The sequence below is a fragment of the Scyliorhinus canicula genome, chromosome 27, assembly GCF_902713615.1.
Source record: "Scyliorhinus canicula chromosome 27, sScyCan1.1, whole genome shotgun sequence".
NCBI lineage: Eukaryota > Metazoa > Chordata > Chondrichthyes > Carcharhiniformes > Scyliorhinidae > Scyliorhinus > Scyliorhinus canicula.
Window position 1 is genome coordinate 6,905,395 of NC_052172.1, and position 143,774 is coordinate 7,049,168.

The 143,774-nt window shown below is 51.6% G+C and overlaps 3 protein-coding genes across 4 annotated transcripts; 1 reads left to right on the forward strand and 2 right to left on the reverse strand.

Annotated features, from left to right (window-relative positions):
• Positions 1-6,685: 6,685 nt before the first annotated feature.
• Positions 6,686-64,938, forward strand: nkpd1 (NTPase, KAP family P-loop domain containing 1). Its single transcript, XM_038785762.1, has 4 exons — positions 6,686-6,964; positions 42,770-42,842; positions 47,592-47,720; positions 63,045-64,938. The coding sequence occupies exons 1-4, from the start codon at positions 6,686-6,688 to the stop codon at positions 64,748-64,750; spliced, it is 2,187 nt and encodes a 728-aa protein (XP_038641690.1). The 3' UTR covers positions 64,751-64,938.
• A 17,838-nt stretch (positions 64,939-82,776) lies between these two features.
• Positions 82,777-85,162, reverse strand: LOC119957699 (uncharacterized threonine-rich GPI-anchored glycoprotein PJ4664.02-like). The gene is made up of 3 exons (XM_038785763.1): positions 85,106-85,162; positions 83,868-84,529; positions 82,777-83,634 (listed from the first exon to the last, which is right to left on the reverse strand). The coding sequence occupies exons 1-3, from the start codon at positions 85,160-85,162 to the stop codon at positions 83,199-83,201; spliced, it is 1,155 nt and encodes a 384-aa protein (XP_038641691.1). The 3' UTR covers positions 82,777-83,198.
• Positions 82,779-98,502, reverse strand: bloc1s3 (biogenesis of lysosomal organelles complex-1, subunit 3). 2 transcript variants are annotated; one of them, XR_005458934.1, is made up of 3 exons: positions 98,352-98,502; positions 83,650-86,377; positions 82,779-83,265 (listed from the first exon to the last, which is right to left on the reverse strand). XR_005458934.1 is itself a non-coding variant. In XM_038786002.1 (2 exons), the coding sequence occupies exon 2, from the start codon at positions 86,362-86,364 to the stop codon at positions 85,783-85,785; it is 582 nt and encodes a 193-aa protein (XP_038641930.1). In that variant the 5' UTR covers positions 86,365-86,377; positions 98,352-98,502; the 3' UTR covers positions 82,779-85,782. The 2 variants fall into 2 exon arrangements, 1 of the variants encoding a protein (XP_038641930.1); XM_038786002.1 differs by having other exon boundaries at positions 82,779-86,377.
• Between the last annotated feature and the right edge of the window lie 45,272 nt (positions 98,503-143,774).

The window sequence follows — 143,774 nt, forward strand, 5'->3', positions numbered from 1 at the left end:
AAAGACTTCTCATGTCCCCTCCTTGCTCGTCTCAGCTCTCTCTTTAGATCCTTCCTCGCTTCCTTGTAACTATCAAGCGCCCCAACTGAAACTTCACGCCTCATCTTCACATAGGCCTCCTTCTTCCTCTTAACAAGAGATTCCACTTCTTTGGTAAACCACGGTTCCCTCGCTCGACCCCTTCCTCCCTGCCTGACTGGTACGTACTTATCAAGAACATGCAATAGCTGTTCCTTGAACAAGCTCCACATATCCAGTGTGCCCAACCCTTGCAGCCTACTTCTCCAACCAACACATCCTAAGTCATGTCTAATGGCATCATAATTGCCCTTCCCCCAGCTATAACTCTTGCCCTGCGGGGTATACTTATCCCTTTCCATCACTAACGTAAAGGTCACCGAATTGTGGTCACTGTTTCCAAAGTGCTCACCTACCTCCAGATCTAACACCTGGCCTGGTTCATTACCCAAAACCAAATCCAATGTGGCCTCGCCTCTTGTTGGCCTGTCAACATATTGTGTCAGGAAACCCTCCTGCACACATTGTACAAAGAATGACCCATCTAATGTACTCGAACTATATCTTTTCCAGTCAATATTTGGAAAGTTAAAGTCTCCCATAACAACTACCCTGTTACTTTCGCTCTTTTCCAGAATCATCTTCGCCATCCTTTCCTCTACATCCCTAGAACTATTAGGTGGCCTATAGAAAACTCCCAACAGGGTGACCTCTCCTTTCCTGTTTCTAACCTCAGCCCATACTACCTCAGAAGAGGCGGCCATCTGCTTCGAACGCCGTGTAGTGGCGGTCCTCCGGGCGGATTGGGAGCTGGTGGTATGCAGACTTCAGATCCACCGTGGAGAAGATGCGGTACTGGGCGATCTGGTTGACCATGTCTGCAATTCTGGGGAGGGGGTACGTATCGAGGTGCGTGAACTGGTTAATGGTTTGGCTGTAATCAACGACCATCTGGAACTTTTCCCCGGTCTTGACGACCACCACCTGAGCTCTCCAGGGGCTGTTACTGGCCTCTATGACTCCCTCACGTAGGAGCCGCTGGACTTTGGTCTGATGAATACTCTGTCCTGCAGGCTGTATTGCCTGCTGCGGGTGGCTACTGGTTTACAGTTAGCCGTTAGGTTAGCGAAGAGTGGAGGGGGGGTCGATTTTTAGAGTCGCTAAGCTGCATATAGTGAGAGGAGGTAGGGGTCCGCCGAAGCTGAATGTGAGGCTCTTGAGGTTACATTGAAAGTCGAGCCCGAGTAAGAGTGGGGCGCAGAGGTCGGGGAGTACATACAGCTGGAAATTAGAGTAGCTGGCGCCCTGAATCGTTAGGGTCGCGACGGTATGTCCTTGTATTTGGACCGAGTGCGAACCCGAGGCGAGGGAGATAGTTTGCCGTGCAGGGAAGATGGGGAGCGAACAGCGTCTTACCAGGTCAGGATGTACGAAGCTCTCAGTGCTCCCGGAGCCGAAGAGGCACGGTGTCTTGTATCCGTTGACTTGAACAGACAACATCGAGTTCCTGAGGTGCTTCGGACGCGACTGGTCCAAAGTGACTGTGTTGAGTTGCGGGGAGTCGATGGCTCGATCAGCAGTGCTGGAGTGGCCCCATGATGACTGTCCGCGGAGGTCGTAGTCGTCGAGGTGGACATCGGGTGATGGCCAAGATGGTGGCACCCGTTGATCGCACGTGGCGGGCGATGAAGAAGATGGCGTCCAAGATGGCCATCCCATGGGTCGAACGTGGCGGGCGGCGAGGAAGATGGCGCCCAAGATGGCGGCCCTATGACTCGCACATGGCCGGCCGCGTGGGGGAGGATTGCCAAGATGGCGGCCCCCGTGAGTCACACATGTCAGGCGGGGGCGGTGTCAGCAGCCACGCTGCAACGTTGCGGGGCCTGCGGGCCTGCGAGTTGGGGGAGCGATTGCTCTGGACTGCGGGGGAGTTAGAGGGTTTTGATTTCGTCAGGCAGACTTTTGGCATAATGTCATTTTCGACCGCAGCTGCTGCAGGTCGCGTTGCGGGCCGGGCAGTGCTGCCGTGGGTGTTGGGGCTGGCCACAAAAATGGCACACTGGCACTCCATAGTGGGTGGGTGGCCGCGCGGCGCAGGCCTGGGGCAGTCACTGGTCGGGGGCCACGATGGGGTCGCTTGGTCTGCGGGGAATGAGTTGAGACTTTGAAACGCGATCTCCATTGAGGTTGCTAGCGCTACCGTGTCCTCCAAGTTATGGGCCCCTTTTTCGAGTAGTCGCTGGCGCACATAGTTAGACTGGACCCCCGCAACGTACACATCACGGACAGCGAGTTCCATATGCTGGGAGGCAGTTACAGCCTGAAAGTTGCAGTCCCGAGCAAGGGCTTTTAAGTCGCGCAGGAAGTCCTCTAGCGACTCTGCGGGGCGCTGGCGGCGGGTAGCAAAAATGTGCCATGCATAGACCTCGTTTACCGGCCGCACGTATAATCGGTCGAGCATAGCGAGGGCCTCGGTATACGAGTCGGTACAGTTCAGTTGCGTAGAGATGCGATGGCTCACCCGTGCGTGCAGTAGGCTGAGTTTCTGCTCCTCTGTAGTCTCGGAGGTAGTCGATGCAGCCAGATAGGCCTTGAAACACCGAAGCCAGTGTAGGAAGATTTCCTTCGCCTCTGCAGCTTGCGGGTCGAGTTCAAGTCGATCAGGGTTGAGGACTGATTCCATAGTAGTTTTCTTAAGTCTATTAAATTGATGTGACCATCAATTCACTCAAGACACGATAGGATGTAAACTGTAGTTTTAATAGGCTTACAACTGAGCCTGCCTGCGACCAGAAGAACTGAGGGCAGGCTCACAAGGCTGCAGTTCTTTATACTTCTGGTACTGGGAGGGGCCATGGGTGGAGCCATGGGCAGAGCCGAGGGTGGAGCCCTATACAAGCTCCTCATCTCCCCCTGTGGGCAGAGCCGCGCAACGGCTCACAGACAGAGCCCACTAGGACACGATACTACACAGTGTGAATTACATGAAGTACATTCACCATAATTATCATGGTGTTTGTGTGGGAGGCAGTGGGAGGGGGGGGGAAGAATCCAAGGATCACCCCAAAAATCTTGCAAAGAGCGAGAAGAACGTGGCGGCACAGTCGCACAGTGGTTAGCACTGTTGCTTCACAGCCCCAGGGTCCCAGGTTCAATTCCCGGCTTGGGTCACCATCTGTGCGGAGTCTGCACATTAGAATTTACAGTGCAGAAGGAGGCCTTGCGGCCCATCGAGTTTGCGCCGGCTCTTGGAAAGAGCACCTTACCCAAGGTCAACACCTCCACCCTATCCCCATAACCCAGTAACCCCATTCAACACTAAGGGCAATTTTGGACACTATGGGCAATTTATCATGGCCAATCCACCTACCCTGCACTTCTTTGGACTGTGGGAGGAAACCGGAGCACCCGGAGGAAACCCACGCACACACGAGGAGGATGTGCAGACTCCGCACAGACAGTGACCCAAGCCGGAATCGAACCTGGGACCCTGGAGCTGTGAAGCATTTGTGCTATCCACAATGCTACCGTGCTGCGTGGGTTTCCTCCGGGTGCTCCGGTTTCCGCCCACAAGTCCTGAAAGACGAGCTTGTTAGGCTATTAGATAATTTTGACAGTCTGAATTGTCCCTCAGTGTACCTGAACAGGCGTCGGAATGTGGTGACTCAGGGCTTTTCACAGTAACTTAATTGCAGTGATAATGTAAGCCTACTTGGGACACTAAAAAGATTATTATTATAACGTGGTCACTGTCCTGTGTTTTATGGTCTCCTTGCCCATCACTGCATCGTGTATTCGTGATTGGACGCAGACCGACCCCGTCCTTGCCAAGGGGCGGCATCTGGTGGGCTACACGGTGGGCAGCGTCGACAGCTACCAGGGGAGTTGAAGGCTTTCTCCTCCAAGTTCTTGGAGCTGACTGTGGAAGATGGTATCCTACTGTGAGGCAGGAGGGTTGTGGTTCCGATGAAGGGCCAGGAAATTGTGCTGAAGGACCTTCACAACGGGCGCCCAGAGGGTCCAACGTGAAGATATTGGAGAGAAGCTACATCTGGTGACTGGGTTTCTCCCCCGTGTCTGCGTGGGTTTCCTCCGGGTGCTCCGGTTTCCTCCCACAGCCCAAAGATGTGCAGGTGTTAGGGGTGAAAATATTCACACGAACGCCTGAGTATAAGTTGAAAAAAGCAGTTTATTATGTCAGGATTCTGGGAGGGAAGGTCTCAGACTCTGCAGCCTGTGACAGCACCTTCTCTCACTTGAGCTAAAGCTCACACGGGTTAATATACAGATTCAAGGGGCGGAATTAGTTGTATTCTCATTTACATACAATCAATCAACTATATTCGCGTCACACTTATTACATGCAGCCAATCAATTTTTCCTAGCATCCCACTTATCACATGTATGGTTAAAGTGGGTGTTGTCTTACCCGACCCTAACTTCATACAGAAGTCATTCAAAACTAACATAATGATGTGTCCTGTCCACAGCCTTAGACCTTGGGCTTATCAAGGCTACATTGCAAGTCTTGCTCTGTGAAGCTGTTATCAGCGGCTGTTGGGAGACTCTCTATACAGACCCACGATTGGGTCTCATGAGTCAGTTTACAGGGAATGTGGCTCGTTCAGCCATTTTGTGTCTTTAATATCAGAAAATAGCTAACAGCCATTTTCTGTCTTTTCTGACATTAACAGCATTGTGTATACACTATCTATTTCTACAAATTGCCTCTTCTAAACAGACATCTCACCCAATGAGTACCTTTTGTTTCATCAGAAACTATTCCAAAGTAATATAGGAGCACAAATGTAGTTACAGGGCCACCTATAATTTATATCATAGTCCAGTATCACAAAATGTCCTTGATGGAACCATCAATTCACCAGACACGTGTTTCCGATATGAATCTGGGCTTTAATCGACTTACATCAGAGCCAGCCTATTACCCGTTGATGAACTCGTAGTGAACTCAGGCTGACTCTGGACAAGGGTATTTATACAGCTGCACTAGGGGGAGGGGTCGTGGGCGGAACCAAGGGTGGAGCCCAGTACAAGTTCCTGAGTACTCCCGGAGCTACTCCCCCTAGTGGTAGGATAGCGCTACTGCGCTTACAAAGACAGTGTGAATTATCATATATATCTGTATATTACATTCACCACAGTCCTTCAACACAGGTTAGGTGGATTGACCATGATAAATTGCTTCTTATTGTCCAGGGTGTGCAGGTCAGTTTATGGGGTTATAGGAACAGGGCGGGGTGAATGGGGGAGTGGACATGGGTGGAGTCATGTCCGCATTGCTCCATACAATCCGGCATCGAATGGCTTGGTAGAGAGAGCCATACAACTGGGGGCTCAAGAAACAGTCTTCGGGCTTGACGGGCACCGGGGTGGCATGTTGTTCTCAGGTTATCTCCATTATACACGGGCATGAGGCAGGGTGCCCCTGTCCCCGTTATTGTTTGTTTTAGCGATGGAGCCATTGACCACTGTGCTTAGATTGTCAGGAGAGTGGCGAGATAGTGAGAGGGGGGATTAAGAGCATAAAGTTCCCCTTTATGTGGACGATATATTGTTGGACGTCTCTGATCCTCTCACAGGTATGGGCGAAATTATGAAACTTGAAAAAGTTAAGACCCTTCTCAGGGCACAGATTGAATATGAGCGAGGACAAAATCTTCCTGATGAATTCCCTGGGGAAGAGGACAGATCTGGAGAGGCTGCCTTTTAAACTGGACAAGACAAAGTTTAAATATTTAGGAATTCAGGTGGCGCATGGCTGGGCTCTGTTTCCCGAACTGAATTTGTCTGATCTAGTGGAGGAGGTGAAGGGGGATTTGAGGAGGTGGGGTGCCCTGCCGCTATCACTGTGGGTAGAGACAGACGCTCAAAATGAATGTTCTGCTAAGATTTTCATTTGTGTTCCAGTCTCTTCCGATCTTCCTCCCTAAGTCTTTTTTCACTAGGGCTGATAGATTCATCGCTGCCTTTGTCTGGGCGGGAAATACTCCCAGGACAAGAAGAGCTTACCTTTTCTTCATTTTTTATCAATTTAGAGTCCCCAATTCATTTTTCCATACTGAGGGGCAATTTAGCATGGCTAATCCACCTACCCTGCACATCTTTGGGTTGTGGGGGCGAAACCCACGCAAACACGGGCAGAATGTGCAAACTCCACACGGACAGTGACCTGGTGTCGGGATCGAACCTGGGACCTCAGTGCTGTGAGGCAGCAGTGCTAACCACTGTGCCACTGTGCTGCCCGGGCTTTCCTGCAGAGAGGGCGACAATCGGGTGGGTTGGTGCTGCCAAACCCGATGCTCTATTACTGGGCGGCGAACATTGGGAAAGTGCGAGGGCGGTTCGAGGAGCCGGGTGGGGAGAGATGGAGGAGGCCTCGTGGGTAGGGTCATGTCTAAGGGCGTTGGTTACGGCCCCTCGTCCACTCTCCCCGGCCAGACCAGCCCGGTGGTAGTGGCATCTTTAAAAGTCTGGAACCAATTGAGGCAACATTGTGAACCGGGGAGAAGTCATTACTGTCACCAATCTGTGATAATCACAGGTTTGCACCATCAGAGAAGGTTGTAATGTACAGGATCTGGAGAGAGAAGTGGCTGAGATGTTGAAGGATTTGTCCGTGGAAGGTGGGTTTGCGATTCTCGAGGAGATGGAGAAGACATTTCACATCACGAGGGTGAATGCATTTCAGTATTTGCAGCTGAGGAACTTTATCCGTGAAGAGCTGTCTTCATTCCCCCAATTGCCGAGACCCGCACTGGTAGATGGGATGCCATCATGGGATGAGATGGGGCAAGGGAAGATCTCCGATACATATCAGTGTTTGCTGGTGACAAGGAAATCGTTGCTAGAAGAGGCGAAGGGGAAGTGGGAAGAGGAACTGGGCCTGGGGCTAGAGGGAGGGATATGGAGTGAGATCCTGCATGAGGTGAATTTTAACCCCTCCTGCACCTGAGCCTGATACAGTTTAAAGTTGTACAGAGAGTGCACTTGACTGAGACGCGGATGAGCGGGTTCTCCCCTGGGGTGGAGGACAGGGGTATTGAAGGGGGTCAGAAAATCACTCACACATGCCCCAAGCTAGTTGGATTCTCGGTATCGTTTTTTTGAGACCATGTTGGAGATCGTTAGGGTGAAGCCCTGTCCGATGATGCCGATCTTTGGGGTATCATACTCCCCGGAGCATCTTGAGGCGGGGGAAGGCTAACGTCTGGGCCTTTGCCTCCTCGGTGGTCCGCAGGCGAGTTCTGCTTGGATGGAGGTTGGTGGTACCACCCAGGTCCTTGGCATGGTTTGGGTGACCTGGTAGAATTCCTGTGATTGGAAAAGATTAAGAGGGTTGGAAGAAAGGTTCCATTCCAGGCTATTCAGCACCTCGAAGAACCTGACCAGCAGTGGGTGAGGGGTGGGGGGGGGGGGGGGGGGGGGGGGGGAGACACTGGTTGTGCTGGAGCGCACCCACCCATTGATGGGTCGGCTGGGGTCAGAGGGCACCTAGGGGGGAGGGGTGTCCTGGGGGGACATCCATATTACCTTTGGCCCTAAATTCACAGAGGGCAGTCAGCGGCGTTCGCAGCTGCATGGCTGCCTTTCCGGCTGCGGCAATGGTGCTCCCTGCCCGTCCACCCGGACCCCACAGCCCACCTCCTGGCCAACCCCCCCGCTACTCCCCCCCCCCCCCTCCCACCCCGGCCCAGGCAGAAGCCCACCTGCTAGGGGCACAACTGTCAGCAAACTATGGCAATGTTGGACACTTTCCGTACCCCCTCTCTCTCTCTCTCTGGCGTTTATGAACACATTGGTGCCTTTGAGGCAACGGAGAATTGTGATTTGGCGTGAAACCGGCACCCGCCACCATTTTGGCCTCAAAACCGATTCTCCGCCCCAATCGCGTTTTCCTCTGTTTCTCTCCTCAGATGCTGCCCGGCTTGCTGAATTTATCCAGAATTTTCTGCTTTTATTTTATATATATATAATATACGTAAATATATTGCTGTACAACCATCGGGAAGGTGAGTGCGTGAGACATCATTAAAAATTACTCATTTGATCCCTTCTGAATCACCCAGATTTGGAAACCTGAGGAAAGATTCTTTTAAACTTAATACCTTCACTGTTTTATTTGCCTTTCACACTTCCTCATCAGTAGCATACTTCAGTCTGGCGCTCTATTCTGATACATCACCGTGTGCATCCGGCCTAGTTTGTGTAACCAGCCAAACATTTCCCCAATTAATCATCTTCATTGTTCTACTTCTGTCCGGGGTGTGGATTCTCCCTTTGGTGAGAAACTGGCAGGATTTGTTGGCATCCTGTTAACATTCTATCGCTATGACTGTTGAACCTGGCTATTCCCGGCCTAGCCTGCCTTTATATCCAACCACATATATGTAAAAGCGGCTGAATTTGGAATTCCTTTATAATTGTATCCACCACAGATTTCTCAAATGCCGCAAATCCACCCCCGGGAGATGATTCACACACATTAAGAAAATCCCTGCTCGTTTTCATTCATCACACCAATACATCATTGCCCAATCTGCTTTGAGCTGAGGACAACCAGCTTTTGGAATGATGGAAGCGACCAGGCACGACACATCATTTAACCTATAAACACGTAACAGCCAACCCGAACAGGCGTCGGGCTGTGGCGGCCAGGGGCTTTTTAACAGTAACTTCATTTGAAGCCTACTTGTGACAATAAGCGATTTTCATTTTTCATTTCATTTCACTGACTCAACCTTCATAAGTTCCGCTCTGTGGCCGGGATTCTCCGCCTCTGTTTTTGGTGAATGGGAAAAGCCCTGTGGTGGCGGAGATTCCAATGGGAATCTCCAAATGGCTTTTACGGCAGAGGGCTTTCCCCTTCTTATTGTCTCCCCCCCCCCCCCCCGACACGGCCCACGCCCCCGTTCCACCTCTCCACCCCCGCCACTGACTCTTCATACGGACTCGAAATATTGGGAGGATTTACTGCGGAACCCACCATGTCTTTCACAGAGAAGGCCGCAATCGGCCAGTGACAGGATCACGTCATTGTCACCAGACTTTCTCATTGAACGTACCCCTCGCCGCCGTGGATGCGACATCATCGGGACCAGAAGATTGCGCCAGCTTGAACGGCCGAAAACATTCACAGAATCACTGAATAATAAGCACAGGAGAGGCCCTTCAGCCCATCAAGTCTGCACCGATGCATGAAAAACCCTTGACCTGCCTGCCCAACCCCATTTGCCAGCTCTTGGCCCATGGCCCTGAATGCTATGATGTGTCAAATACTCACCCAGACACTTTTTAAAGGATGTGAGGCAACCTGCCTCTCCCACACTCCCAGGCAGAGCATTCCAGACCGTCACCACCCTCTGGGTAAAAATGTTTTTCCTCAAATCCCCCCTAAACCTCCCACTCCTGATCTTGAACTTGTGTCCCCTGGTAACTGACCCTTCAACTAAGGGAAACGGCTGCACCCTATCCACCCTGCCTATGCCCTCATAATAATAATAATAATCTTTATTATTGTCACAAGTAGGCTTACATTAACACTGCAATGAAGTTACTGTTAAAATCCCCTAGTCGCCACATTCCGGCGCCTTTTCGGGTACACAGAGGGAGAATTCAGAATGTCCAAATTACCTAACAAGCACATCTTTCGGGAATTGTAGGAGGAAACTGGAGCACCCTGAGGAAACCCACAGAGACACAGGGAGAACAGTGACCCAAGCCGGGAATTGAACCCGGGCCCCTGGTGCTATACAACTCCAACATGACCTCCCTGCTTTTGTAATCTCTGCCTCGATTTATAAAGGCACATGTTCCGTATGCCTTTTTCACCACCCTATTAACCTGCCCTTCTGCCTTCAGATATCTATGGATGGACACGCCAAGGTCCCTTTGTTTCCCGGAACTTCCCAGTGTCACACCATTCATTGAATGCTTCCCTGATCAAACCTTGCCTCTCCAAGTGGAGATAGATTCACTCCTTCAGAATCTTTTCCAGTAGTTTCCCCAGCACTGGTCTGTAGTCCCCTGGCTTATCTCTACAACCTTTCTTAAATAGTGGGACCACATTAGCTGTTCTCCAGTCCTCTGGCACCTCCCTCGTGGCCAGACAGCAATAAAGAATTTGGGTCGGAGCCCTGGCAATCTCCTCCCTCGCCTCCCACAGCATCCTGAGACACAATTTATCCGGACCTGGAGACTTGTCAACTTTTAAGCCTGCCCACACCTCCAATGCGTTGTCAGTCAAATAAAGCACAAAGAAAAGTACAGCACAGGAACAGGTCCTTCGGCCCTCCAACCCTCCACCAACCATGCTGCCCGCCTCATCTAAATCTTCCTACACTTCCGTGGTCCGTATCCTTCTATTCCCATCCTATTCATGTATTTATCAAGACGCTCCTTAAACGTCACTATCGTCCCTGCTTCCACCATCTCCTCCGGCAGCAAGTTCCAGGCACCCACTACCCTCTGTGTAAAAAACATCCCTCGCACATCTCCTCTAAACCTTGCCCCTCGCACCTTAAACCGATGTCCCCTTGTCATTGACTCTTCCACCCTGGGAAAAGCTTCTAACTATCTGCTCTGTCCATGGCCCTCATAATTCTGTCGACTTCTGTCAGATCGCCTGTCAACCTCCGTTGTTCCAGTGAGAACAAACCGAGTTTATCCAACCTCTCCTCATAGTTAATAACGTCCATACTAGGCACCATCCTGGTAAATCTCTTCTGCACCCTCTCTAAAGCTTCCCCATCCTTCTGGCAGTGTGGCAACCAGAATTGAACACTATATACCAAGTGTGGCCTAACTAAGCTTCTACAGCTGCAGCATGGCTTGCTAATTTTTATACTCAATGCCCCGGCCAATGAAGGCCAGCATGCCGTATGCCTTCTTGACTACGTTCTCCACCTGCGTTGCCACTTTCAGTGACCTGTGGACCTGTACACCCAGATCCATCTGCCTGTGACAATTTGCTCAAGAACCTCACAGTCTCTCTCTTTAAATATATCAATGGGAAGAGGACAACCAGGGAAAGCATAAGGCTCTTTAGGGACCAAGAGGGGAATCTGTGGGTGGTGGACCCAGAGGACATTGGTAGGATGTTGAACAAATACTTCACATCTGCCTTCACCCAAGAGAATAATTTTACCAGCCAGAGCTTTCTCATATCTCATTTCTCATTGGGCAGCACGGTAGCATTGTGGCTAGCACAATTGCTTCACAGCTCCAGGGTCCCAGGTTCGATTCCGGCTTGGGTCAATGTCTGTGTGGAGTCTGCACATCCTCCCCGTGTGTGCGTGGGTTTCCTCCGGGTGCTCCGGTTTCCTCCCACAGTACAAAGATCTGCAGGTTAGGTGGATTGGCCATGATAAGTTGCCCTTAATGTCCAAAATTGCCCTTAGTGTTGGGTGGGGTTACTGGGGATAGGGTGGAGGTGTTGACCTTGGGTAGGGTGCTCTTTCCAAGAGCCGGTGCAGACTCGATGGGCCAAATGGCCTCCTTCTGCACTGTAAATTCTATTCTATGATAAATATCCCTGCTTTACTCTCCTAATTACTTTCTTAAGCTCCATCCTGTACTTTCTGTACTCCATTAATACCTCCATTGATATGCACCCCTTGTACTTCTAAAAGCCTCTCTTTTCTTCTCATCGTATCCTGAATGTCTCAGGTCATCCATAATTCTCTAGGCTTGTTACTCCTTCCTATTACCCTCGAGGGAACATGTTGGGCCTGTATCCTCCCCATTTCCTTTTTGAACTGCTCTTCTGTAAATTTCCCCACAAGTAACTTTTTCCAGTCTACCTTGGCCAGATCCAGCCTTATTTTTCAAAAATACACTCTCCTCAATCCAAAACCTTTTTTTGAAACTTGTCTAATTCTTTATCCATAACAAATTTAAATTGTACCCGCTATCACCAAAATGCTTCCCCACCAACACATCAACCACCTGTCTGGCTTTATTCCCAGAATTAGGTCCAGCATTGCACCATCCCTTTTTGGACCCTCTACATATTGAGCTAAAAAGTTCTTCTGTATACATTTTAAGAACTCCAAAGCTATCTAAGCCCTGAATACTTGACTATCCCAATTAATGTTGAGAAAGTTGAAATCACTTAATATAATTACCCTACTATTATTTTTACACACCTCTGCAAATTACGCACATATTTGCTCCTCAATTTCTCTATGACTATCTGGGGGTCTATAATAAACACCACTTGCCTTCATTGGCCGGGGCATTGAGTATAAGAATTGATAAGCCATGTTGCAGCTGTATAGAACCTTAGTTAGGCCACACTTGTAGTATAGTGTTCAATTCTGGTCGCAACACTACCAGAAGGATGTGGAGGCTTTAGAGAGGGTGCAGAAGAGATTTACCAGGATGTTGCCTGCTATGGTGGGCATTAGCTATGAGGAGAGATTGAATAAACTTGGTTTGTTCTCACTGGAACGACGGAGGTTGAGGGGCGACCTGATAGAGGTCTACAAAATTTTGAGGGGCATAGACAGAGTGGAGAGTCAGAGGCTTTTCCCCAGGGTAGAGGGGTCAATTACTAGGGGGAATAGGTTTAAGGTGCGAGGGGCACAGTTTAGAGGAGATGTACGAGGCATGTTTTTTACACAGAGGGTAGTGGGTGCCTGGAACTCGCTGCCGGAGGAGGTGGTGGAAGCAGGGACGATAGTGACATTTAACGGACATCTTGACAAATACATGAATAGGATGGGAATCGAGGGATACAGACCCAGGAAGTGTAGAAGATTTTAGTTTAGACGGGCAGCATGGTCGGCATGGGCTTGGAGGGCCGAAGGGCCTTCCTGTGCTGTACTTTTCTTTGTTCTTTGTTCTTATTAGAGTGAGCGTGTGTGAGAGGGAGAGTGAGCATCTGTGTGTATGAGAGTGAGCATGTGTGTGTATGTGAGAGTGTGCGTGTGTGTGAGAGGGAGAGGGAGCGTGTGTGTGAGAGGGAGAGTGAGCGTGTGTGTGAGAGGGAGAGTGAGCATGTGTGTGAGAGGGAGAGGGAGCGTGTGTGTCTATGAGAATGAGCGTGTGTGTGTATATGAGAGTGAGTGTGTGTGTGTTTCTGAGAGTGAATGTGTATGAGAGGGAAAGTGGGTGTGTGTGTGAGAGGGAGAGTGAGCGTGTGTGTGAGAGGGAGAGTGAGCATGTGTGTGAGAGGGAGAGGGAGCGTGTGTGTCTATGAGAGTGAGCGTGTGTGTGTATATGAGAGTGAGTGTGTGTGTGTTTCTGAGAGTGAATGTGTATGAGAGGGAAAGTGGGTGTGTGTGTGAGAGGGAGAGTGAGTGTGTGTGAGAGGGAGAGTGAGCATGTGGAAGAGGGAAAGGGAGCATGTGTGTCTATATGACAGTGAGTGTGTGTGCGTATATGAGAGTGAGCATGTGTGTGTGTGTATGAGGGTGAGCGTATGTGTGTGTATATGAGAGTGAGAGTGTGTGTGAGAGGGAGAGTGAGCAGGTGTGTGAGAGGGAGAGTGAGCAGGTGTGTGAGAGGGAGAGTGAACGTGTGTGTGTATATGAGAGTGACGTGTGTGTGTGTTTCTGAGAGTGAATGTGTGTGAGAGGGAGAGTGAGTGTGTGTGTGAGAGGGAGAGTGAGTGTGTGTGAGAGGGAGAGTGTGTGTGTGTGTATGAGAGTGAGTGTGTGTGTGAGAGGGAGAATGAGCGTGTGTGTATATGAGTGTGAGAATGTGGGAGAGGGAGAGGGAGCGTGTGTGTAGATGAGATTTTAAATCTGGTTTTCTATATTTATATATATTGCGTAGAAACATAATAAGAATATTTCTCAGTGTTCTTGGGAGGTCCAGAGGGTTCCGAGGCCAGAGTTTGGAAATCCCTGCCTTAAACTATTAGGTTTTTAACATCCATCAACAGAATCCAGGCGATGCTAACAGCTCGGTACGAAGTGAGGCAGGTCATCCAGGTGGCTACAGCTTATATTGCTCATTCACGTAGTCAACTAGTTTACTCTCCGAGAGACACTTTCAGGTGCTCGGGGGCAGTGCCAGGGTGCCTGGCCATGTACCTCACCACCCGAGGGCTCAACTGACCTGCCGAGCCCGGCTTGGTCATCTCTGATTCGTGCCGGTTTGACGTCACTCCGACTGGTTGGGAGGATAAGGCTTGGGCCTACGTCACGGCGCAAAGCCATTTAAGTATATTTAAATGTATTAAAATTCATGGGACTCAGGTTCACGCCCTTTACTGGCACAAACCTGATCACATCACCGGCAGGGGGAGGGCAGGGAAGAACTCAAACCAAAATCTCGCTGGCGCAAATCCCATTATAGACCTCTCGTGTGATTTGCGGCTATAACGGGATTTATGCGTGCAGCAAGGCCCTTTAAAATATATCCACAGGGCTGGATTCTGGATCCGTCTAGTCTTACGACCCGTAAGTCGCCAACGCCCCCCCCACCAATCCTCTATCCATTGGAGGGCTAGCAGCCGCGTAGGGTAAAGCTTTACTTGTGGAAACGGCCGGAGATTGACCGGGTCCGTGGCTGCGCATACGCATGGAGGGAACCTGCGGCGGCCGCATCATGTAACGTGGCGCCGGCTGTCACCGGACCCGGCCTGCAAAAATCTGCCCCCCTGTAACCACCCTCGCCACCCCCGGACCACCACCCACCAGTCCCCCCAGCCCCCGACGAAGGCCCCCCCCTGCCAGAAGAACGGCTCCCCCCCCCCCCCGACTGTGGTGGCGCTGGACTCAGTCCGCAACCGACACGCCAGGTCCCTGAACCCTGTGAGCACACGTGAGCGGCATTGTCGGGGACTCGGCCCATCGGAGGCGGAGCATCGTGAGAGGGTCTCAGGTGACATCCTGAGAACATCCATACGGCGTGTGGCGTACTCCTCAAGTACGTCGATTTTGAGGGGGTGGGAACATCACAAAAGCAACGCTGCCCCCCGATTCCGATGATTCTCGGTGATGCTCGGCACAACATCGAGGGCCGAAGGGCCTGTTCTGTGCTGTACTGTTCTATGTTCTATGTTCTATGTTCTATTCTCCGGCCGATCATCAAATGCAATTTCGGTGCCGGCGATCGGAGAATCCAGCCATAGGACATCGAACATACAGGGCAGTAGGAGGCCATTCGGCCCTTCGAGCCTGCACTGACCAACTTAAGCCCTCATTTCCACCCTATCCTGGTAACCCAATAACCCCTCCTAACTTTTTTGGTCACCAAGGGCAATTTAGCATGGCCAAGCCACCGAACCTGCACGTCTGTGGACTGTGGGAGGAAACCCACGCAGACAGGGGGACAACGTGCAGACTCCGCACTGACAGTGACCCAGCGGGGAATCGAACCAGGGCCTTGGTATTGTGAAGCCACAGTGCTAACCACTATGCTACAGTGCTGCTATAGTTTTTAAATCACGCAGCTCTCTTAACTTTATGCATGTGCATTGACACTGACTGTTAACCTTTGTCTGAAGAGTGTCATTTCCATGCCCCTCATTGCTTTTGTGACTGCTGTTGTTTCATAGGGTTTGTGGGGACATGTGGACCTCAGGTATTGATAATAGCTCTGTACAGCGTGCAACCGGTGACCCCCCTTCTGGCACCTTGTTCAAATCCTGCACAGCTTGGTTTATTGAAGATTTCAGTTTATCGTGTGCTTTCGAAGGTAGATGCACAGCTGGAATCTTGCCCTTCAAGTCTTCGAGTTCAGCTCTGATGTGAACATTTTCTTGAAGAACAAAGAAAAGTGCAGCACAGGAACAGGCTCTTCAGCCCTCTAACCTCAACCCTTCTCCACTTTTGGGGTCCATATCCCTCTCTTCCCATCCTATTCATGTATTTGTCAAGAAGCCCCTTAAAGGTCACTATCGAGGGCAGCACGGTGGCCTAGTGGTTAGTGTGGTGATCGTAGATTGACCAGATACAAAAACAACAGAGCAAACACACAGCAGGCAAAGCTGGTAGTTAGCACTGGAAGGTAGTTCTAGGTCGAGCTCTGGAAACTGAACAAACCCACAATAAAGCATCTTCTCCACACTTGAGACTGCGAGCTTTATTAAGACACGAGGAACAACACATGGTACCTAGGAGTGATTTCAGACGCTTACGACAGGACAACTCAGCTGCAGATACAGAAAGCACAAAATGGCATGGAAATCTCCTACTGGACATTTGACTGGGGAAGACATCGCTAATTCGAGGATGTGGCATGGATACCCACCTCAGCTGGACACGACTGGTAATGTAATAAATGTCTGGAAAAGGTTCAAACAAATGTTCGATTTTTATCTCATAGCTAATGATGTAGCAGACGCCTCAGACAAAATTAAAATAGCAATTCTCATCGAAGGGCCTGTCAATAAGAAAGTGTATAATGGATTTAAACACTCAAAAGGTGAAGACAGGAACAGCTTACAAACGTTACTAAACAAATTTGAAGAGTACTGTGAGAAATTTGAACAGCAAGGCATGCTCACAGTCCAACCTGCACAGAGACTGAGTGATGCAAGACTTAAAAAATCACAAAAAGATCAGGAAATCGCGAATGCACAGTACAGATCAAAAAGAAGAAATAACATGAATTTTTCACAAAGCCAAAACGCTGAAATCCAGTCCAGATCGGAAAGAAAAGGTAACTTACAACTTTTAGAAAGAAAAAACGCTGAAATCCGCGATAAAATGGCGTCGGAGCACATTTTGCAGTCTCTGGTAAGCAAAGAACTACAAATCGCGTCTGCGCATGCGCCGGAACCGGAAGTTGCGCATGCGCCGGAACCGGAAGTCGCACATGCGCCGGAACCGGAAGTCGCGCATGCGCAGTTTACAAAAGATCGCGGCGCCGATCGTTATGCGCATGCGCAAGCCGCGCATGCGCAGTCAAAAAAAGTCTTCGTCGCGGACCGTCATGCGCATGCGCAAGCCGCGCATGCGCAATGGACACCGAACCGCACAAGGAAAGAAAGCCGATTTGCGCATGTGCAAGTCGTTCCTACGCGTGACGTCATGACGTCTGAGAATCCTGACCACGCCCACTTAAAAGGGAAATGCCCGAAAATTGAAAACAAGACACGTAAAGTGGTAAAACCAAATTTTCTTGCCTCAGAACACAGAAAAACGCCTGAACTTAAACCAACAGTGAAAAACAACTTGCACAAAACCTTGGAAAAAGCTGCCTTCACCACACACAGTGAAGCGAACAAAAAGAATTCCGAAACAACAAAAGATGATTTGTTTTTTCGACGATTACCTCTCAGACCTGACTGGGTCAGTCGGATATGCTTATCACAGCATCAGCGACACGGTCGCAAAGCACAACACGAACCAACTCGTGGTAGATGAATCCAACCAAGATGATTTGGTTTTCAAAGAATACTACTCAGACATGGCTGAGTCAGTCGGATATGCTTATCACAGCATCAGCGACACGGTCGCAAAGTTCAACACGAATCAACTCGTGGTAGAAGAATCCAACCAGGATGATTTAGTTTTCGGAGAATACTACTCAGACACAGCTGAGTCAGTCGGATATGCTTATCACAGCATCAGCGACACGGTCGCAAAGTTCAACACGAATCAACTCGTGGTAGAAGAAGCCAACGAAGATGAAATGGGTTTCAAAGAATACTACTCAGACATGGAGGAGTTATTTGGACATGCTGATCACAGCATCAGCGACACGGTCGCAAAGTTCAACACGAATCAACTCGTGGTAGAAGAAGCCAACGAAGATGAAATGGGTTTCAAAGAATACTACTCAGACATGGAGGAGTTATTTGGACATGCTGATCACAGCATCAGCGACACCGTTGCAAAGCTCAACACGACTCTACTCATGGTGGATGAATCCAACACCATGGTGCCATGGCAGCTCGTCGATACATTGGATGACAGCAATACCCAAGACGAAGACGACGCCACACAGAGAGCACAGGAAGACTCCACGGAGCGAGCGATGACAGGCTCCACAGTGCGAGTGATGAAAGACGCCAACAGGGATGCAAGCAAACACTCCCGGGCGGACACCAAGCATGAACAAGACCATGAAGGAAAACCCGCTGTACCTGAGCAACCGCAAGCAGACTATGAAAGTCTACCAAGCTCACAGGAACAAGAAGAAAGAGCGGACTATGAAAGTCCAACACGCTCACAGGAACAAGAAGCAAGAGCAGACTATGAAAGTCCAACACGCTCACAGGAACAAGAAGAAAGAGCGGACTATGAAAGTCCAACACGCTCACAGGAACAAGAAGAAGACAATGCACCTCTGCCCACTGCATGCGAAGACAGTGACAAGGTGATCACACTCAACGTACAGGATCACAGTGAGACTGACAGTTCTCAGCTTGTCTGTACCGAAGCACAGAGCGAAAACAGTGACAAGGTGCTCGCACTCGACGTACAGGATCACAGTGAGACTGACAGTTCTCAGCTTGTCTGTACCGAAGCACAGAGCGAAAACAGTGACAAGGTGCTCGCACTCGACGTACAGGATCACAGTGAGACTGACAGTTCTCAGCTTGTCTGTACAGAAGCACAGAGTCGGGCCACCCAACAGTCCAGAGAGACGATGCCGAAAGAAAACATGCAGATTTTGACTCCAGAAGAGGAGCACCTGGAGCCCAGAGAGACAACGCCAAAAGAAAACATGCAGATTTTGACTCCAGAAGAGGAGCACCTGGAGTCCACAGAGACAATGCCGAAAGAAACCATGCAGATTCTGACTCCAGAAGAGGAGCACCTGGAGTCCAGAGACATCAAACAAAAAGAAACCATGCAGATTTTGACTCCAGCAGAGGAGCACCTGGAGTCCAGTGAGATAACATCAACAGAAATCATGAAGATTTTAACTCCAGAAGCGGAGCACCAAGAGTCTAGAGAAACCACGTCAACTGAAATCATGCAGATTTGGACTCCAGAAGAGGAGCGCCGAGAGTCCACAGACACCGCGTCAAATGTAATCAAGAAGACTTTGACTCCGGAAGACGAGCACCAAGAAAGCAAAGATGCGGAATCCAATTCTCCACAACTGATTGATGTCACCTGCACCGATGCAACATCAGATCATTCGCACCACTCGCGAGACGGAATGCTCAATGACTCAAATTATCCACTCGGGACACTCATAGAGTATAACAAGAAAAACAAAAGTCAAAAGAAACACAGCAAGAACAAAAACAACATGAAGCGCGACAAGACCAACAACAATAGCAAGAAGCACAGCAGAAACGAGAACGACAACAGCAAGAAGAAAAGCAACATGAAGCGCGACAAGACAAACAACAATAGCAAGAAGCACAGCAGAAACGAGAACGACAACAGCAAGAATAAAAGCAACATGAAGCGCAACAAGACAAACAACAACGTCAGGCACAAAGATAGCGACAACGACAGAGGCAGAAACAACAAGAATGGCAACAAACACAACAAAGTCAGGAGCAAAGATAGCGACAACAACAAAGACGGAAACGACAAAAACAGCGACAAGTACGGCAACGGAAACAACAAAAACAGGAACGACAGAAACAACAGCAATGAAACAACGACTTGTACACAATGGCACTACTTGGCACATGATGGACGATGCCACAGCACACTGCAAAACGATAACAAGACTACAAACATGTCATGGGATGACAACGAATCGCACAAACTCACGTCTGCTCCAGAACAAGCAAGCACACCAGCATCCAAGGCGGATGAGACAATAAATCAACACCACAAGCACAAAAAAAAAAAAAAGTCCATGCCAGTCAACATCAGTGATGTGACCATGCAAACACCTCGGGATGACGCATTGGGTACTTAAGATAACAAGGAACACCAACAACATTCACAGCGGACTTGCAATATCAATATCACCACGTCATCAACAACAAAAAGAAAAAAAAAAAAAAGCTCTGAACACATTCATCAAGTTTGGACTCATAAATGTGTTTATTAAGTTTGGACACATAAATACATTGGCTTTGTTAACCAAGGCAATAGCATCATCACTTGTATAGATACGCATATCATAAGTTACTGTTTTGTATAATTTTCCTTAATGATGTACAGAAACTATGTAATGAGAAAGAGGGGGATGTGGTGATCGTAGATTGACCAGATACAAAAACAACAGAGCAAACACACAGCAGGCAAAGCTGGTAGTTAGCACTGGAAGGTAGTTCTAGGTCGAGCTCTGGAAACTGAACAAACCCACAATAAAGCATCTTCTCCACACTTGAGACTGCGAGCTTTATTAAGACACGAGGAACAACACAGTTAGCACAACCCCCTCACGGCGCTGAGGTCCCAGGTTCGATCCCGGCTCTGGGTCACTGTCCGTGTGGAGTTTGCACGTTCTCCCCGTGTCTGCGTGGGTTTCGCCCCCACAACCCAAAAATGTGCAAAGTAGGTGGATTGGCCACGCTAAATTGCCCCTTAATTGGAAAAAAATAATTGGCTAATCTAAATTTATAAAAAAAAAAAAAAACGTCACTATCGTCCCTGCTTTCACCACCTCCTCCAGCAGCGAGTTCCAGGCACCCACTACCCTCTGTGTAAAACACTTCCCTCGCACAACTCCTCTAAACTTTGCCCCTCGCACCTTAAACCTTTGTCCCCTAGTAGTTGACTCTTCCATTCTGGGAAAAAGCATCTGCCTATCCACTCTGTCCTTGCCCCTCATAATTTTGTCTTCTGTCGGGTCGCTCCTCAACTTCTGTCGTTCCAATGAGAACAAACCGAGTTTATTCAACCTCGCCTCATAGCTAACACCCTCCATACCAGGCAACATCCTGGTAAACCTCTTCTGTACCCTCTCCAAAGCCTCCACATCATTCTGGTAGTGTGGCGACCAGAATGAACACTATACTCCAAGTGCGGCCTAACTAAGGTTCTGTACAGCTGCAACATGACTTGCCAATTCTTATACTCAATGCCCCGGCCAATGAAGGCAAGAATGCCGTATGCCTGCTTGACGACCTTCTCCACCTGCGTTGCCACTTTCAGTGACCTGTGGACCTGCGCACCCAGATCCCTCAGCCTGTCGATACTCTGAAGGGTCCTGTACATTTCCCACGTGTATTCCCACTTTCCAAAATGCATTACCTCACATTTGTCCGGATGAAACTACACCAACTTCATTTAACTTTGGCTCCTGCAGTTGATTTTATTCACGTTGTCGGCAGCCATCTTGTGGTTGACTTAAATATCGTCTCCCTCAGTCTGGAGTCTTTTGTTTCCCTCTGTCAGAAATTCCATCTTCTCTCTCGGATCTTTCGCTGTCCTTTGTTGAGGTTACCAATCCAAGCTTGAGACCTGCTTCAACTGAGGCGAGTGGCTGTGGTATCTCATCGATGATCTGCAACTCCAGATCTTGCTTCTTCCCATACTTGGGTTGGCAGGCTGGTTTCTCCTCTTGATATGAGTATCGTGCCATCACATAGCCTCAATCTTACTTTTCGAGGAGTTCATTTTGAGATTGCCAGGCGAGGCCACGCAGGCCTGTGAAAGCTGCACGACGCGTCTGAAGTTTCTTGTTGGCTTGATACGCTCCCTCTGCGGTCATCATTGTAACAGACACAAACCATTTATCACCGACAGGTTTCAGTGAACCAACCTGTTGATTCAACTGGGTTGATTCCAAAATTGAGAGGCTTTTATGAGGAGAGGCTGAGTAGAAATGAAATGAAAATCGCTTATTGTCACTAGTCGGCTACAAATGAAGTTCCTGTGAAAAGCCCCTACTGGGACTGTACTCATTGGGATTTGGAAGAATAAGGGGAGATCTGATAGAAACATATAAAATTATGAAGGGAATAGATAAGATAGATGTGGGGAGGTTGTTTCCACTGGTGAATGAAACGAGAACTAGGGGGCATAGCCTCAAAATACGGGGAGCAGATTTAGGATTGAGTTGAGGAGGAACTTCTTCACCCAACGGGTTGTGAATCTATGGAATTCCTTGCCCAGTGAAGCAGTTGATGCTATCTCGTCATATGTTTTAATATTAATAATAATCTTTATTAGTGTCACAAGTAGGCTGACATTAACACTGCAATGAAGTTACTGTGAAAAGCCCCTGGTCCCCACATTCCGGCGCCTCTTCGGGAGAATTCAGAATGTCCAATTTCCACCCTACAGCACGTCTTTCGGGACTGTGGGAGGAAACCGGAGCATCCGGAGGAATACCACGGAGACACAGGGAGAACGTGCAGGCTACACACAGACAAGTGACCCAAGCTGGGAATCGAACCCGGCAACCCCGGCGCTGTGAAGCAGCAGTGCTAACCACTGTGCTACCGTGCTGCCCATGGTGGTGTGGGCTTTCAAACTGGCGAGAAAGACTCAATTCCTTCCTCCATTCCCATTTCCGGCACTTCCATGCGAAGCAGGGCAAGGTGAAAATATTGTGGGCAGGAAGGAGGATCACCATGCCTGGAAATGGCCCAATTGTCGGTTTCCACGTCAAAGCTGAAAATGTAATTTGCTATTTCTCTCTCTCTCTCTCCCTCTGTCAGCCTGGAGCTTCTGTGTAAATCCACATTTTCACTATTAGTCACTGATGTCATGATATGCAAGCATGCAGCTAATGAACACATAGAATAGGACACGACCAATGAGCAGTCAGGACACTCAGGGGTGGTATCTCACTATCAAAAGGATGAGGTGCTCACACCCCGCCTCTTTCCACAGACCAACATCTACAGAGTCAGACAGTGTGTATCCTCAGCATCACACCCCAGCACGTGGCTCAGAGCAAAGGCTGGTTCAGTTAGACTGGGTTACTACATTTAGATTAGCAGAGAGTCGCACGCATTGAGAATTGTGCTAATAGTTCAATAAAACACATTGAACTCACTTCAAAGTCTGGAGCATCTTTTACTCAAAACTGCATCAGGTGGCAGCTTGTGTTATTCCAAATTACATAACACAACAACTGATATAAATTTACCATTTTAAATCGAGAGAAGGAACTCCATTTGAAATATTACCACTAGTTCCCTCCCCCTGAGTGGAATTTTATCAGTGGCATGCCATTTCCCACGGCCGAACTGGGAAGTATCAAACACTTCCGCTTTTTCTGTTTTTCAACACAATTATAATTCAACTTCATGGTGTGGGCAGTCTGCACAAGGAAACACGTATTGTCCCAAGGCGGGGGTGGGGGAGAGGGGAGTGGGGGAAGGGGGGGAGTGGGGGGGAGGGGGGGGAGTGGGGGGGGAGGGGGGGGGAGAGGGGGGGTGGGGGAGTGGGGGGTGGGGCGTAACCTGCTGTCGTACATAGAAGCAGGAGGAGGACATTCGGCCATTCGGCACTTCGAGGCTGCTCCGCCATTCATTATGATCATGGGCAGCACGGTAGCACAAGCGGATAGCACTGTGGCTTCACAGCGCCAGCGTCCCAGGTTCGATTCCCTGCTGGGTCACTGTCAGTGTAGAGTCTGCACGTCCTCCCCGTGTCTGCGTGGGTTTCCTCTAGGTGCTCCGGTTTCCTCCCACAGTCTAAAGACATGCACGTTAGGTCGATTGGCCATGATAAATTGCCCTCAATGACCAAAAATGTTAGGAGGGGTAATTGGGTTCTGGGGCTAGGTTGGAAGTGAGGGCTTAAGTGGGTCGGTGCAGACTCGATGGGCCGAATGGCCTGCTTCTGCACTGTATGTTCTATGACTATGTCTATGGCTGATCATCAGGTTCAATAAGCAGACCCTGCCCCACATCCCTTGTTCCCTTTGGCCCCAAGAGCTATATCAAATTCCTTCTTGAAATTACACAACATTTTAGGCCTCGACTCACCACTCTCTGGGTGAAGAAATTTCTCCTCACCTCAGTTCCAAAAGATTTACCCCTTATCCTCAAACTATGACCCCTGTTCTGGACTCCCCCACCATCGGGAACATTCTTTTTGTATCTACCCTGTCTAATCCTGTTAGAATTTTATACGTTTCTTTGAGAACCCCCCTCACTCTTCTAAACTCCAATGAATATAATCCTAATAAAGTCCGGCCCTCCCAGGAATCAGCCTGGTAAACCTTCGCTGTCCTCCCTCCATAGCAAGAACATCCTTCCTCAGATATGGACACCAAAACTGCACACAATACTTAAGGAGTGGCCTCACCCATGCCCTGTACAATTGCAATAAAACATCTCTATTCCGATACTCAAATCCTCTCGCTATGAAGACCAAAATACCATTTGCTTCCTTTACTGCCTGCTGTACCTGCGCACTTACTTTCAGCGACTGATGCACAAGGACACCAAGGTCTCGCTGCCTATCCGCCTCTCTCAGTTTACACCCATTCAAATAATAATCTGTCTTCCTATTTTTGCTACCGAAGCGGATAACCTCACATTAATCCACATTGTACTACATCTACCATGCATGCGCTAGCTGATAATACAGCAGGTAGGAGTGCTGGTGAAACAGGGAGGGGCTTTGTTCTGGCGCACATTGATTTCAGAAAGAAGAGGGATATTTCCATTATTGTGAAAGAAACAATACTTTTATTTTGTTCCTTCCTTCGTGAATGTTCGTGTCAGCATTCAGTGTTGAACTCTCCACTCTGCGGGACATGGTGGAACTTGTCGGTTCAGCTGGCCCTCCCTTCTCTGCAATGTGGAAGGGGATTGTCTGAGAGAAAACACAGCAGGTGATAATAAAAATAATAATAATAATCGCTTATTGTCACGAGTAGGCTTCAATTAAGTTACTGTGAAAAGCCCCTAGTCGCCACATTCTGCCGCCTGTTCGGGGAGGCTGGTATGGGAATTGAACCCGCGCTGCTGACCTTGGGGGCGATTCTCCGCACTCACGACGGTGCGGAGAATAGCGGGGGTCGTAAATTTTTACGGCCACGCTGGTCTGACGCCCTCCCGCTATTCCCCCCCCCCCCCCCACGCCCACCTCCCGACACGAATCGCTGCCTGCCGTTATTTTACGGCGAGCAGCGATTCTCAGCTGGCCGATGGGCAGAAGTCCAAGCCCTTTACGACCGTTTTTAGGAACGTCAAACACACCTGGTCTGACCGTTCGTAAAAACGGCCGTAAAGTCGCGATCTGGGAAACCATGGCACCGATTGGCACGGCAGTACCACGGCCGTGCCAAGGGTGCCATGGGCCCGCGATCGGTGCCCACCGATCGCGGGCAGCGGGTACTTACCCCGCGCACTCTTTATCCTTCCGCCGCCCCGCTGTATCCATTCGCGGGGCGGTTGAGGGGCATGCGCGGGTTTCGCGCAAATGCGCGATGACGTCACCCGCGCATGCGCGGGTTGGAGGCTTCCAATCCGCGCATGCGCGGCTGACGTCATGTGACGCGTCAGCCGTCGCAAACTCTGGCAAGCGGGCTTAACGAAATTCGTTAAGCCCGCGATGCCGGAGTTCACGGCCGCGGCATGCTAGCCCCGACCGGGGACCAGAATCGGTTCCCGGTCGGGGGGGCGGAGGCTGGCGTCAAACCCGCCCGTTTTTGACACCAGCCTCACGATTTCTCCCGGTTTCGGAGAATCACGCCCCATATTCTGCATTACAAGCCAGCTGTTTAGCTCACTGTGCTAAACCAGCCTCAGCCCACTGTGCTAAACAAGCAAAAAGGTTGTAGGTGAACTCAAAACCCTGTACGGCCTCAACCAACCAACACCCTGAGATGGATGGGCACTTTGACAGTACTGACAGCGCACGTTAGCCCATTATTTTATCCCTATCACACCCAAAACCTCACGTCCTTTGCACCTCACTCATTCAAGCCCTGAGCCCACCATCGCTGTCCTCCCCTGGATACCCTCTTCCACTTGTCCGTGCTACTGACCCCCAGCCTTTCTTGTGAGCTGTCATTCCCTGCCTTGTGCCCCAGATTTCAGACCTTCGACACGTCGACACAAAGCTAAGTGCTTTCTGCTATCTGAAACAAACGTGAACCGGGTGCCATAAGATTCTTCTTTATCTTTATGAAAAAACGTTCATGCGACTTCCGGTTGCGGCTATGCGGAGCTAAGCCGCACGTTCGGCAGCTCCCGCTTTAAGAGGACTTGTGGGCTCTTTTAAGGCCCCCAAACGGCGCTGATTTGACGATTCCCGGTGGATAAAGGAGTCTGGAGCAAAACCCCCGGGATTTATGGTGTGGACCCAGAGTGGGGTGAGGAGAAAAATGGCAGCAGCTCCCCTGGAAAAGCGGGGGAAGGTGGACAAAATGGCGGCCGGTGGAGCCCCTGAGGAGTGGAGGCAGTGGGCGGAGGAGCAGCAGGCGGCCCTTCTGCGCTATTTCATGGAGCTGAAAGGGGAGTTGTTGGAATCCCTGAAGGTGACAACGAGTAAGCTGCTGGAGACCCAGACAACCCAGGGTGCAGCGATACTCGAGTTGCAGCAGCAGGCCTCTGAGCGCGAGGAGGAGGTTTCGGCCCTCATGGGGAAGGTGGAGATACACGAGGCGCTTCATAAAAAGTGGCAAGATCGGTTCGAGGAGATGGAGCTTCGGTCACGGAGGAAGAACCTGCGGATCCTGGGCCTCGAGGAGGGGCTGGAGGGGTCGGACCTGCCGGCCTATGTGGCCGTGATGTTGAACTCGCTGGTGGGGGCAGGATCCTTCCATCTGCCCCTGGAGCTGGAGGGGGCCCACAGAGTACTGGCCAGGCGGCCTAAGGCGAATGAACCCCCGCGGGCGGTGCTGGTGCGGTTCCATCGGTTCAGTGACCGGGAGTGTGTTCTCCGATGGGCCAAGAAGGTGAGGAATAGTAAGTGGGAGAATTCGGTAGTGCGTATCTACCAGGACTGGAGTGCGGAGGTGGCCAAGCGGAGAGCCGGGTTTAACCGGACGAAGGCGGTGCTCCATGGAAAGCAGGTGAAGTTCGGCATGTTGCCGCCTGCGCACCTGTGGGTCACCTACAAGGACCGGCATCACTACTTTGAGTCCCCGGAGGAAGCGTGGGCCTTTGTGCAGGCTGGAAAGCTGGACTCGAACTAGAGATTGGGGGCTGTGGGAGTTTTTCTATTCATGTATCATTGTTTATGCTGTAGCGGGTTATTCTGTTTGTTTTTGTTTTTTCTCTCGCTTTCAGACGATGTGGGTTATGGTTTTGTGTTCTAAGGGGGGTACTGGGGTGTGTGGTTGATCTGTGTCTTTGTTTGTACGGAGTTGGTGGTTGGGTTGGGACTGCGGTTTGGGAGCTGCGTTGGGGGGGGTGGAGTGGGGCAGTGTGAAAGCGCGGACTTTTCTCTGGTTTCCCGCGCTGCGGGACGAGGGGGTGGAGCTGGTGGCGAGGGGCGTGGTTATTAGACCGGGTTTCCTGCGCTGAAGCGGTGCCCAGGAGCTGATGCAGGGGAGGAGGGGGGACCTCATATCGGGAGGGGTTGGAGTTAGAGCGGGAGCTGCCGGGGTCAGCAGAAGTCAGCTGGCTCACGGGAGTACAGTGGAGGGAGAGTCGCAGCTAGGAGGGGTCCTAGCCGGGGGGGGGGGTCTGGATGAGGTTCTATCGCCGTGGGAAACGGGCCGAATGGGTGATGGCCAGGGGCGAGCAGTCGATGGGTTATGGCTAGTCGACGGGGGAGGGGGGTGGGGTGCCCCCTGATCCGGCTGATTACGTGGAACGTGAGGGGTTTGAATGGGCTGGTTAAGCGGGCCCGGGTATTTTCGCATCTGAAGGGGCTGAAGGCGGACGTGGCCATGCTCCAGGAGACTCATCTGAAGGTGGCGGACCAGGTCCGTCTGAGGAAGGGGTGGGTGGGGCAAGTTTTCCACTCAGGGCTCGACTCGAAGAAACCGGGGGGGGGTGGCGATCCTGGTGGGGAAGAGGGTGGCGTTTGAGGCATCTGAGGTTGTGGCTGATAGTGGCGGCAGATATGTGATGGTGAGCGGTAAGCTGCAGGGGGAGAGGGTGGTGTTGGTTAATGTGTACGCCCCAAATTGGGATGATGCTGGTTTCATGAGGCGTATGTTCGGCCGCATTCCTGGCCTGGAGGTGGGGGGCTTGATCATGGCGGGGGGGGGACTTCAATACGGTGCTGGATCCCTTACTGGATCGTTCTAGTTCAAGGACAGGCAGGAGGCCAGCGGCGGCCAAGGTGTTGAGGGGGTTTATGGACCAGATGGGAGGAGTGGATCCCTGGAGGTTCGGGAGGCCGAGGGCTCGGGAGTACTCTTTTTTCTCCCATGTGCACAGGGTTTATTCCCGCATTGATTTCTTTGTTTTGAGCAGGGGACTGGTCCCGAGGGTGGAGGAGGCCGAGTATTCGGCTATTGCGATTTCGGACCATGCTCTGCATTGGGTGGATCTGGAGATGGGGGAGGTGCGGGACCGGCACCCGCTTTGGCGTCTGGACGTGGGGTTGTTTGCTGATGAGGAGGTGTGTAGGAGGGTTCGGGGATGTATCGAGAGGTACCTCGAGGTCAATGATACTGGGGAGGCCCAGGTGGGGATGGTGTGGGAGGCTCTGAAGGCAGTGATTAGGGGGCAGCTGATCTCCATCCGAGCCCATAGGGAGAGGGGGGAGAGGAGGGAGAGGGAGAGACTGGTGGAGGAGCTGTTGAGTGTGGATAGGAGGTACGCGGAGGCCCCGGAGGAGGGATTGCTGTGGGAGCTGCGTAGCTTGCAGGCCAAGTTTGATTTATTGACCGCCAGAAAGGCGGAGACACAGTGGAGGAAGGCGCAGGGAGTGGTCTATGAGTGTGGAGAGAAGGCGAGCAGGATGCTGGCGCACCAGCTTCGTAAGCGGGATGCGGCTAGAGAGATTGGTGGAGTGAAGGATAGAGATGGGAATGTGGTGCGGCAGGGGGCAGAGGTCAATGAGGTCTTTAGGGACTTCTATAAGGAACTGTACCGGTCGGAGCCGCCGGCGGTGGGAGGGGGAATGGAGAGTTTTTTGGACAGGCTCCGATTTCCAAGGGTGCAGGAGGAGCAGGTGGAGGGACTGGGGGCGCCGATTCAGATGGAGGAGCTGGTCAGTGGGATTGGCCACATGCAGTCGGGGAAGGCGCCGGGACCAGATGGGTTCCCGGTTGAATTTTATAAGAAATATGCGGACCAGCTGGGCCCCCTGTTGGTTAGGACCTTCAACGAGGCATGGGAGGGGGGTGTTCTGCCCCAGACGATGTCTCGGGCACTAATCTCCCTGATCTTGAAGCGTGTGGAGACCTGGATTAATGACATTGCGGGATTCATTAAGTTGGAGAAGGTCAAGTTCGCCCTGAGGGGGTCGGTTCAAGGGTTCTTTAGGAGGTGGCAGCTTTTCCTCGACTTTCTGGCTCAACGATAAGGTACTAGGTCAGCAGCAGCAGCAACCCAGGGGGGGGGGGGGGGGGGGGGGGGGGAAGGGGGTTTTTTAGGGGGATAGTGTTTAAATTAATTTGCTTATTGTTAATTTATTTTGTTGTTTATTGGGGTTGGGGGGGAGGGGGTGGGGGGTGTTTGTTATATGCGTTGTTTCAGGTGCCGGGGGGTGTTTATTATTATTATTGTTATTATTGTTTTGTTGATATATATTTTTCAAAAAATTCCAATAAAAATTATTTTTAAAAAAAGAAAAAATGTTTATGCGCATGAGTATTACAGGTACAAACCAGGCAGAGGACAGCGTGAGACTTGACACTCATTGACTTCATCTGAACTTCCACCAGGAAATCCAAATTTTGCATCCCATCTAATTCTGTACCCGTTCGCTGCTTTTCCATGTCTTGTGGACTCATTAAACACCCCCTTGATGCACGATCAATTGCACAAAGACTCAGATTGGGTACAACTGTGGCTTTATTGCAGTAAGATACGTGGCCTCCTACTGCAGCTGGCGAAATGGCAGATCAATGGAGGACACGCATATTGATACGGCTCCTTGTGGGCGGAGCCAGCTGGCAGGGGCTGCCAGCGAACCTGTAGTACAGGTCCTAACTTACATCCCCTAATACAGGTGTACACAGTGGTTCACCAACCCCTCCACCAATCTAATACCCCTCTCAATGAACAGTCCCTTTATGTATTGTAACCAATGCCTTTCTCAATAGTGTGTCACATAATTACGTGGTGAGATCATCGGAGGCACTTTGGAGATTTTCTCACTTCCACCTGAGGCTGTGAACAAGCAACACCTCTGTAATAAAGTCTGACTATTTGTTTAAGAAACCCACGGTGTGGCAACCTTTCATCATTTGCCTTCACAGCGCCAGGGTCCCAGGTTCGATTCTCGGCTTGGGTCACTGTCTGAGCGTAATCCGCATGTTCTCCCCGTGCCTGTGTGGGTTTCCTCCGGGTGCTCCGGTTTCCTCCCACAAGTCCCAAAAGATGCGCTGGCAGGTGAATTGGTTATTCTGAATTCTCCCTCCGTGTACCCAAACAGGCGCCGGACTGTGGCGACTCGGGGGTTTTCACATTAACTTAATTGCAGTGTTAATGTAAGCCTACTTGTCACAATAAAGATTATTATTATTAAGAAGAACAAGACGCCCTTATAAAAGAGTCGTCCAGTTGCACAGTGGTTAACACTGCTGCCTCACAGCGTCAGGGAGCCGGGTTCGATACCAACCTCAGGTGACTGCCTGTGTGGAGTTTGCACGTTCTCCCCATGTCTGCGTTAGTTTCAAATAACAAAGAGCAAAGAACAAATCAGCACAGGAACAGGCCCTCCAAGCCTGCATGGGTTTCCTCCCATAGCTGAAAGATATGCAGGTTAGGTGGATTAGCCATGCTAAAGGCTAGAAGTACAGCCTCAAGGCTGTGTTCTGCAAGCACTTCTCTCTGTGTTGTAGCATTGTTTGTCCTGCATACCAGCCAGTCTCATACAATCTCCAGCAGGAGTGGCCCATACTCATAGTGCCCAGCCAGTCACCTGAGCCTGGTCAGGAACTCGATTGTCACTTGTACCGAGGTACAGCGAAAAGTATTTTTCTGCGAGCAGCTCAACAGATTAAGTACACGGGAAGAAAAGGGAATAAAAGAAAATGCATAATAGGGCAACACAAGGGATACAATGTAACTACATAAGCATCGGCATCGGATGAAGCATACAGGGGTGTACTGTTAATGAGGTCAGTCCATAAGAGGGTCATTTAGGAGTCTGGTGACAGCGGGGAAGAAGCTGTTTTTGAGTCTGTCCGTGCGTGTTCTCAGACTTCTGTATCTCCTGCCCGATGGAAGAAGTTGGAAGAGTGAGTAAGCCGGGTGGGAGGGGGTCTTTGATTATGCTGCCTGCTTTCCCCAGGCAGCGGGAGGTGTAGATGGAGTCAATGGATAGGTTGCAAGTTCTACAGGGAGTCTGCTGGCTTTATTAAACCTGTAGCTCTGGAGAATAACTGATGTTCTCAGGTCGGAGTGGTTTCGCTATGAAATCCACTAGCTCAGTAAAAGTTTGTCAGCCACCGGGTAAGTCAGGATCTTAATGATTCTGAACGTCTGGGCTCCACAGACAGTCAAAAGGATTACCTTCTGTGGCTCGTCACCCTCTAAATTCTTCAGTTTTATTTAAGCAGAGCTGTCCAGAATCCACTTCTTGCTTCTCATCGCCAGCGTAGTAATCCAGGAGACACGAAGATTAAATTAAACCCAATTTATTTAAACTCAAACATAAAGCCACACACGCGGTATTCAACACTATAATAATAATTATCATCATCATCATATTTATTGTCTCAAGTTGGCTTATGTTAACACTGCAATGAAGTTACTGTGAAGAGCCCCTAGTCGCCACATTCCGGCACCTGTTCGGGTACACAGAGGGAGAATTCAGAATGTCCAAATTACCGAGCAGCAGGTCTTTTGGGACTTGTGGGAGGAAACCGGAGCATCCGGAGGAAACCCACGCAGATACGGGGAGAACGTGCAGACTCCACACAGGCAGTGACCCAAGCCGGGAATCGAACCTGGAACCCTGGAGCTGTGAAGCAACACTGTCAACCACTGTGCTGCCCAGTTCCAGCCCGGGACCAGCAGGAACTCCCAGTCCAGGTTTGGGACGATAGTTAAAATGCTCGATAATGAGTTCTAGCTGGATGGGCCTCCGCCCGTTACCATGGGAACTTGTACTCCACAGAGAGATCAATAAGTGATCCCTCGGGGTCCTCCTGAATGAAAGAGCTCGCAAGGAGTTATTTCTGCGGGGCTTGGCTAGAAACACAGATTGAAGAAAGAGTAGGTCAATGTCAGTCATGTGCTAGGATATGAAATATTCCACCTCATCAACCACTTCACCCTTGGGATTGGCCAAAACAACCTTGGCAAAGATTACAGATCGATTTTGAGGGACTAATTGAAGGAAACATGTTTCTCGTCCCAGTGAATGTATGCTCGAAATGGTCCGAAATAATGATGGTGAATTACTGAAAAGAAAATCGAACGACTGGGTGAAGTATTTACACGGTTTGGCCAACCGGAACAATTAGTTAGCGATAACAGAACTTAGGAATTGATGGAATCTTCAAAACAATGGAATGTAACATGTAAAAACTGCGCCTGATCATCCTTCCACAAATGGATTGGCAGAGAGGTTGGTGCAGTCATTGAAGAATGCTACCAACGTACAAAAGGAAAAGGACCATTCGGAAACAATTTCCTCACATCCTACAGGAGCACTGCCCACCTTGAGAAGTTGAGAACCAAGTTTGATTTGCTCGTCCAGCCTGACACCGTGACCACCGTGGAGAGACAACAAAACTAAGTTACTCGCTGTGAACAGACATCAAAGTTTGGAGGAGGTGCACCGATCAAATCCTCGCTTCAGAAAGAGAATTTGCAGAGTTGGTGTCTGAAAGGTCAACATCGGACACTCAAGGTTTGGAAATCCCTCCTGAGGGATACAACAATGTGGCTGAGCCAAGTGTGGAACAGACCAACGAGAAAGACTCCTGAGTGATGGATTCTGCCAAAGCAGAACTGATGTCCACCTGTTCACGGTTGTACCGATGTAAATGTAATTGTATAATAATACTTGGTGAAATGATCAGTCTACACCATGGGTAAAAGTTCAAGTTAATATTTGTAGTCACTAAGGAGTAAAAGAGGAGGGATGTTTTGTATTGTAACCAATGACTTTCTGGACAGTGTGTTACATAGTGCGATCAACAGAGGCACTTGGGAGATTTTCCCACTTCCATCATAGGCTGCGATAAAGCAACACCTCTGTAAAAGAAGACTGACTATTTGGTTATGAACCCCATGGTAGGACAACCTTTCACCTTTGTCTTCTGCTAATAAGACAAAGGGCAGCGGTAGCATTGGGCAGCACGGTAGCATTGCGGTTAGCACAATTGCTTCATGGCTCCAGGGTCCCAGGTTCGATTCCCGCTTGGGTCACTGTCTGTGCGGAGTCTGAACATTCTCCCCGTGTGTGCGTGGGTTTCCTCCGGGTGCTCCGGTTTCCTCCCACAGTCCAAAGATCTGCAGGTTAGGTGGATTGCCCATGATAAATTGCCCTTAATGTCCAAAATTGCCTTTAGTGTTGGGTGTGGTTACTGGGCTTGGGTAGGGTGCTCTTTCCAAGAGCCGGTGCAGACTCAATGGGCCGAATGGCCTCCTTCTGCACTGTAAATTCTATGTCTAAGAGCAGAACCTCTTCAAAGACATAACACTCCGTTTATAATTCACCCCTGTGCAATTTCTAATTGAGTAGCCCCCTATGTATTCCCCACACAAAGAACAAAGAACAGAATAGCACAGGACTAGGCCCTTTGATCCTCCAGGCCTGCACCGATTATGATGCCTGTCTGAACACAGTCTGCACTTTCTGGGTCCGTATTCCTCTATTCCCAACATATTCTTGTATTTGTCAAGACTCCCCTGAAACGACACCTGCTTCCACCACCTCCTCCTCCAGCGAGTTAAAGACACGCACCACCCTCTATGTAAAACACTTCCCTCGTACATCTCCTCCAAACTTTGCTCCTCGCATCTTAAACATATGTCCCATAGTAAAGCTTCTGACTATCCACTCTGTCCATGCCCCTCATAATTTTGTTGTCTTCTATCAACTCCCCCCCAACCTCCGCCGTTCCAGTGAAAACAAACCGAGTTTATCCAACCTCTCCTCATAGCTAATGCCCTCCATACAAGGCAACATCCTGGTAAACCTCTTCTGTACCCTCTCCAAAGCCTCCACATCCTTCTGGTAGTGCGGCGACCAGAATTGAACGCTAGTGTGGCCTAACGAAGGATCTATACAGCTGCAACATGACTTGCCAATTTTTATACTCAATGCCCCGGCCGATGAAGGCAAGCATGCCGTCTGCCTTCTTGACTACCTTCTCCACCTGTGTTGCCACTTTCAGTGACCTGTGGACCTGTACACCCAGATCTCTCTGACTGTCAATATCCTTCAAGGTTCTGCCATTTACTGTATATGTCCCACCTGCATTAGTCCTTCCAAAATGCATCACCTCACATTTGTCCGAATTAAACTTCATCTGTCATTTCTCCGCCCAAGTCTCCAAACGATCAATATCCACAATGAAACTCTCCCCATTTTCGCAAGTAAAATTCCCTCTGTATCTCTTTCCATGTAGAATCCCACCTTTCTTGTCCATTGTGTAGGTTGCTTTTCTGGATCTGGGTCTTCCTCACAACAGGCTTTAATACCTGGCTGGATAAATAGCTGGAAATCTATAAAATGCCCAGCCAAACATAGATCGAGGATGCACAGAGGCTGAGGTAATCTGGCCCTACGATGCACAGGATGATCCCAACCCCAGACAATTCCCTCACTGCAGAAACGTGTTCCGCCTGCATCCCCATCAATACAGAGGGAATCTCAGCCCACACCTGACACTGGTGAGTGTAGAATCCGCACAAAGTGATCACATGGAACAAAGGGTAGGATTTAAAAATAAAGGCTTTTTAAAAAATAAATTTAGAGTACCCAATTCATTTTTTCCAATTAAGGGGCAATTTAGCGTGGCCAATCCACCTTCCCTACACATCTTTGGGTTAGAATGGAATAGAACAGTACAGCACAGAACAGGCCCTCCGGCCCTCGATGTTGTGCCGAGCAATGATCACCCTACTCAAACCCACGTATCCACCCTATACCCGTAACCCAACAACCCCCCCCTTAACCTTACTTTTTAGGACACTACGGGCAATTTAGCATGGCCAATCCACCTAACCCGCACATCTTTGGACTGTGGGAGGAAACCGGAGCACCCGGAGGAAACCCACACACACACGGGGAGGACGTGCAGACTCCACACAGACAGTGACCCAGCCGGGAACCGAACCTGGGACCCTGGAGCTGTGAAGCATTTATGCTAACCACCATGCTACCGTGCTGCCCAGTGAAGACGTAAAAACCACGCAGACAGGGGGAGAATGTGCAAACTCCACACGGACAGTGACCCTGAGCTGGGAAAGAACCTGGGACCTTAGCGCCGTGCGGCAACGGGGCTAACCCACTGCGCCACCGTGCTGCCCCAATAAAGGCTTATTGACACATTAACTACTCCACTCCCCAAAGAGTCTCCTGCCCTGACCTACACGCAGACCGGGGTTTTTATACACTGTGGGCTCCCTTTGTTAAAGAGGAAGGCCTGCCTCATTACTGGAGAGGCACGTACTCTGTAGAGGTCATAGAGAACCGGCGTGGTCGGGTATCCCTGGAGAGGGAGCGTGCGGTGTCCACGGAGACACTCGAGGTCTTCCATGCTCGGTGGGCCCCACAGGGGTTGGATTCGTTCATTTATTTTTTTTCAATCTTTTTATTGCCACTTCTCATATTCAGAAACAGTTGCATATATACATTACATTTATCTTGCCCACGCTAATTTACTTTATTTTACAGAGATTTATTTTGTCCTTCATTGAACTGACCCTATGTACATTTCACTGCCCTCAGGATCGGTCTATAGTTCCCCCCCCTCTTCCCCGTTGCCCCCCCCCCCCCCCCCCCCCCCCCGCCACCTTAATTCCCTCCCTCCACCTTCCCCTCACCCCCACTTTGCGTTTTTCTTTTATTTTCCGGGAAAGAAGGGATTCCTTTACCGCCCCTCCTTTGCACATTTTGGTTTGATGCTTTTTTAAAAAAAAATAATTTTCATTCAAATTTTCAACAAATTTTAACCAGCGAAACGGAAGAAAAGAGAAAAAACAGTAACCCACCCCCCCCAAATACAGAAGCAATAAATTAACAAAAATAATTAAATAAATGGAAACGTATGCACATACCCAGTAAAGAACACCCCGCCCATTCCCCCCCCCCCCCCCGCCGGTTGCTGCTGAAGTTGACCACCCCCTGACGCTCCGCCAGGAAGTCTAGGAACGGCTGCCACCACCGGAAGAACCCTTGCACCGACCCCCTTAGGGCAAACTTGACCCTCTCCAGTTTGATAAACCCGGCTATGTCGTTGATCCAGGATTCCACACTTGGGGACCTCGCATCCTTCCACTGCAAAAGAATCCTGCGCCGGGCTACCAGGGACGCAAAGGCCAGAATACCGGCCTCTTTCGCCTCCTGCACTCCCGGCTCCGCTGCTACCCCAAATATTGCGAGCCCCCAGCCCGGCTCAACCCAGGAGCCAACCACCCTGGACAACGTCTCCGCGACGCCCCTCCAAAAGCCCTCCAGCGCAGGGCACACGCAAAACATGTGGGTGTGGTTTGCCGGGCTCCCCGAACACCTGACACACCTGTCCTCACTCCCAAAGAACCGGCTCAGCCTTGTCCCAGTCATATGCGCCCTATGCAGCACCTTTAATTGAATCAAACTAAGCCTCGCGCAGGAGGAGGAGGAATTCACCCTCTCCAGGGCATCCGCCCACGTTCCCTCATCAATCTCATCTCCCAGCTCCTCCTCCCACTTATCCTTCAGCTCCCCCACCGAGGCCTCCTCCCCCTCCTGCATCACTTGGTAGACTGCCGAGGTCCTCCCCTCACCGACCCACGTCCCCGAGAGCATCCTGTCCTGAACCCCCCTTGGCGGCAACAGTGGAACCTCCGCCACCTGCCGCCTAACAAATGCCCTAATCTGCATGTATCTAAAGGTGTTCCCTGGGGGGAGGCCCAACCTTCCCTCCAACTCCTCCAAGGTTGCAAACTTCCCATCGAGAAAGAGGTCCCCCATCCGCCTGATACCTGCCCTGTGCCAGCTCACAAATCCTCCTTCCATCCTCCCTGGTACAAACCGGTGGTTCCTCCGTATCGGGGACCAAATTGAAGCCTCCACCTCCCCCCTATGCCGCCTCTACTGCCCCCAAATCTTGAGGGTAGCCGCCACCACCGGACTCGTAGTATACCTTGTTGGGGGGCAGCGGCAACGGCGCCGTCATCAGCGCCTCCAAGCTCATACCCACACAGGATGCCACCTCCATCCTTTTCCAAGCCGCCCCCTCCATTAACCACGAATGTATCATCGCCACATTGGCGGCCCAGTAGTACCCACATAGGTTGGGCAACACCAACCCCCCCACATCCCTACTCCGCTCCAGGAACACCCTCCTCACCCACGGGTCTTCTGCGCCCACACAAACCCCATAACGCTCCTATTGACCCGCCTGAAGAAAGCCTTCGGAATCATGATAGAGAGGCAGTGGAAGAGGAAAAAGAACCTCGGGGGCACCGTCGTTTTGACAGACTGGACCCTGCCCGCTAAGGAGAGTGGCAGCCCATCCCACCTCCTAAACTCCTCCTCCATCAGCTCCACCAACTTTGTAAAGTTGAGCCTATGCAGGGCCCCCCAGCTCCTGGCTATCTGGACCCCCCCCCCCCCACCCAAAACTCCTCTCCGCCCTTTTCAGCGGGAGCTCCAAAATCCCTCTCTCCTGGTCCCCAGGATGCACCACGAACAGCTCACTCTTCCCGACGTTGAGCTTATACCCGGAGAAGCCCCCGAACTCCTCAAGCGTCCTCATCACCTCCGGCATTCCCCCCACAGGGTCTGCCACGTACAACAATAAATCATCCGCGTATAACGACAGCCGATGCTCGTCTCCCCCCCCCCCCCCCCCCCCCCCCCCCCTCCGCACTATCCCCCTCCAGTTCCTCGACTCCCTCAGCGCCATGGCCAGGGGTTCGATCGCCAGCGAGAACAGCAGGGGAGACAGGGGACACCCCTGCCTCGTCCCCCGGTACAGTCGAAAATTCTCCGACCTCCTCCCATTTGTAACCACACTCACCACCGGGGCATCATACAGCAGCATCACCCACCTAATAAATCCCTCTCCAAACCCGAACCTTTTCAGAACCTCCCAAAGATATCCCCACTCCACCCTATCGAAGGCCTTCTCCGCGTCCATCGACGCCACTATCTCCGCCTCCCCATCCACCGCCGGCATCATTATGACATTGTGAAGCCTCCGTACATTGACGTTCAACTGCCTTCTCTTCACAAAACCCGTTTGATCCTCGTGTATGACATGCGGCACCACATCCTCACCCTCCTGGCCAAGACCTTTACTAGCAGTTTTGCGTCCACGTTGAGGAGCGAAATCGGTCTATAAGACCCCCACTGACAGGGGTCCTTCTCCCGCTTCCGAATCAATGAGATCAACGCCCTAGACATCGTCGGGGGCAAAGCCCCCCCTTCCCTCGCCTCATTAAAGGTCCTTACTAGCAGCGGGCCCAGCAGGTCTAAAAACTTCTTATAGAATTCAACCGGGAACCCATTGGGTCCCGGTGCCTTCCAGACTGCATGCTCTTCATCGCGTTAACCAGCTCCTCCAGCCCAACTGGTGGCCCCTACCCCCCCCCCCCCCCCCCCCCCCCCACCTGCTCCTCCCCCACTCTCGGAAACCTTAGCTTGCCCAGAAAGCGGTCCATTTCTCCCTCCTCCACTGGGGACACTGACCGGTATAGTTCCTCATAAAAGGCCCTGAACACTCTGTTAATGCTCCTCGCACTCCGCACCAGACTCCCTCCTCCATCCCTAATTCCCCCTAGCCGCCTCCCGCTTCTGGAGCTGGTGCGCCAGCATCGGACTCACCTTTTCCCCGTATTCGTATGCCGCCCCCGTGCCCTCCCCCATTGCGCCTCCGCCTTCCTGGTTGCTAATATATCAAACTCCGCTTGGAGACTACGACGCTTTCTCAACAGCCCTTCCTCCGGGACCTCCGCGTGCCTCCTGTCCACCTTCACCATTTCTTCAACCAGCCTCTCCCTCTTCCTTTTCTCCCATCTCTCCCTATGCGCCCTGATGGAAATCAGCTCCCCCCTAACCACCGCCTTCAGCGCCTCCCAGACGACCCCCACATGCACCTCCCCATTATCATTAATTTCTAGGTACTCCTCGATACACCTCCGGACCCGCCCGCTCACCTCCTCGTCCGACAGCAGCCCCACCTCTAACCTCCACATCGGGCGTTGGTCCCTCCCCTCCCCCAGCTCTAGATCCACCCAATGCGGGCCGTGGTCTGAAATGGTTATCGCCGAGTATTCCGCATCTTCCACCCTCGGAATCAACGCCCTGCTCAGACCAAAAAAGTCAATCCGGGAGTAAGCCTTGTGGACAAGGGAGAAGAACAAAAATTCCCTTGCCCCCGGCCTCATGAATCTCCAGGGTCCACCCCTCCCATCTGCTCCATGAACCCCCTCAGCACTTTGGCCTTCGCCGGCCTCTTGCCTGCCCTGGACCTCGAACTATCCAGTGCTGTGTCCAGCACTGTGTTAAAATCCCCTCCCATTATTAAACCCCCCGTCTCGAGATCCAGAATCCGGCCCAGCATACGCCGCATAAAGCCTGCATCGTCCCAAGGGGCTGGTTTAGCTCACTGGGCTAAATCGCTGGCTTTGAAAGCAGACCCAGCAGGCCAGCAGCACGGTTCGATTCCCGCACCAGCCTCCCCGGACAGGCGCCAGAATGTGGCGACTAGGGGCTTTTCACAGTAACTTCATTGAAGCCTACTCGTGACAATAAGCGATCTTCATTTCATTTAATTTGGGACGTACACATTGACCAGCACCACCCGCTCCCCCTGGAGCTTACCGCTTACCATCACATATCTGCCACAACTATCCGCCACCACACACGAAGCCACAAACGACACTTTCTTCCCCAAAAAAATCGCCCCCCCCCCCCCCCCCCCCCCGGTTCTTCGCATCTAACCCCAAAAGGAACACAAGCCCAACCCACCCCTTTCTCAACCGTACCTGATCCACCACCCTAAGGTGCGTCTCCTGGAGCATGGCCACATCCGCCCTCAGCCCCTTTAAATGCGCCACCACCCGGGCCTGCTTGGCCGGCCCGTTCAGACCCATTATATTCCAGGTGACCAGCCGAATCGGGGGGCGATTCGCCGCCCCCTCCCACCCCCCCACCCCTACCGCCGATCAGCCATATCTCCTCCGAGGTCAGCCACGTGCCCGCAGTCCCCGCACGGCCCGTTCCCCACAGTAGCAGATCTTCGTCCCGACCCCCCCTAAAGACCTCAGTTCCCCTTCGCCCCTTCCAGCAGCAACCCGGTACTCCCCCCCATTCCCCCCCCCCCCCCCCCCCCTAGCTGCGTTGCCCCTCTCATTGTACTCCCGTAAATCAGCTGACTCCTGCTGACCCCGGCTGCTCCCGCCATCCCAGCAACCCCCCCCTCCCCGGTGTAACACTGCTCCTCCCCTCCCTACCCACCGACAGGCACAGTCCCCTCCCATTCCGGCCCCAGCGCGGGAAAAAGCCCGCGCATCCAACTTACACCCCGTCCCTCAGCCCAAAGCGCGGGAAAAAGCCCGCGCATCCAACTTACACCCCGTCCCTCAGCCCAAAGCGCGGGGAAAAGCCCGCGCCACCCGCTCGGACGGCCCCACCCCCACTGGCGCAGCTCCCTTCCCAGGCCCAAACTCCCCCGCCCCGGCCCGGTCCACCTTTCCCTCCCCCGAGACCCCGTCAACCTTCCCAAACCTTCCACCCCTCCCAACCCAACACTTTCCCCCCTTTCCCGGAGCCCGTCCAACGGGCCTACAAAACATCTCCCAAACCTCCCCACAAAAAAAAAGAACAAAGGAACAAGAAGAAAAAACCCCAAAACACGATACAACTGTCCCCGACCCCCCCTCCAGTCTCAGTCCGAGTCCAGCTTTTCGGCTTGGACAAAGGCCCAGGCCTCCTCCGGGGAGTCAAAGTAATACTGGCGGTCTTTATAGGTGACCCAAAGGTGCGCCGGCTGTAACAGGTCAAACTTCACCTCTCTCCTGTGCAGCACTGCTTTCGACCGGTTATAACCGGCCCTTTTCTTCGCCACCTCCGCACTCCAATCCTGGTAAATTCGGACCTCTGCATTCTCCCATCTGCTGCTCCGTTCCTTCTTGGCCCACCTAAGCACACATTCTCGATCGACGAACCGGTGAAACCGCACCAGCACCGCCCTTGACGGCTCGTTGGGCTTGGGCTTCCTCACCAGTAGTCGGTGGGCCCCCTCCAGCTCCAAGGGCCCCTGGAAGGACCCCGCTCCCATTAGCAAATTCAGCGTAGCGACCACATAGGCCCCCGGGTCCGATCCTTCCAGCCCTTCCGGTAGGCTCAGGATCCGCAGATTCTTCCGCCGCGAGCGGTTCTCCATCACCTCAAGCCTCGCCTGCCATTTCTTGTGGAGCGCCTCGTGCGCCCCCACCTTACTGCCAGGCCTAGGATTTCATCCTCGTTCTCCGAGGCCTTTTGCCGCACCTCGCGGATCTCCACCCCCTGGGCCGTCTGTGTCGCCAGGAGCTTGTTGAAAGAGGCCTTTAGCGGTTCCAGCAGCTCAGCTTTCAGCTCCCTAAAGCAGCGATGGAGCAGCTCCTGCTGCTCCTGCGCCCACGCTGCCGGTTCCCTGCCCACCGCCATCTTGTTCTTCCCCCCTCGCACCTTTCTCTGCTCCAGCGCTGATATTTTAACCGCCCCGCTCCTTGTCCAGTCTATCCACCGGCAGGGAAGCGTTACTCAAGCCTTCCCACACTGAAAAAAGTCCGTCAAGCGCCGTTACGGGCCCCAAAAAGAGCCCAAAAGTCCGAAAATAGCATATAGAACATAGAACAGTACAGCACAGAACAGGCCCTTCGGCCCTCGATGTTGTGCCGAGCAATGATCACCCTACTTAAACCCACATAACCCGCATACCCGTAACCCAACAATCCCCCCATTAACCTTACACTATGGGCAATTTAGCATGGCCAATCCACCTAACCCGCACATCTTTGGACTGTGGGAGGAAACCGGAGCACCCGGAGGAAACCCACGCACACACGGGGAGGACGTGCAGACTCCACACAGACAGTGACCCAGCCGGGAATCGAACCTGGGACCCTGGAGCTGTGAAGCATTGATGCTAACCACCATGCTGCCATGAGAGGAGCCACCGAACGTGCGGCTTAGCTCCGCATCGCTGCAACCGGAAGTCCTGGTTTGATGCTTTTAAGTGTCCGTTTCGCTTTGTTATTTTTGGGCTGTGCTCCAACTCGGAGCGGCCTCTATTAACTTGTCCCTCAGTTAATATTTGTTATCCTATTTAGTTGCGAAACCTAAAATACATCATGGGGAACTGGATGGTCCACACCCCGTGACCACTGCGGGGGTTGTAACAGTGACACAGAAGGGCGGATGGAGAAAGATATTTGAAAGTGGCAGGACAAGTTGAGAAAGCTGTTAAACTGTTCAAAAGAAAGGTATTAAATGCTTGACTTTACAAAAGCATTGACGTTATCCTGAGCATCGGAGCTTGTTAAGGTGAGAATGCAGCTGGTGTGGGAGTTCCTTGAGGCAAAGACCGCCCAGATAAGTTTATGCTATTTGAAACCTGCACAGAACCACCTTCCTTCACATCACTATAGCCTGTGTCAGCAGATTTGCAGACAGCATAAGGACCTATGGCAACGTAAATGCTCTCATATTACAGACCTTATCTCTGATCACAGGCGCTATCTCCTTTGAGTATTCCCACCGAAACCAGCACAAGTAAAATGACAAAAGGCGAATGTAATGGTAAGAAAATGCTTTAAATTTGACACAGAAGATAGAGTTTGTTTTATCGCTCTGAGTGGTGGGTTGATTTACTGCTGTTGCGATTGGCGCAAATTCTCCCTTTTCTGTATCTAACTTCCTTGAACTAAAATTGGTGCGGGTAATTTAATTTTCTATCATGCCTCACTTAAACCTGAACCGATAATTCCCAAAGTAATTTATCTTCATCGCTCACCTCCACAGTAGATCAGCAATGAAGGTAGAAATTATAGAGTCATTTAGAACGCTGTAAATGTCAGGAACTTAACGTCATTCTAAATGGATGAATAAAGCTGGACCGATACTCTTTTGTCACCTTTTTAAAAAAATTCTAATTCAAGGGTAATTTAGTGTGGCCAACCCACCTACGCTGCACATCTTTTGGGTTGTGGGGGTGAGACCCACGCAGATACAGGGAGAATGTGCAACCTCACCATGGACGGTGACCCGGGGCCAGATCGAACCCGGGTCCTCGGTGCCATGATTTATCTTGTCATCTTTTGTATTTAGGGCGGCCCGGTGGTGCAGTGGTTAGCATTGCTGCCTCACGGCGCTGAGGACCCGGGTTCAATCCCGGCCCTGGGTCACTGCCCGTGTGGAGTTTGCACATTCTCCCAGTTTAATCCCATTATTCTTATCAGTCCCCTTACCCTGTTACATCCATTCTCCTATCCACCTTCACACCCTGAAATATTGTTCATTGTCAAGAAACACCCACTTTTCTATTTAAATGTACTCATGGACTCTGCTTCAATAACAGTTTCATTCAGAGACACACACAGAAACAAAAGGGGTTTCTACAATCGGTGTTGGTCAAATGAAGGTCTTGAGTTAGAGGAGAAACTAATGTGGGTTCCAGAACTGGGCCGACCCGCAGTCCAGGCTGGGGTCCAAGGTCTAGGCTCACCTGCAGTCCAGGCTGGGGTTCCAGAACTGGGCTCACCCACAGTCCAGGCTGGGGTTCTAGAACTGGGCTCACCCTCAGTCCAGACTGGGTGATCCAGGGAAGTGAGCCTAGAGTTGTGGTGACAATATTTTCCAGCCCATGATAGGACGGGGGGAACAAGCATATGGACGCGCAATGTGCATCAGGGACAGGAGTAGGCCATTCGGTCCCAAGAGCTTGTTCTAGCATTTGACAAGATCCTGGCTGGTTTGATTGTGGCCTCAACTTTACTTTTCCATCGATCCTTTGACTCCCATGTCAGTAAGAATGTCTCTAACTCAGTTTTAAACACATTCAAAGCCGGCTCTGCTCTCTGAGGAAGAGAATTTCGCAAACAAGTGATTCCCTGAGAATTATAAACAAAATGTTGTTCAAGGGTATTATTGGCCAGAACAGCATTTATTGACCATCCCCAATTTCCTTTGAGAAGGTGGTGGTGAGCAGCCTCCTCGAATCACTGCAGACCCTGAGGTGTAGGTATATCCCCAGTGCTGTTAGGGAGGGAGTTCCAGGATTTTGACCCGGCGACAGCAAAGGAACGGCCGATATATTTCCAAGTCAGCGTGTTGCGTGACTTGGAGGAGAATCTCCAGGTGGTGGGGTTCCCAGATATCTGCCGCTTTTGTCCTTGTCGATGGTAGAGGCTATAGGTTTGGAAAGTGCTGTTTGAGGAGCCTTGGCAACTTCCTGCGGTGCATCTTGTAGATGGTACAGACGCCCGACTATGTGCACCAGAGAGTGAATGCTTGTAGATGGGGTGCCAATCAAACGGGCTGCTTTGTCCTGGATGGTGTTGAGCTTCCTGGGTGGTATTGGAGCTGCACTCATCCAGGCAGTGGAGAGTATTCTATTACACTCCTGACTTGTAGGTGGTGGACAGGATTTGGGGAGTCAGGAGGTGAGTTACTCGCCACAGGATTCCTAGCAACTGGCCTGTTATTGTTGCCACAATATTTATATGACTAATGCAGTTCAGTTTCAAGTCAATAGTAACCCCCCCCCAGGATGCTGATAGTGGGGAATTCAGCAATGGTAATGACTTGAATATATCCTCATCTCCACCTTAAATGGAAGACCGCTGTGCCCCGTGGATCTGGGGCTACATTTTAACGTGGCACTGCCAGGTGTGTTTTCAGTGGTGGCAATGTAGAAGAGGACAGGTGCCCACCCGACCACTCCCCCCCCCCCCCCCACCCCCCCAGGCACTGAAACTGGCATCACCGCGCGCCAGACTTACATCGATAATCAAGGGTCAATTACGCTTGCGATCAAGTTTTATTGTAAAACGTTTCGGGTGGGCAGTCAGGTGGAAGTAGGCAGCCCAAATGTGCAAACAAATTCTTCAAAGGGCAGAAGGAAGGTGATGTTCTGCCTTCAGGGGCTGCCCTTTGCCAACGAGAGAGAACATCCCAACCCCCCCCCCCCCCCCCCCCCCCTCCTCCCACCACCACACACACTTTTCCCGCTCACAATCTTACACCTATCCCTCCATTCCCTCCCTGATCCACCCAGACCTTCCCCTGGCCAAGATCATAGACCTTCTTCCTCCTCCTCTTGGAGTCCACCAACGCGCTCTTGGCCGTTGAGGCTGCTGGCCAATCCAATTGGCTGGAAGTTCCTAAAGGTGGGATTCCCTTCCCAGTGAGGGAACGCGTTATGGCTGTGGGGCGGGTCTGCCACCTGCCTCCCTATAATATCCAACCCCTTGTCTCCAGCTTCCCAAGTGAAAATATCCTATCAGCAACTACACTGTCAAATGTCCTCAGGATCTGACCTGTTTCAAGAAGATCACCTCTCATTCTTCTAAACCGCAGTAGATAAAAGCCCAAATAAGACCACCCCTACATCCCAAGCTTCAGTCAAGTGAACCTTCTGTGAACGGCTTCCAATGCTATTTCTGTTCTTAAATAAGGAACCAAAACTATACACAGAATTCCAGAGATGGCCTCTGAAACAAAATAACCTTACTTTTATGTTTTATACAAACAATATGCCACTTGCCTTCCTAACTACTTGCTGAACCTATGTGCTAATGTTTTGTGATTCATGTTCCAAGATACTCAGATTCCCCTGTGCCACCGATGTCTCCAATCTCTCTCTATTTAAATAACAGCCTGGTTCTCGATTCTGCCAAAGTGGGCAAGTTCACATTTTCCCTCCATGTGCCAATTTTCTGACCACTCATTTAACCTATCTTTGCAGATTCCTTGTGCGGGATTCTCCGACCCCCCCCCCCCCCCCCCCCCCCCGCCGGTCGGCGGGCCCCCTCCCCCCGGCGATTCTCTGGCCCGCATTAGGCCGAAGTCCCGCTGGTTCTATGCAGGTCCCGCTGGCGTAAATTGGACTAGGTCCCTTACTGGTGGGACCTGGCGATGCGGGTGGGCTCCGGGATCCTGGGGTGGGCGCGGGGCAATCTCGCCCCGGGGGGGGGCGTGTTCCCAAGGTGGCCTGGCCCACGATTGGGACCCACCGATCCGCGGGCGGGCCTGTGCTGTGGGGGCACTCTTGTCCTACGCGCCGGCCATGTCAGCCTCCGCCATGGCCAACGCGTGGATGAACACCACTCCCCCGCACATGCGCGGGGATGACGTCAGCGGCCGCAGACACTCCCGCGCATGCGTGGACTTGCGCCGACTGGCAAAGTCCCTTCGGCCCCAGGTGGCGCAGCGCCAAAGGCCTTCCACGCTTACTGGCGGGGGGCCAACCACTCTGGGGCAGGCCTAGCCCCTAAAGGTGCGGAGGATTCCGCACCTTTGGGGCGGCCCGACGCCGGTGTTGTTCACACCACCCCGTCCCGCCGGGAACCCCGCCTTGCCGGGTACGGGAGATTCCCGCCCCTTATATTCTCTTCATAACTGATCTATCTTTGTGTCATCAACACGGTTAGCTATCATATCTTAGGCCCCTTCCTCAAAGTAATTGGTTTAAACTGTAAATAGTTTCAAGCCCAATCACCGCACCCACGCCTGCCATCCCAAAAATTACCTATTTATCCCTACTCTCTGTTTCATGTTAACTAACCAGTCCTTAACATGTTACCACCCCAACCCACCCTCACCATGCCAAGAACTCTTATTTTGTCGCTTTTATGTGGCACCTTGTTAAATGTCTTCTGGAAATCCAAATACGTCACATTCACAGGTTCCCCTTCATCTTCATTCAAAAGAAAGGGAAAATAATACCATTTTCAAACATCTAATCTTCTTTTGATTGTATTAAGCACCTCAGCGTGCGACATAATCTATGTCGAAAATTTGAATATTATTGCCCTTTCTGTGATGGCTATTTTGAAATGTTATGGGCAGCAGGGTAGCATGGTGGTTAGCATAAATGCTTCACAGCTCCAGGGTCCCAGGTTCGATTCCCGGCTGGGTAACTGTCTGTGTGGAGTCTGCACGTCCTCCCCCTGTGTGCGTGGGTTTCCTCCGGGTGCTCCGGTTTCCTCCCACAGTCCAAAGATGTGCGGGTTAGGTGGATTGGCCATGCTAAATTGCCCGTAGTGTCCTAATAAAAGTAAGGTTAAGGGGGGGTTGTTGGGTTACGGGTATAGGGTGGTTACGTGGGTTTGAGTAGGGTGATCATGGCTCGGCACAACATTGAGGGCCGAAGGGCCTGTTCTGTGCTGTACTGTTCTATGTTCTATGTTCTATGTAATGTTCTTTCAGAAATTTAATGAATAAGGTATATTTTTGTAAATAAAAAGTAGCTGAGTTACATAAGAGTTCTGCTGAAATTCTAGTTCAAGTCAAAATCGGCTGGTGAATTATTCTTTTTACCTTCCTCAGGGAAAACTGAGTACGACACTTATGCAGAATGTCTTGGTAAAGCCCTGTGCTATATTCCCACCCCCATGACAGTCGGATTGTATGCACCCTGGGGATCTGGAATCAACCGGCTTCTGCACAATGTCCAAAGTAAGTGCACTCTGTTTTGATATTTTCATCTAGATCACTGTAGCTAAATAATTTCAGTCAATTGTTCGTCCATCGCCAGGTTTTAACCTGTCGTGTTTAATACAATTGTCATTACCTGGGGTTAAACAGGTCATGGGACCCTAATGAAACCTCAAGCAGGTTATGAGACGCTTATGAGACTGGGGGATTGATATTCCCAAAGGATTATGGGGACTATGCACTTCCCCACTGAGGGGCGGGGCCCCCTTCTACATCCTGTATAAAACCAGAGGGCCATGACCTGTGAGCTGGCTCCTGCAGAAGAGAAATGCTCTGTACTCTGGTTCTGTTGCATTAATCCTTTTTTCTTTTGGTTCGACCGGTTCAGCTTGGTGTCGACACCTTTCCAGACCTTAGAATGAGGACCGGCATTTATCCTTCCCCTTACTGTCAGTTCAGGGACTAGGAAATTATGGGATGTCGGATTAATATTTGTTATTTAGAACATAGAACATTACAGCGCAGTACATGCCCTTCGGCCCTCGATATTGTCAAACACTGCTACATCCCATCACATTTGGCATGGTGGCACAGTGATTAGCACAGCTGCCTCACAGCTCCAGGGTCCCAGGTTCAATTCCAGCATCGGGTGACTGTCTGTGTTGAGTTTGCACTTTCTCCCCGTGGGTGGGTGCATGGGTTTCCACCCAGGGTCCAAAGATCATAGAATCGCAGGCTAGCTCAGGGGAAGGGCAGGCTGGGGGAAGTCTAACTCAGTGGGCTGGAGTTCTGGAGTGTATCTGCTTCAATGCACGGAGTATAACAGATATGACAGATTAACTTAAAACCTTGACTCACGCAAGGAACGTGGATGTGGTTGCTGTAACGGAGACTTGGTTAAAAAAGGGACAGGACAGGCAGCTAGATATTCCAGGTTACAGGTGTTTTAGACGAGACAGGGAGGAAGATAGAAGAGGCGGGGAGTTGCAATACTGGTTAGGGAACATATTACAGCTGTACTGAGGGAGGACACCATGGAAAAATCAAGTAACAAGGCACTATGGGGAGAGCTCAGAAACAGGAAGGGGGCAGTCACCATGACGGGGGTGTACTACAGGCCTCCCAACAGTCCACGGGAAATTGAGAACAGATATGTAAGCAGACTCTGGATAGATGTCAAAATAATAGCGTTTTTGTAGTGGGAGACTTTAATTTTCCTCATATTGACTGGAAATCCCTCAGGGCTAGGGGTCTCGACGGTGAGGAATTTGTTAAGGGTGTCCAAGAAGGAACAATATGTGGATAGTCCGACTAGAGAGTCCGACTATATTGTACCTAGTACTAGGGAACAAGCCCGGTCAGATCAGCAAAGCTGCATTTGGAGAACTTGTAGCGAACAGTGGCCTCAATTCCGTCAGCTTTCGGATACTCATGGAAAAGGACGAGTGTTGTCCGAGGGTTAAGGTGCTAAATTGGGGGAAGGCCAACTCCAACCAGGTTAGACAGGATTTGGAGGCTGTTGTTCGGGAGAGGCTGTTTGAGGGTAAATCCACATTTGGCTTGTGGGAATCAGTTGATGGGAGCGCAGGACAGCCATGTGCCGGTAAAAAGAAGGGACAGGAAAGGCAGGATGCGGGAACCAGGGTATGGTTTAGCTAGGGGCTGGTTTAGCTAGGGGCTGGTTTAGCTCACTGGGCTAAATCGCTGGCTTTTAACGCAGACCAAGCAGGCCAGCAGCACGGTTCGATTCCCGTACCAGCCTCCCCGGACAGGCGCCGGAATGTGACGACTAGGGGCTTTTCACAGTAACTTCATTGAAGCCTACTCATGACAATAAACGATTCTCATTTCATTTTTCATTTTTCACCATGGATGACAAGGGACATTGAGAGTATTGGCAAAAAGAAAAAGGATGCATATGTGAAGGACAGGCAACTAAAAACATAAAGCATTTGAGGAATACAAGGAAAATAGAAAAGAGCTCAAGCAGGGAGCTAGGAGGGCAAAAAGGGGTCACAAAATGTCCTTGGCAGACAGGATTAAGGCATATTATACGTATAATAGGAACGAGAGGGTAGCTGGAGAAAGAGTTGGTCCACTCAAGGATAAAGGAGGGAAATTACGTTTAGAATCAAAGGAAGTATGTGAGGTCCTTAATGAGTATTTTGCATCGGTATTCACAAAGGAGAGGGACATGTTGTTTGGTGGTGTCTCAGAGGGATGTGTAAACACTTTAGAACAGGTCGTTATTACGTGTTAGGTGTGTTTAAAAGCATTAAGGTAGACAAATCCCCAGGGCCAGATAGCATCCATCTCAGATTGCTGAGGGAGGAAAGAGATGAAATCGCTGGGCCTCAGAAAATCTTTGTGTCCTCATTGGCCACAGGTGAGATCCCGGAGGATTGGAGGGATAGCCAATATTGTACCGTTATTTAATAAGGGTTGCAAGGCTAATCCGGGTAATTATAGGCAAGTGAGCTTGACGTCAGTGATAGTGAAATTGTTGGAAATGATTCTCAGAGATAGGATCTATGCACATTTGGAAGTGAATGGTTTTACTAGCAACAGACAGCATGGTTTTGTACAAGGGAGGTCATGTCTCACTAATTTGATTGAATTTTTTGAGGAGGTGACAAAAATTATTGAGGGAAGGGCTGTGGATGTTGTTCACATGGACTTTAGAAAAACATTTGATAAGGTCCCTCATGACAGGCTGGTGCAAAAGATTAGATCATGTGGGGTCAGGAGTGAAGAAGCTGGACGGATTCAGAACTGGCTTGGCCACGGAAGTCAGAGGGAATGGAGGTCTGTAACTAGTGGTGTTCCGCAGGGATCAGTTTCATAGATTTTACAGTGCAGAAGGGGGCCATTCGGCCCATCGAGTCTGCATCGGCTCTTGGAAAGAGCACCCTATCCAAGCCCACACTTCCACCCTATCCCCATAACCCAGTAACCCCACCTGGCACGAAGGGCAATTTGGACACTAAGGGCAATTTTAGCATGGCCAATCCACCTAACCTGCACATCTTTGGACTGTGGGAGGAAACCGGAGCATCCAGAGGAAACCCACGCACACACGGGGAGAATGTGCAGACCCGCACAGACAGTGACTCAAGCCGGGAATCGAACCTAGGACCCTGGAGCTTCTGGGACCTCTGCTCTTTGTAATATATATAAATTACTTGGAAGAAAACGTAGCGGGTCTGATCAGTAAGTTTGCTGATGATACAGTACTATGATTGCAGGAGTTGCGGATAGTGATGAAGATTGTCGGAGAATACCATAGGATATAGACAGGCTGCAAAATTGGCCAGAGAAATTACAGATGGAGTTTAACCCGGACAAATGAGAGGTGATGCATTTTGGTAGATCCAATTCAGGTGGGAGCTATAAAATAAATGGCAGACCATCAGGAGCATAGATACACAGATAAATTTGGGCGTGCAGATCCACAGATCTTTAAAAGTGGCAGCACAGGTGGAAATGGTGGTAAAGAATCCACATGGCATGCTTGTCTTCATAGGACAGGATATAGAGTATAAAAGTTCAAAAATTATGTTACAGTTGTATAGAAAGTTGGTTAGGCCACATTTGGAATACTGTGCCCAATTCTGGTCACCGCACTACCAGAAGGACGTGGAGGCTTTGGAGAGAGCACAGAAAAGGTTTACCAGGATGTTGAAATGAAATGAAATGAAAATCGCTTATTGTCACAAGTAGTTACTGTGAAAAGCCCCTAGTCGCAACATTCCGCCGCCTGTTCGGGGAGGCTGGTACGGGAATTGAACCGTGCTGCTGGCCTGCCTTGGTCTGCTTTCAAAGCCAGCGATTTAGCCCAGTGTGCTACCGGGGCAGCACGGTAGCATGGTGGTTAGCAAAAATGCTTTACAGCTCCAGGGTCCCAGGTTCGATTCCCGGCTGGGTCACTGTCTGTGCGGAGTCTGCACGTCCTCCCCGTGTGTGCGTGGGTTTCCTCCGGGTGCTCCGGTTTCCTCCCACAGTCCAAAGATGTGCGGGTTAGGTGGACTGGCCATGCTAAATTGCCCGTAGTGTCCTAAAAAGTAAGGTTAAGGGGGGGGGGGGGGTTGTTGGGTTACGGGTATAGGGTGGATATGTGGGTTTGGGTAGGGTGATCATTGCTCGGCACAACATCGAGGGACGAAGGGCCTGTTCTGTGCTGTACTGTTCTATGTTCTATGTTCTATGTGCTAAACCAGCCCCATTAAATTCTGGTCACCGCACTACCAGAAGGACGTGGAGGCTTTGGAGAGAGCACAGAAAAGGTTTACCAGGATGTTGAAATGAAATGAAATGAAAATCGCTTATTGTCACGAGTAGGCTTCATTGAAGTTACTGTGAAAAGCCCCTAGTCGCCACATTCCGGCGCCTGTTCGGGAAGGCTGTTACGGGAATCGAACCGTGCTGCTGGCCTGTCTTGACAATACTACTCGTGACAATAAGCGATTTTCATTTTTCATTTTCAGAAGGATATAGGCGGGTGGTCTAGATAGGACACGTGATTGGCGCAGGCTCGGAGGGCCGAAGGGCCTGTTCCTGTGCTGTATTGTTCATGGTTCTTTGTTCTTTGAAACTGACACCAAACGCAACTTGTGCCGTGGACTCAGATGTCAGCATTCTTAACAGAATTCCTGTGGTTACGGAGGTAATAAAGGGTTGACAGTCTCAATAGAAACTAACTTAAATATGCACTGGGGCGGTTTGGTGGCACTGTGGTTAGCACTGCTGCATCACGGTGCCAGGGACCCGGTTCTATTCCGGCCTCAGGTGACTGTGTGGAGTTTGCACGTTCTCCCCGTGTCTGCGTGGGTTTCCTCCGGGTGCTCAGGTTTCCTCCCACAGTCCAAAGATTTGCAGGTTAGGTGGTTTGTCCGTATTAAATTGCCCCTTAGCATCCAGGGATGTGCAGGTTAGGTTATGGGGGGTGGGCCGAGGTAGGGCGCTCTTCCAGATGGTCTGGGCACACTCGATGGGCTGAATGACCTCCTTCTAAACTGTAGAGATTCTATGGTTCCAAACTAATTAATATCATAGTTCATACAGTTCATAGAATTTACAGTGCAGAAGGAGGCCATTCGGCCCATCGAGTCTACACCGGCTCTTGGAAAGAGCACCCTACCCAAGGTCAACACTTCCACCCTATCCCCATAACCCAGTAACCCCACCCAACACTAAGGGCAATTTTGGACACGAAGGGCAATTTAGTATGGCCAATCCACCTAACCTGCACATCTTTGGACTGTGGGAGGAAACCGGAGCAACCGGAGGAAACCCACGCACACACGGGGAGGACGTGCAGACTCCGCACAGACAGTGACCCAAGCCGGAATCGAACCTGGGACCCTGGAGCTGTGAAGCAATTGTGCTATCCACAATGCTACCGTGCTGCATTGAATGGCAAAGAACTAATGCAACACTGTTTACCTTGCGAAAAATTTGTTGAAGTTAATCAGACCTGAGGGAGGAGAAATTTGTTTGTACATCGGCACTTCCAGCAGAATGCCCTGAGGGCAGACAGAACCATGGGAAACCAGTAATTCTCGGGGTTAATCAGCCGCCTGGATGTTGCGACACATGGAATTCAATAATGGTGGTTGTTAAGAAATGGGAAAGGAATGTTGATGAACAGGCTTAGTGCGAGCTAGTTTGGATATCGGAAAGGGGAGTTTCAACAAAGCTCATTGTAAATTATGTCAGGTTGACAGGAAAAAAAGCCATCTTTGAAAGGGCTGGTTATTCATCTCGCGAGGGAAATGAACAAAGCTTTGAAATGAATAGGCATTGCACCAGCGCAATAAGAATGGCACAACGTGTGAATGTTTGTCTGCATTTGTTGAATGTAAATACCAAGCGCTGATGTCAAAGCCCCATAATAGGAAGGTGACCTAACTTCTCAACACACCCAAGGGCCCCACCGAGATCGATCTCCTCTTGCTTTGTCCTGGGTGAGCAATGCAAACAACACGCTGATTGAAATGTTTTTAAATGTCGTCATTGGTCCAGTGACTAATGGCCAACTTCCATGGCCCATACTGAGGTTAGGGGTAGTTGCTAAGATACAGCAGATAGAATGTTAGTCCTCTGCATTCCAAAGGCTGAAACAATTTTGTCGCGTTGCCTGTGGATGGAGCTTGAGGGAGCTGGATAACATCAGAATGGGAGATTTTCCTCCTACAGGTTAGGGTGCGCGGGTGTCAGAACCCCATCCACCAACTAAAACATCCACGACGTGGAGATGCCGGCGCTGGACTGGCGTGGGCACAGTCAGAGGTCTCACAACGCCAGGTTAAAGTCCGACAAGCTTATTGCAAGTGACGTGACCTGAAGAAGGAGCTGCGCTCCGAAAGCTAGTGATTTCAAACAAACCTGTTGGACTTTAACCTGGTGTTGTGAGACTTCTGACCACAACAAAAACAGGACAAGGGCAGCACGGTGGTGCAGTGGTTAGCATTGCTGCCTCACGGCGCCAAGGAGCCGGGTTCGATCCCAGCCCTGGGTCACTGTCCGTGTGGAGTTTGCACATTCTACCTGTGTCTGCGTGGGTCACACCCCCACAACCCAAAGATGTGCAGGGTAGGTGGATTGGCCACGCTAAATTGCCCCTTAATTGGGGAACAAAAAAAGAATTGGGTACTCTAAATTTATGAAAAGAAAACAAAAACAGGGGGAAGAAAATGGTTCACGTGTGCAGAATCTCCAGGAGCAGACAGTGGTACAAGCAGCCGCCACTTTCTATCTTATTCGGTTCCTTATCCGCACGCCCGCTTTTAGCCAGGTCTGTGGAATAGCCACCACACAATGGCTGGAATTTTCCAGTTATTGGGGTTCCCGTATCCTGCTGGAAGAGCACCTCCGACCACAGGATTCCCGGCAGCATGGGCTGGCTTCAATGGGAAATCCCATTGAGAAACAGCAGCAGGAGAGATTCCCACCAGCGAAGGGTCGCTGCAGATTAGATGGGCCGAATATCCTCCTTCTGCACTGTAGGAATTCTATGGATTCTGTAGATTCCTTCTTTAACAATCCAGCTTGCGCCTGGTTTGAACTGTTAATTTCAATCGTACCTCCAGACCTGCTCTGACCTTATCACTCTATCACTCTAGGAACCCAAATTAAATTCTTAATATCCCAGCTCCTATTTTGAAGCAAATATTCAGATTTTGATAGAAAAGAGAAATGTATTCCATCTTTCTTGCAATAAAGGACAATTTTTAAAAGCCAAGATGTGTTGGCTTCGCTGGTGAAGCCAGCATTTATTACTCATCTTTAATTGCCCTTGAGAAGGAGGTGGTGAGGTGTCACTTTGAACTGCTGCAGTCTATGTAGGTACACCCACAGTGCTGCTAGGGAGGGAGTTCCAGGGTGTTGCCCCAGTGACAGTGAATGAACGGCCGATTTATTTCCAAATCAGGGTGGTGAGTGACTTGGCGGGGAACCTGGTGGGGCGCTCCAGGTATCTGCTGTTCTTGTCCTTCGAGATGGTTGTGGGTTTGGAGTGTGCTGTCTGAGGAGCCTTGGTGAGTTCCTACAGTGCATTTTGTAAATACAACACACGGCTGCCACTATTCGTCGGCGGTGGAGGGTTTGAATGTTTGTGGAAAGAGGCGCAATCAAGCGGGGCTACTTTATCCTGGATGGTGTCGAGCTTCTTGAGTGTTGTTGGAGCTGCACTCATCCAGGCAAATGCAGAGTATTCCATCACACTCCTGACTTGTGTCTTGTAGATGGTGGACAGGCTTTGGGGGGGTCAGGAGGAGAGTTACTCATCGTAGGATTCCAAGCCTTTGACCTGCCCTGGTAGCCACAGTATTAATATGGCTAGTCCAGTTCAGTTTCTGGTCAACGGTATTTCACAGGAGTTGATTGTGGGGGATTCAGAGATGGTAATGCCATTAAATGTCAAGGGGCGATGGTTAAATCATCTCCTGTAGGAGATGGTCATTGCCTGGCACTTGTGTGGCGGGAATGAAATTTGCCACTTGTCAGCCCAAGCCTGGATATTGTCCAGGTCTTGCTGCATTTGGACATGGACGGCTTCATTATCTGAAGAGTCACAAATGGAGCTGAACATTGTGCAGTCATCAGCGAACATCCCCACTTCTGACCTTATCATGGAAGGAAGGTCATTGCTGAAGCAGCTGAAGATGGTTGGGACTAGGACACTACCCTGAGGAACTTCTGCAGCGATGTCCCAGGACTGAGATAACTGACCTCCAACCACCACAATCATCTTCCTTTGTGCCGGGTGTGACTCCAACCAGCAGAGAGTTTCCCCCGATTCCCATTGACTCCAGTTTTGCTCGGGCTCCTTGACTCCATACTCGGTCAAATGCTGCCTTGGTGTCAAGGGCAGTCACTCTCACCTCACAGTGCCAGGGACCCGGGTTCAATTCCAGCCTCAGGTGACTGTCTGTGTGGAGTTTGCACGTTCTCCCCGTGTCTGCGTGAGTTTCCTCCAGGTGTTCCGGTCAACGATGTGCAGGTTATGTAGGATTATGGGGCTACGGGGATAGGGCAGGGGAGAGTGCCTAGATCAGGTGCTCTTTCGGAAGGTCAAGACGGTGGGCCGAATGGCCTTCTTCTGCACTGTGGGGATTCTATGGATTTCCTGGAAAGGGTCACGATCCGGAGTGAAAACTGGTCTGTGCAGCTGGCAAGCGACACGTCGGTTTACACTCTGAGACTTACACTGAAAAAATATGGTGACGTTCCACCCCCTACAATTGCAGCAAGGCATCTTTACTCTACTCAGTCCTCTTCCTCTTGTGATGACAAGCAACGTTTGCCATTTGCTTTCCCAATTGCTTGCTGTATCTCCAAGCTAGCTTTTAGCGACTCATGAACGAGGACTCCCAGTCGGACATCACCCCATTGGACATCAATACTTCCCAATTTTTCACCATTTAAGAAATACTCTGCTTTTTCTTTTCTACCAAGGTGGTAACTATGAACTTATTAACTTTTTATTCTTCTGCCATGTTCTTGACCATTCATCGAGCCTTTCCAACCTCCTTGAAACTTCATGACATCCTCCCTATACAATTCTCACCTAATCGTGTCCTCAGCAAAGTTGATCCGCACATCTAACTCATTCATTTAGATTGTGAGAAGCCATAGCTTAAGCACTGACCCCTGCAGTACCCCATTAGTAACATCCTGAGAATCATCAGTTTATTCCTACTCTCTGTTTTCTAACTGTTAAGCAATTCTCAGTTTACGCCAGTATAATACCTCCAGCCCTGTGCGCTCTAAATTTGTTTATTAACTTCCTGTGTGGGCGGTGTCAAGGGTGGTAGGATCCAGGGTCAAGCCAGGCTGGGAACTCGCGATATTTGGAATTGGGGTGGAGCCGGGAGTGCAGGAGGCGAAAGAGGCCGGTGTTTTGGCCTTTGCGTCCCTAGTAGCCCGGCGGAGGATCTTGTTGCAATGGAAAGATGCGAGACCTCCGAGCATGGAGACCTGGATCAATGACATGGCGGGATTAATTAAGCTAGAGAAGGTCAAATTCGCCCTGAGGGGGTGGGTACAAGGGTTCTTTAGGAGGTGGCAGCCTTTCCTCGACTTTCTGGCTCAACGATCAGGTACTAGGTCAGCAGCAGCGGGGGGGGGGGGGGGGGGGGGGGGGGGTGGTTTCAGGGGGGTATTGTTTAAATTAATTTGATTATTGTTAATTTATTTTGTTGTTTATTGGGTTGGGGGGGTGGGGGGGGTTCGTTATATGCGTTGTTACGGGTGCCGGGGGGTGTTTATTATTGTTGTTATTATTATTATTGTTCTGTTGCTATAAATTTTTCAAAAAATTTAAATAAAAATTATTTTTTTTTTTAAAACTTCCTGTGTGGGACCTTATTGAAAGCCTTCCAAAAATCTAAATACACCACGTTCACTGTTTCACCTTTATCTATTCTACAAGTAACATCCTCAAAAAACCTCCAACAGGTTTATCAAACATGAATTCCCTTTCACAAACCCATGTTGACTCTGCCCAATCATATCAGTATTTCCCACATGGCCAGTTACCACATCCTTTAGACTAGATTCTAACAGCCAGTGATTCGCCGTTTCCTCTCCCACCCCGCTCCCCTCCTTAAATAGTGGGGTTAGATTGGCTACTGTGCAGTCGGCAGGAACCTTTCCAGAATCTATTGGATTTTGAAAGATAAGCATCATTGTAACAACTATCTCTGTAGTGACCATCTTCAACACTTTGGGATATGCCTCTATCGGTTTTGGAGATTCAAAACCCTTCAATCCAATTAATTGTTTGGGCGCTCGTTCTATATTAATGCAAATTTATTTCAGTTCCCTGACCACTTTCCAAACCAGAAGACCCTATCCGAACGGGTGTGACCACCTCCTGAAACAAAGGGTCCCGCTAACTCTCTCCCTCGCTGATGTGTTAGTGTCCTCAGCCCAGCCTCCAGCTCAATGACCCGAAGATCCTCGAGCCGCAAACATTTCCCTGTTTTCCCAGAATCACAATGTTATCCAGGAGCTCTTGACACATCACCTTGTTGCTCGCTCTGGGTGAGTGTGCTTTACACTCAAATTGGCTCTGTTTCGTTCCTTAGCTCTAGAGTCGTCAGGTATCGTTAAGATACCGCCACAAGTTTCAAGTTCAAGTTCAGACCAATAACTCCATACACCAGTTCGTAAGTTTAAACAAGACACGTTTTTTATAATACAGTTATCTACTAATTATGTATATAAAACTACAAGACTAAGCTAATCCTACCACTAACAGGCCAATACTCATCTGGAATAAGGGAACTGCCGGATCAGGGAACAACGGCCTCTAGCTTTGTCCTGGATCCGCAGGCTTCCAGTCGGTGTGGACTAAAGGGGTCAGGAGTGTCTACTCTCGTAGCGTGCGTTGTGTGACACTTACTTGATGGCGGCTGCTGACCAAGCCTCCTCTTCTCAAGGTCTTCTGCTGCAACGGTGGTCAAGGAGAGCGCTGGCTAAGAGGAGCTGGTCAAGAGAAGGCTGGTCAAGAGAGTGAGCTGGGGTCAGGGTCTCTGTCTTATACCTCTCCCAGGGTCTCGTGCCCACCTGGGCGGACCCTCTATACACTCGCAATCGATTGGATCTCTTCCCAATCGATTGATTTGAATTTCCCCAATAATGGGGCAGTCCCTCGATCACTGGGTGGTTCTTGGGGCTTATTGTTTTGTACTTCTCTTGGCGCCGAGAAGTCTGGCCTCCTATTCACTGTAGCGATTTGAGTTAACTTGTTTCCATTGTACCTGGGAATCACCGGGTATCGCCTCATTAGTATGCTAACTTGTTTAGTTTCACAGTGCTGTCTGGTTTCTGCAGCAGTCAGAATACGCAAGTGTTTTTGCAAGGTGCTTGTTTTTCCAACATGTCCATTTTCCCTGCATTCTTTGTAATCTTCCATTTTGTGTTGGGCAGTGGCCACCCCAGGTGGCTACTACCTGTCCTGCCATCCTTAATTAAATTACTTAGTTAAATTATTTACATTATTTATGGTGCTTTTTATATATTTTATTAAAGAACCACCAAGTTGTGCACTGTTTTAAACCCAAGGGTGCGTTCTGTTTACTTCTCTGAGGTTAACTCTATTCTATTTTGGACTGTTTGAGAACATACAGTGCAGACCGAGGCCATTCGGCCCATTGGGTCTGCACCGACCCACTTCAGCCCTCACTTCCACCCCATCCCCGTAACCCAATAACCCCGCCTAACCTTTTTGGTCACTAAGGACAATTTAGCATGGTCTATCCACCTAACCTGCACGCCTTTGGACCGTGGGAGGAATCCGGAACAGACATGGGGAGAATGTGCAGACTCCACATCGTGACCCAGCGGGAATTGAACCTGGGACCCAGGCGCTGCGAAGCTACAGTGTTATCCATTTGTGATACCGTGCTGCCCACAGTTACAAAGCCAGAGCTCAGAGGGTGGACGGGGCGAACCCCTAATCCAGCTCCTTGCCTGCCCCAAAAACCAATTCAAATTGAATCCAATTCATGGGGCGGGATTCTCCGACCCCCGGTCGGGTCGGAGAATTGCCAGGGGCCGGCATCAATCCCGCCCCTGCCGTGTACCAAATTATCCGCCACCAGATGAAGTGTTGGCTAGCGTAGACTTGAGAGATGAACAGATACTTCCAACACTGATAAAGGTTCAACTCAATTTTATTAACTACTCCTAACTAACTAACACACGATGACTGTGGATCTAAATGATGCTAACTTAAACTAGAGACCTAAGCCTTGTCCGAACCAGTTGATTCTCTCAGCACGTGGTGTGAGTCTATGCTGGGCTGGATGAGTTCTTGTTCCACTGAGAGGCAGCACCCAGAATGAGCGGGAACCGTGGTGCCCTCTGCCTTTATAGTGTGTGTATTCTAACTGGTGATCGGCTGCGGTGTTTGTACATGTTGATTGATCCCTGTTTGTGTCCATCAATGTGTGTTTGCACCATGATATACTAGTGTATATTATGACACCAGAGATTCGGCGGGGGCGGGAATCGCGTCATGCCGGTCGGCGGGCACCCCCCCCCCCCCCCCCCCCCCGCGATTCTCCAGCCCGCAATGGGCTGAAGTCCCGCCACTGTCAAGCCACTTCTGCCGGCGTGGATCAAACCACCTACCTTACCGGCGGGAGCAGGCGGCGGGAGCAGGCGGCGGGAGCAGGCTCCGAGGTCCCGGGGGGGGGGGGGGGGGGGGGTGCGGGGTGATCTGGCCCCAGGGGTGCCCCCACCGTGGCCTGGCCTGCGATTGGGGCCCACCGATCGGCGGGCGGGCCTGTTCCGTGGGGACACTCTTTTTCTTCCGCCCTCGCCATGGTCTTGACCATGGTGGACGCGGAAGAGACCCTCTCCCCTGCGCATGCGGGGGGACGACGTCAGCAGCCGCTGACGCTCCGGCGCAAGCGCGGACATACGCCGGCCAGCGAAGTCCCTTCGGCCATGGCTGGCGTGGCTTCAAAGGCTGTCCACGCCAGCTGGCAGAGCGCCAACCACACTGGCGCGGGCCTAGCCCCTCAATGTTAGGGCTTGGCCCCTAAAGTTACAGAGACGTCCGCACCTTTGGGGCGGCCCGAGTCCGAGTGGTTGACGCCACTCCATCACGCTCCGTCGGGTAGGGGAGAATCCCGGCCATGGTCTCCACAAGGGAGACAAACCAGATCCAGACATTACACCTGATCCCATGCTCATCTTAGAAGCGATATCACCGTACTATATTAAAAAAAGAACAAAGGAAAGTACAGCACAAAAGAACAGGTCCTTCGGCCCTCCAAGCTTGCGCTGACCATGCTGCCCGTCTAACCTAACACCTTCTCCACTTCCGGGGTCCGTATCCCTCTATTCCCATCCTATTCATGTATTTGTCAAGATGTCCCTTAAATGTCACTATCGCCCCTGCTTCCACCACCTCCTCCGGCAGCGAGTTCCAGGCACCCACTACCCTCTGTGTAAAAAACTTCCCTCACACACCTCCTCTAAACTTTGTCCCTCGCACCTTAAACCTATGTCCACTGGTAATTGACTCTTCCACCCTGGGAAAAAACTTCTGACTATCCACTCTGTCCATGCCCCTCATCATTTTGTAGACGTCTATCAGATCGCCCCTCAATTTTGGTCATTCCAGTGAGAACAACCTGAGTTTATCCAACCTGTCCTCATAGCTAATGCCCTCCATACCAGGATAATCCTGGTAAACTCTTCTGCACCCTTTCCAAAGCCTCCACATCCTTCTGGTCGTGTGGTGACCAGAATTGAACACGATGTTCCAAGTGTGGCCTAACTAAGGATCTATACAGCTGCAACATGACTTGCCAATTTTTATACTCAATGCCCTGGCCGATGAAGGTCTGCCTTCTCGACTACCTTCTCCACCTGCTTTTGCCACTTTCTGGGACTTGTGTACCTGTTCACCCAGATCCCAATGTCAATACACTTAAGGGTTCTTCCACTTACTGTCTATTTCCCACCTGTAATAAACCTTCCAAAATGCATAACCTCACATTGGTCAGGATTAAAAGCCATCTGCCATTTCTCTGCCCATGTCTCCAACCGATCTATACCATGCTGTATCCTCTGAAAGTCCTCATCGTTATCCATAATTCCACCAGCCATTGTGTCATCCGCAAACTTACTAATCAGACCAGTTACATTTTCCTCCAAATCATTTATAGATACTACGAACAGCAAAGGTACCAGCACTGATCCCTGCGGAACACCACTAGTCATAGCCCTCCAATCAGAAAAGCACCCTTCCATTGCTACCCTCTGTCTTCTATGAGCCAGTTCTGTATCCACCTTGCCAGCTCACCTCTGATCCCGTGTGACTTCAACTTTTGGACCAGGCTGACATAAGGGACCTTGTCAAAGGCCTTACTGAAGTCCATATAGACAACATCCACTGCCCTACCTGCATCAATCATCTTTGTGACCTCCTTGAAAAACTCTATCAAGTTAGTGAGACACGACCTCCCCTTCACAAAACCGTGTTGCCTCTCGCTGATCCATCCACTTGTTTCCAAACGGGAGTAAATCCTGTCTTGAAGAATCCTCTCCAATAATTTCCCCACCACTGATGTAAGGCTCACCGGCCTGTAATTTCCAGAATTATCCTTGCTTGGTCCTCACTTTCCCTTATTCCAGTCACAAGTTCTTCACACACTGTCCCTTACACTGAGCCCTTACCAGCCAACGACTTCCTCGCTTCTTGTGGCTTCACGGTTGTCCTTTTGTCCCCCCCCCCACTGCTGCCTCACAGAAGCTGAAATATTCACCAAATACCCCTCACCGCCGGCAGCACTTTCTGAAAGTGGAGGGGGGGAGGGATAAAGTTAGAAAGCTAAAATCAAAAGAGCATCACTTTCCTATCGCTACTAAATTCCAACTCTGCTCCCAATTTCCAAATGTACTCACTCGGGCTCACCCTCAGCACGGTAGCATTGTGGATAGCACAATCGCTTCACAGCTCCAGGGTCCCAGGTTCGATTCCGGCTTGGGTCACTGTCTGTGCGGAGTCTGCAAATCCTCCCCGTGTGTGCGTGGGTTTCCTCCGGGTACTCCGGTTTCCTCCCACAGTCCAAAGATGTGCAGGTTAGGTGGATTGGCCACGCTAAATTGCCCTTAGTGTCCAAAATTGCCCTTAGTGTTGGGTGGGGTTACTGGGTTATGGGGATAGGGTGGAGGCGTTGACCTTGGGTAGGATGCTCTTTCCAAGAGCCGGTGCAGACTCGATGGGCTGAATGGCCTCCTTCTGCACTGTAAATTCTATGTATAAAGAGGTGCATTTGTATTCTGAAAGTAAATGCGTGCACTGACAATGTCATTCTTTTGCAGAACAAATGATTCGAGAAGTGCAGAGCAGAGAGAAGAAGGAATTGGCGAAGACCCGGGAGAAAACTCGGTCGCCCACTGGCCTCGGCTTTGTGCACCTTTTGTTGCATTTAGTCTTCCTCCAGCCTCAAATGACGGAAAAGCACAAAAGGCGGAAAAACGTCCGGTTCATATTCGTCCAGTTCAGCGCCTGGGAGTTCGCAGGAAGTGAAAAGCTTTGGGCGGGCCTCATAACAACACTATGCGATAACATTAAAGATCATTTTGGATGCATTCCAACCAGCATTGTTCGGGCCCTTGGCCACCAGTCCACTGTGCAAAAGAACGAATCCAACTGCGAATGGGTGTCGAAAAGAATCCTCCGAATTCCTGTTTGGCTCATTTTCAGTTTCCTCCTGTTGCTCGCTCTGGCACTAATACTTGTCACGGCAAAGTATGGCTTTTCTGTCGGCAAAATGGGGAACGATTACGTCATGGCCCTTGAAGGTGTTGGCTTTGGGTTAATTGGATGCTCTGCTCTCCTCACAATGAAGAACTCCTTCATGGTGGGCAAAAATATTTTCGTCAGCCAGAAGGCCAAAATGGAAAGCCTCATGAACAAATCGGACTTCAGCTCTCAGCTGGGGTTCATGAATGACATAAAACAGGAAGTTAAAGTTCTGACAAACTTCATCCACTACGTGGAGATATTTGAACGGAGGAAGGTGCGAATTGTCCTGGAAATCATGAGCCTGGACAGGTGCACTCCAGATAAAGTTGTCGGAGTTTTAGACGCCATGAACATCCTCCTTTCAGATCCAGATGCCCCCTTTATTTCAATATTGGCTGTTGATCCGAGCATTATAGCGACCTGCGTGGAGAAATCTAATGTGCTGAAAGGTATGGCGGACAATGGCTACGAGTTCCTTAACAGAATCGTGACACTACCATTTTCGGTGCCAAAAATGGATGCCCAGACCAAACTCAACTTTATTCAGGAAGTAGTGGAAGGTAAAGATGCCCTGATGGATGACACCCCACTGCAGCCTGAACCACTTGAAGCCAAAATGTGTCGGGGAAAACTTTTGGAAATCGTGCCGCTGATTAACGTTTCCAGTGGACATGACGGACCTTCCAAGCTAAAAATTGGGAAAATGAACACAGGTCACTATATCCGGCAGGCCTATCAATGCTTAATGGACAGAGATGGCGACCTCCAAGAGTACATTGAGGAGAACTTCCTGCAAATGAGAAGGATAGTGAACATAATTCCAATAATGGTGACACTCATGTTGGAAAGAAATATTTCAATAAGTTCCTTCACCCCACAGAGAATTGCTGCATGGGTTATCCTGGCCAGCTGCTGGCCATGTCGCCTCAGTTGGGTCTGGCAATGTTTGGAAGATGCAGAGCAAATGAGTGAGTTCGGCACAGAGAAGTATATTCATGACGAGATGCTATTGTGGACCATTTATGAAAACTCCTCGGATAATTTGATATTAATTCAATCCAGCATCGAAAAGCTATTGACACTGGATGGAGATCCTGAAATCTTTCAAAAGTTTCTATCAATCAGTTACAAGTTCACCGTTAAAGATGCAAAAGTTATCCTGCCATATACAATTAATCTAGATTATTCCTTAAAGAGGAAAATGGAGCTACTTCTTGGAAGCAGGTTATTAGGAAGAAAAACAAGCTCGCCTTCCGACGATGCTGCCAGTTTGAATTGAGAAGTTAGTTAATACGGAAGAAATTCTTACTTCTCCACAGGTCAATGATTCCTCAAGGAAACCAGCCTAACTGTTGAGCCATATTAATCCAAACGCACAAGAATAACAACAGATGTGAGACAGACAAAACACACTTTCCTGTGAATTGAACAGATGGAGGTGGCCTAAATTATAGCATCATCAACAAAGTTATGCACTTTGCTATATTAAGTACATAAATGAATAACCTCCAACTTAAGTTGGGGAATTTAATTTGTGCAGGTTTGGTAATCCCTTTTGGTCATCCATTTTGGTCATCCATTTTGGTCATCTATTTTGGTCATCCATTTTGGTTATCCATTTTGGTCATCTATTTTGGTCATCCATTTTGGTTATCCATTTTGGTCATCCATTTTGGTTATCTATTTTGGTCATCCATTTTAGATATCCGTTTTGGACGGGAAAAAAAGGATACATTACTTTCTAAATAGAAAGAGGCGAGGTACAGTGGATGTCCAAGGAAACGTGCAGGTTTCGGATGCAAAGATCTTTAAAATCCCAGTAACGAGTGCAGAAAAAAATCAAAAAGGCCTTTAGATCTAGAGGACTGAAATGAAAGACACAGAGGTTATGCTGCAGCTATACAAAACTCTGGTTTGACCTCCATTTGGGGTGAGCAGTTCTGGCACCATACCTTAGGAAGGGTATTATGGCCTTGGAGGGAGTGCAACATAGGTTTACAAAAATGATACCTGGATTACAGGATTGGGTTACGAGGAGAGAGTACTCAAATTAGGTATATTTTGCTTGAATTTAGATAGTAAAGGAGTGATCTGACTGAAGACTTCAGGACTTGGGGGTGAATTCTCCTTCCCAGTAACCCGAAACTCCTCGGGCTTGAGTGATTGGAATGCACTTCGTTATTGGAATGCACTTTGTGATTGGAATGCACTTACCTGTCTTTGATGTGGTTGATGTTTGCAAACATTGGGGTTTCATCACTCGGAGTCACTCAACCCTGAAGGGAGATGTGGAAGCTGTCAATCATAGCCCACTCCTGAAAATGAATGAATGGTTTGCAGCTACAGGATCTGAGGGGTTCAAACACAGGTCACAGCTGTTCTCTTTCCAGGAATGGGCACATGGTGCTCCCAGGTAAGTGTGACAGCAGTAATCTCTGTCACCACCTCTGTCCAGATTATTCCCAAGCTTCCAGACATGGGCCATTTTTTCTGGGGAATCTGTGGGGGGTTCCTTTATTGGGTCCCTGGGGGGAGGTTTCCCCAGTTAGGGTGCTGGGGAAGGGGGGGGGGTTGGGTCACCCCCGTACTTAGGGGAAGGGGGGGCACCCAGAAAATTCAGGGGTGGGGGCTGTTCTTCCATGTGGGGGGATGGTGCTTTGCTGTGCGGAGAGGGGGTGCTGGCTGCAGGACTCCGCTTTCGGGTCTGCCCGCTCAAAATAGTGGCCCGATAGCGGGACTCCGTCGAAAATCCCCCCCCCCCCCCCATCCTCGCCATGCATAAATTTGCAAGCCGAAGAATACTGAATTGCTTCCTGATTTATGCTCCCATGCGGAATGTAAATTGGAAGCAATTCTCCTCCGGCAGGACAACAGAGTCCCCCAAACGGAGAATCTTGCCCAGGGCAGACAGGGTAGATTCAGAAAGAATGTTCCCGTTGGTGGGGGAGTCCAGGACTAGGGGTCGAGGATAAGGGGTGAACCTTTTAGGACTGAGGTGAGGAGAAATGTCTTCACCCAGAGAATGGTGAATCTGTGAAATCTCTTGGGGCTAAAGAGATCAAGGGATCAGGGTGGAAGGCAGGATCAGGGGTCAGCCATGATCATAATGAATGGCGGAGCAGGCTCGAAGGGCCGAATGGCCTCCTCCTGCTTCTATTTTCTATGTATGTTGATGTATGTTTCCATTTACAGGGAAAGACAGGATAGATCAAGAGAAAGCAGCATGGTAGCATGGGGGCAGCACGGTAGCATGGTGGTTAGCATAAATGCTTCACAGCTCCAGGGTCCCAGGTTCGATTCCGGCTTGGGTCACTGTCTGTGCGGAGTCTGCACGTCCTCCCCGTGTGTGCGTGGGTTTCCTCCGGGTGCTCCGGTTTCCTCCCACAGTCCAAAGATGTGCGGGTTAGGTGGATTGGCCGTGATAAATTGCCCGTAGTGTCCTAAAAAGTAAGGTTAAGGAGGGGGTTGTTGGGTTACGGGTATAGGGTGGATACGTGGGTTTGAGTAGGGTGATCATTGCTCGGCACAACATCGAGGGCCGAAGGGCCTGTTCTGTGCTATAATGTTCTATCTAATGTTCTATCTATCTAGAAACTATTTCCATTGGTTAGAAATTCTAAAACTCAGATGCAGAGTCTAGAAATTAGGGTTAGGCCGTTCAGGAGAGATGTTGGGAAGAACTTCTTCACTCAAAGGGTGGTAGAGGTTTGAACTCTCTCCCATAAACAGCAGCTGAAGCTAGATCAGTTGATTTTAAATCTGAGAGAGATAGATTTTTGTTAAGCAAAGATATTAAGGGATTTGGGCCAAAGGCAGGTATATGGAGTTGGGTCACAGATCAACCATGATCTCATTAAATGGTGGGACAGGCTCAAGGGGTAGAATGGCCCACTCTTGTTCCTATTTCAATCGCAGATTACTGCCAAGTTACACTAACTAATGAATTAGAGTACTGATGTTCGCCATGTCTTACATTTGCCTTTGGGCCAGAAGGCTCTGGGTTCAAATGTCACTCCAGAGAATTGGCAGGGGAAATTGAGACTAACAACTCCAGTACAGTCTGAGAGAATGTTGCACTGTTGAAAGTGCCTGTCATTCCCGTACCAGCCTCCCCGGACAGGCGCCGGAATGTGGCGACTAGGGGCTTTTCACAGTAACTTCATTGAAACCTACTCGTGACAATAAGCGCTTTTCATTTCATTTAATTTCATTGTGGTGAGGCGTTAAATTGAGGCCCTGTCTGCCTTCCCAGACATCGACAGTTCAGAAAGAGGCCACTCGGCCTGTCAAGCCTACACCAACCCTCTGAAAGAGCACCATACCAATGCCCGTTCCTCGGCAATTTTAGCATGACCAATCCACCTGTCCTGCGCATCTTTGGACTGTGGGAGGAAACCGGAGCACCCGGAGGAAACCCATGCAGACACGAGGAGAATGCGCAGGCTCCACACAGTCATCCAAAGCTGGAATTGAACCTGGTGCCTGGTGAGGCCGCAGTGCTAACCACTGTGCCGCCCTAACTTTTGTAAATTTGTTGATGTGGGCGTCGCAGGCTTGCCAGCATTTATTGCCCATCCTGAATTGCCCTTGAGGGGCAGTTAGGAGTCAATCACATTGCTGTGGGTCTGGAATCACAAGTAGGCCAGACCGGGTAAGGATGGCAGATTTCCTTCCCTTAAGGGCATGAGTGAACCAGATGGGTTTTTAACGACAATGGTCAACATTAGACTGTAATTCCAGATATTTATTGAATTCAATTTATTTTTATAAGTCTTTTTTATTGGGTTTTTGAACAAAGTATATTTACCGTTATGTGTATAGGATATGATATAGAAGAAGAGAAGGGCACACACACACAAATCACAAAGGGAAAGAAAAAAAAAGAAAAAAAGGTAACACGAGAGAAATACAAAATTAATTATTTACACACGTAAGTAGGCATCTGTTTGTAGGCGGGGGGGGCGGTGCGAAGACTGGGGGGGGGTTAGATATACATTTGGGTGGCGGAGAGACAATTCCGGAGGGCAATACTCGAATGGGTCTGGTGCTGGTGTTGTCCCTCGCTTCTCCCGGACGGAATTCGCTGCCATTGTCGTCTCACGCTCACTTCCCCTTCAGCCGGCCCTCCTGTCTTCCGCCTGTATTCTCCTTTTTCTCTGTTCCTGTGGATGCCAAGTTTGTTAACGTTTCCCTCCCCCTCCTCCTCGTCCCTCCCCTCTCCCCTCCCCCCCTCCCCCTCCTCCCTCCCACCCACCTCCCTGGCTCTCCCCTGTTGTTCCCTGACTCTTCCCTCTTCCCCCCTCCTCCGCTCCCCCCCCCCCCAAGGTTCGCCTTTCCTTCCTCATAGACTTAGCTGTCCCCCCCCCCCCCCCCCACCCCTCTCCCGGTCTATCTCTCCCTCTCATGCTTTGGCTACTTTCCCCTGGTTCATGGCTACCTGGCTATTCTTCTGCTTGTTTGTTGCCTACAAACAGGTCGCAGAACAGTCGCGTGAATGGCTCCCACGTTCCGTGGAAGCCGTTGTCTGACCCTCGGACGGCGAATTTGATTTTCTCCATTTGGAGAGATTCCGAGAGGTCGGACAGCCAGTCTGCAGCTCTGGGCGGTGCTGCTGACCGCCAGCCAAACACGATTCTACGGCGGGCGATCAGGGAGGCACAGGCAAGGGCGTCCGCCCTCCTCCCCAGGAATAGATCACGCTGGTCTGAAACCCTGAAGACCACCACTATCGGGCATGGCTCCACCCTCACCCCCACCACGTTGGACATAGCCTCGAAGAAGGCTGTCCAGTACGCCACAACTCTGGGACAAGACCAGAACATGTGGGCGTGGTTGGCTGGGCCTCCTTGGCACCGTTCACATCTATCCTCCACCTCCGGAAAGAACCTACTCACACGGGTTCTTGTTAAGTGGGCTCTATGTACCACTTTTAGCTGCGTCAGGCTGAGCCTTGCGCATGTGGCGGTGGAGTTGACCAATGCAGTGCTTTGCTCCAGATGGGTCACCCTATTTGAATCCCCAGGCCCTCCTCGCATTTCATTCTTGTTGCGTCCAGTATGGTGTTGGCTCCTTCTACCAGTCGGTCATACATGTCGCCACAGTTTCCTTTACCTAGAATGCTTCAATTCAAATTTCACCATCTGCAGTGGTGGGATTTGAACCTGGATCCCAAGATGATTATTCTGGGTCTCTGGTTTGCTAGTCCCGTGACAATACCACTATGCCACCGCCTTCCCTATTATTGTAAAGGCAACTTCATCTCCAACCATCCAAGGTGCAGAGAATCCATAGAATCCCTACAGTGCAGGAGGAGGCCATTCAGCCCATTGAGTTGGCACTGACCCTCCGAAAGAGCACCCTGACCAGGTTAATTCCCCCTTCCTATCCCCATAACTCCGTGCATTGATCATAGCCAATCCACCTTAACCTGCACATCTTTGGACACTAAAGGACAGTTTGGCATGTCAAAGCCTGACTTCCTCCACACCCCCCACTATCAAAGATTGTAAAGGGCGTGACATAATAGGCCATACATTAATGTACAATTCAAGGTACACTGTTCTGCCCACCAGAGCTTGAATTCCCTTCATTTTCTGGGGGCTTCCAAGGGCTCATACTGTACCGTTGCAATCTGAACGAGTTTGCCACTGTGACAGGTTATTGCAGGTAAATGTTCTACTTCAATCACATTAGAATCCATAGCATCCCGACAAAAAAGGAGGCCATTTGGCCCTCTGAAGGATCATGTCATGATAGGGAGGTATTAAGAACTTGGGTCCAGAAATGGAGCAGCAGGCAATTTAGGGGTTAAACAAACTGAAGGAAAAGGCTGCTTGCAGCAGAGTTGGAGAGATGTGCCCATAGCCTGAGTTACTTTGTCCCAGTCAGACTTAACCTCGTTAGTGGGAATACACAGGTTCAACCAGGATGATCCACTCAAGATCCATTGTCATTCGGACAACCTGCCTGCAACCAGCCCATCACTGAGCCTGATGACCTATTTTTCCATCAATGGAAAGTTAGTTGCATGTGAATGGCATAGCTCTGTTCTTTTACATGAATGAGAGTGGGCATCAGCCAAGATAACGATGATGGGTTCAAGTCTGGCCACCTCCAAGGAGAACCTTTGTTTAAGAGGGTGGGTGGAGCTCGGAGAGAGAGAGAGAAATATTCTTTTTGAACAGTTATGGCAGAAGGCTGTGGAGGTCAACCAGAGAGGTCATGGAGAAAACTGCTCCAGATACAGATTTTCGAAAAGGGTTCCAAAGGAATTACAGCAGAGAATTGTTTCGTAAATACAAGTATCATCTTTACCATCACTGTATGTGGAATAAGAGCTGTATATTTATTGGACATGTTGTTTCATGGGAACTAATGCGTTAAAGTTAAGAAACTGTATGTAATCTGTTAGTGTTCGAAATGAAGTAAAGGATTAAAACTGTTTTGTTTTCTTTTGTTCTGATAAAGTTTGTTTATAAAATAACCAAGCCCTCTTTCTTATATTATCACTCGTGGAATGAATTGTTTTTTCCGCACTGCACTAAAACTTTAAAACATTATCTGGTTCAGCCTCTTAACTCTGTAACAAGCACCCTCTCTCGGCCCACATCCCTGACCCATAATCCCACCTAACCTGCATATCTTTGGACACAAAGGGGCAATCTTTACATTGCCAATCCACCTAACTTGCACATTTTTGCGAGGACACCCAAGCACCTGGAGTAAACCCAGGCAGAGAGAGGGAGAACATACAAACTCCACACAGACAGTTAGTTACTCAAGGTCAGAATTGAACCCGAGTCCCTGGCGCCGTGAGGCAGCAGTGCCAACCATTGCACCACCCCCACATCTGTGAGCGTCTGTGTGTTTAACTCTACTGTGCTTGAGTTCAACTATTCCATAATTCTATTGAACAGAAACCTGTTTATTCTACTTAAAGAAGTTCTGATAATTCGATACAAAACACTGAGATGACCCCAATCGGAATCATTTTTTTAAATAAATTTTTATTCGGATTTTCGTTTTATATAAGACATAATATTGCAAAACAACAAGACAGAACAAAACACTGATGCAGGCATAAACCCCCGTCGTAACAGAGACTACCCCTCGCACAACCTACCCCCCCTCACCCCCCCCCATCCCCTTCAACCCCTCTTATTAACATTGTGGTCCTCCAGGCATAGGCTTCCTGCTGCTGTTTTGGGAATCCTTCCTGGGTTGTCCTCCCCTCCTCCGAGTACTTTTGCCCCACCTTACCTACACTATTCAACCTGTGTTCTGGATTGTGTCCTCACCTCCTACTTAGAACCCTTCCCCCCCCCCCCCCCACCTCACCTGCTCCCCCCCCCAATCCCCCCCCCCACTCTTTCTCCTACTTTGTCATTTTCAGTCCCGCCCCCTCCCCCTTTCTCTTATTGTTACGAATTGGTCCCCAGATTGGTAAATTACTAAATTGCTTCATGTCCTGTGGAAGCCCTCCTCCGACCCTCTGATGGCCAATTTTATTTTTTTCCAATTTGAGGAATAGGCTAGGTCAGACCTCAGGTGGTGCTGTGACCTCCAGTCGAGCAGGATTCTTCAACGGGGGACGAGGGAGGCAAAGTTTATGGCATCTGCCCCCATCCTTGTGAAGAGATCTGGCTGCTCTGACACTCCAAAGACCGCCACTTTTGGGCACGGCTCCACCCTCACCCCATAACTCTGGACTTGGCCTCGAAAAAGGCTGACCAGTGGCCGATAAGTCTGGGGCAAGGCCAGAACATGTGGGTGTGGTTGGCCGGGCCTCCCTGGCACCGTTCACATTTGTCCTCCACCTCTGGTAACAACCCACTCATGTGCATTTGTCAAGTGTGCCCAATGCACCACCTTCAGCTGCATTAGGCTCAGCTCTACACATGAGGAGGGGAGGTTTGCCCTGTGCAGTGCCTCAATCCAGAATCCTCCCCCTATTCACATGCAGAGTTTCTCCCATTTTTCTCTTGCTTTGTCAAACAAGTGTCGGCACTGTTTCCATCCCACAGTTCGCCTGCAGTTAGGAGTATGTCCAGTAGGGAGTGCCCTGGTTGTTGGGGGAATGTTGATGTCTCCTTGCGCAGGAGGTTCATCAGTTGCCTGTATCGCAACTTGTTCCTTTTTGGGAGCGGTAGCTTGTGTGGCAGGTTCCCCAGGGTTGCTATCATGCCGTCTATATATAGGTCCCCTACTGTCAGTGTCCCCTCGTCCCGTCTCCAGCTTTTGAAAGAGGTGTCCAATTTCACCGGGGTGAATTTGTGGATCTTAAAGGCGGGGGCCATGGCGGACATTGCTACAAATCTATAGTGTCGTCTTAGTTACTTCTGCGCTCTGAACATGGCCACTACCACCAGGTCTTTAGAGTATTTGGCTCGGGTGAATGGGAGTGCAGTCGTGGCCAGTGCTCAGAGTGACGACCCCGTGCAGGGCCTTTCCTTAATTTTCTCCCACTCTGCTGCCGGCCCCTTGACCCAGCCTCGTACTCTCTCTCTGCTTTGGCTGCCCAGTGGCAGTGCTGGATGTTCGGGAGGCAGGCTAGGCCCCCGCCCCCACCCCACCCACCCCCCCACCTCCCCCTCCCCCCACCTCCCCCCCTCCCCCCACCCACCTCCCCCCTCCCCCCCCCACCTCCCCCCCTCCCCCCCCCCACCTCCCCCCCCCCCACCTCCCCCCCCCCCCCCACCTCCCCTCCTCCCCCCACCTCCCCCCCCCCCCCACCTCCCCTCCTCCCCCCACCTCCCCCCTCTCTGCCTCTCCTTCATTGTCGGACGCTCTTTCAGATCGTAGGATTGTTTTTCTCCACACAAAAGCCAGGATTGATTTGCTTAAGTTGGTGAAGAGGTCGACAGGCTCTATTTGTGGATCCATGTCCAGTGTGGGCTATATGGATCCCCAGGTATTGGAATCTGGTTTGGGACAGCTTGAAATACATATTCCCAGCTCTGGCTCACTCCCTGCGGGTTCACGGTGAATTTTTCGCTTTTACTCACATTGAAGTTTTATCTCCAAACTCTCTCAGCTGCTCGGTTATTCCTCCCCTGTTGGTTCGGGAGTTCGAGGTGGAGAAGAGCAGGTCATCCACCTAGAGCGATACGCTGTGCTTCCTCTCTGGATGCCTCTCCACCCCTTCGCTAATCTGAGGGCGATGGTCAGTGGTTTGATTGCCAGGGCAAATAGCAATGAGGATGAGGGGCACCCTCATGCCTCAGTGTAGCTGAACGTACCCAAAGCTGGTGGTGATCGTTCATATGTTCGCCTTGGGAACACTGTACAGTAGCTTCACACATGCGATGAATCCTGGCCCAAACCTTAACCGTTCTAGCACCTCAGTGAGGTACCTCCATTCGACCTTGTCCAAGGCCTTTTCTGTGTTGAGGGAGATGATCACTTCTGGTGTCTCCTGCCTGGGTGGGGTCATGATCACGCTCAGCAGGCACCTGGTGTCCGCTGTTAGTTACCTGCCCTTGACAAAGCTCCTCTGACCTTCAGCGCCCACTTCTCGCACTCATCACTCCAGCCCCTTCACCAGGGTCCTCGCCAGGACTTTGGCATCAGTGTTCAGGAATGAAATGAGTCTGTACGACCTGCACTGCTTCGGATCTTTGTCCATTTTTGGGATCAGTGATATCGAAGTCTGTGCCAGCGTGGACGGCAGGGTGCCTCTTGACGATATGGTCTCTATGACTTCCCCCAGTGCTTGCCACGCTCCCAGTCCCTGTTTTCTGTCCTCCCCCACAACTGGTATGTCTCATCCATCGAGGAACTGTTTCATCTTCAAGCCCTCCTCCTGGGGTTCGGAGGTCACAGTCCCCGATAGTGGGTTGCGGATGCCTCATTGATCTTCTCCGGGGTGGTGGCTAGTCCATCATTCTTATCTTTTACCTGCACTATTTCCCTGATGGCTGCCTGCTTCCTCAGCTGGTGAGCCAGCAGGTGGCTGGTCTTATGTCCGTGTCTGGCGGACCTGGTGCACTGCTTTCGCAGTGGAAAGCAGAATAAATTCCATTTGTAACTTTATCGTCTACACCAGTAGTCCCACGGTCGGGGCCCTGGAGTATCACTGATCCACCTCCAATATGGAGTGGACTAGTTGTTGCCGAGCCGCCCTCTCCTTTCTGTCCCTCAGCGACCTCCGTGCAATTATTTCCCCCCTTAACGCTGTCTTCAGTGCCTCCCAGAATGTGGAGGGTGAGACCTTCCCGTTCTGGTTGTAGGTTATATATCCATTGATGGCCTGTGACATTCTCTCGCAGGAAGCCTTGTCGGCCAAGAGGGCTGTGTCCAGCCTCCACGGGAGGCACTGGGCCTGGCCCATCTCCAACGTCACATCCACCTAGTGCGGAGCGTGGTCGGAGATTTCTATCGTGGAGAATCCTGCCCCTCCCACCCTGGAAGCATCCAATTACCCCACCACGAAGAAGTCGGTGCAGGACTATAATAATAACAATCTTTTATACTTTCTGGACTGGGGAGAAGATGGAGAACTCGTTCTCCCTTGGGTGTGTCCACGGGTCCACACCCTCCCTTATCGACTGTCTCTGCAAGGCTGATTGTTCGTTGATTGGGGGCTGGATTTGTCCATCTGTGGCTCCTGTAGACAGTTGAAGACCCCCCCCCCCCCAATTCCATGAAGAGTTGGTGGGAGTCTAGGTCGGGGATTTCTGCCATGGTCTTTTATAAAGTCTGTGTCTTCCCAGTTGGGAGCGGACACATTTAACAGTACCACTGGTGCACCTTCCAGGACACCGCTGACCATGACATATCGTCCCTTCGGTCTGCCACTATCTACATCACTGTAAAGTTCGTCCTCTTATTGAACAATATGGCTACCACCCCCCAGCCCTCGTCCCGTACCATGCTTGACATGTCTGTCCTATCCATCCCTTCCTGACCCTCAGTCGGTCCTTCTCCCTCAGCTGTGTTTCTTGGAGGAAGACTGTGTTGGCCTTCAGACTTTTCAGATGGGCAAAGACTCTGGATCTTTTCACTGTGCCATTAAGTCCCCCGATGTTCCAGATGACTATTCTAGTGCGGGGTTTCAGTCCCCCCCCCCCCCCCCCCCACCCCACTACGCAGTCAGTCATACTCACCACGTGAGAAGAGATGCGAGCCCACCTGGGCACCTCGAGGGAGAAATGGGAGGAGCTGGTTATAGAAATAGGGAGGACTCTGGATCGAAGCACTACACGGAGCGAACTCCACCTCCACATATGCAGGGCTGAGCCTGACATAGCTAAACGTGGTGGACAGAGCGTATCTAACCAGAACCCAAATGAGCAGGTTCTACCCGGTGGTGGAGGACAAATGTGAACGTTGCCAGGGTGGCCCAGCCAACCACAACCACATGTTCCGGGCATGCCACAGACTGGTAGGGTTCTGGACAGGCTTGTTCGAGGCAATGCCCAAGGTGGTGGGGGTGAGGGTGGAGCCATGCACGAACGTGGGGGTCTTCGGGGTATGAGACCAGCCAGAACTCTTTATTGAGAGGGGACCAACACCCTAGCCTTTATGTCGCTGATCGCCCGACGAAGAATCCTGCTCGGCTGGAGATCAATGGCACCATCCAATGCCGCAGGCTGGCTGTCCAACCTGTCAGAATGCGTCCAACTGGGGAGGATAAAATTCGCCATCCGTGGGTAGGAGGAGGGCTTCCACAGGATGTGGGAGCTGTTCACCATCTTGTCCCAAGACCTGTTTGTAGCCAGCAACCAGTAGAGCAGAGGGGTGCAGGGGTGGGGGGGGGGGGGGGGGGGGAGAGGGGGGGGGGGGGTGGAGAAAGACACAGAGCATAGACTTGGTGAAAACCAATAAAAACATTTTTTTGAAGTAATTGGGAAGCCAGGTTTTCACAAGCCTAGATTGAGCCCTTTTTTTGCTGCTGGCTACGAGACGGAAGACAGAAGTCTCCTAAATCGGAACGGAATATGGCATCCAGGTCAGGCAGCGTATTTCGGAAGGATGTGAGGGCATTAGAGAAGATGCAGAAAGGATTGACAAAAATAGTCTCAGGGACAGGTCTCTTACACAGATTTGACTGAAATCTCACAGCTGAAAAATGAATATGAAAATGGCTTATTGTCACAAGTAGGCTTCAAATGAAGTTACTGTGAAAAGCCGCTAGTCGCCACAATCCGCCGCCTGTTTGGGGAGGCTGGTACGGGAAATGAACCGTGCTGCTGGCCTGCCTTGGTCTGCTTTAAAAGCCATCTCTTTAGCGCGTAAGCAGATTTGAAATGATTGGCTAAATTCCTCTCGGAGGTCTGTTTTGTTCTCTGAACCTTCCCTCATGGTCCTGCATCTGCCAGGCTGGTCCTGAGTCATCACTGAAGCAAATTCCTTCGATGCATGATTCTTATACTTTCCTGATCCGTGTCAGAGACATGTCAAATTTGTGTCCTACTTCAAACTGTCAAATGACGTCTTTCTTCTAACCACAGATCCATTCTTCAAATATTGTGGTGAAAGATGTCAACTCAAGTTTCTGTTTGTGTTTCGCAAACTTTCCACCTGTGCATTGTAAACTCTCCTTTAAATAGGTCATCGGTCTAAAGGTAATATGTGTCATTTCAAGTTGACCAAAAACCCCATCATTCCTACAATGTCATTTGAGCACAAACAGGGCCTTTTTGCGGCATCTCTCTCCGACGCACATTGACCACCGTGTGCACCATCTACAAGGTGTACAGCAGTCACTCACCAAGGTTCCTTCGAAAGCATCTTCCAAACTCGCAACCTCTTCCACCCAGAGGACAAAGGCAGCAGGTGGGTGGCATCACCACCTGGAAGTTCCCCTTCAAGTTCCCTTGGTGGATGGGGCGGCATGGTGGCACAGTAGTTAGCACTGCTGCCTATGGTGCTGAGGACCCGGGTTCCATCCCAACCCTGGGTCACTGTCCGTGTGGAGTTTGCACATTCTCCACGTGTCTGCGTGGGTCTCACGCCCACAACCCAGGGTAAGGTGGATTGGCCATGCTAAATTGCCCCTTAATTGAAAAAAAAATAATTGGGTACTCTCAATTCATTTAAATAAAATATGTTCTTTTCAGATTCAAGATAAGTGCAGAGGGGACAGGAGGAAGAATGTTTTTACGCAGAGGGTGGTGAGAGTCTGGAATTCGCTGCCCCAGTTGGTGGTGGAGGTAGAGACCCTAAACTCTTTGAAAAAGTACCTGGATCTGCACATTAAGTGCTGCAAGCTACAAGGTTATGGAGCGGGTGCAGGAAGGTGGGATTAGAACACACACGTGGATGTCCTATGGCTGGCATGGGCAAGATGGGCCAAAGGGCCTTTTCTGTGCTGCAGACCTCTAAGACCCTATAAGGAGTCGTGAGCCTTTGGAACCCTCTTCCTGAAGAGGTGGTAGAGATAGTCTCTGAACATTTTTAAGGCCGAGGTGGGTAATTCTTGGTAAATTAGTGCATATTTGAGGTGACTATTAGATCGGCCATGATCTTATTAAAGCAGAGCAGGCTCGAGGGGCTGAATGGCCTACTCCTACTCCTTGTTCACATTCACAACTCCTCAGATACTGAATCAGTCCATGTTCAAATGCAGCAAGATCTGGACAATATCCGGGCTGACAAGTGTGTAAGTAACAATCGTGCCACACAAGTGTCGGGCAATGACCATCTCCGGTGAGAGTGAATGTAAACATCTTACCCTGACATTCAATTACCGTTGAATCCCCCACTGACCATAAACTGAGCTGCACCACCCCTATAAATAGATGGCTACAAGAGCAGGTCCAGATACTGAAAATTCTATGGAGAGTAACTCACTTCCTGAATTCCCAAAGACTGTCCACAATCTACAGGGCACAACATAGAACATAGAACAGTACAGCACAGAACAGGCCCTTCGGCCCTCAATGTTGTGCCGAGCCATGATCACCCTACTCAAACCCACGTATCCACCCTATACCCGTAACCCAACAAACCCCCCCCCCGCAACCTTACTTTTATTAGGACACTACGGGTAATTTAGCATGGCCAATCCACCTAACCCGCACATCTTTGGACTGTGGGAGGAAACCGGAGCACCCGGAGGAAACCCACGCACACAGGGGGAGGACGTACAGACTCCACACAGACAAGTCAGGAGTTTAATGGAATACTCTCCATTTGGTTGGATGAATGCAGCTCCAACAACACTCAAGAAGCTCGACATCATCCAGGGCAAAGCAGCCTGCCTGATTGCCACTCCATAGAATCTAGACAGTGCAGAAGGAGGCTATTCGGCCCATCAGGTCTGTACCAGCCCTCTGAAAGAGCACCCTTAACCCTGCACTATCCCTATGACCATGCTTCAGCTATACAGAACCTTAGTTCGGTCACACTTGCGAATATTGCACACACTTCTGGTTGCCACACTACCGGAAGGATGTGGAGGCTTTGGAGAGGGTTCAGAATAGGCTTACCTGGATGTTGCCTGGTATGGAGGGTGTTAGTTATGAGGAGAGGTTGGATAAACTTGGTTTGTTCTCAATGGAACGACAGAGGTTGAGGGGAGACCTGATAGAGGTCTACAAAATTATAAGGGGCATAAACGGAGTGGATAGTCAGAGGCTATTTTCCAGGGTAGAGAGGTCAATTACTAGGGGACATAGGTTTAAGGTGCGAGGGACAAAGTTTAGAGGAGATGTGCGATGGAAGTTTTTTTATACAGAGGGTATAAAAGTGGGTGCCTGGAACTCGCTGCCGGAGGAGGTGGTGGAAGCAGGGACGATAGTGACATTTAAGGGGCACCTTGACAAATACATGAATTGGATGGGAATATGATTAAGTGCAAGAAAGGATTTAATAGTCAATGGATGCAATCCCCACTCATACCATTAGTGTCAATGCGGGAAGGTTTCGCTCTTGTATCCATATCGCAATTACTATTTCAATGCTGACTGAACTGAGCATCAGCACTCACACACAAAGCCAATCAGAACGAAACCCCTCCATGGCAGAGAGTGAACTCAATAAATTAAAAGACAAAGTTCAACATGGCGGATTTGAAATAAAACAGGAAACATTGAGCCAGCCGGGCAGCGATTTTCTTTCCTCTTTTGGTTGCAAGAGCATGGCCACAGAGCATTTTGGAGGGTGAGGGTGCACAGCCAGAGGTCGTGGTCCACACAGTGATAGAGGTGGAAGAAGGAACGAGGTCCTGCAGGATGAGTTTAGGGAGTTCGCAAAAATATTAGCGAGCGGATAGTAATCTCCGGATTTCGTCCAAGGTCCAGGTCCAAGCTGGAGAGTATAGAAATGCGAGAATACACCTGATGAATACGAGACTGGAGAGATGGTGCAGGAAGGGCTTTCGAAGTCTGGGGCACTGGATGCACCGTATTTCGTAGTTGAACCCAATACATGATTCCCTGTCAGGAGGGAATGATCGACAAATGTTTTTGAAAAACATTTTCCGGAGGTGATCCACAGGGTTGTGTTGGATTCCCTGCTGTTTGTGGTATCAAATAATGGTGTCATCATAGAATTTACACTGCAGAAGGAGGCCATTTGGCCCATCGAGTCTGCACCGGCTATTGGAAAGAGCACCCTACCCAAGGTCAACACCTCCACCTTATCCCCATAACCCAGTAACCCCACCCAACTTGGAAAGAGCACCCTACCCAAGGCCAACACCTCCACCTTATCCCCATAACCCAACCCAACACTAAGGGCAATTTTGGACACGAAGGGCAATTTATCATGGCCACGCTACCTAACCTGCACACCTTTGGACCGTGGGAGGAAACCGGAGCACCCGGAGGAAACCCACACACACACGGGGAGGATGTGCAGACTCCACACAGACATTGACCCAAGCTGGAATCGAACCTGGGACCCTGGAGCTGTGAAGCAATTGTGCTATCCACAAGGCTACCATGCTTAACAAAATGGACAGTGAGGAGGATAACTGTGCAGTCCAGAATGAATTCAACAGTTTGGTTCAGTGAGCTGAAAGGTTGCAAATAGAATTCAATCCACAGACATGCGAGGTTATACATTTGGGAGGGCAAATTAAGCAAGGGAATACTCAATAAATGGGCGGATATTGAGGGAGAGAAAATGAGAGATCTTGCAATACTTGTCCACAGGGCCCTGATAGGTAGATGAGTAAAGAAAGCACATGGAATGCTTTCCTTTGTTGGATGACGTATTTAATGCAAATGCACGGATGTAATGATGGGACTGTGTTAACCGCTGGTTAGGCCACAGCTGGGGTTTCGTATACAGTTCTGGTCACCACTTTGCAGGAAGGACATAAGAGCGACACGGTAGCACCGCGGTTAGCACTATTGCTTCACAGCGCCAAGGTCCCGGCTTGGGTCACTGTCTGTGCAGAGTCTGCCCGATCTCCCCGTGTCTGGGTGGGTTTCCTCCGGGTGCTCCGGTTTCCTCCCACAAGTCCTGAATGACGTGCTTGTTAGGTGAATTGATCTTTCTGAATTCACCCTCTGTGTACCCGAACAGGCGCCGGAATGTGGCGACGAGGGGCTTTTCACAGTAACTTCATTGCAGCGTTAATGTAAGCCTACTTGTGACAATAAGGATTATTATCAATTAATTACCCCAGAGAAAGTGCAAGAGGAGATTTACAAGAATGTTGTCAGGGTTGGAAAACTGCAGCCACGAGGAAAGATTAGGTTTATTTTCCTCAAAAGAGGTGTACACGATTAGGAGAGGCCTGGATAGGGTAGACAGGGGAAGATATGTTTCCCCGAACAGAGAGATCAATTACCAGGGGACACAGATTTAAGGCGATTGGTAGAAGGAATAGAGGGAATTTATTGTCAAAATAGTTCAATGTTAAAATTGTACACGTTCCTGGAAAGGGTGATTGTGGATGTATTGTGACACTTGTTTAAGGGCAGGTTAGTTACAAATGTAGCGACTGGAAAGGGAAGTTGGATAATGGAGATCTGTCTGTGTGGAATCTACACATCCTCCCCGTGTCTGCGTGGGTTTCCTCCGGGTGCTCCGGTTTCCTCCCACAGTCCAAAGATGTGCAGGTTAGTTGGATTGGCCATGATAAATTGCCCTTAGTGTCCAAAATTGCCCTTAGTGTTGAGTGGGGTTACTGGGTTATGGGGATAGGGTGGAGGTGTTAACCTTGTGTAGGGTGCTCTTTCCAGGAGCGGGTACAGACTCGATGGGCCGAATGGCCTCCTTCTGTACTGTAAATTCTATGAAAAAAAAATCATTCGGATGAAAATAGAACAGTACAGCACAGAACAGGCCCTTCGGCCCTCAATGTTGTGCCGAGCAATGATCACCCTACTTAAACCCACGTAACCTGTAACCCAACAATCCCCCCAGTAACCTTACACTACGGGCAATTTAGCATGGCCAATCCACCTAACCCGCACATCTTTGGACTGTGGGAGGAAACCGGAGCACCCGGAGGAAACCCACGCACACACGGGGAGGATGTGCAGACTCCACACAGACAGTGACCCAGCCGGGAATCGAACCTGGGACCCTGGAGCTGTGAAGCATTGATGCTAACCACCATGCTACCGTGAGGCCCCTTACCATGCTACCGTGATGCGTTTGTGATTTATGTCTTGCATCCCTCATGTCACGCCCTGAAGTTTCATTCTTTTGGGGGGGGGGGGGGGGGGGGGGGTATGTAAGGAGCCTTCCTGTTTACTCCCTTACTTTCCTTTTATTTTATTTTTGGACTTGGATGATTGGTGGAATCTTACTTTAAGGCAAGCAGCCAGTAGGAAGCCTTTATTTTAATTCAAACAGAAGAATGGCGAAGGCTGTGATGGTTTAGACTGGTGATTGCAGAGTGGCCGGCGTCAGTGATGACTGTTCGATTGATTGGCTGGAGGTCAACGAATTGGCCCAAAAGGATGTGATCGGCCCGGTAATAGGTGGTGATTGGATTTGACCCCACTGAAATATTTTCCAGAGTCCCCAGCCTTGCGTTTGGTTTCAGTTTCGATTCTGGCAGAGCGGTGAAGCGGTCCAACTAACCCTCTCCAAAACGATCGAGCTAGTTCTCTCCCTCTCTCTTATCTGGCCGACCAGATCCAGGATTTTCAGTTCATGTTTGAATACATCATTACTTTACGATGCATTAATGGAGTCGGAGAAATAGGGAAGGGGTCTTTCCACCATCTTTCAAGGCCAAATACATTTCTTACTGTTGCAAAGAAATCATTTGTTTGCGCTCGACGAGATACGTAAAAGATACTGCAAGCACTTTCAAACAGAAAGCACAGCCTAGAGAAAGCAGCGCGAGCTTAATTCATCTCTTTTTGGGTTTTGCAAAAAATAATAGTTAGAAATGTGTCCAGTATGAAAATCAGAATGCAGATTTTATTTTACTGGGGCAAAAGACCGTCACAGTGGAAGAGCAGACACATTCCAGCAACATGTTGGGCGGAACCCAATTCACTTCACATTTAATTAAACTTACAAGTTGCAGGAGTGAAGTATACAAATTCTGAGAACATGATTCTGTTGGCAAGTTGTTAAGAGGTAATTAATTCCACTCGTGATAATCAGCACCTAAAACCCTGTCAATCAGAATGAAATTAGTCAAGGGGAAGAGATCATAGTGCATCAATCTTTCTCGTATTAAATGACAAGAGCTAATTTTAAAAAAGCTGTTTCCAGCCGTTCCAATCCCCTGGCACCATTAGATTATCGGAAAGAAGCCGAGGCAACGGAGACACACATCCCCCAGACCCAGAACTCTGCACAGCGTACGGTCAGATCAGCTCCAATAACATTATGCACTGCCTGGATAATACAGTGCTGGTCACCCTGGATAACACACTGGTCACCCTGGATAACACAGTGCTGGTCACCCTGGATAACACACTGGTCGCCCTGGATAACACACTGGTCGCCCTGGATAACACACTGGTCGCCCTGGATAACACACTGGTCGCCCTGGATAACACAGTGCTGGTCGCCCTGGATAACGCACTGGTCACCCTGGATAACACAGTGCTGGTCACCCTGGATAACACAGAGCTGGTCACCCTGGATAACACAGTGCTGGTCGCCCCAGATAACACAGTGCTGGTCGCCCCAGATAACACAGTGCTGGTCGCCCCAGATAACACAGTGCTGGTCGCCCTGGATAACGCACTGGTCACCCTAGATAACACAGCGCTGGTCGCCCTGGATAACACAGTGCTGGTCACCCTGGATAACAGTGCTGGTCACCCTGGATAACACACTGGTCACCCTGGATAACACACTGGTCACCCTGGATAACACACTGGTCACCCTGGATAACACACTGGTCGCCCTGGAAAACACAGTGCTGATCACCCTGGATAACAGTGCTGGTCACCCTGGATAACACAGTGCTGGTCGCCCTGGATAACGCACTGGTCACACCAGATAACACACTGGATAATACAGCGCTGGTCGCCCTGGATAACACACTGGTCGCCCTGGATAACACACTGGTCGCCCTGGATAACACAGCGCTGGTCGCCCTGGATAACACAGTGCTGGTCGCCCTGGAAAACACAGTACTGGTCGCCCTGGATAACACAGTGCTGGTCGCCCTGGATAACACACTGGTCGCCCTGGATAACACAGTACTGGTCGCCCTGGATAACACACTGGTCGCCCTGGATAACACAGTGCTGGTCGCCCTGGATAACACACTGGTCGCCCTGGATAACACACTGGTCGCCCTGGATAACACAGCGCTGGTCGCCCTGGATAACACACTGGTCGCCGTGGATAACACAGTGCTGGTCGCCCTAGATAACACACTGGTCGCCCTGGATAACACAGTGCTGGTCACCCTGGATAACACAGTGCTGGTCACCCTGGATAACACAGTGCTGGTCACCCTGGATAACACAGTGCTGGTCACCCTGGATAACACACTGGTCACCCTGGATAACACAGTGCTGGTCACCCTGGATAACACAGCGCTGGTCACCCTGGATAACACAGTGCTGGTCGCCCTGGATAACACAGTGCTGGTCGCCCTAGATAACAGTGCTGGTCGCCCTGGTAACACAGTACTGGTCGCCCTGGTAACACAGTGCTGGTCGCCCTGGATAACACAGTGCTAGTCACCCCAGATAGCACAGTGCTGGTCACCCTGGATAACACAGTGCTAGTCACCCCAGATAGCACAGTGCTGGTCACCCTGGATGACACAGTGCTGGTCACCCTGGATAACACACTGGTCACCCTGGATAACACAGTGCTGGTCACCCTGGATAACACACTGGTCGCCCTGGATAACACACTGGTCGCCCTGGATAACACACTGGTCGCCCTGGATAACACACTGGTCGCCCTGGATAACACAGTGCTGGTCGCCCTGGATAACGCACTGGTCACCCTGGATAACACAGTGCTGGTCACCCTGGATAACACAGTGCTGGTCACCCTGGATAACACAGTGCTAGTCACCCCAGATAGCACAGTGCTGATCACCCTGGATAACACAGTGCTGGTCACCCTGGATAACACAGCGCTGGTCGCCCTGGAAAACACAGCGCTGGTCGCCCTGGATAACACACTGGTCACCCTGGATAACACAGTGCTGGTCACCCTGGATAACACACTGGTCCATTGCCCCCCCCCCCCAGAAACACTCAACCGTCTGAAGAACAAGTGAAGTGCAAAACAATTTTACGGGTACGTTGCGAGTCTTGTTATGAACATGTCTGAAGACAGTTTCGGTCTGTGTCATGATGCCACAGTCCGTGTGCAGAATATTAATTCTCGCTCTCTCTCACTGTGTCAAGTTAGTCTGGGACTCAGCAATACATCATCATTAGATCTGTGGTTACACCTACTGTGAGTAGCCTTGAGCATTTCGGTGGAAGAGAAGAGCCAGGCAGGGTGTTAACATTTGCAGATCGAATTGTAACGCAACACCCACAGACGTTGGCCCATTAACAGAGTGCTTTGAACTGTAAATCCCCTATTTATTAGGATGTGTTAAATGGCGACGATCTGAGGCAATGAGCAAACAGTGGGAAAGGCGGTTCATCAGCATTAATCTTTTCTTCCTGATATATTAGTAAAAACACAGTAGTGCAACTCAGCACTATACTAAGTACGAGAAGTTTACCACGAGTGAGAAATATGCATGATCTGGCGACCTATCAGAGACAGATAACGATGATATAAATTAAATTCGAACCGAATTCCTGAGCTCAGCTTGCAGCGTGGGTCTGAACCACAATCAGCCTTTAATGCAGCAGTTCAAGCTGTCAGGAGCCCACAGGTTTCCTGAAACTCTCACTCTCTAGAAGGCCTGGGGCTGCCCAATCTGCAATGAGGCCTCACCAATATTGACAGACATGCTCAGAGCTGGGCCAGCCTTGCGGCCGCAGGCGGAATCTGGATGTCAGGGAGCAGATTACAGCTCGTGATTATGTCCATTTTCTCCGTCACGGACTTCAGATCCTCCAGAATTAAGCGGATGCTGTGCGAGGCATTGATGATGCCGTTCTGAGAGTTGCTGAGGTGGCTGGTGGCTGCTCGGATCTCCTTGGCGGCGCTCTCGTACATCAGCTTCACCGCGTGCTCCACGTTCTGGTGAAGTCGCCCGTTACTCTCCCGCAGCTTCTGCTGGAGCAGGGTGCTGAACCGGCCCTGGTGCCGAAACCTCAGAGCCGGCCTCTCCTCCACCGCCGTCAGGATGTCCGACTGCCCGTCCCGGATGACTATCAGTGGCGGCAGGCCACGCTGAATGGCCTGCTGGATATCCCGCACCGCCGTCGCGCCGTCATCCTCCTCGTCATCCGTTTCCGATGCTTCGCCGGGCACTTTGGTTCCCGTCTGTAAGATGCCCGCTGGTGGTGAGGATGTGAGGTAAACCTCCTCCTCAGAGTCCGTCTCAGACGCTTCTCCCTCAATAATGGTCTTGCACTCTGTGCTGGCCATAGTTCTTGCTCACCTGAAGAATGGAACACAAGATTGTTATTTTTATCCAAGCAAATTACTGCGGATCATAGAATCCCAGTGCACCAGGTCTGCACCGGCCATTCAAACGAACACTCTACCCATATCCATTACCAAACCGCCCCTATGCCACCTACCCGAACCTGCACATCCCTGGACACTAAGGAGCAATTTAGCAATCCACCTTTGGACTGCGGGAGGAATCCGGAACACCCGGAGGAAACTCACGCAGACACGGGAGAAAGTGCAAACTTCACACAGTCAACCCGAGACCGGAGCTGAACCCGGGACCCTGGCACTGTGAGGCAGCAGTGTTAACCCGGGACCCTGGCACTGTGAGGCAGCAGTGTTAACCCGGGACACTGGCACTGTGAGGCAGCAGTATGAACCCGGGACCCTGGCACTGTGAGGCAGCAGTGTTAACCCGGGGACCTGGCACTGTGAGACAGCAGCGCTAACCCGGATCCCTGGTACTGTGAGGCAGCAGTGCTAACCCGGATCCCTGGCACTGTGAGGCAGCAGTGTTAACCCAGGTCCCTGGCACTGTGAGGCAGCAGTGCTAACCCGGGTCCCTGGCACTGTGAGGCAGCAGCGTTAACCCGGGTCCCTGGCACTGTGAGACAGCAGTGTTAACCCGGGTCCCTGGCACTGTGAGGCAGCAGTGTTAAACCGGGTCCCTGGCACTGTGAGACAGCAGTGTTAACCCGGGTCCCTGGCACTGTGAGACAGCAGTGCTAACCCGGGTCCCTGGCACTGTGAGACAGCCGTGTTAACCCGGGTCCCTGGCACTGTGAGACAGCAGTGCTAACCCAGGTCCCTGGCACTGTGAGGTAGCAGTGATAACCCGGGTCCCTGGCACTGTGAGACAGCAGTGCTAACCCGGGAACCTGGCACTGTGAGACAGTAGTGTTAACCCGGGGCCCTGGCACTGTGAGACAGCAGTGTTAACCCAGGTCCCTGGCACTGTGAGACAGCAGTGTTAACCCGGATCCCTGGCACTGTGAGGTAGCAGTGTTAACCCGGGTCCCTGGCTCTGTGAGACAGCAGTGTTAACCCGGGCCCCTGGCACTGTGAGGCAGCAGTGTTAACCCGGGTCCCTGGCACTGTGAGGCAGCAGTGTTAACCCGGGTCCCTGGCACTGTGAGACAGCAGTGCTAACCCGGGCCCCTGGCACTGTGAGACAGCAGTGTTAACCCGGGTCCCTGGCACTGTGAGGCAGCAGTGTTAACCCAGGTCCCTGGCACTGTGAGGCAGCAGTGTTAACCCGGGTCCCTGGCACTGTGAGGCAGCAGTGTTAACCGGGGTCCCTGGCACAGTGAGACAGCAGTGTGAACCCGGGTCCCTGGCTCTGTGAGGCACCAGTGTGAACCCGGGTCCCTGGCACTGAGACAGCAGTGTTAACCCGGGACACTGGCACTGTGAGGCAGCAGTGTTAACCCGGGGACCTGGCACTGTGAGACAGCAGTGTTAACCCGGATCCCTGGCACTGTGAGACAGCAGTGCTAACCCGGATCCCTGGCACTGTGAGGCAGCAGTGCTAACCCGGATCCCTGGCACTGTGAGGCAGCAGTGTTAACCCAGGTCCCTGGCACTGTGAGGCAGCAGTGCTAACCCGGGTCCATGGCACTGTGAGACAGCAGTGCTAACCTGGGTCCCTGGCACTGTGAGGCAGCAGTGTTAACCCGGGTCCCTGGCACTGTGAGACAGCAGTGTTAACCCGGGTCCCTGGCACTGTGAGGCAGCAGTGTTAAACCGGGTCCCTGGCACTGTGAGACAGCAGTGTTAACCCGGGTCCCTGGCACTGTGAGACAGCAGTGCTAACCCGGGTCCCTGGCACTGTGAGACAGCCGTTTTAACCCGGGTCCCTGGCACTGTGAGACAGCAGTGCTAACCCAGGTCCCTGGCACTGTGAGGTAGCAGTGCTAACCCGGGTCCCTGGCACTGTGAGACAGCAGTGCTAACCCGGGTCCCTGGCACTGTGAGACAGTAGTGTTAACCCGGGGCCCTGGCACTGTGAGACAGCAGTGTTAACCCAGGTCCCTGGCACTGTGAGACAGCAGTGTTAACCCGGATCCCTGGCACTGTGAGGTAGCAGTGTTAACCCGGGTCCCTGGCTCTGTGAGACAGCAGTGTTAACCCGGGCCCCTGGCACTGTAAGGCAGCAGTGTTAACCCGGGTCCCTGGCACTGTGAGGCAGCAGTCTTAACCCGGGTCCCTGGCACTGTGAGACAGCAGTGCTAACCCGGGCCCCTGGCACTGTGAGACAGCAGTGTTAACCCGGGTCCCTGGCACTGTGAGGCAGCAGTGTTAACCCAGGTCCCTGGCACTGTGAGACAGCAGTGTTAACCCAGGTCCCTGGCACTGTGAGACAGCAGTGCTAACCCGGGCCCCTGGCACTGTGAGACAGCAGTGTTAACCCGGGTCCCTGGCACTGTGAGGCAGCAGTGTTAACCCAGGTCCCTGGCACTGTGAGACAGCAGTGTTAACCCAGGTCCCTGGCACTGTGAGGCAGCAGTGTTAACCCGGGTCCCTGGCACTGTGAGGCAGCAGTGTTAACCGGGGTCCCTGGCACAGTGAGACAGCAGTGTGAACCCGGGTCCCTGGCTCTGTGAGGCACCAGTGTTAACCCGGGTCCCTGGCACTGAGACAGCAGTGTTAACCCGGGACACTGGCACTGTGAGGCAGCAGTGTTAACCCGGGGACCTGGCACTGTGAGACAGCAGTGTTAACCCGGATCCCTGGCACTGTGAGACAGCAGTGCTAACCCGGATCCCTGGCACTGTGAGGCAGCAGTGCTAACCCGGATCCCTGGCACTGTGAGGCAGCAGTGTTAACCCAGGTCCCTGGCACTGTGAGGCAGCAGTGCTAACCCGGGTCCATGGCACTGTGAGACAGCAGTGCTAACCCGGGTCCCTGGCACTGTGAGGCAGCAGTGTTAACCCGGGTCCCTGGCACTGTGAGACAGCAGTGTTAACCCGGGTCCCTGGCACTGTGAGGCAGCAGTGTTAAACCGGGTCCCTGGCACTGTGAGACAGCAGTGTTAACCCGGGTCCCTGGCACTGTGAGACAGCAGTGCTAACCCGGGTCCCTGGCACTGTGAGACAGCCGTGTTAACCCGGGTCCCTGGCACTGTGAGACAGCAGTGCTAACCCAGGTCCCTGGCACTGTGAGGTAGCAGTGCTAACCCGGGTCCCTGGCACTGTGAGACAGCAGTGCTAACCCGGGTCCCTGGCACTGTGAGACAGTAGTGTTAACCCGGGGCCCTGGCACTGTGAGACAGCAGTGTTAACCCAGGTCCCTGGCACTGTGAGACAGCAGTGTTAACCCGGATCCCTGGCACTGTGAGGTAGCAGTGTTAACCCGGGTCCCTGGCTCTGTGAGACAGCAGTGTTAACCCGGGCCCCTGGCACTGTAAGGCAGCAGTGTTAACCCGGGTCCCTGGCACTGTGAGGCAGCAGTGTTAACCCGGGTCCCTGGCACTGTGAGACAGCAGTGCTAACCCGGGCCCCTGGCACTGTGAGACAGCAGTGTTAACCCGGGTCCCTGGCACTGTGAGGCAGCAGTGTTAACCCAGGTCCCTGGCACTGTGAGACAGCAGTGTTAACCCAGGTCCCTGGCACTGTGAGGCAGCAGTGTTAACCCGGGTCCCTGGCACTGTGAGGCAGCAGTGTTAACCGGGGTCCCTGGCACAGTGAGACAGCAGTGTGAACCCGGGTCCCTGGCTCTGTGAGGCACCAGTGTGAACCCGGGTCCCTGGCACTGTGAGACAGCAGTGTTAACCCGGATCCCTGGCACTGTGAGACAGCAGTGTGAACCCGGATCCCTGGCACTGTGAGACAGCAGTGTGAACCCGGATCCCTGGCACTGTGAGACAGCAGTGTGAACCCGGATCCCTGGCACTGTGAGACAGCAGTGTTAACCCGGGTCCCTGGCACTGTGAGACCGCAGTGTTAACCCGGGTCCCTGTCACTGTGAGACAGCAGTGCTAACCCGGGTCCCTGACGCTGTGAGACAGCAGTGTGAACCCGGGTCACTGGCACAGTGAGACAGCAGTGCTAACCTGGGTCCCTGGCACTGTGAGACAGCAGTGTTAACCCGGGTCCCTGGCACTGTGAGACAGCAGTGTTAACCCGGGTCCCTGGCATTGTGAGATAGCAGTGTTAACCCAGGTCCCTGGCACTGTGAGACAGCAGTGTTAACCCGGGTCCCTGGCACTGTGAGACAGCAGTGTTAACCCGGGTCCCTGGCACTGTGAGAGGGCAGTGTTAACCCGGGTCCCTGGCGCTGTGAGGCAGCAGTGTTAACCCGGGTCCCTGGCACTGTGAGACAGCAGTGTTAACCCGGGTCCCTGGCACTGTGAGACAGCAGTGCTAACCCGGGTGCCTGGCACGGTGAGACAGCAGTGTTAACCCGGGTCCCTGGCACTGTGAGACAGCAGTGTTAACCCGGGTCCCTGGCACTGTGAGACAGCAGTGTTAACCCGGGTCCCTGGCACTGTGAGACAGCAGTGCTAACCCGGGTGCCTGGCACGGTGAGACAGCAGTGTTAACCCGGGTCCCTGGCACTGTGAGACAGCAGTGTTAACCAGGGTCCCTGGCACTGTGTGACAGCAGTGCTACCCCAGGTCCCTGGCACTGTGAGACAGCAGTGTTAACCCGGGTCCCTGGCACTGTCAGACCGCAGTGTTAACCCGGGTCCCTGGCACTGTGAGGCAGCAGTGCTACCCCAGGTCCCTGGCACTGTGAGACCGCAGTGTTAACCCAGGTCCCTGGCACAGTGAGACTGCAGTGTTAACCCGGGTCCCTGGCACAGTGAGGCAGCAGTGTTAACCCGGGTCCCTGGCACTGTGAGGCAGCAGTGTTAACCCGGGTCCCTGGCACTGTGAGACAGCAGTGTTAACCCGGGTCCCTAGCACTGTGTGACAGCAGTGCTACCCCGGGTCCCTGGCACAGTGAGGCAGCAGTGTTAACCCGGGTCCCTGGCACTGTGAGGCAGCAGTGTTAACCCGGGTCCCTGGCACTGTGAGGCAGCTGTGTTAACCCAGGTCCCTGGCACAGTGAGACAGCAGTGTCAACCCAGGTCCCTGGCACTGTGAGACAGCAGTGTTAACCCAGGTCCCTGGCACAGTGAGACAGCAGTGTTAACCCAGGTCCCTGGTACTGTGAGACTGCAGTGTTAACCCGGGTCCCTGGCACAGTGAGACAGCAGTGCTAACCCAGGTCCCTGGCACTGTGAGACAGCAGTGTTAACCCGGGTCCCTGGCACAGTGAGACAGCAGTGCTAACCCAGGTCCCTGGCACTGTGAGACTGCAGTGTTAACCCGGGTCCCTGGCACTGTGAGACAGCAGTGCTAACCGCTGCGCTCCAGTGCGGGATGGGTGAGGGTGGGGAAGATTTCCGAGGTGATGCTTCGCCACATTGGCCTGAATTTGAATCTTGCCTTGTTTCTCAGCAGGTCAGACAATTTAGGCAGGACGGGGAGTGTGATATGGTGATAAACAAGGAATGTGTGGGATAAGCTGGATGGGCCACAACTTTTACCACCTCCTCATGGTTTAGATGAGAACACAACCAGTCAATGAGGATTGCCAATTATTCCGATGGCTTTGGGAGTTAACTGGCCAGGTAACAGAGAGACCTGACTGACTCGGGTACCAAGACAGGGCAGGTACGTGGACAGGGCGGGTAGCGGGACAGGGCGGGTAGCGGGACAGGGCGGGTAGCGGGACAGGGCGGGTACCGGGACAGGGCGGGTACCGGGACAGGGCGGGTAGCGGGACAGGGCGGGTAGCGGGACAGGGCGGGTAGCGGGACAGGGCGGGTACCGGGACAGGGCGGGTACGTGGACAGGGCGGGTACGTGGACAGGGCGGGTAGCGGGACAGGGCAGGTAGCGGGACAGGGCAGGTAGCGGGACAGGGCAGGTAGCGGGACAGGGCAGGTACCGGGACAGGGCAGGTACGCGGACAGGGCAGGTACGCGGGACAGGGCAGGTACGCGGGACAGGGCAGGTAGCGGGACAGGGCAGGTAGCGGGACAGGGCAGGTAGCGGGACAGGGCAGGTAGCGGGACAGGGCAGGTAGCGGGACAGGGCAGGTAGCGGGACAGGGCAGGTAGCGGGACAGGGCAGGTAGCGGGACAGGGCAGGTAGCGGGACAGGGCAGGTAGCGGGACAGGGCAGGTAGCGGGACAGGGCAGTAGGGCAGGTAGCGGGACAGGGCAGGTAGCGGGACAGGGCAGGTAGCGGGACAGGGCAGGTAGCGGGACAGGGCAGGTAGCGGGACAGGGCAGGTAGCGGGACAGGGCAGGTAGCGGGACAGGGCAGGTAGCGGGACAGGGCAGGTAGCGGGACAGGGCAGGTAGCGGGACAGGGCAGGTAGCGGGACAGGGCAGGTAGCGGGACAGGGCAGGTACCGGGACAGGGCAGGTACCGGGACAGGGCAGGTAGCGGGACAGGGCAGGTAGCGGGACAGGGCAGGTAGCGGGACAGGGCAGGTAGCGGGACAGGGCAGGTAGCGGGACAGGGCAGGTAGCGGGACAGGGCAGGTAGCGGGACAGGGCAGGTAGCGGGACAGGGCAGGTAGCGGGACAGGGCAGGTAGCGGGACAGGGCAGGTAGCGGGACAGGGCAGGTAGCGGGACAGGGCAGGTAGCGGGACAGGGCAGGTAGCGGGACAGGGCAGGTAGCGGGACAGGGCAGGTAGCGGGACAGGGCAGGTAGCGGGACAGGGCAGGTAGCGGGACAGGGCAGGTAGCGGGACAGGGCAGGTAGCGGGACAGGGCAGGTAGCGGGACAGGGCAGGTAGCGGGACAGGGCAGGTAGCGGGACAGGGCAGGTAGCGGGACAGGGCAGGTAGCGGGACAGGGCAGGTAGCGGGACAGGGCAGGTAGCGGGACAGGGCAGGTAGCGGGACAGGGCAGGTAGCGGGACAGGGCAGGTAGCGGGACAGGGCAGGTAGCGGGACAGGGCAGGTAGCGGGACAGGGCAGGTAGCGGGACAGGGCAGGTAGCGGGACAGGGCAGGTAGCGGGACAGGGCAGGTAGCGGGACAGGGCAGGTAGCGGGACAGGGCAGGTAGCGGGACAGGGCAGGTAGCGGGACAGGGCAGGTAGCGGGACAGGGCAGGTAGCGGGACAGGGCAGGTAGCGGGACAGGGCAGGTAGCGGGACAGGGCAGGTAGCGGGACAGGGCAGGTAGCGGGACAGGGCAGGTAGCGGGACAGGGCAGGTAGCGGGACAGGGCAGGTAGCGGGACAGGGCAGGTAGCGGGACAGGGCAGGTACCGGGACAGGGCAGGTACGTGGCAGGGCAGGTACGTGGACAGGGCAGGTACGTGGACAGGGCAGGTACGTGGACAGGGCAGGTACGTGGACAGGGCAGGTACGTGGACAGGGCAGGTACGTGGACAGGGCAGGTACGTGGACAGGGCAGGTACGTGGACAGGGCAGGTACGTGGACAGGGCAGGTACGTGGACAGGGCAGGTACGTGGACAGGGCAGGTACGTGGACAGGGCAGGTACGTGGACAGGGCAGGTACGTGGACAGGGCAGGTACGTGGACAGGGCAGGTACCGGGACTTGGATTGGATTGGACTTGTTTATAGTCACCTGTACCGAGGTACAGTGAAAAGTATTTTTCTGCGAGCAGCTCAATAGATCATTCAGTACATGGGAAGAAAAGGGAATTAAACAGAATTCAAGAAAATACATGAGAATACATAATAGGGCAACACAAGATATGCAATGTAACTACATAAGCATTGGCATCGGATGAAGCATACAGGGTGTAGTGTTAATGAGGTCAGTCCATAAGAGGGTCATTTAGGAGTCTGGTGACAGTGGGGAAGAAGCTGTTCGGGTTCAGGGCGGGTACCAAGACAGGGCAGGTAGCGGGACAGGGCAGGTAGCGGGACAGGGCAGGTAGCGGGACAGGGCAGGTACCGGGACAGGGCAGGTACCGGGACAGGGCAGGTACCGGGACAGGGCAGGTAGCGGGACAGGGCAGGGACCGGGACAGGGCAGGCACCGGGACAGGGCAGGTACCGGGACAGGGCAGGTACCGGGACAGGGCAGGTACCGGGACAGGGCAGGTACCGGGACAGGGCAGGTACCGGGACAGGGCAGGTACCTGGGCAGGGCAGGTAACGGGACAGGGCAGGTAACGGGACAGGGCAGGTAACGGGACAGGCAGGTAACGGGACAGGGCAGGTAACGGGACAGGGCAGGTAACGGGACAGGGCAGGTAACGGGACAGGGCAGGTAACGGGACAGGGCAGGTAACGGGACAGGGCAGGTAACGGGACAGGGCAGGTAGCGGGACAGGGCAGGTACCGGGACAGGGCAGGTACCGGGACAGGGCAGGTACCGGGACAGGGCAGGTACCGGGACAGGGCAGGTACCGGGACAGGGCAGGTACCGGGACAGGGCAGGTACCGGGACAGGGCAGGTACCGGGACAGGGCAGGTAGCAGGACAGGGCAGGTACCAGGACAGGGCAGGTACCAGGACAGGGCAGGTACGTGGACAGGGCAGGTACGTTGACAGGACAGGTACGTTGACAGGACAGGTACGTTGACAGGACAGGTACGTGGACAGTGCGGTTAGGTGGACAGGGCGGGTACGTGGATAGGGCGGGTACCTGGACAGGGCGGGTACCTGGACAGGGCGGGTAGCAGGACAGGGCAGGTAGCAGGACAGGGCAGGTAGCAGGACAGGGAGCAGGACAGGGCAGGTACCGGGACAGGGCAGGTACGTGGACAAGGCAGGTAGCCGGACAGGGCAGGTACCAGGACAGGGCAGGTAGCAGGACAGGGTAGGTACAGGGACAGGGCAGGTACGTGGACAAGGCAGGTAGCCGGACAGGGCAGGTACCAGGACAGGGCAGGTAGCAGGACAGGGTAGGTACCGGGACAGGGCAGGTACGTGCACAGGGCAGGTACCAGGACAGGGCAGGTAGCAGGACAGGGCAGGTACCGGGACAGGGCAGGTACCTGGACAGGGCAGGTACCAGGAACGGGCAGGTACCTGGACAGGGCAGGTACCGGGACAGGGCAGGTACCGGGACAGGGCAGGTAGCAGGACAGGGCAGGTAGCAGGACAGGGCAGGTACCGGGACAGGGCAGCTACCGGGACAGGGCAGGTACCTGGACAGGGCAGGTAGCGGGACAGGGCAGGTACCAGGAACGGGCAGGTAGCGGGACAGGGCAGGTAGCGGGACAGGGCAGGTAGCGGGACAGGGCAGGTAGCGGGACAGGGCAGGTAGCGGGACAGGGCAGGTAGCGGGACAGGGCAGGTAGCGGGACAGGGCAGGTAGCGGGACAGGGCAGGTAGCGGGACAGGGCAGGTAGCGGGACAGGGCAGGTAGCGGGACAGGGCAGGTAGCGGGACAGGGCAGGTAGCGGGACAGGGCAGGTAGCGGGACAGGGCAGGTAGCGGGACAGGGCAGGTAGCGGGACAGGGCAGGTAGCGGGACAGGGCAGGTAGCGGGACAGGGCAGGTAGCGGGACAGGGCAGGTAGCGGGACAGGGCAGGTAGCGGGACAGGGCAGGTACCGGGACAGGGCAGGTACCGGGACAGGGCAGGTACCAGGACAGGGCAGGTACCAGGACAGGGCAGGTACCAGGACAGGGCAGGTAGCAGGACAGGGCAGGTACCTGGACAGGGCAGGTACCAGGACAGGGCAAGTAGCAGGACAGGGCGGGTACCGGGACAGGGCAGGTAGCAGGACAGGGCAAGTAGCAGGACAGGGCAAGTAGCAGGACAGGGCAGGTACCGGGACAGGGCAGGTAGCAGGACAGGGCAAGTAGCAGGACAGGGCAGGTACCGGGACAGGGCAGGTCCCAGAACAGGGCAGGTGCCGGGACAGGACACTTAACAGTACTAACTATGGAAAACATTGGTCATGTCGGCGAAAGAGATTTCATTCTGTTTTCACCTGCACTGTGTTCTTCAATCCAACACAATCTTATCTCCTCTAATTTAGAACCTACAATTCCTACAGTGCACAAGGAGGCCATTCGGCCCATCGAGTCTGCATCGATCCTCTCACAGAGCACCCTACCGATATCCAAACCTCCCCACCCTATCCCCATAACCCCACCTAACTTGCACATCTTTGGACTGTGGGAGGAAACCGGAGCACCCGGAGGAAACCCACGCAGCCACAGGGGAGAACGTGCAGACTCCACACAGACAGTGACCCGAGGCCAGAATTGAACCCGGGTCCCGGGCTCTGTGAGGCAGCAGTGCTAACCACTGTACTACCCCCGTGTGGGTGCAAAGGTGGGGCTGTCCATTTGCGAAGGCACAACTTAGAAGCAGAATATTATTTAAATGGGAGCGAGACTGCAGAAGTCTACAGCACAGAGAATTTGGTTGCAGATTTGTTTCCAAAATGTTAGACTGCAGGTACAAGTCATCGGAAAACAACTGGAGGTTTACCGGGCTACTTCCTGGGATGGAGGGTTATTTAAAGATGGAGGTGAGGAGAAAATAATTTTTTCACAGGATTGTTTTTTTAAAAATAAATTTAGAGTACCTAATTCAATTTTCCCAATTAAGGGGCAATTTAGCGTGGTCAATCCACCTACCCTGCACATCTTTGGATTGTGGGGGTGAGACCCACGCAGACACGGGGAGAATGTCCAAACTCCACACAGACAGTGACCCAGTGCCAGGACCAAACCTGGGACCTCCGTGCTTGAGGCAGCAGCGCTAACCACTGGGCCACCATGCTGCCCACTTTTCACAGGTTGTTGACCTTTGGAATGGCCTTCTCCTGCAACAGACCACAGGCCAGACAGTAGCTTGTGTGGAGTTGTAGCGATTTTGGGGGTGACATAGTAGCACAGTGGCCAGCACTGTTGCTTCACAGGGTCAGGGTCCCGGGTTCGATTCCGGGACTGGTCTGTGTGGAGTCTGCACGCTCTCCTCGTGCCTGCGTGGGTTTCCTCTGGGTGCTCCGGTTTCTTCCCACAGTCCAAAGGTGTGCAGGTTAGGTGCTTTGGCCGTGCTAAATTGTCCTCAGTGTCCAAAGGTTAGCTGGGGTTATTGGGATAGGGTGGAAGTGTGGGGTTAAGTAGGGTGCTCTCTCAGGGGCCTCGATTGACAGAATGGCCTCTTTCTGCACTGTAAATCCTATGACTTCTATGACTATGAGGGATAGGCAGAAGGAGCATAGTCATTCTGGGGATAGGCTGGAGGGGCTGAACGGCCTCCTCCTGCACCACAACAGGCCAGGCAGCAGCTTGTGTGGAGTTACAGTCAGGCTGGAGGAGCTGAATGGCCTCCTGCTGCACCACAACAGGCCAGGCAGCAGCTTGTGTGGAGTTCTGGGTGATTCTGGGGTTACGCTGGAGGGGCTAAATGGCCTCCTCCTGCTCCACAACAGGCCAGGCAGCAGCTTGTGTGGAGTTATAGTCACACTGGGGGATAGGCTGGAGGGGTTGAATGGCCTTTTGCTGCACCACAAGCCAGGCAGCAGCTTGTGTGGAGTTATAGTCATACTGGGGGATAGGCTGGAGGGGTTGAATGGCCTTCTGCTGCACCACAACAGGCCAGGCAGCAGCTTGTGTGGAGTTCTGGGTGATTCTGGGGTTACACTGGGGGGGCTTAATGGCCTCCTCCTGCTCCACAACAGGCCAGGCAGCAGCTTGTGTGGAGTTATAGTCATACTGGGGGATAGGCTGGAGGGGTTGAATGGCCTTCTGCTGCACCACAAGCCAGGTAGCAGCTTGTGTGAAGTTCAGGGTGATTCTGGGGTTCGGCTGGAGGGGCTGAATGGCCTCCTCAGCGCCGCAGAGACGTCACAATCACCCGAGGGCCGTTACTCGTTGCCCGTTGGTCCACCCGGCTGTCAATCAGCGGCCCGCAGTCCAATCACGGAGCGGCTGAAGCCGGGGCCTGGATCCCCGGAGCCCCACAGCAGCAGCCCCACTCACCCTGGGCTCCGACCCCCAAACACAGCGGCACTCACCCCGTCCCCGGCCGCTGCTCCCAAACACAGCAGCCAGTCGCCGAGCGGACAGACACCAGGAGCGGCAGACTCCAACCACCCGAACCCACAGCCACTCAGCCGGCCGAGGGACGGAAGGAGAGGACTCGCCGACTGCAGCGCCGCCCAGAGGAGTAATACTGCCCACAGCGCCGCCAGGAGGCCTGGAGGAGTAATACTACCCACAGCGCCGCTGGGAGAAGCAATACTGCCGACAGCGCCTCCAGGAGGCCGAGAGGAGTAATACTGCCCACAGCGCCACCAGGAGGGCCGGAGGGGTAATACTGCCCACAGCGCCACCAGGAGGCCGGGAGGGGTAATACTGCCCACAGCGCTGCCAGGAGGCTGGGAGGAGTAATAATGCCCACAGCGCCACCAGGAGGGCGGGAGAGGTAATACTGCCCACAGCGCCACCAGGAGGCCGGGAGGGATAATATTGCCCACAGCGCTGCCAGGAGGCCGGGAGGAGTAATAATGCCCACAGCGCCACCAGGAGGGCGGGAGAGGTAATACTGCCCACAGCGCCACCAGGAGGCCCGGAGGAGTAATACTGCCCACAGCGCTGCCAGGAGGCCCGGAGGAATAATATTGCCCACAGCGCCGCCAGGCGGCTAGCAGGGAGATTGCTAATAATGGCCACCCCTCCCCCTGGCGGTATCAGTGTGAATCTCCCCCAGATTGTTCTACTTTTCCTCATTGATCCCTCCGACCGCAGAGTGAATCTCTTCGCATAATGGTATAGTGCCCCCTGGTGGATAGGTGGGTGCAGTGATGGCATAGTGCCCCCTGGTGGTTTGGAGCTTGTAGTGATGGCACAGTGCCCCCTGGCGGTTTGGAGGATGTTGTGATGGAACAGTGCCCACTGGTGGATTGGAGGGTGTAGGGATGGCACAGTGCCCACTGGTGGATTGGAGGGTGTAGGGATGGCACAGTGCCCCCTGGTGGATTGGAGGGTGTCAGATGGCACAGTGTCCCGCGGTGGTATGGAGGGTATTGGGATGGTACACTGCCCCCTGGTGGATAGGAGGGTGCAGGGATGGTACAGTGTCCCGCGGTGGTATGGGGGGTATTGGAATGGTACACTGCCCCCTGGCGGATAGGAGGGTGCAGGGATGGCACACTGTCCCCTGGTGTTTGGAGAGTCTAGTGATGGCACAGTGCCCCCATGTGATTTGGAGGGTGTAGGGGTGGCACACTGCCCCCTGGTGGTTTGGAGGGTGTAGGGATAGCACACTGTCCCCTGGTGATTGGAGAGTCTAGTGATGGCGCAGTGCCCCCTGGTGATTTGTTGTGTTTAGTGTTGATAACATTGACCATTTGCACAGTGACTGTTCCCATCTCAATCAGGAAGTGTTTAGTTATAAGAGTCTTTCACCTTTAACAGGCGAGGCAGAGCAGCATAAAAAACTAAATTGTACAGAATTCCTCACAGTAAATTGCATGAGTAGGGACAGTTTCAACATAGTTAAAAGTGAAAATTAGGATTCACGTCAGGAAACATAAAAAGTCATCAACAATTGGAATGTTCTTCTGAACAATGATGTGGAGATGCTGGCGTTGGACTGGGGTGAGCACAGTAAGAAGTCTTACAGCACCAGGTTAAAGTCCAACAGGTTTGTTTCAAACACGAGCTTTCGGAGCACTGCTCCTTCCTCAGTTGAATGGAGAGGTGTCATTGAAGTGAATATGCTGGGATTACATCGATGGGCCGAAGGGCCTATTCTGTGCTGTACTGGGATATCCTGATGAGTATTGACTGCTCCAATCTAGTAAGAATTGGGTCTTTCCGAATGCATGAGGGTAAAACTGCCTTCCTTTCTGGGTTAGTGGGTATAACATTTTGGCAGGAGGGTTGGTTGCCCGTGTTTACAGATTTAAGGTAATTGGCAAAAGGGCCAGAGTCCAACGATGTGCAGGTTCAGTGGATTGGCCGTGATAAGTGATCCCTTAGTGTTCAAAAGGTTAGGTGGGGCGATTGGGATACAGGGATAGGGCGGGTTGTAGGCCGAGGTAGGGTATTCATTGAGAGGGTCAATGCAGACTCGATGGGCTGAATGGCCTCCTTCTGCACTGCAGTGATTGCATGTGGTGACAGGAAGGAAAATAAATTTCTCAGCGTGATGTTCTGATTGGAATGTTCTGGTTGGAAGATACGTCAGCGTAAGTATAGTCTGTAATGACTCCCAAAGGGATGAAGAAAATGTATAGGGAAAGGGCAGAGAAAGGGGACTTAGCAGACAGCAAAGAGCCAACACAGACACAGTGTCGAATCGCATCTTTCTGTGTTTCATCATTCTCTGATTCTGTCATTCCCTTCTCAACAGATCATTTGTACCTGCCTGGTTCTCACTGAGTTCCTCCTTCCCTCGAGAACCCACGTACCCAATCTGTTTTCAGAGCTTTTGGTCGTATGTTCCACAATTCAGCTTTAAGCAGCTCTGCCTGGTGATGTGTTGGGCAAGCTGGGTCTATGTGGACTGCGTTTGATGCACTGGAGAGAGAGACATTCTTCCAACACTTGATGAGATGCAACACGATTTTATTTAACATCTAACTATATTACATACTTAACTGTGGGTTGACACTATGCTGACTTGACTGGAGACCTGATGCTAGCCTGACCAGACTAACTGACTACCACATGGTGTTTGTACTGGCTGCTGCTCACGAGCTCTGACTGTCTCAGAGGCTGGATCCCAAGAGAGCGGGAAAACTGGTGCCCTCTGGCTTTATAGTGGTCGTGTCCTGTCTGGTGATTGGCTGCTTTGTTCTGTGTGCTTACTGGTCATCCTGTGTGTCAATCACTGCCTGTCTGTACTCCATCATATACATGGATGTATAGTATGACACCTGGTTTAATGGTAACCCTATCATTTAAAGCAGATGTTTGTTTGCTGCATTTTGTGACAATCTTGCCTTCATATTGATTTAAACTGATGAATCGGAACCCCATTCCAGGTCACACTCCAATCACTGTTGCTGCTGCTGTGATGTAACGTTCCTTCGAATGGAATCATAATGTTGGCATTGGTCTGCTTGGTGAACACAAACTGCTGGAAATCCTCAGCCGGTCAGGTAGCCTCTGTGCTGAGAGATGCGGTGCTATGCATCACTGTAAATACACAAGGGTTTAACGTAAATACACCAACTAAGTAAACACTAGAGGGAGCACTGGAGATATCATGACATGCAGACATACAGCTAATGAACACATGGAATAGGGCACGACCAATGGGCAGTCAAGACACCCAGAGGTGACACTACCACAAGGGGGCATTCCACAACCCATATATAAGGACAGGGCACACATGCTCTGTCTCTTTCCACAGGCGACACTTAGAGAGTAGGACAGGGGCAGATCAGAAGCATCACACCCACCACGTGGCTTAGAGCAGACTGGTTAGTTAGACTGAGTTACTACAGCAAGATTAGCAGGAGAGTCCAACTCATAGAGAACTGTGCTAATGGTTCAATAAATCACATTGAACTTACTTCAAAGTCTGGAGTACCTTTTGGTCAAAGCTGCATCGAGTTGCGGCCTGTGTTATCCCAGAGTACATAGCACAACAAGCGATTTCCAATATCTGCAATGTTTTGCCTTCGTTCAAATTTGTTTTTTCCACTTTATGGGGAGTTACAGAGTCCATGGCACTATTTGAAGATGAGCAGGAAGTTTTTATTGGTTCCCTAACCAGGAATTCTTTCCACAACCAATGTCGCTGAAAATAGATGATCGAGTTTTTTTTTAAATCACTTTGTTATTTGTGAGGACGGACTGCTTGCCAAATGCTGTTTTGAGTCTGCCTTCTTCAATTTAGAACATAGAACAGTACAGCACAGAACAGGCCCTTCGGCCCTCGATGTTGTGCCGAGCAATGATCACCCTACTTAAACCCACGTAACCCGTATACCCGTAATCCAACAATCCCCCCATTAACCTTACACTACGGGCAATTTAGCATGTCCAATCCACCTAACCCGCACATCTTTGGACTGTGGGAGGAAACCGGAGCACCCGGAGGAAACCCACGCACAAACGGGGAGGACGTGCAGACTCCACACAGACAGTGACCCAGCCGGGAATCGAACCTGGGACCCTGGAACTGTGAAGCATTGATGCTAACCACTATGCTACCGTGAGGCCCAGATTTGTTCACTGACGAACTGTGCCTGTAGCATCTTTGGGCTACAGGACTTTATTCTGACCTTGGGGAAATCCATTTGGCGAGGTTGTGAATCCACTTTGACGTGACTTCCACTTTATGCAATTGTATTATAGGGTGTTGGTGACACCACATCTGGAGTATTGTGTCCAGTTTTGGTCTGCTTATTTGAGGAAGGATGGGGTGGCATTGGAGGCAGTTCAGAGGAGGTTCACCAGATTGATTCCGGGGATGAAAGGGTTGACGTTTGAGGAGAGATTTAACAGTTTGGGCTAATACTCACTGGAGTTTAGATGGGTGAGAGAGGATCTGATCGAGGTGTATAAAAGGGGATTGATTAAAGTAAACATAGACCAAATGCTCCCCCTTGTGGGGAAATAGGGCAGAACGGTTGCAGAGCGCCAGGGGCCCAGGTTCGATTCCCGGCTTGGGTCACTGTTTGTGCGGAGTCTGCATGTTTTCCCTGTGACTGCGTGGGTTTCCTCCGGGTGCTCCAAAAACACTTTGTCCCTCGGAACTTCCCAGTGTCAGGTCATTCACTGATACTTCCTTGTCAAATTGCTCGTTCCAAAGTGTATCACCTCACACTTTCGGGGTTAAATTTCATCTGCCACTTATTCGCCCATTTGACCATCCCGTCTATATCACCCTGGAACCCAAGATTCTCAGCTTCACTGTTAACCACCCGGCAAATCTTTGTGTCAACCACAAACTTACTGATCCTACCCCCCCACCCCCCCGCCCCACCCCTCTCTCCTCTCCCCCCCCCTCTCTCCTCTCTCCCCCCCCCCCCCCCCCCCCCCCCCCACGTAGTCATCAAAGTCAACAGGTGCTTTTCGCAGGAACTTCATTTGAAGCCTACTTTGTGACAATAAGTGATTTTCATTTCATTTCATGATGAATAATAGGGGACGCAGCATAGACCCCCTGTGGGATGCCACTGGACACTGGCTTCCAGTGACTAAAGCTGTCTGTCTCCTGTACCTCAGCCAGCTTTGAATCCACCTTATCAAGTTCCTCTACATCCCATGAATTGAACATCCAGGGGGGGGATTCAGTATTTAGGAACGACAGACAAAAAGGAAAAGGTGGTGGAGTTGCAATGCTGGTTAAAGAGGAAATTAACACAATAGTGAGGGAGGATGTTAGCTCCGAAAGTATGGATATTCTGTATGAGAAGAGCAGAGAAACACCAAGGGACAAAATACATACTTGGGGGTTGTATATAGACCCCCAAACTGTTGTGGTAATGTTGTGAATGGCATTAAACAGGAAATTAGAGAAGCATGTGACAAAGGAACATCTGTAATTATGGATGACTTTAATCTGCTTATAGATTGGGTGACACAGTGGTTAGCACTGTGGCCTCACAGCGCCAGGGTCCCGGGTTTGATACCAGCCTTGGGTGACTGTGTGGGAGTTGGCACTTTCTCCCCCTGTCTGCGTGGGTTTCCTCCGGGTGCTCTGGTTTACTTCCACATTTGCAAATAGGTGCAGGTTTGGTGGATTGGCCAAGATCAATGCACGGGGTATCGGGCAGGGAAGTGGACCTCGGTCGCGTGCTCTTTCGGAGGATTGGTGAAGACTTGATGGGCTGAATGGCCTCCTTCCACACTGTAGGGATTCTGTGGATTCAAATCAAATTAGTAACAATACCATAGAGGAGGAATTCCTGGAGCTTTTACGGAATGGTTTTCTGGACCAGTACATTAAGGAGCCAACTAGAGAACAGGCCATCATAGACTGGGTATTGTGTAATGAAAAAGGAATACTTGGCAACCTAGTTGTGCAATGCCCATTGGATTCTTCATCACAATGGAGAGTGATGTCGTTGATTCTGAGACTAGAGTTCTGAAACGAAATAAAGGAAAGTACATTGGTATGAGGCATGAGTTGGCTATGATGGATTGGGAAATTTACATAGAATTTACAGTGCAGAAGGAGGCCATTCAGCCCATCGAGTCTGCACCGGCTCTTGGAAAGAGCACCCTACCCAAGGTCAACACCTCCACCCTATCCCCATAACCCAGTAACCCCACGCAACACTAAGGGTAATTTTGGACACTAAGGGCAATTTATCACGGCCAATCCACGTAACCTGCGCATCTTTGGGTGGTGGGGGCGAAACCTACGCAAAGACGGGGAGAATGTGCAAAGTCCACACGGACAGTGACCCAGAGCCGGGATCGAACCTGGGACCTCGGCGCCGTGAGGCAACAGGACTAACCCACTGCGCCACGGTGGGATTCCCGTAACAGCCTCCCTGGACAGGCACCGGAATGTGGCGACTAGGGGCTTTTCACAGTAACTTCATTGAAGTCTACTCGTGACAAGCGATTTTCATTTTTTTTTTCATTTCAATCTTCCAGGGTATAGACTCTTCAAGAATCTTCAAGTGAGGGGGAGGGGGTCGGTTTGCAAAAGAGGAGGTGGTGTCGAAATATTGAGCAAGGAGCCAATTATAAGAGTGAGGAGGCTGGTCAATTGAGGCCATACGGCTGGAACCTAAAAACAAACAGGGGTAATCGGATTGCTAGGAGTGTAGTCTAGATCCCCAGGATCAGGGAGAGAGAGGAGGGCAGAAAAGTTGGCAAATCTTAGCGAAGGGTAAAAATAATAGGTTAATAATATTAAGGGATTTCAACTTCCCAATATTAATTGGGATAGACAAAATGCATCCTGAAGAAACTTTTGAGCGAACACGTAGAAAGTCCTACAAGTAAAGGAATGAAGCCAGGCAGGTGGTGGAAGTATCAGTGGGGGGCATTTCGGTGATAGTGACCATAACACGGTAAGTTTTAAGATATTTATGGAAAAGGGCAAAAATAGGCCAGAAAAAAAGGTTCTGAATTCTGATTATGAGAGACATGGACTGGGTGGATAGGGAGCAGCTGTTCCCCTTAGTTGAAGGGTCAGTTACAAGGGCCAAGAGGGCAACTAGAGAAAGAGTAAGTCACGTTATGGAGCAAAGTGGCAATCTGTGTGGAGCTGAAAGACGTGGTGAGGTTTTAAATACATATTTTGCGTCAGTGTTCATTATGAAGAAGGATGATGTTCGTACAGAAATCAGGGTATGGGTCTGTGATTATAGTGTCTGTCATTTAATTAAACAGGTTAGTACTGAGAAGGAGGAGGCGTTAGGGGCTCCAGGAGGCTTAAGAATGGATAAATCCCCAGGCCAGGATGTCCCAGACTGCTGTGTGAGGTGAGAGAGGAGATTACAGGGATTCTGACATTAATTTTCAAATCCTCCAGGGCAGCGCAGTGGTTAGCATTGCTGCCTGTGGCGCTCAAGACCCAGGTTCGATCCGTGTGGAGTTTGCACGTTTCCTCCGTGTCTGCATGAGCCTCACCCCACAACTCAAAGGTGTGCAGGCTAGGTAGATTGGCCACAATAAATTGCCCCTTCATTTAAAGAAAAAAGAATTGGGCACTTTAAAATTATCAAAACAAAATTACAGGATGATATAGACTTGCTGGGCAGATGGGCAGAACAGGGGCAAATCAAATTTAACCCTGAAAAGTGTGAGATGATGCATTTCGAATATACTAATGTGATGGGCCAGGGTTTAGAGAACCCCAAAGTGTATCATGGAGTTCACCTGACCCACAACTTTTACTAGATTGTGGTATGGGGAGCACACAGCCCACTCTACAGGATGGTACAGCAGAAATGGAAAAGTATTTTTTAAAGCAAAACAATGTTTATTCACTGAACTCAAGTTAACCTTTTTAAAACATACAGTGAACATCTTAGCAACCATCAATTCAAATACAACCCCCAAAGAATACAACACTAAGTAATCCGTAAGCTGTCCTTTTAACATCCATAAGACTTAAAAAAAGAAATTTTAACAGACGCACACCAGGTTAACGTCACGACTGAGAGCAGTTATTAGTTTTAAATCACCAAAGGATCAATTTACGGTTTTTAGATTACAGAGAGAGAGACTCTAATACACCTTCTGACTGTGACTGCAGCTATCCAACTCTGAAAACAAAACTAAAACACACCCTGCAGCAAACAGCCTAAAACGAAAGTAAAAAGCTGACAGACAGCCCAGCTCCACACACACTCTGACATCACTGATAAACACCCATTTCTTAAAGGTATATTTCTTAAACACCCATTTCTTAAAGGTACTCTCACATGACACTAAGAAGAGACTATGGGAATATACAATGAATGGTCGGTCGTTAGGAAGTGTAGAGGACTCGAGGGACCTTGGGGGTTCATGTCCACAGATCCCTGAAGGCAGCGAGACAGGTGGAACAGGTGGTTAAGAAGCATTTGGGATACTTGCCTTTATTAGCTGAGGCATACAATATGAAAGCAAGGAGGTCATGCTGGAGCTGTATAGGCCCTAGTTGGGATACTGTGTACAGTTCTGGAGAGTTCTGGAGAGAGTGCAGAGGAGATTCACCAGGATGTTCCTGGGATGGAAGGTATCAGCTATGAAGAGAGGCTGGTTAGGCTGGAGTTGTTCTGCATTGAGCGGAGGAGGCTGAAGGGGGACCTGATTACGGTATTAAATTCCCTCTGATATGGCCAAGCAAGCCGCTCAGTTCAAGGACAACGAATTAGGCCATTCGGCCCATCCAGTCTGCTCCGCCATTCAATCATGGCTGATCTGTTTCTCGCCCCCATTCTCCTGCCTTCTCCCCTTAACCCCCGATCCCCTTATTAATCAAGAACCTATCTACTCTCAGTGATTCGGCCACCACAGCCATCTGCGGCGAAGAATTCCACAGATTCACCACCCTCCGGCTGAATAAATACCTCCTCATCTCAGCTTTAAAGGATCGTCCCTTCAGTCCAAGGCTGTGCCCTCGGATTTGAGTCTCTCCTACTCGTGGAAACATCCTCTCCACCTTCGCTCTATCCAGCCCTGTTTATGTCCTTCAAACATTTATCTATTCTCTTTTGCAAGTTAGTATTGAATCTGCGGGCAGCACGGTGGCCTAGTGGTTAGCACAGCTGTCTCGCGGCGCTGAGGTCCCAGGTTCGATCCCGGCTCTGGGTCACTGTTCTGGTGGAGTTTGCACATTCTCCCCGTGTCTGCGTGGGTTTCGCCCCCACAACCCAGCAGGGTAGCATGGTGGTTAGCATAAATGCTTCACAGCTCCAGGGTCCCAGGTTCGATTCCCGGCTGCGTCACTGTCTGTGTGGAGTCTGCACGTCCTCCCCCTGTGTGTGTGGGTTTCCTCCGGGTGCTCCGGTTTCCTCCCACAGTCCAAAGATGTGCGGGTTAGGTGGATTGGCCAGGCTAAATTGCCCGTAGTGTCCTAATAAAAGTAAGGTTAAGGGGGGGGGGTTGTTGGGTTACGGGTATAGGGTGGATACGTGGGTTTGAGTAGGGTGATCATGGCTCGGCACAACATTGAGGGCCGAAGGGCCTGTTCTGTGCTGTACTGTTCTATGTTCTATGTGCAGGGTAGGTGGATTGCCCACGCTAAATTGTCCCTTAATTGGAAAAAATAATTGGATACTCTGAAAAAAAATTATAAAGTATTGAATCTGCTTCTGCAGATTCGCTTTAAGTGTCGCTTTAATGGCCAAGGAAGCCAATGGCAGGAAGAATAAGATTTATTACTTTCAACAACTTTCTGCCCACAATCCACAATCAGAGTCCCTGTTAGGACAACTGTTGCTCGTTATGCTTTCCCTTAATTTGCTCTGTTTTAATTACCTTTGCTCAAGAGTCGCCAGGTATCTTTATGATACCACCATAAGGTTCAAAACCGAATACTGATCAATGACTCGATACACCAGTTAGTAAGTTTGAAATCAATGCACATTTATTTACACACACAGTCAATTGTCACTCATGCACAAACACTACTCACTGAACTACAACTACTACTAAAAGCCTATACCTAACTTCGGGTGTCCACTCAGTCAGAGGAACAATGGCTGTTGTCCGAATCTGAGACTGCTGGCTTCGAACTGGTATAGAATAGTAGCCAGGAGCGCATATCTCATAGCGTGCGTTGACCTTAGACTTATTTGGCTGGTGCTTGGCGGGTCTCTCGTCGCTGAGAGCCAAAGGCCAAGATGAAGGTGAAGAAGAAGAGGGTGATGGGTCTTTGGGGACTCCTCTTTATACCCCAAAGGGTCTCGCGCCCTTCTGGGTGGGCCCTGAAATTGGCCCCAATTAATTGGACCATGTCCCAATTATTTGTGGGCAGCACGGTAGCATGGTGGTTAGCATAAATGCTTCACAGCTCCAGGGTCCCAGGTTCGATTCCCGGCTGGGTCACTGTCTGTGCGGAGTCTGCACATCCTCCCCGTGTGTGCGTGGGTTTCCTCCGGGTGCTCCAGTTTCCTCCCACAGTCCAAAGATGTGCGGGTTAGGTGGATTGGCCATGCTAAATTGCCCGTAGTGTCCTAAAAAGTAAGGTTAAGGGGGGGTTGTTGGGTTACGGGTATAGGGTGGATACGTGGGTTTGAGTAGGGTGATCATGGCTCGGCACAACATCGAGTGCCGAAGGGCCTGTTCTGTGCTGTACTGTTCTATGTTCTATGTTCTATTTGCATTGATTCTCTCCAATAAAGGGGTCGTTCCTCGATCGCTGGGCGGGCCCTAGGTAACCGTTGGTCTGCCTTTGTTTTAGTCTCCGCTGGCGCCGGGGAGTCTGTCCTGGTACCGATTGCTTAAATGCCTCTCTTTTGTCCCCGGAGATAGCTCATTACTATGCTAATGGCTTGTGGTATCAGTTCTGTCTGGGAGCTGCAAGTTCCAATCCACAGGCAAACCTTGCACCTGCTTGTTTTCCCAGCATTGTCCAATTTTCCCTGTACTCTTTGCAAGTGTCCATTTTGAAATCGGGACGTGGCCACCCCAGGTGGCTACACAACCAGCATGCCAGTCCCTGCTCGGGCCTGTTTTATGCTCGATCCTAACGAGCCCCAGCTAAGTGGGCCTCCGCTCCTGACTTGAAAAGTTTGTTTTAAAAAAATTCTTCTGATTAATGTCCCTTCTGTCTCTGGAAACAAGTTCTCTGTAAATCCCGCAACCCTTCCTTATTTTGAACACCTTTATTTAATCTCCTCTTATTCTCCGTCGCTCAGAGGGAAAATCGATCAGCAATTCCAAAGCAAAATATGACAGGTTGTTGGACAGCTGAAAATAAAACAGAAGAAGCTGGAAAAAACTCAGCAAGTCAGGCAGCGTCTGCGGAGAGAGAGAAACAGAGTTAAAGTTTCAGATCAATGACCTTTCTTCAGAGCAGATCAGAATTCACCGTTCTCAAAAATTTTATTGAGGAACGTAAGGTCCACTGGAAATGAACAATATTTCATTGATGAATCACTCCAGGAGTCCCTGTGCATTTCTGATCCTGAGTCAGGCCAAAGGCCTCAGGAGTCACCACAAGTAAGAAATGAAACCGCACCAATATTAAATAGAAATACAAAACAGCTGGTATTTTAGCAACAGACCCATTATTTCAGATTATTCCGAAACATCAAAGCAGGATCAGAGAAAGAGACACATGCGATGGAGATTAGCAGCAATACCGAAGTTGCTCAATAACCCGGTCGCACAGTGGTTAGCACTACTGCCTCACAGTGTCAGCGACACGGGTTAGCACTGCTGTCTCACAGTGCCAGGGACCCGGGTTAACACTGCTGTCTCAGTGCCAGGGACCCATGTTAACACTGATGCCTCACAGTGTCATGGACCCGGGTAAACACAGCTGCCTCACAGTGTCATGGACCCGGGTAAACACTGCTGCCTCACAGTGCCAGGGACCCGGGTTAACACTGCTGTCTCATAGAGCCAGGGACCCGGGTTAACACTGCTGCCTCACAGTGCCAGGGACCCGGGTTAACACTGCTGTCGCACAGTGCCAGGGACCCGGGTTAACAATGCTGCCTCACAGTGCCAGGGACCCGGGTTAACACTGCTGTCTCACAGTGTCAGGGACCCGGGTTAACACTGCTGTCTCATAGTGCCAGGGACCCGGGTTAACACTGCTGTCTCACAGTGCCAGGGACCCGGGTAAACACTGCTGTCTCACAGTGCCAGGGACCCGGGTAAACACTGCTGTCTCACAGTGCCAGAGACCCAGATTAACACTGCTGCCTCACAGTGCCAAGGAGCCACATTAGCACTGCTGCCTCACAGTGCCAGGGACCCACGTTAGCACTGCTGCCTCACAGTGCCAGGGACACGGGTTAACACTGCTGTCTCACAGTGCCAGAGACCCGGATTAACACAGCTGCCTCGCAGTGCCAGGGACACGGGTTAACACTGCTGTCTCACAGTGCCAGGGACCCGGGTTAGCACTGCTCTCTCACAGTGCCAGGGACCCGGTTTAACACTGCTGTCTCACAGTGCCAGGGACGCGGGATAGCACTGCTGTCTCACGGTGCCAGGGACCCGGGTTAACACTGCTGTCTCACAGTGCCAGAGACCCGGATTAACACTGCCCCCTCACAGTGCCAAGGAGCCACATTAGCACTGCTGCCTCACAGTGCCAGGGACCCGGGTTAACACTGCTGTCTCACAGTGCCAGGGAGACGTGTTAACACTGCTGTCTCACAGTGCCAGGGACCCGGGTTAGCACTGCTGTCTCACTGTGCCAGTGACCCGGGTTAACACGGCTGCCTCAGAGTTCCAGGGACCCGGGTTAACACTGCTGCCTCACAGTGCCAGGGACCCGGGTTAACACTTCTGTCTCACAGTGCCAGGGACCCAGGTTAACACTGCTGTCTCACGGTGTCAGGGACCCGGGTAAACACAGCTGCCTCACAGTGTCATGGACCCGGGTAAACACTGCTGCCTCACAGTGTCAGGGACCCTGGTTAACACTGCTGTCTCACAGTGCCAGAGACCCGGATTAACACTGCTGCCTCACAGTGCCAAGGAGCCACATTAGCACTGCTGCCTCACAGTGCCAGGGACCCACGTTAGCACTGCTGCCTCACAGTGCCAGGGACACGGGTTAACACTGCTGTCTCACAGTGCCAGAGACCCGGATTAACACAGCTGCCTCGCAGTGCCAGGGACACGGGTTAACACTGCTGTCTCACAGTGCCAGGGACGCGGGATAGCACTGCTGTCTCACGGTGCCAGGGACCCGGGTTAACACTGCTGTCTCACAGTGCCAGAGACCCGGATTAACACTGCCCCCTCACAGTGCCAAGGAGCCACATTAGCACTGCTGCCTCACAGTGCCAGGGACCCGGGTTAACACTGCTGTCTCACAGTGCCAGGGACACGGGTTAACACTGCTGTCTCACAGTGCCAGAGACCCGGATTAACACAGCTGCCTCACAGTGCCAGGGACCCGGGTTAACACTGCTGTCTCACAGTGCCAGGGAGACGTGTTAACACTGCTGCCTCACAGTGCCAGGGACCTGGGTTAGCACTGCTGCCTCACAGTGCCAGGGTCCCGGCTTAACACAGCTGTCTCACAGTGCCAGGGACCCGGTTTAACACTGCTGTCTCACAGTGCCAGGGACGCGGGATAGCACTGCTGTCTCACAGTGCCAGGGACCCGGGTTAGCACTGCTGTCTCACTGTGCCAGTGACCCGGGTTAACACGGCTGCCTCAGAGTTCCAGGGACCCGGGTTAACACTGCTGCCTCACAGTGCCAGGGACCCGGGTTAACACTGCTGTCTCACAGTGCCAGGGACCCAGGTTAACACTGCTGTCTCACGGTGTCAGGGACCCGGGTTAGCAGTGCTGCTTCACAGTGGCAGGGACCCGGCTTAACACTGCTGTCTCACAGTGCCAGAGACCTGGGTTATCACTGCTGTCTCACAGTGCCAGGGACCCGCGTTAACACTGCTGTCTCACAGTGCCAGGGACCCGGGTTAACACTGCTGTCTCACAGTGCCAGGGACCCGGGTTAACACTGCTGCCTCACAGTGCCAGGGACCCGGGTTAACACTGCTGTCTCACAGTCCTTTTGTAAACAAAAACGGGGCAGCACGGTAGCATGGTGGTTAGCGTAAATGCTTCACAGCTCCAGGGTCCCAGGTTCGGTTCCCTGCTGGGTCATTGTCTGTGCGGAGTCTGCACGTCCTCCCCGTGTGTGCGTGGGTTTCCTCCGGGTGCTCCAGTTTCCTCCCACAGTCCAAAGATGTGCGGGTTAGGTGGATTGGCCATGCTAAATTGCCCGTAGTGTCTTAAAAAGTGGGGTTGGGTTACGGGTATAGGGTGGGTTTGAGTGGGGTGACCATTGCTCGGTACAACATCGAGGGCCGAAGGGCCTGTTCTGTGCTGTACTGTTCTAAGTCAAAGTCTAAGCACCAGGGACCCGGGTTTACACTGCTGTCTCACAGTGTCACGGACATGGGTTAGCACAGCTGCCTCACAGTGCCAGGGACCCGGGTTAACACTGCTGTCTCACAGCGCCAGAAACATGGGTTAACACTGCTGTCTCACAGTGCCAGGGTCCCGTGTTAGCACTGCTGCCTCAAAGTGCCAGAAACCTGGGTTAACACTGCTGTCTCACAGCGCCAGGGACCCGGGTTAACACTGCTGCCTCACAATGCCAGGGATCCGGTTTACACTGCTGTCTCACAGTGCCAGGGACCCGGGTTAACACTGCTGTCTCACAGTGCCAGGGACCCGGGTTAACGCTGCTGCCTCACAGTGCCAGGGATCCGGTTTACACTGCTGTCTCACAGTGTCAGGGACCCGGGTTAACACTGCTGTCTCACAGTGCCAGGGACCCGGGTTAACACTGCTGTCTCACATTGCCAGGGACCTGGGTTAGTACTGCTGTCTCACAGTGCCAGGGACCCTGGTTAACACTGCTGTCTCACAGTGCCAGGGACCCGGGTTAACACTGCTGTCTCACAGTGCCAGGGACCCGGGTTAACACTGCTGCCTCACAGTGCCAGGGACCCGGGTTAACACTGCTGTCTCACAGTGCCAGGGACCCGGGTTAACACTGCTGTCTCACAGCGCCAGGGACCCTGTTTAACACTGCTGTCTCACAGTGCCAGGGACCCTGGTTAACACTGCTGTCTCACGGTGCCAGGGACCCGGGTTAACACTGCTGTCTCACAGTGCCAGAGACCCGGATTAACACTGCCCCCTCACAGTGCCAAGGAGCCACATTAGCACTGCGGCCTCACAGTGCCAGGGACCCGGGTTAACACTGCTGTCTCACAGTGCCAGGGACACGGGTTAACACTGCTGTCTCACAGTGCCAGAGACCCGGATTAACACAGCTGCCTCACAGTGCCAGGGACCCGGGTTAACACTGCTGTCTCAGAGTGCCAGGGAGACGTGTTAACACTGCTGTCTCACAGTGCCAGGGACCTGGGTTAGCACTGCTGCCTCACAGTGCCAGGGACCCGGCTTAACACAGCTGTCTCACAGTGCCTGGGACCCGGTTTAACACTGCTGTCTCACAGTGCCAGGGACGCGGGATAGCACTGCTGTCTCACAGTGCCAGGGACCCGGGTTAGCACTGCTGTCTCACTGTGCCAGTGACCCGGGTTAACACGGCTGCCTCAGAGTTCCAGGGACCCGGGTTAACACTGTTGCCTCACAGTGCCAGGGACCCGGGTTAACACTGCTGTCTCACAGTGCCAGGGACCCAGGTTAAAACTGCTGTCTCACGGTGTCAGGGACCCGGGTTAGCAGTGCTGCTTCACAGTGGCAGGGACCCGGCTTAACACTGCTGTCTCACAGTGCCAGAGACCTGGGTTAGCACTGCAGTCTCACAGTGCCAGGGACCTGCGTTAACACTGCTGTCTCACAGTGCCAGGGACCCGGGTTAACACTGCTGTCTCACAGTGCCAGGGACCCGGGTTAACACTGCTGCCCTCAGTGCCAGGGACCCGGGTTAACACTGCTGTCTCACAGTCCTTTTATAAACAAAAACGGGGCAGCACGGTAGCATGGTGGTTAGCGTAAATGCTTCACAGCTCCAGGGTCCCAGGTTCGGTTCCCTGCTGGGTCACTGTCTGTGCGGAGTCTGCACGTCCTCCACGTGTGTGCGTGGGTTTCCTCCGGGTGCTCCAGTTTCCTCCCACAGTCCAAAGATGTGCGGGTTAGGTTGATTGGCCATGCTAAATTGCCCGTAGTGTCTTAAAAAGTGGGGTTGGGTTACGGGTATAGGGTGGGTTTGAGTGGGGTGACCATTGCTCGGTACAACATCGAGGGCCGAAGGGCCTGTTCTGTGCTGTACTGTTCTAAGTCTAAGTCTAAGCACCAGGGACCCGGGTTTACACTGCTGTCTCACAGTGTCACGGACATGGGTTAGCACAGCTGCCTCACAGTGCCAGGGACCCGGGTTAACACTGCTGTCTCACAGCGCCAGAAACATGCGTTAACACTGCTGTCTCACAGTGCCAGGGTCCCGTGTTAGCACTGCTGCCTCACAGTGCCAGGGATCCGGTTTACACTGCTGTCTCACAGTGCCAGGGACCCGGGTTAACACTGCTGTCTCACAGTGCCAGGGACCCGGGTTAACGCTGCTGCCTCACAGTGCCAGGGATCCGGTTTACACTGCTGTCTCACAGTGCTAGGGACCCGGGTTAACAATGCAGTCTCACAGTGCCAGGGTCCTTACTTGAGAAAGGACGTACTGGCGCTGGAGGGTGTGCAGAGGAGATTCACTAGGTTAATCCCAGAGCTGAAGGGGTTGGATAATGAGGAGAAGTTGAGTAGACTGGGACTGTACTCGTTGGAATTTAGAAGGATGAGGGGGGATCTTATAGAAACATTTAAAATTATGAAGGGAATAGATAGGATAGATGCGGGCAGGTTGTTTCCACTGGCGGGTGACAGCAGAACTAGGGGGCATAGCCTCAATATAAGGGGTAGTAGATTTAGAACTGAGTTTAGGAGGAACTTCTTCACCCAAAGGGTTGTGAATCTATGGAATTCCTTGCCCAGTGAAGCAGTTGAGGCTCCTTCATTACAAGTTTTTAAGGTAAAGATAGATAGTTTTTTGAAGAATAAAGGGATTAAGGATTATGGTGTTCGGGCCGGAAAGTGGAGCTGAGTCCACAAAAGATCAGCCATGATCTCATTGAATGGCGGTGCAGGCTCGAGGGGCCAGATGGCCTACTCCTGCTCCTAGTTCTTATGTTCTTATGTTCTTATGCTGTCTCACAGTGCCAGGGACCCGGGTTAACACTGCTGTCTCACAGTGCCAGGGTCCCGGGTTAACACTGCTGTCTCACAGTGCTAGGGACCCGGGTTAACAATGCAGTCTCACAGTGCCAGGGTCCCGGGTTAACACTGCTGCCTCACAGTGCCAGGGACCCGGGTTAACACTGCTGTCTCACAGTGCCAGGGACCCGGGTTAACACTGCTGTCTCACATTGCCAGGGACCTGGGTTAGTACTGCTGTCTCACAGTGCCAGGGACCCAGGTTAACACTGCTGTCTCACAGTGCCAGGGACCCGGGTTAACACTGCTGTCTCACAGTGCCAGGGACCCGGGTTAACACTGCTGCCTCACAGTGCCAGGGACCCGGGTTAACACTGCTGTCTCACAGTGCCAGGGACCCGGGTTAACACTGCTGTCTCACAGCGCCAGGGACCCGGGTTAACACTGCTGTCTCACAATGCCAGGGACCCGGGTTAACACTGCTGTCTCACAGTGCCAGGGACCCGGGTTAACACTGCTGTCTCACAGTGCCAGGGACCCAGGTTAACACTGCTGTCTCACAGTGCGAGGGACCCGGGTTAGTACTGCTGTCTCACAGTGCCAGGGACCCAGGTTAACACTGCTGTCTCACAGTGCCAGGGACCGGGGTTAACACTGCTGTCTCACAGTGCCAGGGTCCCGGGTTAACACTGCTGTCTCACAGTGCTAGGGACCCGGGTTAACAATGCAGTCTCACAGTGCCAGGGTCCCGGGTTAACACTGCTGCCTCACAGTGCCAGGGACCCGGGTTAACACTGCTGTCTCACAGTGCCAGGGACCCGGGTTAACACTGCTGTCTCACATTGCCAGGGACCTGGGTTAGTACTGCTGTCTCACAGTGCCAGGGACCCAGGTTAACACTGCTGTCTCACAGTGCCAGGGACCCGGGTTAACACTGCTGTCTCACAGTGCCAGGGACCCGGGTTAACACTGCTGCCTCACAGTGCCAGGGACCCGGGTTAACACTGCTGTCTCACAGTGCCAGGGACCCGGGTTAACACTGCTGTCTCACAGCGCCAGGGACCCGGGTTAACACTGCTGTCTCACAATGCCAGGGACCCGGGTTAACACTGCTGTCTCACAGTGCCAGGGACCCGGGTTAACACTGCTGTCTCACAGTGCCAGGGACCCAGGTTAACACTGCTGTCTCACAGTGCGAGGGACCCGGGTTAGTATTGCTGTCTCACAGTGCCAGGGACCCAGGTTAACACTGCTGTCTCACAGTGCCAGGGACCGGGGTTAACACTGCTGTCTCACAGCGCCAGGGACCCGGGTTAACACTGCTGTCTCACAGTACCAGGGACCCGGGTTAACACTGCTGTCTCACAATGCCAGGGACCCGGGTTAACACTGCTGTCTCACAATGCCAGGGACCCGGGTTAACACTGCTGTCTCACAGTGCCAGGGACCCGGGTTAACACTGCTGATTCCCAGTGCCAGGGTCCCCGGATAACACTGCTGCCTCACAGTGCCAGGGACCCGGGTTAGCACTGCTGTCTCAAAGTGCGAGGGACCCGGGTTAGTACTGCTGTCTCACAGTGCCAGGGACCCAGGTTAACACTGCTGTCTCACAATGCCAGGGACCCGGGTTAACACTGCTGCCTCACAGTGCCAGGGACCCGGGTTAACACTGCTGATTCCCAGTGCCAGGGACCCGAGTTAACACTGCTGTCTCACAGTGTCAGGGACCCGGGTTAACACTGCTGTCTCACAGTGCCAGGGACCCGGGTTAACACTGCTGCCTCACAGTGTCAAGGACCCGGGTTAACACTGCTGCCTCACAGTGCCAGGGACCCGGGTTAACACTGCTGATTCCCAGTGCCAGGGACCCGAGTTAACACTGCTGCCTCACAATGCCAGGGACCCGCGTTAACACTGCTGCCTCGCAGTGCCAGGGACCCGCGTTAACACTGCTGCCTCACAGTGCCAGGGACCCGGGTTAACACTGCTGTCTCACAGTGCCAGGGACCCGGGTTAACACTGCGGTCTCACAGCAACTGCGATCTGTGTTCAAATCCGGCCTCAGGCGACTGGGAGTTTGCACTTTCTCCCCGTGTCTGCGTGGGTTTCCTCCGGGTGCTCCGGTTTCCTCCCACAGTCCAAAGATGTGCAGGTTAGGCAGATTGGCTGCGATAAATTGCCCCTTAATGTCCAAAGATGGGGTGAGGTTAAAGGAATATTGCTGGGGAGTGGGTCTGGGAAGGGTTCTTTTTCAGAGGTGCGGTGCAGAATCGATGGGCCGAATGGAGGAATTCTAGAAATTCTGAGGAAGGTGGGGGGACCCGGTGCGAACACAGTTCAAATAATCTTGCACACTTCACATTTGGCTTTGACATTGCCGAAACAATGTCTCCTGGTTGCCGATCTGGGTGCAGCTGAGGGGTGTTATTCACTGAAGCACTGCGTGAATATTGCTGAGGTGAAACGAGAGTTCCTCCGCTGGCTTTATGCAAAAGTGTGAGGTGATCTGGACTCAGTTACAGTCAGCTCATTAATGAGATCATTTCACTTCCAAAGCCACAAGGGGAGGCAGTGTCGGCAGATAGACGTGCAGCACTTGGCAGGGAGTTGGTTATCTGACCTTGCTGTGAAGCATTTTGTAGAAAGTCCCGTTGCTCCAGTCCCAGGAGTAGCCAAGGTTATCATTGGTTGTTAAAAGGATACATGCCTATTTCCCGGATACTCTCACCCTCCCAGGTTAATGACCACAACAAACTCACTGCAGAAGGATTTGGTGCAAGATATGAAGTTGCTGCACTGAAGTCAGCTCCACAGTCTTTGCCCTCGGAAAGTCTCTGCTGTTTATCAGTGTAGGAAATGTCTCCAGAGGATGATATACAGCTACCCCTCCTCAGGAACACATCCTCATGGTGTCCTTGAAGCCACCAACAACAGTATTTGAGTCGCCGCCTTTGAAGAACATGGTGCAGGCTGCCTGATATTCAGTGAAATAGGACATAGAACAGTACAGGCCCTTCGGCCCACGATGTTGTGCCGACCATTTATCCTAATCTAAGATCAACCTAACCTACACCCCTTCAATTTACTGCTGTCCCTGTGCCTGTCTAAGAGTCGCTTAAATGTCCCGAATGACTCTGACTCCACCACCTCTGCTGGCTGTGCATTCCACACACACCCACCACTCTCTGTGTAAAGAACCGACCTCTGACATCTCCCCTCTCCCTTCCTCCAATCACCTTAAACCTATCTCCCCTCGTGACAGCCATTTCCACCCTGGGGAAAAGTCTCTGGCTGTCAACGCTATCCATGCCTCTCATCACCTTGTACACCTCTATCAAGTCACCTCTCTGCCTTCTTCGCTCCAGTGAGAAAAACCCTAGCTCCCCTCAACCTTTCTTCATAAGACATGCCCTCCATCCTGGTAAATCTCCCAACCTGCACCCTCTCCAAAGCGTCCACATCCTTCCTATAATGAGGCGGTGGCCAGAACTGATCATAAATGAAACCCAACCACCCCCCACCTCCCCTACCCCCCACCCCCTTGACAAATCACTGGCTGACACCTCACACTCTTCCCACGTCCGATCTTGGTGCTTGTTCCTCAGAACCCCCTGGCACCCACCAGCACAACCCCTCTTCATGCCCAGTTGCGGTGCCCACACCTTCCACCTTCTATAGAGCCCTCCCCCGATCTATCAAATACGTGGCTCACAAAGCCCTCTCTGTCCCCGCAGGAGAAGATAGCCCATAATAAGAGGAATGGGCGGGGAGGGGGGGTGGAGTACCGGAGATCTGTGTCCTTCCCTGTGTTCCGCCCCCCCCCCCCCCCCCCCCCCCCCCCACCTGTGAGGAACGGGCCCTGATGATTGCGGAGTTGCCCGAGGAGAGAGCAGTCACCAACAGCGAGGTTGGCCACAGAGGTGAGGATCCACTGCCCCGTCACCCAGATCCTCCCCCCTCACTGACCACATGTCCACTGTCTCGCAGGATCTCTAGGTGATGGGGCCAGGCCATCCTGAGTCTCAGAGGAGAGCTCCGAGGACACCATCAAGGCATCACATCGCTCACCCCCACCTCCCACCAGCACAGACACACACCTCGGTGGGTGATGTTAGTGGACAGGTTTCTGGGGCTCGACCTGCTGCTTACCACATGCTGATGCACATCAGGTGGGGGCAGCAACATCCAACGGAGCCGGAGGTCTGCTGGATCCCAGGACTCTGCTGGGTCTCAGTCAGCTGCTGAGCCTCTGGACAAGGTTCTCGCAGAGCTGATGCAGACGCTCGGACACGGTTGTGAGATTCAGGAGGGGGTGTCAGGTACAATCCAGCAAGTGCTGGAGTGCCAAAGGCTATGGGTGCAGGAGATGATGCCGACAGTGCTTGGCATCGACGCCAACACAGCTAGGATGGCGGCGCAGTGCAAAGCCTAGAGCGGCTTGAGTCCATCCGCCGACTCCCCCTGCGGGTCCTCCCCGGGCTCGTCCTCCTTCCTCTCCTGGTCCATATCATACAACTTACAGTGCAGAAGGAGGCCATTCGGCCCATCGAGTCTGCACCGGCTCTTTGAAAGAGCACCCTACCCAAGCCCACACCTCCACCGTATCCCCATAACCCAGTAACCCCACTCAACACAAAGGGCAATTTTGGTCGTTAAAGGCAATTTAGCAAGGCCAATCCACCTAACCTGCAGATTCTTTGGACTGTGGGAGGAAACCGGAGCACCCGGAGGAAACGCACGCAGACACGGGGAGAACGTGCAGACTCCGCACAGGCAGTGACCCAAGCCGGGAATCGAACCTGGGACCCTGAGCTGTGAAGCAATTGTGCTAACCACTGTGCTACCGTGCTGCCCACTTCCTCCTCAGACAAGGCCGCATGGCCCTCCTCCTCCTCCAGCTCCAGCATGGCGCCCCCACTGCTGTGCCAGGTTGTGAAGGGCGATCACTGCAAAGCGGGAGACACTCTGGTGTCTGGGGGTGGGGGTGGTGAGGGGGGGGAAACCATTCATTGGAACCGCATTTTCAGCAGTTTGATGCACCGCTCAATGACAGACCGGATAGCCACATGGGGCTCGCCACGTTGGGTCTCTGTCTTGGTCTCTGTGACCTCACTTGTGGGCTGTAGCTTGGGAAATCCTTGGGCAAGTCCTCGCTCGAGCCCTAGAATGAACCAATGGCAGAAAGGTCCAGGGCTGTGGTGAGGCCTCACCGACAAAAAAACACACCACCCTTCCGCGCCCCCCCCCCCTCCCCCCCCCCCCACCCCCCACCGACGCCCCCCCCCCCCTCCCCACGGGCTCAGGAGCAACCCTCACCTGCAATACTTCAGCCCCCCGAGCAAGCCCAACCCCCCCTGAGGGGTCCCCCACCCATCCCGAGCACTGGGGCAGCAGCTCTGTCTGGGGTCAATGATATGCTCATCGTCTTTGAGCGAGATCCGGAACTCGCCATCGGGAGCGAGCCGGTTAGATGGCCGGCGCGAATCTCGATTTTGGCCTTTCCCGCTACTTACCAGGTACGTCCAGATCGGCGCCGTGTGCAACGTGGTGGTTAAATCAGGCACCCTATCTGACATCAGCGCTGAATCATAGACATTTCCCTTCAGTTCATTATTGGGAAGATTGGAGTCTTTGTTCCACGCTTCAAACTCCATTCTCTAAACACCAACTGCATGGAAACTGTTTGCAAGTTCTTGGTCAGGACTCCGAGGTGGGGCGGCGGGGGGGGGGGAGGGTGGGAAGTGATGCGTTCGGGGGGGTCAAGTCGGGCTGCTGGCAGGATTCTGTGTGGGGTGGGGTTGGGAATGGAGGAGCCGGCAGGACCCTGGAGGAGTGAGGGATTTGGGAGTGGGAGGGCAGGGGGGAGCTGGTAGGGATTCAATGTTGAGGAGTGGTAGCAGGGATGTGAGGATGTGGGGGGGGGGGGGGGGGAGGCGGGAGGAGCTGGACGAAAGGTGCGGAAGCCGGGAATGAGTGGCAGGATATGTGAGGGATGTGGCCAGAGCCGGGATGAAGCGGCGGCTGGGTCCATAGTCAGCCTCTCAGCAGCATTTTCACAGATCGACCCGGGGTCCTGGGAGAGCCGAAGATTCAGCCGGGATTCCTCCTTGGCTGACGGCGGAATTGGGAAAGGCTATTGGGCGGTGGATGGATTTTGACACCGAAATCGAGGCAGGCGCGGTTTCACGGCAAATTGCAATTCTCCGTCGCCTCGACAGCGGAGTCAATGCGTTCCAGAACACACGTACAGTAAACGCCGTGGTGGCGTATCATTAGCGGGCCTGACCCGGTATTCTCCGGGGCCTCCTCGATTCTGCGGAATATTCACACTGGGGAATATTCCTTTTTTTCTCTTTTTGTTTAAATTTAGAGTACCCAATTCATTTATTCCAATTAAGGGGCAATTTAGCGCGGCCCATCCACCTCCCCAGCACATCTTTGGCTTGTGGGGGCGAAACCCACGGAAACACGGGGAGAATGTGCAAACTCCACACGGACAGTGACCCAGAGCCGGGATCGAACCTGGGACCTCGGCGCCGTGAGGCATGAGGGCTAACCCACTGTGCCACCCTGCCGCCCCCGCACTGGGGAATATTCCTGATGGCGAGGTCCACTTGCCATTTTGAAAATCGGGAAGCAGACGCCGTGGCTGCTGAGGGAGAGAGAGGGGGAACGGAAAGTGCCCAACATCGCCATAGTTTGCTGACTGTTATGCTGCTGGGCGGGGGGGCGGCGGGGTGGTGGGGGGGGGGGGGGGGGGGGGGGGGCTACTGCCAGGGGTGGGGGGAGTGGGGGGGCGGTTATCAGGTGGTGGGCTGTGGGGTCGGGGTGGGCAGGCACGGAGCACCATTGCCGCAGCCGGAAAGGCAACCATGCAGCTGCGGGCACTGCTGACTACCCACTGTGAACTTCGGGCCATGGGTTGTATAGGTGTCCTCCAAGCCAGACCCCTGGGTTCCCTCTGGCCACAGTCAACCCATCAACGGGATGGGTGCGCACCAGCGCAACCAGTGCCACCTTATTGGCTAGGATGAGTGTGTGTGTGTGGGGGGGGGGTGTAATGTGTATGCGGCTGCAGCTTGTCAGCCTCCCAAGTGTCAATTGCGAATCCCACACCATTTCTCATTGGAATCGATTGTGTTAGGTGTTAGACCCTCCATAGCACCTGACCAGGTGCGGTGCAAGTTTTGCTGTCGGGGAACTGCACAAATCGTGCCCTGGTGTTAACACTGATGGAACCATCAATTCTACGGACACGTGCTTGGAGGATTAGAATAGCGGTTTTAATATACTTACAACAGAGCCAGCCTGTTCGCCGTTGAACCTTCGATGAACTGGCCGGCTGGCTCTGTGGCACGGATCTTTATACAGCAGCTCCAGGGGGAGGAGTTCTGGGCGGAGCCAAGGGGGGAGCCCAGTACAAACTCTCGAGTACTCCCAGAGCTACTCCCCCTGGTGGTCAGGTAGTGCAACTGCACTTACAATATCGGTACATATATACAATGGGAACAGAGTGACATTGGTAACTTATAATACCGTGTGAATCTCATTCACCACAAACACTTAGTCTCAGCGACGCAAAATCCGGTCCCAGATATCTGAAGTCCCATTTCGGGAATGAGGCCTGTGACCGTTTACAGCTGGGAACAATTAAGGTGCGGGTTTCCGTCAAGTGCTTCAGCTTCACAAATAATTCTCGTCTGCATTCTTTCTGGCATCCTGTACCCAAGGGCTCCTCGCCCATTTCCCATTTTGTCATTCCTCCCAGCCTCTTGGAATCTTTTCCTTCCCCGAGAGGCTGGGGATGGTGAGGGCCAAGAAGGAATTGGAGGGAATGCCAATGGAGCTGAGCTCATGCGGAGCAGTGGAGCAGCACAACGTTTCCCCTGGCCGGCTCCACCAGCCACACCCGCTAAACATGGGGCCTTCCAAACCTCTGCTGCTCTTAATCAGGTTGACAGCCCTCCAGGATTGGCCTGGAGTCTGCAGGGATTACAAAGATGGAGAGAAATGAATCGGGACGTTAAAAAGATTGGGGTGCCTTTATTTGTCAGTTCCGCTTTACCAGATATTAAAATATTGCAAATGGCTGTTTGACTGACAGTCAAACATTATCCAATTGGTTTCAGGCGTACGATCAAAGAGGAGGAGGTCATTCCACTCCTCCATAAATTCAAAGATCACGGCTGCTCGGATAGTAATCTCAACTCTGCATCTCTCCCCCAATAACCTCCCCTTCTTTACCAAGAATCTGTCCACCTCTGCCTTCAAAATATCCAAAGATTCTGCTTCCTCCACCTTCTCAGGAACAGAGTTCCAAAGACCGACGATCCTCTGGGAGGAGGGATTTCACCCCATCCCCATTTTAAATGGGCAACCCCTGATTTTTAAACTGCGATCCAGAGTTCTAGAATCTCCCACAAGAGGTCTCCCGCGCATCCTCTCCACATCCACCTCGTCACGACCCCCCCCGGATCTGACGTCGGCCTTGCTGCCTTACAATCGACGTAAGAAGGCCGTATGTCACAAGGATGGACGTGTTGGCTGACTCATGACAGGGGCGTGGGAGGGCAAGTCGTGGTGAAACTGCCACAAAAATATTTAATCACAGTTGTCAATCCTGGTGCTCCGAATTCACACCAACTCCCATTCACCTGTTCTAACCCTTCTCCCACCTGGAGGTGGGGGCACCTGTGGTCATTAATCTGAATTCCATGGTCTGTAAACGCCTCCGTTTTAAAATTCTCATCATTGTTTTAAGATCCCTGCACGACCTCCCCCTCCCCATCTCTGTGGCCTCCTCCAGCCCCACAACCCTCCGAGATATCTGACATCCCTCACATTCTGGCCTCGCGATTGTTTCTCGATTTTGCAGCGCTGCACATTAGTTGCCAGGGCCTCACGTTGCCTTGGCCCCAAACTGTGGAAATCCCTCCCTACATCTCTCCACCTCTCTACCTCCCTTTGCTCCTTTAAGACTCCTTAAAACATGCCTCTTTGACCGAGCTTTTGGTCATCTGTTTATGTGGCTTTAGTGTCATCATTTATCTGATGGTATTCCTGCGTTTTGCAAGGTTGTATTAATGGTGCAATACCAATTTAATATCATTGGGTCAGATAGCGGTGCTGTGCTGTACAAATCGATGTTAATAATAATTTTTATTAGTGTCACAAGTTGGTTTACATTAACAATGCAATGAAGTTACTGTGAAAATCCCCTCGTCGCCACATTCCGGCGCCTGTTCGGGTACACGGAGGGAGAATTCAGAACGTCCAATTCACCTAACAAGCACGTGTTTTGGGACCTGTGGGAGGAAACCGGAGCACCCGGAGGAAACCCTCGCCGACACGGGGAGAACGTGCAAACTCCGCACAGACCCAAGCTGGGAATCGAAGCTGGGACCCTGGCGCTGTGAAGCAACAGTGCTAACCACTGTGCTACTGTGCCGCCCATGTGTTCCTCTCACATTACTTCATGTAGAGTTCATTTTTCGGAAACCAGCCTTGGTGACTGTGCTCTGGCATGGAGCAACATTTTCCCCACATGAGACAATGTTGAACTGCTCAGGTCTCGTGCCAGACGTGTCTAAGCAAACAGCTGGGGGAGAAACAATTCACTAAGGACATATGTATGTGAAAAACTTAACAAACATAGCCTAACGTTAGACCCATCAGCCAGATAAATCTTTAAAAAAAAACCCTTCACAACCACTGTTTACAGCTCTGGCATAATGTACTCACAATTCAGCTTCAAACATTTGGTACAAATTAAAGCTCTGCGGCTCGATTGTACACACACTTTCTTTTCCACATCTTTGGTGAGCATCAGGGCCTGGGAGAGGGAGGGTGCAGACGGTGCCAATCACCGAGACTCAGGGTGCAGACGAGGTGAAGGTGGGGGGGGGGGGTGAGGTAAGGGTGCAGCTGAGATTGGTGTATGGGGGGGTGCGGGTGCGGGGAAGGTGAGGGGTTGGGTGTGTTGGTGGGGACGAGGTGATGAAGTGAGGGGGTGGTGGGGGGGCGAGGTTGTGTGGGGTGAGGTGAAGGGGTGGGGGTGTTGTTTGGCGTGTCGGGGGGTGGCACCTTCAAGGTTTAGTTCCACAAAGTGAAATGCTGTGCATGTCTCAAAATTGAATTTAAACCAGCAAATAAATAGCAATCTAAAGTTTCAGAATGTTCCACACTTGATTCTGGGGGCTCGCCGTGTTGATCTCCCGGGGACGTGAGAATTTTGGACCTCATTCAAATAAATGTAACAAACTAAAATCCAGAATTGGCGCAAACAGGGGGTTGACTCCTGCTTTATGATCATTGCAATGTCTGGGAACGAAATCCCAATTTGTCACTTGATTAGTTAGAACCCCGCTGTGCATCTCCCGGAGCCGGTTTCGAAACTGCCCATCAAACAGGTAAATTGCAAAGGAAAATTGTTCAATCTGTCCTCCATTCACAGATTGTTCCTCCCCCATGTTTGCTGCTGACAGGCTCAATACTGAGCTGTGGGGTGGGGCTGGGGGGGGGGGGGGGGGGGGGGGTGTTAGAGTAGCTGTGAGGCCCGTGTGTGAGATGGTTAGAAGCCCCAGATCACGGGGAATGGTGGGTGGAGAAGCTTCCAGCTTTGTGAGTGGAAGATTGAGTGTGTGTGTGTGACTGAGAGACAGTGTGAGTGTACGTTGGGGCGGTGAGAGAGTGTGAGTGACTGTGTGTGAGAGAGAGTGTTGGTGAGTGTGTGGGTAGCAGAGTGAGTGTGAGTGACTGAGTGAGCATGGGGTGAGTGTGCGATACTAAGTGAGCGATTGCAAAGTAGTGCAAGGGACTGGGTGAGTGGAATGTTGAGTGTGACAGATTGAGGGAAGGGGTGTGCGAGAGACTGAGCGAGTAAGTGAGGGCGAGAAAGAGACTGAGTGAGTTTGGGAGGTGATGAGCCATCAATTGCACGAGAGACGAGTTGCTTTACAAAAGTTAGGCTTTAATAAGCTAGAACTTAGCCCTGCGTTTGTCTACAATAAAATGGACGACCGCCGGGCGCTTCGACTATTTATACTTCGATAAGGAGGCGTGGTTAACTCAGCCTCTCAACCAATCGGAGAGCAGTCACATGACTGGTCTCAACCAATCGGTCGGGAGGCACATGACCGACCAGGGCCAATGGTAAGCCAGTGTTCTGCACCAATGGCAGACAGCTATGCAAATCATATCACCACAGGAGGGTGAGTGTGTGTCCGTTCCACTGCCAAGTCTCGGGCTGCTCATTCACTCTCCCCCCACGCACCAACACAAAAATACACACCCATTCACACGTACACACACTGACCTGCTCACACACTGGTCGTTTTTATTCCTTCCTCTTTTTAAAAAATTTAACAATTTATTGCTCTTGCATTGTCTTACTTTTGCTCCGAAATAGTTTATTTCCGTAAAACGTCAACTTCTTTTGAAATTCAGTGTAATTTTCTGCTCAACGTTATCGAACCATAGGCTCACTTCCTCTCTCACACTCACCCCAACAAAACACTCACTCAGTCACTCGCACTCACAGCCTCTCCTGTTTCCTGCCGATCGCTCAATCCCCTGGGACAAGTATCAACCTCGGATAACCGGTATGTGAGAGGGGCAGGCTCTATTTACCCTCACTGCCAGCTCTTGACTTTAGGATTTTATTTTTTTAGAAATTTAGAGTACCCAATTATTTATTTTCCAATTAAGGGGCAATTTAGCGTGGCCAATCCACCTACTCCGCTCATCTTTGTGTTGTGGGGATGACACCCACGTAGACACGGGGGGGAATGTGCGAACTCCACACGGACAGAGACCCTGGCCGGGATTTGAACCCGGGTCCTCAGTGTCGTGATGCAACAGTGCTAACCACTGTGCCGCCTGCCACTCTAACTTTAGGATTTTATAAAGGACACAAGGTTTTAGGCTCAACCGCAAACAAGTTAATGAACATAACAACACTGTTAATGCCCTGATACAAGAGCTGGAAAGAACTGTGATGATGCAGCGCAATACTCCAAACCACAACTTATTAATTCTACTGAAAATCCACAGGTTAAAACCCCATGTGTCTGCCCAAACCTTAACTGGTTCAACTCAAACCGGCTCAGGATTTAGTTGCTACCCTGAAACTATCCTTAAATTTCAGCCGCAAGATTCCTCGGATCTGGCGGAGCGTTGCAACTCCCCATATTATTGGCTCTCCCGGTGTGATTTGCAGGCATGTGGATCAGGGTGGGTATCCTTCCTGACTCTCCTTTGCCTCTTTATTGCAGAACCTTTTTTAAAAATAAATTTCGAGTACCCAATTATTTTTTTCCAATTAAGGGGCAATTTAGCATGGCCAATCCTCCTACCCGCACATCTTTGGGTTGTGGGGGCGAAAGCCACGCGAACACGGGGAGAACGTGCAAACTCCACATGACTGATCCAGTGCCGGGATCGAACCAGGGTCCTCGGCGGCGTGAGGCAGCAGTGCTAACCACTGCGCCACCGCGCCGCCCCCTTATTACAGAACCATGACAAATATATCAAAGCATATTTCCTGGAGTCTTGGGGCGGGATTCTCCGCCGGCCAATGCCAAAATCAGGAACGGTGATTGGGCAGAGAATCGGTTTTGACACTGAAATCGTGGCGGGCAGGCGTTCACGCAAAATCGCAATTCTCCGTAGCCTCGACAGCGGCGTTAATGCGTTCCAGGGCTCACTTACAGTAAACACCGTTTGCATATCATTAGCGGGCGTGAGCCGGTATTCTCCGGGGCCTCCGCGATGCTCCACCTCCGATGGGCCGAGCTGCCCATGGCGCGGTTCACTTGTGCTTTTAAAAATCATGAAACAGGCGCTGTGGCTGCTGAGGGACAGAGAGGGGGTACAGAAAGTGTCCAACATCGCCATAGTTTGCTGACAGGTGTACCGCTGGCCGGGGGGGGGCTTCCGCCAGGGGCGGGGGAGTAAGGGGGGGGTGGCCAGGAGGTGGGCTGCATGGTCGGAGTGGACGGGCACAGAATACCATTGCCAAAAGGCAGCCATGCAGCTGACTGCCCACTGTGAACTTCGGTCCACGGGTCATACAGGTGTACCCCCAGACCACCCCCCCTGGGTGTCCTCTGACCCCAGCCGACCCATCAGCTATATGGGCACTCCAGCACAACCAGTACCATCTTGTTGGCTGGGATGAGTGTGTGTTGGGAGTGTAATGTGTATGTGCGGCTGCAGCCTCCCGAGTGTCAAACACGAACCCGGCGAATCCGGCACCATTTCTCATTGGGATAGACTGTGTTCCACGTGGCAGTCTCAACAGTTGTTGAATCGTCCAGGTACAGCAGCAGTTTGGTGTAGCAGCACTCCACAAATCCTGCGTCAACACTTTGTCTCAGCAATGGAGAATCCAGCTGATAGTGTTTGGATGGCCAGCGTTCAGCATCTCTTTAATCTCTCTTTGACTGGTTCTTACCTTGGCCCAGACAAACCCATTCATCGCAATGCTGTTTGCACAACTGAAACAATGGACCCCATCAGGTGTGATTGCTCTGATTTCCAAGTTGATCTGTGTGTGATACAGCCCATTCCTCTTTCGCTATTGTCGATGTAGGTTTGTTGGCTGGCAGTTGTCTGGGGCCATCGGCTCCGATGATCTCCCAGTTTAAGTGGGCTGGCTGATGGCCACTGTTTTGTCTTTGAGGTGGTAATGTTCCAGTGTCTTTACATTGTCGTAACTTGGTTTTGGTATGACGTCTTTTGAATATTAACCCTTACAGTACAGCCTGCCTCCGTGTGTTGAGGTTTGCCGTGTTAGTTTACAGTGTTTATATCTATGAAGCTTTTGGAGTTTTGTATTTAATAGAATCCCTGCAGTGCAGAAGGAGACCATTCGGCCCAAGTCTGCACAGGCCCCCAGAAAGAGCATCCTACTTAAGCCCTCACTTCCACCCTGTCCCCGTAACCCAATAACCCCGCCCAATAACCTTTTTGGACACTATGGGCAATTTAGCATGGCCAATCCACCTAACCTGCACGTCTTGCGGGACTTGTGGGAGGAAACCGGAGCACCCGGAGGAAACGCACGCAGACACGGGGAGAACGTGCAGACTCCGCACAGACAGTGACCCGAGGCCAGAATTGAACCCGGGTCCCGGGAGCTGTGAGGCAACAGTGCTAACCACTGTGCTAATAAAAGTCCGATTCCACAAACCCTCCCGGATTGTACTGGGTTCTGAAGGAATTCAAAAACAACCCCCAAACAACCCAGAGATATAAAAAAAAGAAAATTATGGTTTTAAAAAATAATTTTTTACTCTTTTCTTTCCTGGTTTTTAAAGTATTTGAATGAAAATTAACTGTTTGACTGACAGTCAGGAGTCATCCAATCAGGGAGCGAGGAATCTGCTTGTTTTCCAGTTGTGGGAAGACTGGACACTGCGAGGATGGGCATGCTGGGAAATTTACGTTGGAGTGGCACAGTTCAAGGTAATAATAGTCTTTATTATTGTCACAAGTAGGCTTACATTAACACTGCAATGAAGTTACTGTGAAAAGCCCCTCGTCGCCACATTCCAGCGCCTGTTCGGGTACACAGAGGGAGAATTCAGCATGTCCAATTCATCCAGTAGCTCGTCTTTCGGGGCTTGTGGGAGGAAACCGGAGCACCCGGAGGAAACCCACGCAGACAGGGGGAGAATGTTCAGACTCCGCACAGACAGTCACCCAAGCCGGGAATCGAACCTGGCGCAGTGAAGCAACAGTGCTCCCCACTGTGCTACCATGCCGCATGGGGACACATCGAGGAATTTACCCAATGCTAGCTGGCAATCATAAAGACACCACAGGAAAGATCTCACAATCACAGAATAATGGAGCGCAGAAGAGGCCCTTCGGCCCATCAAGTCTGCACCGATGCATGAAAAACACCTGACCTGCCCACCTAATCCCATTGGCCAGCACTTGGCCCATAGCCTTGAATGTTAACATGTGCCAAGTGCTCATCTAGGTACATTTTCATAGAATTTACAGTGCAGAAGGAGGCCATTCGGCCCATTGAGTCTGCACCGGCTCCTGGAAAGAGCACCCGACCCAAGGTCAACACCTCCACCCTGTCCCAATAACCCGGTAACCCCACCCAACACTAAGGGCAATTTTGGACACTAAGGGCAATTTATCATGGCCAATCCACCTAACGTGCACATCTTTGGACTGTGGGAGGAAACTGGAGCACCCGGAGGAAACCCACACGCACACGGGGAGGATATGCAGACTCCGCACAGACAGTGACCCAAGCCGGAATCGAACATGGGACCCTGGAGCTGTGAAGCAATTGTGCTATCCACAATGCTACCGTGCTGCCCACTGTAAAGAATGTGAGGCAACCCGCCTCTTCCACCCTCCCAGGCAGTGCGTTCCAGACCGTCACCATCCTCTGGGTAAAACAGATTTTCCTCAAATCCCCCCACAACCTCCCGCCCCCTCACCTTAAACTTGTGTCCCCTCGTAACTGACCCTTCAACTAAAGGGAAACAGCTGCTCCCTATCCACCCTGTCCATGCCCCATATAATCTTGTACACCTCAATCAGGTCGCCCCTCAGTCTTCTCTGCTCCAGTGAAAACAACCCAAAAATACTCAAGAGATTCATGCCCAGCTTTCATAAAATATCCAAGCGAATCTCCACAATAACATGCTAATCCCCCTAATCCCACCAGATCCACAATTTGTCCTCAGGGACCATTCATCCCTGACGGGCTAACCTTGTGATTCATGAATGTCTTCACTCGGGGGAACCATTAGGATGCCTTGTGCATTTCTAATCATTGACAACAGAAATTGATGTGGAGGCTATGCGGGCTTACAGGGTTGTGGGGATATGGCGGCGCAATGGGCTTCGGTAGGGCGCTATTTCAGAGGGTCGTTGCAGACCCAATGGATCAAATGCCTCCTTCTGCGCTGTAGGGATTCTAAGGGAATCAGAAGCAGGAATATGCTGTTCTCATGTGGGATGACGTGGTGTTAATCTAAATCAGTGGAGAAGCATTAGAAGTGGCAGACAATTTGCATGCAGCAAGCAATATAGTAATGACCAAATCATTAGCTGTCGTGATATGGGATTCGGGAAAAAACTCAGGCAGAACATCCAAAAATTGCGCTCAGATTTTTTCTGACCTCTACGTCTCACGGGTAAACACTCCGAAAATGGGAATGAGTAAGAAAATGGAAATAGGAAAATGGAGGTGTGGGGAATCATTTAAAAATTAATTTAATTCTGGCGATGAGGGTTGTTTCTTTCTGTGTGTGATAAAGTCCCGTAGACCTTCCTTGTCTTCATTAGTTTTGTGATCATGTGATTCAGCCTTCCTCATGTCTCATTGGGTGACCTGGTACCAACCATTCCTGCACCTAAACTTGGACTGTAACCTTAGAGCGAGGCACCTGGGTCAGTTTTATTGTTGCTCTTGCAGAACAGTAGGAAAAAATGTCACAACAAAGAGCAGAAAGCCAACAGGCAATGGATTACTGGCATTTTGCCTAGTGCGTTTCCTGAGAAAATAATCCCCCATGATTGATAGCAATGTGGATTATCAAAGAGATCAAATCACTTTCCATTTGCCTCCGGCAGAATGTTGAACAGATGTTTAAACCCATAAGAATTAAAGATGTAGTATTGGGTCAGCTCACAGTAATAAAAATCTTTATTAGTGTCACAAGTAAGCTTACAATAACACTGCAATGAAGTTACTGTGAAAAGCCCCTAGTCGCCACATTCCGGCACCTGTTCGGGTACACAGAGGGAGAATTCAGAATGTCCAATTCATCTAACAAGCACGTCTTTTGGGACTTAGAACATAGATAGAACATAGAACAGTACAGCACAGAACAGGCCCTTCGGCCCTCGATGTTGTGCCGAGCAATGATCACCCTACTCAAACCCACGTAACCCGTATACCCATAACCCAACAATCCCCCCATTAACCTTACACTACGGGCAATTTAGCATGGCCAATCCACCTAACCCGCACATCTTTGGACTGTGGGAGGTAACCGGAGCACCCGGAGGAAACCCACGCACACACGGGGAGGACGTGCAGACTCCGCACAGACAGTGACCCAGCCGGGAATCGAACCTGGGACCCTGGAGCTGTGAAGCATTTATGCTAACCACCATGCTACCGTGCTGCCCGCGCACACACGGGGAGGATGTGCAGACTTCGCACAGACAGTGACCCAAGCCGGGAATCGAACCTGGGACCCTGGCGCTGTGAAGCAGCAGAGGTAACCACTGTACTTCCCTGTCTTGGTTCGGCCACGTTTTGGGTATTGGGTGCAGTTTTGGTCACCACATTATCAGAAGGATGTGGAAGCTTGGGGGAGAGTGCAAAGAAAGTTCACCAAAATGTTTCCTGGTCTCGAGGGTGTTGGCTATGACGAGAAGTTGGCTAAACTAGGGTTGTTTTCACTGGAAAGACGGAGGCTGAGGGGAGACCTGATAGACGTCTACAAAATTATGAGAGGCAGAGATCGGGTGGATAGTCAGAGGCTTTTTCCCAGGGTGGAAGTGCCAATAATGATAATAATCGCTGATTGTCACGAGTAGGCTTCGAAAAGCCCCTAGTCGCCCTATTCCAGCACCTCTTCGGGAGGCCGGTACGGGAAGTGAACCCGCGCTGCTGGCATTGTTCTGCATTACAAGCCAGCTGTTTAGCCCACTGTGCTAAACCAGACTTACAATTACAAGGGGGCACAAGTTCAAGGTGAGAGGGGGAAAGTTTAAGGGAGATGTGGCAGGTAGATTTTTCACGCAGGGAGTGGTGGGTGCCTGGAACATGCTGCCAGAGGATGTGGTGGAGGTAGGCACATTAGCAACATTTGAGGGACATTTGGATGGGTACATGAATAGGGATGATTATAGAAGGATATGGACCGAGTAAGGTTTATTTTTTAGTTCGGGCATCATGATTGGCACAGACCTGGAGGGCCGAAGGGCCTGTTCCTGTGCTTTACTGTTCTTTGTTCTTGTTCTAACAAGATCTCTCAGCTTTTTCTGCTCCATCCTGAACAATCCCAGCTTTTCCTGCCCATCTCTGTGTGGACTGCGATTCATTGCTGATGATTCCTTCCTTCTTCACAACAGAAGCACGCCATTCGCCAGAGAGCATTTTGGGATATTGAGATTCCATAGGTGCTATTTAAATGCAGGTTTTTCTTTGTTGTTATGAACGCCTTAATGCGGACCTCACAAGAAAAATCAGCCATGGGAAGGGTAGAGCAAAGCTTCACTGGAATAATTCCAGGAATAGAACAAAAAATGATGTCCGTATTGTGCCTTTTACAACTTCAGGAAGTCCGAAAGCACTTTTCGGCCAACTCTGATGTATAATCACAATTCAGTAGCCAGTTTCGACACAAGCTCCCACAAACAACAAGATAGTTTTTTTAAAAACTTTTTTGTTGATTCTCTAACACCCAAAATAGTGCCATGGGATCACTTGCCACAACCAGAGGGACTAGATCAACTACTGTTTAATGTTCTGCTTGAAAGACCACATCGCCACACTCCGGAGCCTGTTCAGTTACACAGAGGGAGAATTCAGAATGTCCAATTCACCTGACAAGCACGTCTTTCAGGACTTGTGGGAGGAAACCAGAGCACCCGGAGGAAACCCACGCAGACACGGGGAGAATGAGCAGATTTGGAGATTGTGGACAGGTTTTGCGGGGAGTCAGGAGGTGAGTTATTCTCCACAGGGTTTCTAGCCTCTGACCTGCTCTTGTAGCCACAGTATTTATATGGCTAGTCCAGATTAGTGTCTGGCCAATAGTAACCCCCAGGATTTTGATAGTGGGGGTTTCAGCGATGGCGATGTGATTGAATGTCAAGGGGCAATGGTTAGATTCCCTCTTGTAGGGCACTTGTGTGGTGCGAATGTAACTTGCCATTTGTCCAGCCCAAGCCTGGATATTGCCCAGGTCTTGCTGCATTTGGACATGGACTGCTTCATTATCTGAGGAGTCGCGAATGGTGCTGAACATTGTGCAGTCATCCACAAACATCCCCATTTCTGACCTTATGATGGAGGGAAGATCATTGATGAAGCAGTTGAAGATGGTTGGGCCCAGGACACTCCCCTGAGGAGCTCCTGAAATGATCGCCCAGAACTGAGACATCCAATAACCACAACATGTTCCTTTGTGCCAGATATGACTCCAACCAGCGGAGCCATTGACTCCAGTTTAGCTCGGGCTCCTTGATGCCACACTCGGTGAAATGCTGCCTTGATGTCAAGGGCTGTCACTCCCACCTCACCTCTGGCATTCAGCTCTTTTGTCCATGTTTGAACCAAGGCTGTAATGAGGTCAGGAACTGAAGCCCAAACTGAGTGTCACTGAGCTGGTTAGGGTTCGGCGATAGCATCGTTGACAACCTGCCTGATGTCTCCACCAAACCCTCAGGCAGTGCGTTCCAGATCCAAACCAGGCAATCAATAAATTAGAAGTTCCTCAAGTTTCTGTTGTTTCTTATTATTCACCTTCTTCTCTGGTTCTCAATCCTTCCACCAATCGGGAGAGTTTCTCCCTGTCTACTCTGTCCACACCTCTCACAATTGTGAACACCTCGATTGACCCGTCTCTCAACCTTCTCCACGTAATCATGTGACTGATGTTCCTCACCCCAGGAACCGTGATCATGCCCTCTGTAACTCTGAAGGCGTCAGGAGCAGTTGTGCAGACGCACTGGGCTCACACTGCGGCCAAAACCGGGGGCTCCGGTTTCCTCCAACAGTCCAAAGACGTGCAGGTTAGGTGGATTAGCCATGATAAATTGCCCCTTAGGGTCCAAATATGTGGAGGTTAGATGGGGTGGGGGAGCGAGCCTAGATAGAAGGGGCAGCACGGTAGCATGGTGGTTAGCATAAATGCTTCACAGCTCCAGGGTCCCAGGTGCGATTCCCGGCTGGGTCACTGTCTGTGCGGAGTCTGCACGTCCTCCCCGTGTGTGCGTGGGTTTCCTCCGGGTGCTCCGGTTTCCTCCCACAGTCCAAAGATGTGCGGGTTAGGTGGATTGGCCAGGCTAAATTGCCCTTAGTGTCCTAAAAAATAAGGTTAATGGGGGTTGTTGGGTTACTGGTATAGGGTGGATACATGGGCTTGAATAGGGTGATCATTGCTCGGCACAACATCGGGGGCCGAAGGGCCTGTTCTGTGCTGTACTGTTCTAATTCTAATTCTAATTCTAATATGGTGCACTTTTGGAAAGTTGGTGCAGACTCGATGGGCCGAATGGAACAGAACATACAGTGCAGAAGGAGGCCATTTGCCCATTGAGTCTGCACCGACCCACTTAAAGCCCTCACTTCCACCCCACCATTGTAACCCAATAACCCCTCCTAACCTTTTTTGGACACTAAGGGGCAATTTATCATGGCCAATCCACCTAACCTGCACGTCTTTGACTGTGGGAGGAAACCGGAGCACCCGGAGGAAACCCACGCACACACGGGGAGAACGTGCAGAATCCGCACAGAGGTGTTCTGCCCTGTATGGAGCTGGCTTCAGTTTAGTGTAGTTTATTTTTAAAGTACCCAGTTCATTTCTTTTCCAATTAAGGGGAAATTTAGCGAGGAAAATCCACCTACCCTGCACAACCGTGGGTTGTGGGGGTGAGACCCACACAGACGCGGGGAGATGTGCAAACTCCACACGGACAGTGACCCGGGGCTGGGGTCGAACCTAGGTCCTCGGCACCGTGAGGCAGCAATGCTAACCAGTGCGTAGCGGTGCGGCCCTGTGCTTCAGTTTTAACAGCAACTAATTCCCATAACTTGACCCCCCTCCTGTTTCTGCTCTGTGACAGGTGTCTTTACAAGGACAAAGTTACAAAGCTAGCTACAAAGTTAGCCTTTGCTAATCTCATATCAACAAGGAGTGCCGCTACTTGTTTGGTGTCTGTGTGGTATCAGCTGGAGGTATCTGACTAGAATTCTTTTACATTTAAACTGTCCTTCCAACAGGAATGTTGGAACAGACGGAAATTAAATATCCGAATTAACCCTTTGCTTCCAACATGTAGCTACTGCAATGTCATTTGAAGGAAATTGGATAAATATGTGGAACGAAAAGGCATAAAATAATCCCAGAAAAAGGCTGGGAAATAAGATGAGTGTAGATGGGCATTGTACCAACACGGACAGGAAGGGCCGAATGGCCCTTTTCTGTGTTAATTCCACGATTCTATAACAGAGGAATATCACATGAAGGAGTCTCATAGTTACCGAGTTACACTAGTGTTTTGCTTTCGAAAAACTCCAAACCAACTGAACCAGTTAGCTCAAGTCTCCGCTTCCTTCTTGGCTGCTCATTTAGGAGATGGTCATAATTAGACAAAACGCTATTCCCTGTTTCGTCAAACTATATTTCCAAATGACTCAATCGGAATCTCTCAGGAAACTTTAATCGGCACCAAAATAAACAGAACTCAGCCGTGGTTCCACCCTCTATCCGCTCACCTCACCCCATCCCAGAGCGACATGTGAAGATGCACATTAGGTGAGTTTAGCTCAGTCGGCTGGACAGCTGGTCCGTGAGCCAGAACGAGGTCAGCAGTGTTGGTTCAATTCCCGAGCCGGCTGAGGTTATTCATGAACCTTCTCGACCTTGCCTCCTGCCTGAGTTGTGGTGACCCTCAGATTCAAATCGCCACCAGTTCACATGGACCATGTTGACTTTCATTTCACATTAGGAGTGGGAGTCAGCCATTCGGCCCCTCGAGCCTACTCTGCCATGTAATGATGTTCCCTACATTATACCGTTTAATTGGCTGTAATTGGGACATTTTGAAAGGTGCTGTGTAATTGGAGGTTTTCCCTCTATGGGTGAAATAATAAAGCTACTCAGGAGTTTTGGCAGCTTTTTAGAATACAAGCTGAGCCTGGAGAACAAAGAAAGCTACAGGAACAGGCCATTCGGCCCTCCAAGCCTGCGCCGACCATGTTGCCCATCTAACCTAAAACCTTCCACACCTCTGGGATCCGTATCCCTCTATTCCCATCCTATTCATGTATTTGTCAAGATGGCCCTATCGTCCCTGCTTCCACCACCTCCTCCGGCAGCGAGTTCCAGACATCCACTCCCCTCTGTGTAAAAAAACTTCCCTCACACATCTCCTCTAAACTTTGCCCATCGTTAAACCTATATCCCCTAGTAATTGACCCTTCCACCCTGGGAAAAAGCCTCTGACTATCCACTCTGACTATGCCCCTTGTAATTTTGTAGACTTCTATCAGGTCGCCCCTCAACCTCCGTCGTTCCAGTGAGAACAAACCGAGTTTATCCAACCTCTCTTCATAGCTAATGCCCTCCACACCAGGCAACATCCTGGTAAACCTCTTCTGCATCCTCACCAAAGCCTCCACATCCTTCTGGTTGACCAGAATTGAACACTATTCCAAGTGTGACCCAACTGGGGCCTCACGGTAGCATGGTGGTTAGCATCGATGCTTCACAGCTCCAGGGTCCCAGGTTCGATTCCCGGCTGGGTCACTGTCTGTGTGGAGTCTGCACGTCCTCCCCGTGTGTGCGTGGGTTTCCTCCGGGTGCTCCGGTTTCCTCCCACAGTCCAAAGATGTGCGGGTTAGGTGGATTGGCCATGCTAAATTGCCCGTAGTGTAAGGTTAATGGGGGGATTGTTGGGTTACGGGTATACGGGTTACGTGGGTTTAAGTAGGGTGATCATTGCTCGGCACAACATCGAGGGCCGAAGGGCCTGTTCTGTGCTGTACTGTTCTATTCTATTCTAAGAGTGAATTTTATCCAGTTAAGCCTCCTGGGGACGGGAACCAATCTGTGGGCATTACCTTCTCGTCTTGCCGGTGGTTACTTCTGTTATCTGGGTATCCGGGTGGCCCATGATTGGTCGTCGGTCCATAGATTGAATTGCGCTGGTCTGATGAGCAGCGTGAGGTCCAACTTGCAGAAGTGGGATGACCTCCCTCTGACCTTGGCGGGCAGGATCCAAATAGAAAAATGAACATCCTCCCAAGTTTTTTTATTTCTTTTTCAAAGTCTCCCTATTTTACTCCCTAAATCTTTTTTTGTTGGAGTAATAAGTTAGTGGCTTCCTTCATTTGGGCAGGGAAGACGCCAAGAATTCCTTCAGAGGGACTGGCAGTCGGGGGATTTTGCGTTGCCCAACTTACCCTTTACCTATTGGCCGGCCCAACATCGAGAAGGCGCTGGAGTGGATTGGCGAGGCGAGCACCATATGGGGACAGATGGAGGCGAGCTCTTGTCGAGACTCTAGTTTAAGAGCTTTGGCAATGGCCTCACTTCCCCTCCCTCCGGTGAGGTATTCTTCGAAGCTTATGGTGGTGTCCACTCTAAGGATATGGAGGCAATTTGGGAAACATCATAAATTGGACTCGACCGCACAGTGCCGCAGTGGTTAGCACAGGGCTGAGGACCTGGGTTCGATCCTGGCCCCGGGTCACTGTCCTTGTGGAGTTTAACATTCTCCCCGTGTCTGTGTGGGTCTCACTGATGTAGCCATCTAAGATGGCTACCTGCAAAGGACCATGGGAACTATGGCCCACCCAGGGCAGACAGATACAGAGCCTATGTGTATTTGAAACATAGGTAACCAGACCTGATCGAAACCCCCTGCTCACTTGCATTTTAATGGCCCATTTTCCCAGGACAATAGAACTCCAATCAAGCAACCGGTACAGCCACAGACTGACCGGCGCCACTCCCTTTACTCAGAAAGCCCAACTGCCAACGTCAATGACCGCTAAGGACCCGCCCAGCTACCAAGGCCAAAATCAAAGACAGTGATCAGAGCCCTGTCGAACTATTGGGTCCAAGGTTAAGGACCGCCCCAAAGAGCGTGAAATCCCAGAGGGATAAAAGAGGAAACAGTCATGTGTTCTGTCTCTTTTGGATCCGGCCTGTGCCAAACCAATTGTAGCAGGAACAGCCAGCCATGTTCAAGACCAACGATCGCTACTTCGAACCAGCCAAGTGAAATCCAAATAAAGGCCTTATCCATTTGCACAGTGGCGGTCACCCTGAAGTTAAGTATAGGTTATTGCAACTGATAGGTGTAGTTTAACTCGTAGTAGATATTGTGTTTGCATGTCGAGGTAACTCTTGTGTATGTATTGGCGACGCTGTAGGGACCGAAACAGAGCAACACCCCCAGAACACAAAGATGTGCAGGGTAGGTGCACTGGCCACGCTAAATTGCCCCTTAATTGGAAATAAATAAACAAATTGGACTCCATATCATTGCTGGCCCCTGTCTCTGGCAACCACCTATTTGTACCATCGAGTCGTGACGTGACATTCAGGTTTAGGAGGGAAGGGGCTTCGAGAATTTTGAGGATCTGTTTGTGGAGGGACAGGTTGTTAGTTTGGAGGGGCTGTCGATGAAGTTTCAACTTCCAATGGCGAACTGGTTCTGTGATTTTGTCCAGAAGACTTTTCCTGCATTCCCCTTGCCTCCACAATCCTCCTTGTTGAAAAGGAATCTATCACTGGTAGGGTCTGGTGGGGAGGTGGGGAGTATTTCCCGTCTCTATGGACCAATCTTGTCAACGGAGGTAGCCCCACTGGGTGATGTGTGGGTAAAATTGGAGGGAGAACTGTGGCCCATTTTAGATGGGGAGGTGTGGTGTGAGGCCCTTTGCAGAGTAAACTCCACGGCCTTCCGTGCATGACCCAGCTCAGGTTGGTACATACAGCTCACCTAACTAAGGTCAGGGTGAGTGATTTACTTTGGGAGTGGAGAACAAGTGTGAGCGGTGTTCCCTGGGGCCAGCTAATCACACTCACATGTTTTCATCGTGTCTAAGAACGGTGAGCTTTTGGGTCTCCTTCTTTAGCAACATCTGGCAGCATGGTAGCACAGTGGTTAGCACTGTGGCTTCACAGCACCAGGGTCCCAGGTTTGATTCCCCGCTGGGTCACTGTGCAGAGTCTGCACGTTCTCCCCTGTGTCTGTGTGGGTTTCTTCCGGGTGCTCTGGTTTCCTCCCACAGTCCAAAGACGTGCAGGTTAGGTGGATTGGCCGTGATAAATTGTCCCATAGTGTCCAAAAAGGTGAGGAGGGGTTATTGGGTTCTGAGGATAGGGTGGAAGTGAAGGCATAAGTGGGCCGGTGCAGACTCGATGGGCCGAATGGCCTCCTTCCGCACTGTATGTTCTATGTATATCTATGTATACCATGTCAACGATTCTTAACATTGATCTTGAGCATTGTCCCTTGGTGGCCATTTTCTAGGTGTCTGACTGGCTGGGGTGCAACCGGAGGGGGTGAAGGCGGATATTACCGTCTTTGCCTCGTAGATAGCCCGGAGGCGAGTTCTGTTGGGATGGAGGTCTCCTACTCCGCCCAGTCCCTCGGTCTGATTGGGTGACCTGGGATTTGTATATCTGGAATAGGTCATGGGATTTATATATATGGTTGGTTGTTTTTCTAATATTACATTTTTTAATATCCGTTTTCCGTGTTGATATTATGTTTGTTACAAATAAAAAATCTTTTCATAAAAATATTTTTTGTAAATGTGGGTTTTTAATCATTCTTCCATTCCACCTCTATGCAGTCGGCGGCAATGACTGCATCGATGGTGACATTGGGGGCCCAGTACTTATTATCTCAGGTTAATTAATCACAGACCAATTAACCGAAGTTCGGATAATGGTGATAAAGAAATTTCACTTACAAAAACAATTAAAATCTGGAGTTAATCTCTCCCATCCAACCATCTCCTCAAATCTCCCAAACCCTCCAGCCTCCCCACAAAACCCTCAGACCTTCTCCCCAAACCTCCAAACCATTGCCACAAACCCATGGACCTTTCTCCAAAACCCTCAACCTTTCCCCCAACCCCCTCCAGCCTTCCCCAACCCCCTCCAACCTTCCCTCCCAAGCTACCCTTCCCAACGCTCCAAAGTTTCCCTACCAACCCCTGAAACTCTCCTAAACTTTCATCCCGAACCTGCCTCTAACCATTCACCAAACACCCGACCATCAACACTCCCCCCCCCCTCTCCACCACCCTGCGACAACACCCCCAAACAACATCCAATTGGTTGTAAGGTTACAGGGATGTGACTGACCAATTTCCGAGCAGGAACACTCTCAGTTGCTGCTGGTGCTTCTCACCTCTGGGCAGTTTTGTGGTTTCTTGGCGAGCTTTTAAAAAATAAATCAGAATCACGATGATCAGATGTAGCAGCGGCTGTGAAATTGACTTGATACTGACAGACTGGCTTCAAAAAAATATCCAAACTCTCAACCTGACAGGTCTGTTTTTTCCAGCAGGTCTTTCGGATCTGCTGCTGAGTGGGAAGATGAGAAACTCTTTGGAACACAGAATCCAGGACCACCCCCCACTCCAAACACCAGGCTCCAGTGTTTGTCACCATCTGCACCCCCCCCTCTTCCAAGTTATGCCCCTCTGTACACCCCCGACTACCACCCACCTCTAATATACAAACAATCTCCCTCTCAATGTCAGCTAAACTAAGGAGTGATTTCAGGAAGCAAAGTTTCGTACACACCCCTGTCTGCATCCATGGTGCCGAGGGGCGCAGTGGCTAGCACTGCTCCATCACGACACTGAGGTCCCAGGTTCGATCCCGGCTCTGGGTTACTGTCCGTGTGGAATTTACACATTCTCCCTGTGTTTGCGTGGACTTCTTCCCCACAACCCAAAAATATGCAAGCTAGGTGGATTGGCCACGCTAAATTGCCCCTTAATTGGAAAATGAATTGGGCACTCCAAATTTTTTTTTTTAAAAATCAATGGTGCCGACTTCCGGTGGCGGCGATGTCCGAGTGAGCCGCACATTCGGTGGGCTCTCACTCCGGCCGGCTGGAACAGCTGTTTCCCCGCGATAGCGGGACTACGGAGGCGGCAGAAAGGCTGCCTGGAACAGAGGAGGAGAGCGGGCTGCAGATGATGTAAGTGTGGGAGGCCAGCAGGTGAGGAAGAAGGAGAGAGAGAGAGAAGGAGGAAGCTGACCTGCAGGGTAAGATGGCGGACCCACGGACCTTCCTTCCTCCAGGACAAAGGGAAAAAGAAAAAGTGTGGAGTTGCTGAGGAGGGACAGCTTGGACCCACTTCAGATGCCCAAGAGGTAAAATTGAAGGAGCTGGGCGAAGGAAAGCGGCAGCGGAGGCGCTGAGGAGCGGGCTGCGGCATATGGAACAGCGGGATTCCAGAAAGCAGAAGAAGAAGGAGAAAAAGGGACAGAGACAAGGACCGGAAGAAAATTACCTGGGACCTAAGATGGCGGACACACGGAACCCGGACTCAGCAATCCAGCTGGCGCTGGATAACATGCTCCAGGTAATGAAGTCCAGTTTTGAAGCGCTGAAGCGGGACAGCTTGGACCCAATCCAGAAAGCGGTGGATCAGCTGAACCAGAGGCTGGACGCCCAGGATGTTAAAGTTAAGGAGCTGGGAGAAGCGGTGGAGGAGCAGGCGGATGCGCAAACGGTTGCAGCGCTAGAAGTGGACGGCCTGAAAGAGCGGCAGAGAAGACTGCTGGACAGAATGGAGGAGCTGGAGAATAGAGTCCGCAGGAACAATCTGAGGATGGTCGGCCTCCCGGAGGGGGCGGAGGGAGCTGATGCTGCAGCGTTTGTAGCAGACCTGCTGAAGCAGCTGATGGGGGCCGAAGCCTTTCCGCGACCGCTGGAGCTGGAGGGGGCACACAGGGTGCAGGCAAGACAGGGGCGGCTGGGCGGACCCCCCCGCCCGATGGTGATTAGGTTCCACAGGTTCGTGGACAAGGAGCGGGTGCTGCAGTGGGCAAAGAGCGCCAGGAGCAGCACGTGGAATAACAGTGTGCTCCGCATCTATCAGGACCTAAGCCAGGAGGTGGCTCGGCGGCGAGCAGCCTTTAAGAATGTCAAGGAGGTGCTGTTCAAGAAGCACGTGAAGTTTGGTCTGCTGTTCCCAGCTCGGCTATGGGTCACGCACCAGGGTCAACACCACTATTTTTCCGAGCCCGAAGAAGCGATGGATTTTGTGAGGGACCTGGGGCTGGTCCCGAAAGGAGGCCCCAAGGACGCGAGTTAGGGCCCGAGGATTTCTGTGGGGAGGAACGCCGAATGTGCCTGGACTGCTGCTCAACGGTTTGCTGGGCCAATGGGGCCAAGCGGA

Bases quoted from the DNA above. Each gene is read 5' to 3' on its own strand.
- nkpd1 (XM_038785762.1), top strand. From the start codon at position 6,686: ATGGAGAAGACATTTCACATCACGAGGGTGAATGCATTTCAGTATTTG. The intron at 42,843-47,591 runs GTAAGAAAATGC...TACCTTCCTCAG, and splicing joins GACAAAAGGCGAATGTAATG to GGAAAACTGAGTACGACACT. The intron at 47,721-63,044 runs GTAAGTGCACTC...ATTCTTTTGCAG, and splicing joins GCTTCTGCACAATGTCCAAA to AACAAATGATTCGAGAAGTG.
- LOC119957699 (XM_038785763.1), bottom strand. From the start codon at position 85,162: ATGACACAGACCGAAACTGTCTTCAGACATGTTCATAACAAGACTCGC. The intron at 84,530-85,105 runs GTAAAATTGTTT...TGGGGTGACTAG, and splicing joins ACAAGACTCGCAACGTACCC to CACTGTGTTATCCAGGGCGA. The intron at 83,635-83,867 runs CAGCGCTGTATT...ATCCAGGGTGAC, and splicing joins AGTGTGTTATCCAGGGCGAC to CAGCACTGTGTTATCCAGGG.
- bloc1s3 (XM_038786002.1), bottom strand. From the start codon at position 86,364: ATGGCCAGCACAGAGTGCAAGACCATTATTGAGGGAGAAGCGTCTGAG.